We start from the raw sequence: 135,231 nt of genomic DNA on the forward strand, positions 1-135,231 counted from the left end.
CCATTCTTATCCCAACAACTTCCATATTCGGGTGGCAAACCGATAAAATATTATTGTCTTATTTCCACACACTGAATTTATTTTATAATGTTCGGTGATTCCAGCCGTACTTTCTGCATCTGAACAGTAAGATAAATCTTTGGAAGTTTAAATTTCACGTCTAGGAAGTTTGGTTACTGATCCGTACATATATATATATATATATATATATATATATATATATATATATATATATATATATATATATATATATATATATATATATATATATATATATATATATATATATATATATATATATATATATATATATATATATATTAAAATATCTGATAGGCTTTAATATTCATTTATTTGTAGAGAACGTGATATGGTGAATATGGTGAATTTTATAAATAATTTAAAAAATAATACCGGGCTTAATGTGAGCGCATTGGAATTTTTGCTGAGATGAACCAATTAAACTGCAAGAGCTGCAGCCAATAACAGCTACCGCAGATACGAAACCGACGAGAATCTCCACAGTCCCCAAAATAACAACAGTTGGGCATTGCGGCCACAGTTTCGATGGAAGCAAAGGAGGATGAGAAGTAACTTCGATGTCTTAATGAATATACCTGCGACGCCCTGTTCAAACCTGGAGCTATTGAAGAATTAAACTGGTGAGCACGTTCCAATTATTCACTTTGATTTCGCTATATAAAATTGTAAATCGCTGAAATTGATCACTAAATACGTACAGGGCATCGTTTGCTTCTATTGCCGCGGATATTGTGGGAGTCCCAGATATCCGGTTCAAGCTTTAGCTAGCAACGGTGGCTCTTCTCGGCCTTCTATTCCCTGAGTAGCTAGTACGAATAAGGGCGTCCTTGTGAAGTTTTGCTGTACCTGTTATGAACAACTAGTACATCCCATTCCCTACACTCACTTAAGAAACTTGCCTTGCTTCAGAAGTGAATCCTTTTTGTAGTACTAGTCTTCGTAACAAAAAGGGCACCATTACGAAGCATGAGATCTGATCAAATTATTCGTAGTACTACCACAGAGAACAGACGTTGAAGCTGCACTCGCCATGTTGTGATAACTTTTTACTGTTTATTTTGAATAACCTTGGAATGTCGCCGTTATCCCGTGCATAATCAGCGCGAGCGTCATCAAAAAATGCCACTGTGCGCTAGTGTCGTTATGCACGCAAGAGCATACCAGCGCCATCGTGTTGTCAAAATGAGATTGTGAGTTGCAATGTCGACGTCGATGGCGTTGAGGTTCGGTGTGTTTTTTTACACATGTTTTGCAAGAAATTTTGTTCGAGCCTCCATGTCTGTTCTCTGTGGTACTACTTGACCAACACCCCCAGCCGGGTGAGGGGTAGAGGATGACTCTCACACACACACACACACACATCAATTCTACACAAGAATAGCCGCCTCAGTAAAAATTTATTATCAATTCAGTAGAAAACCGAATTAGCCGCCAGCGAATTTGGATTTTTCTCACAATCCATACGTTAAATCTAATTTCGGAAGTGGTGAGTTGTATAGCGCATCACCAAATGAAAACAGCGCACCACTTCCGAAGTTAGGTTTAGCGTACGGATTGTGAGAAAAATCCAAGTTCACTACTCGTCCATTTCGGTTTTGTACTGAATTGATAATATATATTTTTTTGTTTATTTTCCCCAAATTTTTGTATGCGGGATCAAGTGTTCGCAAATCGACGCAACAACTTGAATTCCAAATATCCTAAAATTGTGATGGAATGTTGACATTTTTACCAGCAGAGGTCATTTAGCATATTCATTGCTTTGTGTTGTGAAAAAAAGCATTTGGTCATTTTCCACTAAAAGAATCTTTAGGAGGGTCAAAACAAACCGTCCTGCAGAATCAATACGGTAGTCAATCCGAAATATAACGCACCAAATAACGTTCATTTGTCTAGAGGATCTACACTGAAACATTATACGCTAGAACAAAGCTACTTTGGATGCGGTAAAACAGGGGGAGGGGGGTCTCCCCACCTTCCTTTATTTACAGAGTAACGGACGCTTGGTGTACCTGTTACAATATAGACAAATCTTCTTCTTCTCTTCTATATACATAAAAATGAATTTCTGTCTGTCTGAACCTTATAGACTCCGAAACTACTGAACCGATCGGCGTGAAAATTAGTATGCAGAGGTTTTTGGTGCCGGGGAAGGTTCTTAAGATGGTTTGAGACCCCTCCCTCCTTTGGAAGCGGGGTCTCCCATACAAATGAAACAGAAATTTCTGCATAACTCAAGAACTAAGCAGATAATAAATCAATTTTAAACGAAACGAAGTTCGTCGGGTCTGCTAGTTAATAATAAAAGTTTTAACTACAAATAATACATATGACGTTTTATAAGGCGCAAATTACGTAACGCGAAAAAAAACCCATGTAACAACAGGTAACGCGGGTCCAGACCCCCCCCTTAAATTACGTAACGCTCACTGATACAACCACCCCTCCCAATATTGCTCTATTGTTATAATAGAAACATCACAGAAAACGTTATTGTTGGTTTTTTTAAAATATTTTATCCTTATTTTAAGTAGGATATAATATTAATACGGAGTTTTCGAAAGGAAAGTGCTGCGTACCATCTATGGTGGGGTGCAGATGGCGGACGGTACGTGGAGGAGGCGAATGAACCACGAGTTGCATCAGCTGTTGGGAGAACCATCCATCGTTCACACCGCGAAAATCGGACGACTGCGGTGGGCCGGGCACGTAGCCAGAATGTCGGACAATAACCCGGTGAAAATGGTTCTCGACAACGATCCGACGGGTACAAGAAGGCGAGGTGCGCAGTGGGCAAGGTGGACCGATCAGGTGGAAGATGACTTGCGGACCCTTCGTAGACTGCGTAGTTTGCGACATGTAGCCATGAACCGAGCCGAATGGAGAAGACTCTCATTGTACTTCCAGTTGAAAACCGAAGTGAGCTCTCGCGACAATCGAGTTTTCTCCCGTTTCCTTTTGTCGCAACTACCACTTCGGCCTTAGTCTGAATAAATAATAATAATAATAATATTAATACAAATTATATATCCGACATCATTTTTTTTATTTAGTCTTTTTTGTTACGTAACGATTAACAAACTCCCCCTCCCCCTCAAGCGATACGTAATTTGTGCATAAAGCCTAACAAGATTCCCTATATCGGATGATATAGTTTGTACCGTTTTGGCTCAAATCCTGAATATGACTCATATTCCGAACACTGGCGTTTTATCACCCCACCCTGTAATTAAAACTTTTATCAGTTTTTCGCACTGAGAATCAAGAACACACTCGAATTCAAAATCATATGGAGAAAATAACACGAATAAAGCCAAAAACTTATGGTTATGGTCATTTGAACTTTGATTAAATTTTGCCTGTCCCGATCATTCTGTCCAACCCCTGTATACACTGGTTTCGCTGTATAAATATCGTGAATCGCCTCTGTCGCACTCGTCGCACTGCATGCGCCATATGCCAAAGGGGAGGTTTGCATGGTTTGTATCGTTTAAGTTCCTGTTGCCATGGTTACGACGAGTCTTATTTTGTTTGCCTTGCTATGGTTGCGTAGCGTTGAGCGTATCCACCTCACATGCGTTGAAGCAGTTTGGTTTAAGCGAAAGTATAGTCATTCATATTTTTGTTAATTTAAGTAGTTTGGCTTATCTATTTATATTACACGTGGGTATTAAATAATGGGTTCTACTGATGAAACCAACAAAGTGTCCACCGTTAGTAACGAATCTAAAACAGTGCGCAAAGTGAAATTCAAACTGAAAGATAGTGATAATGGGTAAGTACTTGCCGCACATAAACTGCTGCTGTTAAGATCAAATCCAATAATACTATGTATGAGACGAACTTTTCAAGATCTTCTGACATGTTGAATGCGTCATGCATCTAACTTCACCGAAATAGCAATTGGATTGATTCGGAGGATCAAAAAACATGCTTTTTGTAAGTTACTCCACATGTGAGGTAACTAGCAACATATGCACAGACTTTAAGTTGATCGCTGAAAACTTCGATTAGGGTATAATGGCCTATAGTGGACCTCTTACCAATAGTGGACCCTCCAGTCATACTTGCATAATTACAGCATAATTTCTCTATGAAATTCCATCGGGAGAACATTACATTCTAATGATTTGATTACATACATTGGAAATGATATGGAAAGTAAAAATAAATGATTTGTTTACAATTTTGTAAAAAATAAACACGACTTTTTTTTGTAGGTTCATGATTAGAGAACAAGAACATCCCGAAACGAAACATGAACATTCAACGAAGTTCGACTATAGGGAAGCTATTTCCTATTATGTACCTCCAGGGGGTCTATTATAGGGAAAATTCAATCAGATTTTGAAATGTTAATTTCAACGAATAACGTCGTGTCTTTGAGTGTTTTATGATAAATCAGAGTGTAAAATAATCGAATTTTCTTGGTGAAGTTCACCTTTCTTCACTTGTCAGCTCACTTCAGGACACATTCATAGTCGGCACTGGACTGTCAATATTCGGTTGAATATTAGTCATTGAATATTTATGCACATTCCACAAATCGATAAATTATTTGAAATCTGAACACGTTTTAAATATTAGTTAAATAATTTATCATATAGAAGCAGTGGTGAAAATCTGTGAATCTTACTCACAAAACGAGAAGTAAGCAATGCTAAATACTCGCGTGTTTTGCCTTTTTTTTGCCTACCTACTACACTCTAACTTTCACTTACTCAGAGATTGAGTAAAATTGTATTGCTATCTCTTTTTTTCTCATGGAAATTTTACTCAGTTTCCGTCAAAAGCGGGACTACTCATAGCTATGAGTTATCCTGCTTTTGGCGGAAACTGAGTAAAATTTCCGTGAGAAGAAAAGAGAGGGCAATACAATTTTACTCAGTCACTGAGTAAGTGAAAGTTAGCGTATATTCGCAGAGAAAAAAATGTTCGTGAAGCTTCGCGAGTTAATTTGCAAAAAGTCATGAAACGACCTCTGGAACATGTTTCTCACTGATGTTCGAGCAAGAACACAATTGTTTATTGTTATTGTGATTATGTCAAGTCAAATTTATCTATTGTATTCGAAGTAATTACAAATACTCGCGACCGTGATTTTTACTACCGAACAAAATACTGTCCTGCTCTGCCCGTACTCGCGAACAAAGCAAGCGCCAGAAAAATGCAGGCAGTAGGTTCGCGCGAGTGCACTATGGGGCGGCTCCATACAAGTAGGTGGCCGAAAATATTTTCGTTTTATTTCAGCCATATTTCACACTTATATCGTAGATTTTAGGAATACCCATATTCAATGTTTCAAAATTAATGACTTTTTTTCGAAAAAGTGATCGGAATCGCAGGTTTGCAGCCATAAGCAGCTGGATTTTGTTTTAATACCTTCTGGGAAAACCAAAGAAAGATGTAGGGGTAGTTGCTAAGCGAAACTTTTTTTGTATGGAACTTTTTGCATGAAACATTGTTTTTTCCTCGGGTCTTATTTGGATGTTTTACATCCTATTTTCATTTTTCCTATTTCCGTTCTTTGAAGGTCCATGAAACAAGCTTTCAAAACTTGCACTGGAACTGAGTGGGCAACCAAATAACTTTTCTCAGTGGTTAATATGATATAAAATTGCTTCCATCTTCAAAAATGTAACGTTTTTCAAAAATATGTTTCACTGGTCAAAACGCCCCAGTGTAGGCAGGACGATATGCCCTTACCAACTGGACACAAGCGCGGCGAGCTTGCAACAGTTGCTACCAAATTATATGGAAACTATTGAAATGTAATTCCAACCTGCTCAAATGGACTTATGTTGGTTTTTTAATGACAAGCACATAAGGATTTGTAACCTTTTATTATGGCAGCGGTTCTCAACGTTTTTCTTAAGAGGTACCTGTGAGATTCTGCTACCATGAGGTATCGGCCATTAAGGGAGGTCATTGAAGGAGACCGTGAAGGATGTGTCTTACCTGCTAAGCTTCCAGAATACGAATGTGCCGAATAATGGCGGCTCATGCGCTCGCGTACGTTCGCGCTTAATGTGTGTTGTCGCTGTTGCCTGTCGACACAGATATGTCGACATCAATCGTTATGCAGTACGCAGCCTAATGGTTACGCTAATGTTATACTTTATGAATGCTGTGAATACACGCTACACATCTCCCCCCTACTGGAAAAAATGACTTATAGTACACGCAATACTGCAATGCCGAGACACACTTACATGCCTAGTAAGTATCACAATTGAAGTTCAAAAGTTCGGCGTAACCATAATGACACTTCGCTAAAGTTAAAAATAAAGAGCCCACAATGAAACTATTTTGTTCAGAATAATATTCACTCACTTCGTATCAAAACTATGTAATTCATTGTTATTTTTCTTTCCGTGTTCCTAATTCAGTATGAAACAATTTCAGTTACATGTAAATATTCATACCTGTTCTATTGCACGCAGTCACAGGGGACAAAAGTTGACATTTATTCAGTGCAGTGCATTAAATATTATAAACAGATTTTTTCCTTTCAAAACTGACTAGAAGCTATCGAGAAATAACGGAAATAAGTAATACTTGGACACCGACAACAGCAAACTTTGAGTTGCTTGAAAGTATTGGGTTGTAAGTTTCATAAGTTATCTCAGCATTAAAAATATTCCCTTACTGAAAATGCTCTTTTCTCATCTAGGAAAACTATAATTGCATAATGCATAACTGGACACCAAATAATGTGGCTTCTCCCCTTCGAAAAACTTTCTTAAACAAGTGTGTGTCTCCTCATTACGAAATTTATCGAAATCATCAATGGAAGGTTCGAATGAAGCTTACGAAAATGGATCAGGAGTTATTTAAAGAGTCTCATCTGGTATCTTACCTGCAATTGGATTCTATATGCAGTTTGGGTATGTTTAATTAAATTAAAACATTAATAACGATGAACAATGTGTGTTAGTTTTTTTTATATTGGCATTGCAGTTCCTTTTATCAAAACAAAAATAGACAAAGGCTTCTGAGAATAATGAAAACTGAAATTAATTCATTGTAACGTGCTGTACATAATCTTGAAGATATGCAGGAGTTTTCCTTTCACGAATTTCACGTCTAGTTGTGACTGTAGAACTTGAGGGACGTTCATCAGAAACTGGTAGTTTATCCTTACGCCACTCAATAACCTTCCTAGTCTGCGTAACGTGTCGTTTCATCACGTGAGCACTTTCGTCGCTAAGAGTAAGACTTCCATTATTCTCTTCCATAACTGTATACTGATTTGGTAAGAAACGCGATTCGCCCTTTCCTCTCGTCTGACGTTCGACAATCACTTTATCGCCAGGTTTGACTCGGCACTGGCGAGCTCCACGTCGTTTGTCCTCCCGCTTTTTGCTAGCCAATTTTACTTCTCTGTCCCTGTCATTGAGCAGTTCTTCGTCAATAGACACTTTCTCGTACTCCAATAGCGGAAGCTTACGCTTTATCTTTCGACCACTCATGACCTCCTCTGGGGGCAGCCTCGTTACACTATGTGCTGCAGCGTTATGTGCGTGTATCGCTTCACGCAACTCCTCAACATAGTTGGTTTTATTAACAGTCGCACTTACCATAGCTTTGTTTATGACTTTCATATACCCCTCAACAAGTCCGTTTTGTTGAGGGAATAAGGGGGTCGAGAAAATCGTTGATATTCCACGCTCGGCACAGTAGTTTTTATAATCTTCCCCATTGAACGGAGGGCCGTTGTCCGTTTTAATCGATTTCGGTATGCCTTCTCGATCGAAGATGTCTTCCAGAACCTTTCGCGTATGCATGAAACCCGTTGACTTGACGGGACGAGCGATTAGGTACCTCGATCTGTAATCTACAATAACTAGTATGTAAACTCCCCCGAATTTTACGTATGGCCCATTGAAGTCCAACGCTATTGTCTCCCAAACAGCTCTAGGTGCAAAAATGCGCTGCATTGGAGTGGGCTTTTCGGGTTTACCGTTTACTGCGCAAGTTTCACAGGATTCAACCCACTGTTGTGCTTCAGCTGGCATTCCGGGCCACCAAACACGTTGTCTCAAAATGCTCTTCATTTTTGCAGCTGATGGGTGACCATGGTGAGCCAGATCCAGTGTCTTCCTTCTAAGTGCTGTCGGGATAACAACGCAACCGGTCTTCACTAAAATTTGGTCTCGAGTCGTCAAGTCAGATTCTACGAGCTGGAATTGTCTCAAGTGTAGAGGCCATTTCCCCGACTTGAGGGAGCACATTACGTTTTGTAGAATGGGATCTTCAAATGTAGCAGCTTTAATTTCTTCATCCGTCAGAAAGCCAACAGAGTTTGCTTCAAGAGATGCAATTTCCCAAGGGCTTGTATCATCATCGAAGGCGACATCATTGCCATTATAAAGGCGTGAAGGCGGATCGGCGATATTATCTGCCCCTCGAATGTACTCCACATCGTAACGATACGGACTTAATCTCAACGCCCAACCATCCGCTCGCGTTAAGGCTCTTTTTGATTCCTCTCGTGACCGGTTTAATATGAATGATACCCCCTGTGCGTCAGTCCTTAGCGTGAATTTTCGTCCTAATAGAAAATACGAAAAGTGTTCTACTGCCCAAACTGCAGCGAGAGCTTCTCGCTGGTTCTGGGCGTATCTTCTTTCCGTCGTAGTCAGTGACTTTGATGCGTAGCTGATGATTCTCGATGATCCATCTTTGTTATTTTGAACCAAAACCGCTCCCAATGCTATCGGCGAAGCATCAGTGTATAAGATTGTCCTGTCGTTTTCTGAGAAGTATCCTAAAGTGACACAATTCTGCAGAATTTTCTCTTTGATCAGTTGAAACGCTTGGCTTTGTTCATAACCCCACGTCCAAGACTTCGCAGTAGTGATGGTCCATAAGGGGCTTGTGATATCCGCGAAGTTTTTCACGTGTGCGCTTATGAAGGATGCCAGTCCAAGGAAACTACGTAACTCGGAAATAGTTGCAGGCTCTCGAAATTGGCGGATGCTTCGAATTTTCTCTTCGTCCACATGGAATCCTTCTGCATCAAGTTGATGACCCAGAAATTTGAGCTGCGTCTTGTCAAACTCGCACTTTTTGCATTCAACGTCAAATTGTTAGCTCGTAATATCTGCAAGACTTGATTAACTGTTTTGTGTAGCTCCTCAAAGTTAGATGCGAAAATAAGAATGTCGTCGATATAAACAATTATATTTTCAACATTTTCGAGAATTCGCGTCATTTCCGCTGAAAAACTTCGGGCGCACAGTTCACCCCGAACATTAGCCTGGTAAAGCGGTACATGCCACTTTCAGTAATAAAGGTTGTTAGGTCCCGAGACTCTTTGCTAAGTTCGAGGTGATAGAATGCGTTGCTCAAATCCAGTTTGGTGAAACATTTCGAGCCATGGAGTTTCACTTTCATTTCCTCCAGTAGAGGCAAGCGGAAATATTCGCGGTTGATTGCCTTATTCGGAGCCCTCATGTTAACCACTAAACGAAAATCGTCCTTTCCTTTCGCGACAGCGGACATTCCACTGATCCAGTTTGGAGCCGATGTTACTTTTTCAATTATACCACTTTTTTCCATTTCTTCTAGTCGTTGTTTCGCTGCTACTCGATAGGCGGCCGGGACGTTATAGTAGGCGTTTTTTACCGGAGGCACAGCTTTATCAACACTAAACCTAATTTTTACGCCCGGCATTTTCGGAAACTTCTCAGGCTTGGATGTTTCCACATTGTGGAGATTCAGTCCAACCTGTAATAATCCCAAATCACTTGCAGTGGATCTTCCAAGAAGCGATCTTCTTCCTTTCGGAACAACATGAAACGTCGCAACCTGGGGCCGTGATGCGCTCCCGACTACTGTGACTTTCGCTTCAAGGAGACATTCGACAACCATTGGTGATGTCGTGCCATATGCATGAAGACCTTTCGATCCGACGTTTTCGAGAACGTTTATGTTAGTGTTACCCTAGGATAGGATGTGCCAATTAGTCATTAAAAATCGTACCGATTTTCTGTCAAAATCGTACCGGTTGCTGATTGAGTGAAAATGACAATCGATTACTTCGATCGGCGGTATCACATTTTCAAAAGGGCAGCTTGTTGTTACCTTGGCCGTGTTGCTGGGTAATTAAATTGAAATTTTTGACAAAATTCAAAAGTTTGTTTTTTCATTGTTTGGGTAAAATTAATTTATGCTAGGCTGCAAATGATGTATGCATGATTTTTAAGAGCTATGCTAATTTAAAACACTCGATGAGACGCATTATTGACCAACTTTTTACCCATTCCACTGTAAAACTCTTACATCTCCATGTAAAAACTTTTTTCTGATAGTACGTAGCATCCTTTATTACGAACTATGAAAGAAAAGGACGAGAAAACATGATTTTTTACATATACTATTCGGCGGATTTTGCATAAAAAATATTCGGAAGCACTGGCCACCACCTCGTCAAAGCAATCGACTGAGGAAACAACAAGGCAGTTGCAATTCTATTGTCACATCCTATCCTAGGTGTTACCCTGTTCGAGTTGCTTCTGCAAAAGAATCCATTCCGCACCACCGATGACATTTGCATCCGCACCTGAATCAACTAGGAACTTGATAGGGGCGGATTTCCCTAACTGGCAATTCACCAATACGTCTTCCAGAGAGAGTGTGTTAACATGCTGCAATGAGGTGCATCGGGTATTACAAGAAAAAAACACCAAATTTAGAATCAAACTGTGAGATATATTTCAAGTAAAAATATTACGGTGTCATCATACCTGATTATCATGGAATGCATTCTCCTGCTTGGGGGACTCGTCATTAGCCATCTCGAGGTGTTGGACAGCTCTCTTGCGACAAACGATTGCGTAGTGTCCGAATTCGCGACAAGAATTACATTTCCTCTTTAACGCCGGACATGGATAATTGTTGTGTGGATTCTGATTGCATCTTGGGCAACGGGAACGATAGCCTCGTTTATCGTTTCACGTCGGAAACCCTGCTCGTCTACCCGTGGTTGTTTAGCGGTATATCGTCTGTCCCAAGGATAAGTTCGCCTGCGTCTCTGATTATCGTTTCGGCTTTGACCTTGACTTTGTGAGTGTGGCGTACGGCGACTAACTGTGTACACCTCCGGCGATTCTGATGCTGTTGTTTCAGCTTGGTATGCTTCATCGCGAGTTGCAGCCTGCACTACGTACTTCGTATCGTACCCGTATGTACGAGCGGCCTTCACCAGTTCTTTATTCCTAAGACCTTTTAGGAGCTGGGCGCGGACAAACCTTTCTTGATCCGTCGGGCTGTATTCACATAGGCGTACTTTACCCATCAAGCGAGCGTGAAAAGCGATGGCTGATTCAGCATTTTCCTGCTTCATGTTTGAAAACGCTTCGTGCTCGGCGGCAGAATCGGTCATAGACTGTAGATAGTTCTTGATGTTATTTACGAACGAGTGATAGCAGTTAGCATCGGTTAGACTTGGTCTTAACTTTGCTGCTCTGATAATCCCTTGCAATTCTTCGCCAACAGAAAGAAATAGGAGCTGTGACCGACGGACCGGATCGTTAGCGTTATTGAGAGTAGCGGCTATTTCGAAGTTCTCAATATAACGATTCCACGCCTCCCACATTTTGTTGGCCGCCACCCCGTTTGGGAACGGTTTGATGTTATCCCAACGTACATTCGAGGAGACTGTGTCGAGTGGATTAGTCAGAGTGACCGGGCTGCTCCAAACATGGTCGGTGTTATTCGTCGGGATCGTTGTTTGTGGTGTACTTATTGCCTTCGAGAGCTGCTCCAGCAGATTTTCCATTCTACGCAAACGGTCCTCGTTGATGTTTGCGTCTTTGTTACCAACACTGGATGCTTCTCCGCGGTATTCGGTGGATATCGAGTGGATTGTTTTACAGCTAGCCGGATTGCCGTCTGGATTCGAGTCACCAACAATGTGCTCAATCCTGTCACTTTCGTTGCTGCTTGCGTTGTCCTCTTTGCATGAGGAGTCGGAAGCGCTACTGCGTTCCGTCGAGTCTGCTTCAGGGTCATTGATAACCTCCAGATTACGATCCTCTTCATCGCTCGCGTAATCAGACACGACTGGTGCACGAACGTACTTTCCGTCACTTTCCATTTCAATAGTAGCTTTACGATCTGAAATGCACGTTCAGTTAAGAGCATATAAAGTCATGTTCAAGGCGCTTTGAACAAAAATGTCGTTTTATTTTGTCCACAAATGTTTGTTCTTGAAATGTAGCATTCAAAGGGTCCATCAAAAATATTTTTCTTCCGATTTTGATTTTTTTGTATCTATATCTAAAAATACAAGCATGAACTTATTTTCCCGATTTTCTGGGTGGTCTTTGTGGTTTTACTATGCTTTACTATTTATTCATGCAGTGGTCTCACTGTGCTAGTAAGAGGCAAATGGTAGAAATTTTAATAAAGTGTGGTGTGGTCTACAGTGTGGTCTTACTATGCCACATTGGACAGTTTTTCCTCGATAAGCGGTTTACACGTTGGTCTTACTGTGCCACTCGTGCAATATTGGTGTTTTGTTTGTACTGTGGTCTTACTATGCCACACATGAAGATATTTACACTTCCTTTATCGTAGTGGTCTTACTGTGCCACATGTTACGAATGATTATTACTTTGTTCACGTTGTGGTCTTACTGTGCCACACACTTGGCTTCTTTGAGATAGGGATTGGACTTACTATGCCGCCCTTGCTACTGTTTTTTTTACTTACTTCGTTGTATTGGTCTTACTGTGCCACTTTTAACGAATGAAATAATTTTCACACTGTGGTCTTACTGTGCCACTCATGATACAAATTTGAGTATGTAATGCATTTTTCCCACTGTAGTCCTACTGTACCCAACTGGTGATCTAAAAATAATTAATCTAGTTGAGCACTGTTGATGTTACTCAGATTTAAGACCTGTGTAACCTGAAATTGTTCGGAACTAATAGGACACTATTAGAAATACTAATGAATTTGTTTGAGTTTCACTATTCAAGAACAAAACACTGGGCTGGACCAAACTTCTAGTATTGGGCGTAAACACTGATTCATACCTCCCGTCCGGCCGATTCCTCTTTGAAATATTTAATAATGTTATGAATTTAATTTTATTTAATATTAACTAACTAATAATCGTGTAAGACTGGCAGGATCGCCAATGTGAGATTCTGCTACCATGAGGTATCGGTCATTAAGGGAGGTCATTGAAGGAGACCGTGAAGGATGTGTCTTACCTGCTAAGCTTCCAGAATACGAATGTGCCGAATAATGGCGGCTCATGCGCTCGCGTACGTTCGCGCTTAATGTGTGTTGTCGCTGTTGCCTGTCGACACAGATATGTCGACATCAGGCTACTGTCATGCTATTGTTTAGCCCATCGCCAAATCGTAGCCAGGATGTCCTGGGCACAAATTTTTTTTCATACTACTTTTCAATGATGACAGCGGTCTATGTCTATTGATGATGATGACACCGCGCTTGTCACAGGGTCGGTCGACATCAATCGTTATGCAGGACGCAGCCTAATGGTTACGCTAATGTTATACTTTATGAATGCTGTGAATACACGCTACACAGTACCCCTTCGTGTGTTTGTATTAATTGAGATACCCCCGATTTTAATAAGCGTAGTTCATAAGATTATCTTGAAAGAATGCTTTCGAACCTATTGAAAAGAGACCTTTGAGCACCTTGAAATGACGTTTCTGAACCTTTTTAAAGCAAGCTTCCAAGCTTCTTGAAAAAAGAATTCCGAGCCACTCGAAAGGAAGTTTCCGAGACCCTAGAAAAGCGGCTTCCAACTCTCTTGAAAAGGGCGCTTCCGAGTCTCCCAAAACTGGACTTCCGACCCTTTTGAAAAGAGGCTTCCGAGCCACTCGTGGGGGAAGGCTAAAAGAATTTTGAGTTTCTCGAATGCAGGTTTCAGAGCTTCTTAAAAGGGGGCTTCCAAGCCTCCTGGGTCTTTCGAGCCTCTTGAGGATTTGGGCATCTGGAAATAATGTTTCTGAGCTTTTTAAAAGTAGGCTTTTAAGCTTCTCGAAGGAAGAATTCCGAGGCCCTCAAAATGAAGTTTCCGAGCCTCTTGAAAGGGGGATTTCGAACCTAAAAAAAGGGGTTTTTCGAGCCTCTTGAAAGGTGGCTTTTATTATCATCTTAAAATGACGTTGCTGAGCCTTTTGAAAGTAGACTTCTAAGCTTCTTGAAAGAATTCCGAGCCCCTCGATAATGTACCCGAGTCACTTGAAAGTGAGCTTGCAAGCCTCTTGAAAGAGGGCTTTCGGGTCTTTTTAAAGAGGGCTTCCATCCCTCTTGATAAGAGCTTCCTATCTTTTGGAAAGGGGGCTTCCAACTCTCTTCTTTTCTCGGAAGCGAACTTCCGAGCCTCCTGAAACTGAGATTCTGACCCTTTTGAAAAGAAACTTCCGAGCCACTTGTGGGGGTTACATGGAAGAATTCCGAGCCCCTCGAAAGGAGGTTTCCGAGCCTTTTAAAGGAGGCTTTCGAGCTTCATAAAGGGGGTCTTTCGAGCCTCTTGAAATTACGTTGCTGAGCCTTCTGAAAGTAAGCTTCCAAGCTTCCCGAAGTAAGAATTTCGAGCCCACGAAAGAAACTTTCCGAGCCACTTGAAAATGGGCTTCCAACTCTCCTGAATAAAAGGGGGCATTCGACCCTTTTGAAAAGAGGGTTCCGAACCACTTGAAAGAAGAGGACTGCTTGAAAGAAGAATTCCGAACCCCTCGAAAGGTGGTTTCCAAGCCTCATAAAAGGGGATTTGAAAGTGTGGTGGCTGTGGTACACAGAAAGAAAAATCCTTTATAAAATTAAAAAAAAAACATTGGTTGCTTCGTTGGTTCTTTTTCGTAGAGAGTTGTATATGTTTAGAACAAAAGTCAGTAAACTGTTAAAAAAAAGTTTATATCTACTCGGCATCCACCTCTGAAATAAAAGTTTATGCACTTTTGAAATGGAGAGTATTTAAAACTGTCAAACCTAAAAGATCACACTGTGGAAACAATAAAGGATTCTTTTTTTATTTTACAGGAAATTTCTCACATTTTCTTCCCAAGTTTCTCCATTCCCCCTTTTTTGTTTTCCCCGCAATTAACTTTTTGAATAAAATATGTTTCTTAGGAAATATTTATTGCAGTTGTAATAAAACGTACAAATAACGGACATATGTTGTGCATAGTCATAAATGATCGAAACATAAACATTAACATCCGTCCTCTGGCTCCTTTAGGATTCAGGACACCGATTTATCTGGAACCTCATATTGCAAAATATGCAACGGTACTCAATGTTCCCGATTTTGAAGGAGCTTTGGCCGCAAGGTCCCTGCTGCGACTGCTGTTTTGAACAAGAAATTCATAACTTTAATCGCTATACAAAACCGCTGCTGAAATACAAACTTACCCCAATGACAGCCGAATGCACTCCCGGAATATTTTCTGCTTCTGGTCATTTCCCACTGCATGGAACGAAAAGAAAACTATCCCGAATCTTTCCATGGCTGATTAAAATACTTTTAAATTAAACGAAATAACAAAAGTACTATTCCAACTAATAAAAACCCAGATTAATCCACCTAGCGGTGATGGTGCCTTTCTCGTTCGTTCAAAAGGTTTGGAAAAATCTCAAATAACACCAATATGTGGATTGGTCTTATTTTTCATATTTGTTTATATGCATAAAAAAATCTAGCCAAACGCAATTTGTTGCAAACAAATCGGATGAGCATAAGAGCAAAAAATGGCATTTTATTTTGTAGTTTTAAAATTAGTATTTTCGCCATAACTTTTGACTCAATTGTACGATCCGGCCAAGTTTCTATAGGAAACAATGGGACAAGATTCTGCGTCGAATGCAATCTGTTGCGAGCGACCTGAGAAGCACACATGTTGCACATCAATCACAGTAACTTATATATGACCGGTGTGACGACGAGTGCCCCTAGGTGGGAGTGGTTGCAAAGTACCATCGGGATTGCCGTAACGCGAGGTAGCCATGTTGGACATCGAATATACTTGTATGGGTAGACGTCAAAGAGCATGATAAGGGAAATTGTTTATCGTAAACGAGTGGTTAAAGCGTGATTGGAAGTCTTTTTGAATTATAATTTCATTTGCGATCTAGACTAATAATTTGAGTTTGAACTACATCTATCTGAATATAGGTAGGATATTTCTCCGTAGTTATACATTCAACATTGAAACGTTTTCTTAAAATCTATATCTAGAATCTACTCTAAAACTAATAGTACGGATCAAAAATAACCTTGAAGGGTAAACAAAAGAAACTGAAAAATTGTAAGTAATCATATATAATCATGAATTCATTTAACAAGAAAAATATATTTCAGCTAAAGCTGTATCCACACCGGATTGCTATTGGAGTTTCAGTTAATATCCTTTAGAATTTTTCATACGAGTGTACTCCAGAGACTGCCTCTACGGGATTATTGAGCTATGGCTGAAGGCGGAGGAAATCTACAGATAAAAAGGAATTGTACCACCTGCAATCGACCGGATTCATATGATGATATGGTTGCATGTGATTCGTGTCAAAAGTGGACCCATTATTCATGCGCGAACGTTGATGCAAGTGTCACCAATCAGCAATGGCATTGTTCGACCTGTGAGCCCCTGTTGGCTCTCGAACCTGCTCAGGTGGCGTCAGTCGGGCAATCTACGTTGGCGGTTCCTGGAATGGAACATAAGAAGCCGGGCAAGTCTGCAGCAGGAAGTAAGGCGTCGAAAAAGTCCAAGAAGACGACCGGAGACAAAAGCATAACATCTAGTGCCCGCACTCGTCTTGCAAGGGAGATGAAAGTCCTTGAGGAACAAGAGCGAATTCGAGAAGCAGAGCTAGAAGCGGAGAAGGAAATGAAGGACCTACAGCTGAGGCAGGAACAGGAGCTTAAAGAGAAAGAAAGAGCATTCGAGGCTAAGAAGCTAGCAGAGGAGAAGTCGTTCTTGGAGCGTAAAATGGCTGGAGAATTGGAGTATAGGAGGCAACAAATGGTTATAAAAAGGCAATCATTGGAAGAAAAGGTGAAGTTAGTGAGGCAGATGTCACAATGTGGCAGTCGATGTTCAAGTGAGACCTCAAGTGTTCCGGATTCTAGGGAGCTTGTACAGAAGTGGCTGGATATATCAGAACAGCAGACAGAGGGCATTACCAAAGTAGCCACGTCAGCATTCACTCCAGCGGCTAATCCAGACTTTCAAGAACCACACGGAATGCCCCCATCTTGTGTTCAACAAACCATTCAAGCCCGAAATGATCCGGCGATAAAGGGTCTTTCTTTTCCAACGCAGGCAAGAACAGTCCCGGGCTTGAGACAGCAACTAGCAGGTATGAGTTTAGAAGGAAGAAAGAATAACGTACCGGAGGTGGAAACGTCAAATCATCTTCCAGATAATCGCCATGGTCGTTATAACCAGTCGCATCACTCGTATGCAGCCGGAAATGCAGAATGTTCACCGGAAAGGAGGTTCAGTGTCCACCCGCCAATCAATAGAGAAGAATATGATGAGCCAACAAATCGGCAGCTGGCAGCACGCCAAGTCATGGGTAAAGAACTGCCTTTGTTCTCTGGAAGACCAGAAGAGTGGCCACTATGGTTCAGCAACTTTAAGCGATCGACCACTACTTGCGGCTTTTCCAATGATGAAAACCTCATCCGTTTGCAGCGATGCTTAAAAGGAGAAGCACTAGAAACAGTAAGGAGTAAATTACTTTGTCCCAACAGTGTTCCTCATGTCATCAAAACTCTGGAAATGCGCTATGGTCGACCCAGTACGTTAATACGAGTGATGACAGGGCGTATTCATCAGCTTCCGTCACCCAAAACCAATGATCTGAACAGCATAATCGAGTTCGGACTGGCAGTTGATAGTCTGGTGGAGCATTTGCGAAATTCGGAACAAGTATCTCATTTGTCAAATCCAGCATTACTACATGATTTAGTTTCCAAGCTGCCTGTGGATTATCGTTTGAAGTGGGCCGCATTCAAAAGCTCGTTGCCAGAACCGAATCTTACTGCGTTTGGAAAGTTCATGTCTACTATGGTAGAACTAGCCTACGAAGTGGCGGATGATTTCCTCCCGGAAAGATTCAACAAAGTGAGGGCTAAAGATCGAGTATTTGTACAGGCACATTCCGAATCACCATCGCCTTCAAGTAGACAAACACCAGTCAACCAAGCTAGCATAGCAAGAAAAACTTGTGTGGCGTGCAACGAGGAAGGACATAGAATTGTGGATTGTTCAAAATTCAAGCAGATGGGGATTGACGAAAGGTATAAAGTAGTTCAACATAGAGGACTCTGCAGGACCTGCTTGAACCAGCATGGAAGATGGCCGTGTAAAACATGGAAGGGGTGTGACTTTAAGGACTGCCGACTTCGACATCACACACTGTTACATTCAACAAGCGGAGTATCGAATGTCGCTGTTTTTAATAATCATCTTGGTGAACAACAATTGGGTGGACCTCTCTTCAGAATCATGCCAATAACTTTGTACGCAAATGGATGCCAGGTAAACGTCTTCGCGTTTATCGACGAGGGATCGCAGCTGACATTACTAGAAGACATCGTCGCCAGACAGCTCGGAATCGATGGACCAACTGAACCCCTTAATCTACAGTGGACTGGAAACATCAAGAGGAACGAATCTAAATCTCGACGAATTACTATGGAAGTATCAGGCTCAGGATCGTCCAAAAGGTTCGAACTATCGGATGCACGAACCGTGAGTAGCCTATTGCTTTCCACACAGTCTATAAATTATGGCGACTTGGCTATGAGATACCGGTACCTGCGAGGCTTACCCCTTTATGAATATTCGAACGCATCACCAAAAATCCTCATCGGTCTTGAGAATTTGAAACTCATTGTGCATTTGAAAATTAGAGCGGGAGGAAGGAAAGATCCTATTGCAGCGAAAAGCCGACTTGGCTGGAGCATATACGGTTGCTCCCTGGTTCCGACGTCGTCAGTAATCTGTGGGTTTCATTTTGGAGGATGGACCGATCCGGATCGGGAACTCAATGAGTTGGTTCGCGATTTCTTCACCCTGGAAAACGCGGGAGTAATAAGTCCGCCACTGGTGTTGGAGTCTGAAGAAGAGAAGAGGGCAAAAATGCTTCTAGAAACAACGACGCGCAGAGTATCGTCCGGGTTCGAGACCGGCCTGCTGTGGAAGGTGGATAAAGTGAAATTTCCTGACAGCCGAGGAATGGCTACACGCAGACTTCGCGCACTCGAAAGCCGACTCATCAAAGAACCCGAGCTGTACGACAACGTCCGCCTGCAAATACAAATTTATCTGGAAAAGGGATATGTTCATGTGGCATCTAAACAGGAATTAGACATGCCGCCGGATCAAGTGTGGTATCTGCCCTTAGGTGTACACAAGAACTCGAAGAAGCCAAACAAGATTCGATTGACGTGGGATGGAAGAGCATCGGTTCAAGGCGTGTCGTTCAATTCGATGCTTTTAAAAGGCCCGGATATGCTTTCGTCTCTTCCAAGCATACTCTGCCACTTCCGTCTCTATCGCTATGCTTTAACAGCTGACATCAGGGAGATGTTTCACCGCATACATATCCGTGAAGAAGATCGCCAATTCCAGAGATTCCTATGGAGGAACCATGTCAATCAGGATCCAGAAGTGTATGTAATGAATGTGGCTACATTTGGTTCTACCAGTTCTCCTTGTTCAGCACAGTACGTGAAGAACCTAAATGCCAGTGAGTTTGCTGATACATATCCACGAGCAGTGTACGCAATCCATCATTATCACTATGTGGATGACTATTTAGATAGTTTCCGTTCACGCGAAGAGGCAATCAAGGTCGGCAAGGAAGTGCGGATGATTCAAAGAGAAGGGGGTTTCGAGCTTCGCGATTTCCGGTCAAATGACGCACTAATAGCTGCTAGCGTCGGTGCAGACTCCGAAGAGATTGACAAAAAGTTGTTGCTGGATAAATTGGCTAACATTGAGTCCGTACTTGGAATGAGGTGGATTCCCAACAGTGATTGCTTCACGTACGATCTGGCAATTCGTGGTGACCTGTTGGACATTATTAATAAGAACCATATTCCAACAAAAAGAGAAGTACTGAAAGTGATCATGAGCCTATTTGATCCTTTAGGATTGGTTGCGTTCTACTTAGTGCATGGAAAGGTTCTCATGCAAGATATTTGGACCTCTGGAGCCCATTGGGATGACAATATCAATCAACAGCTGCACGAGCGATGGATTCAGTGGACTAAAATTCTGCCTCAGCTAAGTGCAATTCGAATCCCTCGTTACTATTTTCCTAAAGCGGAATCGGAAGCATACTCTTCACTTCAAGTGCACATATTTGTTGATGCTAGCGAGTCGGCCTATTCATGTGTAGCATACTTCCGAGTTCTATCTCCGAACGGCCCACTGGTGTCATTAGTTGGGGCAAAACAAAAGTAGCACCTTTGAAAATGCTATCGATTCCACGTTTGGAGCTTCAAGCAGCAGTTTTGGGAACTCGTATGTTGAACAACGTCATCTCCATGCACGGTCTACAAGTCAGCCAACGAATTTTGTGGACAGATTCCGCTACAGTACTAGCTTGGCTTCATTCGGAACAACGGCGCTATCACCAATATGTAGGATTCCGTATTGGTGAGATTCTCTCGACAACAGAACTAGGTGAGTGGAGGTGGATTCCATCTAAGTTGAATGTGGCGGACGATGCCACCAAGTGGGGTTCTGGGCCTCAAATAGACGTAAATAGTAGGTGGTTTGTTGGGCCGAAATTTCTTTATCAATCTGAAGAAAGATGGCCACAAAAAGGTAAACTATCATTGTCAACAGAAGAAGAACTACGATCGTGTAACGTGCATCTCCCGGCTGTGTCTAAACTAGTGGATGTGTCCCGATTCAGCCGATGGGAACGACTCCTTCGAGCGATAGCATATGTACATCGTTTCACAAGTAACATTCGACGATCTCAACGAGGAGAACCATTAGAGCGAGGTCCTTTGATGCAGCAAGAATTGCAGAGCGCAGAAGGAACTTTGTGGCAACAAGCACAACGAGCATTCTACGGTGAAGAAATTCACGTTCTCCGAATAAGCAGTGGTCGGCCTGATGCTCTTCATGCCAGTATTTCTAAATCGAGTAGCATCTATAAATTGTGGCCTTTTGTTGACAATAACGGTATACTGCGGAAGCGCAGTCGACTAGCTTCGGCTCCGTGGATACCGGACGGTGTAAAATATCCTGTAATTCTTCCACGGCAACATTTGATTAGCATTCTGCTAACAGACTGGTTTCATCGAAAATTTCGCCACGCAAATCGTGAGACAATTGTGAATGAAATGAGACAACGATACGAGATTCCGAAGTTACGATCACTGATTGCAAGAGTTTTCCGAAATTGTATGAAATGTCGAGTCCTCCGAGCTGTCCCTCTTTCGCCTCCAATGAGCCCACTGCCCAAAGTAAGGTTGATGCCCTATATACGGCCATTTACTTTCGTGGGACTGGACTTTTTCGGACCATTATTGGTGAAAGTTGGTCGTAGCAATGCTAAAAGATGGGTCGCACTTTTCACCTGTTTAACTATTCGGGCCGTACACTTGGAGATAGTGCATAGCTTGACAACCGAAGCCTGCGTCATGGCAATCCGGCGCTTCGTCTCTCGGCGAGGCTCACCGTCTGAGATATATTCAGATAATGGGACAAATTTTCACGGAGCGAATAGACAGCTGCAGGAAGAAATCGAAGAGCGTAAAATCGTCTGGCGACTGTATTCACCAATTCTACTACACGTTGGATGTTCAATCCCCTGGTGCCCCACATATGGGAGGCGTGTGGAGCGCATGGTTCGCTCCGTTAAGGTTGCAGTAGGAACAATCCTGGAGACTCAACGACGACCTGATGATGAAGTGTTGGAGACAGTGATGATTGAGGCAGAAGCCATGATCAACTCCCGTCCGCTAACGTACATCCCGCTTGAGTCATCCGACCAAGAGGCTTTGACGCCAAACCACTTCCTGCTTGGAAGCTCGAATGGAGTTAAACAGCTATCGGCGGAACCAGTGGACTTTCGATCAACATTAAGGAGTGGCTGGAAACTTGCCCAACATTTGGCAGACGGTATATGGAGGCGTTGGATTAAGGAATACCTGCCGGTAATCTCTCGGCGCTCAAAATGGTTCGAGGAAGTAAGAGGCCTGGTGGAGGGCGATCTAGTGTTCGTAGTGGACGGAGCTGTAAGAAGCCAATGGGTACGAGGAAAGGTCATACGTGTTGTTTGCGGTCAAGACGGACGTGTACGCCAAGCTTGGGTGCAGACTACAAATGGAATACTTCGCCGGCCTGTCGTTAAACTAGCATTACTCGACGTCGTAGAGCAAGGTAAACCAGATCAGGAGAGTGCTTTACGGGAGGGGGAATGTGACGACGAGTGCCCCTAGGTGGGAGTGGTTGCAAAGTACCATCGGGATTGCCGTAACGCGAGGTAGCCATGTTGGACATCGAATATACTTGTATGGGTAGACGTCAAAGAGCATGATAAGGGAAATTGTTTATCGTAAACGAGTGGTTAAAGCGTGATTGGAAGTCTTTTTGAATTATAATTTCATTTGCGATCTAGACTAATAATTTGAGTTTGAACTACATCTATCTGAATATAGGTAGGATATTTCTCCGTAGTTATACATTCAACATTGAAACGTTTTCTTAAAATCTATATCTAGAATCTACTCTAAAACTAATAGTACGGATCAAAAATAACCTTGAAGGGTAAACAAAAGAAACTGAAAAATTGTAAGTAATCATATATAATCATGAATTCATTTAACAAGAAAAATATATTTCAGCTAAAGCTGTATCCACACCGGATTGCTATTGGAGTTTCAGTTAATAACCGGATTCAGTCACAATATGGTTACTGCAAACAGATTTGTTGAACTTGTGTTGCTTGGGGAATAGATGAAGTCTAAGTGCTAAAAAAGTGAGCTAGACTTTTTTGAATTTTTTTTCACAATAAATAATAATTTGACCATAACATCTAAGCCCATAGTCCGATCTGGACACTTTTCAATAAGAAAATATGAGACATTCTGCGTCGAATGCAATTTAATGCGAGCAAATCGGTTGAGGAAAGTGCCTGAAAAATGAGTGAGTTTTTTTAGCGATTTTTCCAAAAAAATAATAGGAAACAACGGGACAGGATTCCACGTCGAATGCAACTTGTTGTGAGCAAATCGATTAAGGATATGTGCCCGAAAAATGAGTGACATTTTCACGCGATTTTTTTCGTATGAATTTGTATTTTGGCCTTAACTTTCGATCCCATGGTTCGATCTGGCCAATTCCAAATAGGAAACAATGGGACAGGATTTTGCGTCGAATGCTACTTGTTGCGAGCAAATCGGTTAAGGTTAAGGGCCCGAAAAATGAGTGACATTTTTTACGCGATTTTTTCGTATGAAATTTTATTTTGGCCATAACTCTCGATCCCATAGTCCGATCTGGCCAATTCCAAATAGGAAATAATGGGGCAGGATTCTGCGTCGAATTGAACTTGTTGTGAGCAAATCGGTTGAGGATAAGGGCCCGAAAATGAGTGACATTTTTACGCGATTTTTTGTTCGAATTTGTATTTTGGCCATAACTCTCGATCCCATAGTCCGATCTGGCCAATTTCAAATAGGAAATAATGGGACAGGATTCTGCGTTGAATGCAACTTGTTGCGAGCAAATCAGTTAAGGTTAAGGGCCCGAAAAATGAGTGACATTTTTTACGCGATTTTTTCGTATGAAATTTTATTTTGGCCATAACTCTCGATCCCATAGTCCGATCTGGCCAATTCCAAATAGGAAATAATGGGACAGGATTCTGCGTCGAATTGAACTTGTTGTGAGCAAATCGATTGAGGATAAGGGCCCGAAAAATGAGTGACATTTTTTACGCGATTTTTTCGTTCGAATTTGTATTTTGGCCATAACTCTCGATCCCATAGTCCGATCTGGCCAATTTCAAATAGGAAATAATGGGACAGGATTCTGCGTTGAATGCAACTTGTTGCGAGCAAATCGGTTAAGGATAAGTGCCCGAAAAATGAGTAACATTTTTAACGCGATTTTTTCGTATGAATTTGTATTTTGGCCATAACTCTCGATCCCATAGTCCGATCTGGTCAATTCCAAATAGGAAACAATGGGACAAGATTCTGCGTCGAATGCAACTTGTTGCGTGTGAATCGATTAAGGTTAGGTGGCCGAAAATTAGGTGACATTTTTTGTGATTTTTATGAACAAAGGTATTTTGGTCATAACTTCAGATCCCATAGTCCGACCTGTCCAATTTTCAATAGGAAACAATGGGAAAGGATTTTGCGTCGAATGCAATTTGTTGAGAGCAAATCGGTTGAGAATAAGTGCCTGAAAAATGAGTGACATTTCTTACGCAATTTTTGTATGAATTTGTATTTTGGCCATAACTCTCGATCCCATAGTCCGATCTGGCCAATTTCAAATAGGAAATAATGGGACAGGATTCTGCGTCGAATGCAACTTGTTGCGAGCAAATCAGTTGAGGATAAGTGTCCGAAAATGAGTGACATTTTTTACGCGATTTTTTTGTATGAATTTGTATTTTGGCCTTAACTTTTGATCCCATAGTCCGATCTGGCCAATTTCAAATAGGAAATAATGGGACAGGATTCTGCGTCGAATGCAACTTGTTGCGAGCAAATCAGTTGAGGATAAGTGTCCGAAAATGAGTGACATTTTTTACGCGATTTTTTTGTATGAATTTGTATTTTGGCCTTAACTTTTGATCCCATAGTCCGATCTGGCCAATTTCAAATAGGAAACAATGGGACAGGATTCTGCGTCGAATGCAACTTGTTGCGAGCAAATCGGTTGAGGATAAGTGCCCGAAAAATGAGTGACATTTTTTACACGATTTTTTCGTATGATTTTGTGTTTTGGCCATAACTTTTGATCCCATAGTCCGATCTGGCCAATTTCAAATAGGAAACAATGGGACAGGATTTTGCGTCGAATGCAACTTGTTGCGAGCAAATCGGTTGAGGATAAGTGCCCGAAAAATGAGTGACATTTTTTACGCGATTTTTTCGTATGATTTTGTATTTTGGCCATAACTTTCGATCCCATTGTCCGATGTGGCCAATTCCAAATAGGAATCAATGGGGCAGGATTCTGCGTCGAATGCAACTTGTTGCGAGCAAATCGGTTGAGGATAAGTGTCCGAAAAATGAGTGACATTTTTTACGCGATTTTTTCAAATGAATTTGTATTTTGGCCATAACTCTCGATCCCATAGTGCGATCTGGCCAATTTCAAATAGGAAACAATGGGACAGGATTCTGCGTCGAATGCAACTTGTTGCGAGCAAATCGGTTGAGGATAAGTGCCCGAAAAATGAGTGACATTTTGTTGAGTAGTTTTGCATACACACACACACACACACACACACACACACACACACACACACACAGACATCACCTCGATTCGTCGAACTGAGTCGATTGGTATATAACACTATGGGTCTCCGGGCCTTCTATAAAAAGTTTGTTTTTGGAGCGATCATATAGCCTTTACCGTATACTTAGTATACGAGAAAGGCAAAACTGAGGAAATGAAAATTTTCCTTTACGTGCGGTGCGGTCACCAACATAATGTTTATATTGATTTTCATTCGTCACACTATGTAATCAAATGGGGATACAATGGTAGGTTTACATTTCATTAATGTCCAAAATTAGCATTAATGGGAAATATAAGTTTATTTTTTTAGGTTTATCATTTTTTTATACATTAAACCGAGTATTAAACTATCAGTTATCAAAATTTTAATGAATTTGTAAATCTTTAAAGAGATGCATTTAATAAGGAACGAACTATTTATTAAGAGCTGGGGTATCTGAGTTTTTCTTTTTGAGCTATCATAATTATGTTTAATCTTTAACTAATTGTACCAAAAAATGTTTGCTGTTGAATAAATATTTTGAAAGAAATTCATAAATTGATAAAATTACAAATTGCCATGAAATTTGGCCTTTTAAAATGCCAGTGTTCTTGCAAACCGACCTCTTTTCTCTGTTTGGTTCAACGGGTTTCGTTGAGTTTCTCTGAATTTGACACTTCTACAGTTATCAATCTGAAAGAAAGAACTTTTAAATTTACGGGAAAGAGACACGCAAAATAGGGTATCTGTTCCCATATTAATAACAGCCCGTATATTAATCCCAACCGTCGATAAACCAAATTAAAAATCAATTTATTTACAATTTCTCACATCGTATGTACACAATAATGGATGGAACACATTCTTGAATGCTTGGAATATTATTCAAAATTTTGTTTTTGTAATGTCTTAATTCACAATTATCAAATTATTAAAAGATAAAATTATAAGCACTTTTATTTTCATTATCCTACCTCTGAACTGATGGTTTGATGCACTGCTCGATTGCTACTAGCAGATTCATCTGTTTTCATGCCGTTGTTTTCCACTCAATTTCAAGCTAAAACAATTCTATCCCTTCAAAATTCACTTCACAACACATAAAGCAATATTTTAAAAACCAACGCGATTTCCTATAGTTTGATATAGGTTTATTCCGTACAACGTCTAAATTATCCTTGTCCGTATTCTAAACTGTTTACATGCCTTGCAGTACTCTCAAGGGTTGCCGACCTAGATTTTTTATTTCAAAGCGCTTGAATGAACTTTCACTGTGAAATTCAACTCTTATGTTTGTAAAATAAATTATATCGAAAAGATAAGTTATGACAAACATAAAATTTAACTGATAAGATGGAAAACTGCACACAAAACAGCAATTTTGTAATTATATTTCAACTCAAATACAAAACATTGTAGAATTCGGCATCACTGCAATCATATCGTTACGTATACACACAAGTAATAGTGTGCGTATTTTATGCTGGAAACAGTGTTATTGATATAGGTACAGGCATAGGATTAACTGTTTTTGAATGTTATTGAAATAGGTGCATGGCGGGGATGATGTTTTTTAGCTAAATACTTCTATAATGTGATGAAAATTTTATTCTTGAAGTTACCAAATTGTTTTCAGTTAAAAATTATATGAGCCGAGCATAATTATTCTCATGTTTCTTGATTATTGGATGAGAAATCAATGCATTTCATATGCGCATTGTCTTATTGTTATTGATATAGGAACAGATACCCTATTTTTAAATCAAACAAATAACTTTCGTTTTAGAGAAAATCGCTTTTATACTGAACAAATTGTAGCACTTTTCAATTTAAAAGTGCTTTATATTTAATAAAACTATTTTTATTCTTTGTGTGTAGGTATGATTCGATATTTTTTATTTACTGATTGCAATGAATATTATGTATACAATACAAAGTCTTGCAATAAAAATTTATACAATTATTAAAACTTTACCAGTAATTTTTATTGGAATTTTAATACGTCCGCCGTTATGCATTTTCGTCCGAGGTGCCCCCTGGGGTCAGCGAAGGTAACCCCGGGGGTACATGTACCCTAGGTTGAGAACCGCTGTATTATGGGTGTTGCAACGACCGCCGTTCTAGCAACCCGGCCAATGAAGTGCGTTACCACGAACCAATAGGTAGGCTCAGTAAGCAAACGAAACTGTCTAGATGAGCAAGGAATAGTTGTATGAGTAATGTTAATAATTCGGCATTGAGAGAACTTGTCATGACAAAGCAGATTTGCAGAAAATCACGAGATAGTTGGATTCGCGAAATAGTTTAATTTGTTATAAAACTTTAATTTGTAATATTATTACCACGTAAGTTGAGAATGCACCCTGAATTTGTAATTTACGATATGAAATGTGAACTGTTTCCATAACATAGGTACCCTTAATATTTCGGATTCACTGCAAGCAAGAACTTAGATTGTGCTCAATTCTATTTGGTATAGGTAAGAGTTCGGGTAGTGACCAACCTACAATTGAATTAAATTTGCTATAACTTTCCCCACAGACCTACAAAACCCTTGTTAAACAGTAACTAGGCAATCAGTGGATCAATTTGAAGGTGCACTAATTAAGTAAGAAGTGAGTTTAGCTGTATTCTACAAAATGCTAATAACTTGTGTTTTTTAGCTTGAAGCAAATAAAACTTGGCTATCAAGACGGTGCGGCGTGTACTTAACAACCTTCAAGTTAATTATGGCCACTGAAAGACCTAGCGGATCTTCCACAGTTCTTGAGCAGTCCGAAATCTTCGCCTGTTTTGCCTGTGATAACCCAGATTTGGAAGATGACCTGGTGGCGTGTGACAAATGCGACAAATGGTGGCATTTTACTTGTGCAGGCGTCAGTGAGTCCATCTCTAATCGAGACTGGGTGTGTCCGAGGTGCCGTCCACCATCCATCGCAGCTTCACTTAAGTCTACAACCTCAAGCCGAAAAGCAGATTTGCAGCGCAAACGCTTGGCTGAGCAACAGGAGCTTGAGCAGCGGCAGCTGGAATTGGAACTCAAACAACTTGAGCTGCATAAGAAACACTCGCAAGAAAAATTCGATTTAGAGGAATCACTTGCGGATGAAGATGATCGTAGTGTCAGAAGTCGAGTTAATGATATTGAGGCACGTGGGAAGCAAATCGAGGCATGGGTAGAAAAACAGTCTTTCACCAGACCAGCACCAGCGTTAAGGCTTACGGAGGCCAACATCGAATCAGGTGGTACATCTTCACAGCACTTGCTGGCCACCAACGTACATGTGAACGATGACAGCATGTCGTCAGCACAAAATTTGAATTTTAAATCGCTGCAAACGCAACTAGAGAAGTGCGAAAAGCAAGGGCAGCCTATGTCAACGGAACAATTGTTATCGCTGGAAGCTCAATTGCGCAAATGTCGAATGCAGATGTTACAAAAGGAAACAGTCAACGACGATCATGTCAGACTTTCTTCTCAAGCTTGCGAGGAAACGATACCGAGAGTTGTTACCATCGATCGCGAGGCTACGGAACCGCAGGAAACACGCTCACCGGAGGCAGAGAACCAGACGAGATTGCCAAGTGATATTGGTCAAAGACCTCGCCGTTCTACTGAATTTGTGCACGAAGATGCCAGCAGAGGAAGAATCCACGCTGGTCCACGAATCCGATTCGCATCAAAGCAAAATGTTGCAGCGTCACCGTTAATCGAATCAACATCAAAAGAGCAGCCGCGAGACAAATTCGCGCACTCACCTTTCCCAATACACAGTGAATGTCAACAGACAAATGGGAACTTCCACTTCGCTGCCCCGATCGCTCGGTCCAGCAGTTACCCGATTGGAACCCAATGCCGAAACACGAACTTCAACCCCGAGCCTATATTCCGTGGAAATGACGTGAGGCACTATGACAGTATCTTAAGAACACCTGCGTTCTATTCAATGAGCGGACCCCAACCCGTTAACTCGAGTACTCGAGTGGGATCGAGGAACATTGAATTCGGAGAAAACGTTCTTGGGAACCCAACGAATACAGCTCATAATTTCGATTTTCGACGGCCATCTGCGGAGCATTTGGCAGCTAGGCAAGTCATGCCTCGAGATCTACCGGACTTCTCCGGGGATGCAGAAGAGTGGCCGATCTTCTACAGCACATTTAATAACTCCACAGCGGCATGCGGATTCAACAACGTGGAAAACCTTGCACGTTTACAGCGTTGTCTGAAAGGAAACGCGCTGAGGTCAGTTCGATACTATCTGCTATCACCAGAGTCAGTTCCAAACGTAATCGAGACTCTTAGAACCCTGTATGGTCGGCCAGAGATTATCATCAACAAGTTGATCCAAAACGTACGCGATACTCCGGCGCCTAAGCCAGAAAGGTTAGATTCGTTGATCGATTTTGGGATTTCAATTAGAAACCTGACACAGCATCTCACAGCATCAGGTCACCAAGCACACCTCTCAAACCCGGCGCTGCTTCAAGAATTGGTGGAAAAGCTGCCGGTCAACGTGAAGCTACAATGGGCGCAACATTTGATGTTCCAACCTGATGCAAGTTTACGCACCTTTAGTGATTTCATGGGCACAGTTGTAGAATCGGTCAGCAAAGTCGTAGTTTATACATCTGGCCAATACGCTAGAAGCGAGAAATTTCGCAACAAAGATAGAAGCTACGTCCACACGCACTTGGAAAACAAATCAATTACAAATCCAGCGAAGGAGAAGACGGAAGACGAAAAGCCCTGTTTGTTTTGCGGAAAAGCTGGTCATCGTTTGAAGAACTGCACAAAATTTCAGCAACTCTCGATTAACGACCGTTGGAAAAACGTTCAAACACTGAAAGTTTGCCGCAGCTGTCTCAATCCTCATGGTCGCCGCACTTGTAGAGTCTCAAGCCGATGCGGAATCAATGGTTGCGAATATCGGCATCACAAGTTGCTCCATGGTAAACATGAAGTAGCGGTCAAGCCGACCGTGTCGTCAACGGAAAATCACGTGCATCACCACTGCGGACAGTCAATTCTTTTCCGAATTGTTCCCGTAACGATTTATGGAAAATCCAAGGCTATCACTGTATTTGCCTTTTTGGATGAAGGTTCTTCTTCGACATTGATCGAGCAAAGTCTGGTTAGTGAGCTGGAAGTGGAAGGACCAATCGTTCCTCTGTGCCTGAGGTGGACCGCTAACATGTCTAGAACGGAGGATGAGTCACAGCTCGTCTCACTAGAAGTATCCGAAATTGATCGGAAAAAACGGTTCCAGCTAGCGAACGTGCGTACCGTAGAGTGCCTGAATCTGCCATCCCAAACCCTGCGCTTCGCCGAATTACAAGAAAATCACCCACATCTGAAAGGCCTACCTGTTCGAAGCTACGAGGACGTCACACCGAGGCTGTTAGTCGGCTTGCGAAACCTGCAACTGGCAGTTCCACAGAAGATCAGGGAGGGAAATAGTAGTATTATAGCAGCCAAGACCCGTTTAGGATGGTGCGTTTACGGAAGCCTGGACAATCCAATTAACTTGAATGAGTACAGCTACCATGTATGCGAGTGTGAAGCTGAGGAGAAACTGGATAGCCTAATAAAGGATTACTTCGACGTCGAAGACTGCCCGATTAGTTACCAGAGTACGTTAGAGTCAAATGAAGCAGCAAGAGCAAGGCAAATAATGGAAAAAACGACGCGTCGACAAGGTAACCGCTTCGAAACAGGGTTGCTTTGGAGATCCGATTATGTTGAACTCCCTAACAGCTACCCGATGGCCCTCCGACGTTTAGAATGCCTCGAAAAGCGGATGATTCGAGATCCACTTCTCAAAGAAAATATCCACCGTCAAGTTAGAGAATACCAGGAGAAAGGATATGCCCATCTAGCGACTAAGGACGAGCTGGCGAAAGCGGATCCCAGACGGATATGGTACCTACCATTGAATGCTGTTTCCAGCCCAAAGAAACCTGGAAAGATTCGTTTGATTTGGGATGCAGCTGCAAAGGTCAATGGAGTTTGTTTGAACTCTGTCCTTCTATCTGGGCCCGACCTCCTCGTACCACTCCCTTCTGTTCTGTTCCGCTTTCGACAGTATCCGGTGGCGGTGAGCGGTGACATCAAAGATATGTTTCACCAAGCGAGAGTCATCGAACGCGACCGTCCTTCGCAAAGTTTCTTGTTCCGCGACAATCCTGAAGTTGAGCCCAGCGTATTCATGATGGACGTCCTTACCTTTGGAGCCACCAGTTCTCCATCCTCCGCACAATTTGTGAAGAACCGCAATGCGGAAGAGTTTGTCGACCGCTATCCCCGGGCGTCGGAGGCAATTCGTAAATGCCACTATGTCGACGACTACCTGGATAGTTTTGAATCAATCGACGAAGCGAAAGCCATTGCAGGAGAAGTGAGGTGGATCCATTCAAAAGGAGGGTTTGAATTGCGAAACTGGGCCTCTAACAAGCAAGACGTCCTGGCGTACCTAGGAGTTACGCCGAAGCAAGACACCAAGGATCTCTCCTTGAAAACTGATTCAGAACGCGTTCTGGGAATGCTATGGCATACGGAGAAGGATGTTCTCCAGTTTTCCATGATGTTTCGAGATGAAATCACAACGCTGATTAGCACCGGTGCAAGGCCAACGAAGCGACAAGTTCTAAAATGCATCATGAGCCTGTTCGACCCGTTGGGACTGCTAGCCGGTGTCCTCGTGCATGGGAAGATAATGATGCAGGACATCTGGCGCAGCGCGGTAAAGTGGGATGAATGCATCGACGATCAAATCTATGTTAAATGGACGAAGTGGGTCGAGTTGTTGGTGCGCGTCAATGAAGTACGAGTACCACGTTGCTACTTTGACGAAGCAAGTACAAGTCTATACGATTCTTTGGAGGCTCACATTTTCGTGGATGCAAGTGAAGCAGCGTATTCAGCATTGGTTTACTTTCGCGTGATTGGATCAGAGGGAACAGCCAAATGTTCATTGGTATCGGCAAAAACAAAGGTCGCTCCACTCAAATACGTATCGGTCCCTCGTTTGGAGTTAATGGCTGCGGTTCTAGGAACTCGACTTCTAGCGTTCGTGCGAGAAAATCACACTGTCAAAATCAACCGTTGCATCTACTGGTCAGATTCAGAGGTAACGTTGGCGTGGATTCGATCAGAGCATAGGAGATACCGACCATTTGTAGCATGCCGCGTGGGAGAAATCTTGTCTACGACCAGTGTTAGAGAATGGAGATACGTCCCAAGCAAACACAATGTTGCTGATGACGCCACAAAATGGAGTGATGGATTGTGCTGGTTCGGTGGGCCACAATTTTTGCAGAATACCGAGATTATGTGGCCTAAACAGAAGTTCATTGACGTTACGCGTGAGGAGCTTAGATCGTGCTTCGTACACCAAGATGTTGCAATTTTGTACAGGCCAATTGATTTTAAACGGTTTTCTAAATGGAGCCCCCTTTCACGAACAACTGCCTACATTGTTCGCTTCATTGCCAAATTGAGACACAAAGGAATTGCCGCAAATTTCTGTAACCCGATTTTGAAGCAAGAAGAGCTACAGGCAGCGGAAGTGCTTATTTGGAAGCAGGTTCAATTAGAGTCATACGGCGACGAAGTGGCCATTCTATCCAAGAATAAAAATTTACCGAGAAAGGAACAATTGAGACTCGAGAAGACGAGCCAACTATATAATCTAACGCCGATAATGGACGATAATGGTGTTCTAAGAGTTGATGGTCGCATTGCCGCGGCGAAAGTATGTGTGGTAGACGTCAAATTTCCCGTTATACTTCCAAGAAAGCACCACGTCACCATGTTACTTCTCGACGATTACCACCGGAGACTGTTACATGGAAACTTCGAAACGGTTGTCAATGAAGTTCGCCAACGTTTCTACATTCCTCGTCTACGCACAATAGCTCGAAACATAGCTAGCCGGTGTCATTGGTGCAAAGTGCACAAAGCTCGTCCGGCGGTTCCAATAATGGGACCCCTTCCAGCCGCCCGCCTATCCCCAGGTATCCGCCCATTCAGCTACGTCGGTATCGATTATTTTGGTCCCATCCTGGTCAAAGTAGGACGCTCAGTAGCAAAACGATGGATTTGTTTGATAACGTGCCTGACAATACGAGCAGTACACGTCGAAGTAGCGTATGATCTGTCGACAAAATCATGCATTACGTGTATCCGGCGCTTTGTTTGTCGACGAGGTGCACCAGTTGAAATATATTCCGACAACGGTCGGAATTTTGTTGGAGCAAGTCAAGTTTTGAAAGATCAAATCAAACACGTAGAACAAGAAGCAGCAATGACGTTCACAAATGCGGAGACCAAGTGGCTGTTCATACCACCTTCTGCTCCACATATGGGTGGAGCATGGGAGCGCCTTGTACGATCAGTGAAGAACGCAATGGTGAACATCCCTCAAGAAAGTAAAATGGACGATGAAGGATTGCAGACGCTGATAGTGGAAGCGGAAGCGATAGTCAATTCGCGACCGCTAACTTACTTACCATTAGATTCAGCTGAACAAGAGGCATTAACGCCAAACCACTTCATCTTCGGGAGTTCGTCTGGAATTAAACAGCCAATGATGAACATTGTAGATTCCTCGGGACCCACTCGCTCATCACTGGAACTGATCCGTTTGAAGACTGATCACTTCTGGAAACGATGGGTATTGGAGTATCTACCAACACTCACGAAGCGAGTGAAATGGCAGCACGAAACAAAAGCAGCGCAGTCCGGTGATTTGGTCATCGTGATCGACCAGAGTAGGAGGAATGGTTGGGTCCGCGGACGTATACTAGACGTAACTGAAGGTAGAGATGGTAGAGTTCGACAAGCCTTGGTGCAAACTTCAAGTGGACTGTTCAGACGGCCGATTTCGAAATTGGCGGTGCTAAACATAGTTGATCGTGAAGTGAAGGACCCCGAAGGTCCTCACAGGGAGGGGGATGTTGCAACGACCGCCGTTCTAGCAACCCGGCCAATGAAGTGCGTTACCACGAACCAATAGGTAGGCTCAGTAAGCAAACGAAACTGTCTAGATGAGCAAGGAATAGTTGTATGAGTAATGTTAATAATTCGGCATTGAGAGAACTTGTCATGACAAAGCAGATTTGCAGAAAATCACGAGATAGTTTTTTTTTTTTTTTTTTGTTTATTATAGACTCTTTAAAATTTTATTCGAGTCTGTCAAAAGTTTACAGAGTTTATTGACACTGCCTAAATTACTACGTTGTATGGCATCGATCGTTTTCGAGCGATTTCATCTTCATCAAGGTGTTTCCATCTTCTTCTTCAAGGTTTCACTTTGGGGTCAAATCGCGTCGATCAGCGATATTTCTTTAAAGAACTCCCGTACTCCCGTTTGCTTGACTGTTGTCGTCGGCTAATGCTTCCCTCATGTTTGGTTGGAGTCCGATTTTCTTTCTTGCGTCGTCGTATCCAGGGCACTGAACGATAATGTGTTTAATGGTGAGTGGGTGGTTACATTTTACGCACTTTGGTGGGTCTTCCTTTTCCAGTAAGTATGCATGTGTTAGCCGGCTGTGGCCTATTCGTAGTCTGCTGAGTATGACATCTTCTTTGCGATTTCCTGTTAGCGCCTCTTTGAATGGTTTGGTAGTGTTTTTATCTCTCTAAGTTTGTTGTGGGGTGTTGAATTCCATTCAGATTCCCATTTTTAGTCATACTATTTTTAATGATGGTTTTATTTCGCGGTGATCAACTGTTTTCCGCGTAATTGTGCTCATCTCTAGCGCACTCTTTGCTTCTTTGTCCGCTTTCTCATTTCCTGGGATGCCTATGTGACTAGGGACCCACATGAATGTTACCGATGTACCTTTCTTCCCTATGTTGGTGTACAGATGAACTATCTCGTCTTTCAAGCTGGTTCTGATTTTCTTCTTTTCTAGTGATGTGACAACACTTAAAGAGTCGGTGCAAATAATATATGCGCCTACTCTTTCCTGGTTTGAAATCCAGTTTAGGGCCTCTATTATTGCAAGGCTCTCCACACTATAAATACTGAGTAGACTATGGGTTCGCTTGCGTATGATTCCTTCGTCGGTTACTATGCTGTATCCCGTTTTAGAGTCGTTTTTTGATCCGTCCGTGTATATCAGCTTGCAGAACTTATATTTGGTGTGGATTCTTTCAGCAAACAGTTTTTAAGTTCATTTGGGTTTTCCTGTTTCTACTAGCGGACATCATTGGTTAATCTATTAGAATGTCTTCTCTTATCCATGGCGGAGTTTTGGTATATTTAGGGATTTGCTTGGTGGTAGAGGAATTCCAATATTTTCGATAATATTCTTGCTTCTTGTTCTGATATTGTTTGGCTCTGATGCTGGGCCTTGGGCCCACAATTCTCCTGAGCTGTTGTTATTCTCTTCGTCTGTTGCACTATTTGTTAAAGCCTGTTCATTGTTTGTTTGCTTTGTTGCGAAGATAGCGAGTCTTTGACTGAAGAAACTTCTAAGACTTGGTATACCCGATTCGGCTTGTAGGCTTTCTATTGGGCTGGTTTGAAAAGCTCCTGTTATTATTCGCAGTCCTTGGTTATGTATGCTCTCTAGTTGCTTCATAGCATATTCACAGGTTGAGGAGATTGGCGCGCCGTACAGCATTTTCTCTAATACAGTTGATTTTTATATTATTGATAAGGTTTGCCGGTCTCCACCCCATTGTTTGGTGGTTATGTAACGTAAAACTGTATTCTTTGCTGGCATGCTGCCTTTATTTCTTCGATGTGTATTTTGAATGTTAGGTGTTGGTCTAGTGTTACTCCAAGACATTTATGACTGAGCTTGTACGGTATTATGTCGTTGTTAATTTTAAGGTTTACGTTGGCTTGTTTTTTTATCTCGCTTTTTGAATACTACGGTTGCACATTTTCGGCTGAGATCTTGAATCCAGTGTGGGTTTCCCGAGCTTCAATTTTTTCAACGCAAGTTGCAGGTTTTTAGCTATTTTCTTCTGGTTACTGTCGCTGGAGATCAAAGCTACGTCATCTGCATAAAGTAAGACTTGGACGTTTGGTGGTAGGTCTGAGCATATGGTGTCTATAGCTATCAAGAACAGGGTTACGCTTATAACTGATCCTTGACACAAACCATTTTCCATTAGCGTGTCGCGGGAGTATGTGCCGTTTACCTTAACTTTGAAGCTCCTTTTCATCAGCATTTGTTGAAGATATTTGATGAGGTTTCCTCCTATTTTCCATTCGCTTATTCTATTCAGAACTAATCTGCGCCAGGTTGTGTCGTAGGCTTTTTTAATATCCAGAAAAACTGCTTGTGTTAGCCGCTTTTTATGCATTGCTTCTCTCACGATGTTGTCAAAATGGCCCAGATAATCGGTAGTAGATCTACCTTTCCTAAAGGCATACTGGTGTTGATTGATTAGATTTTTTCTTCTAAGATGAACATTAGCCTGTTGTTGATCATTCTTTCCATGATCTTTCCAAGGCAACTGTGTAGGTAAATGGGTCTGTCGTTTCCAGGGTTGCTTCTGTCCCCTTTCCTTTATAAATAGGTACTACGAATGATTTGGTCCAACTAACTGGATACATGGATTCATTCCACAACCAGTTGTATGTTTTCAGCAAGAGGTTCTTATATTCTACTGGCAAATGAGTGATCATGGCATAGTGTATGTTGTCTGGACCAGGAGATGACCCTTTTAATCCTTCCATTGCCTCTGCTAGTTCGTTTTTGGAGAATGGTGCGTTGTACTCTGCTGTATCCTCATTTCTTATTTCGAGAGGTGTTTGCTCGATCCTGTTCTTCAATGGTATAAAGTTTTGATTGTACTCTTTATCGCTTGATATTTTTCCAAAGTGGTCGGCTAGGCTGTTTGCTATTTCAATGTTTGTGTTCATGCGTTGGCCGTTAAAGTTGATTTCTCTGATAGCTGATGATTGGTATTTTCCCTGAATTTTCCTAAAATTGCTCCACATCTCTTTGGCCGGAGTATGAACGTTGAATTTGCTGACGAATTCTTTCCAAGAGCTAGTTTTTGCTTCTGTGATGATATATTTTCCTCTGTCATTGGCGTCTTGATATTCGTATATTAGTTGCGGGCTTGGAGGTTTGTTCTTGTTATTTTTAAGTTTACGTAGAGCTTTTCTTCTAGTTTTTACAGCTGTGGCTACTTCTTTGCTCCACCATGGCACACGTTTTCCAGAAGTTGTTGGTTTAGTTTTTGGAATTGATTGTTCTGCTGCTATTATTATTTGTTTAGTTATTTCTTCTACTTGATCGATGACATCATTTTTCGTCTCAATGTTAATGTTATTTTGGAATCTTCTATTTTCCATCTTGGAATACGATCACTTGCTGGCGATTTTGACGGTGTCGACATAATTAGTGGAATATGATCACTTCCGTGTGAATCCTCACAGACGGTAAGTTCCAGTATTCCCGCTAGTTGATTAGAGCAGAGGCAAATGTCGATGCAAGATCCGATTCCTGTGCCGCTGTTTATGTAGGTTTTCTCACCGTTGTTCAGAACCATCAGGTTCTTCTCGTTTATTATTGATTCTATTGTTGTACCTCTAGTGCTGATATTTTCCGATCCCCATAAGGGATGATGGGCATTTATGTCACCTACCAGGATGAAAGGTTCAGGAATTTGTTCTATTAAAGCCATAATATCCTCTTTTGTGATCTGTTTCCGGAGGGAGGTATACGTTTAGTAAGTTTGCGTTTAGTGGTGCTCCGATGATAACTGCAATTGCTTCTAGATCTGTATCAATATCTATGATTTGACTATCGATGTCGTTTTTACTGCGATTATTACACCGCCTGCTGCTCTTGCTCCGTTTGTTCTTGGACGATGGTATGTTGAATATCCTCTGATTTCTGATTGGTTGTCATTTTGGCACATAGTTTCTTGAAGGCAAATAGCTATTGTATTGTAAGTGCTTGCAAGGATGTTGAGGTCAGGCCTTCTTCCTCTTAAGCCTCTTACATTCCATGAAATTATATGGTGTTCACTGCTGATTGTACTTGAGTGGTCTTGTGTTGTTTGTGCTATTTTGTAATGCTTTTTGGTTTTGCTATTATTTTCTAGGATTTCATTTTCTCGTTTCCGTCATCTGAGTTATTTTCTGGGTCTGTGGAAATATATCCTACTTCTTCGGTAACTGCTTTCATTTTGTTTCCTTTTTCCTTGGAGGTGAACTTGGCTGCTTCTCTTGACTTCTTGTGTGCTTAGTTGGGTTCTTCTGTCCGCTATGGGAGGGTGCGTACAAATTTAATGTTGCTTGTAGTTTACTGTTGTCTTTTTTCAGACTTTCAAGTTCGTTCTCGGCTGCTTTTCTTCTTGTTTTCTCCTCTTTGTAGACTGATACCAGATGTTCGAATTTGTGGTTCAGTGCTTTGTATTTTTCTTCCATGGATTCCATCTTTTTCTCGTTTTCATTTGTGACTTTTTTGATTTCTTCTTTGTATTCCTTCAGCTTCACTTCGAACTGATTTTTGATGTCAGCTCTGATCTTTTCTTCAAGGGTTTTCTTTTCTTCGTTTAGTTGTTTCACTTGGTCGGCGTAAGTATTCGAGCATTGATCTTCTATCATTTTTCTGGCTTCCCAGAAAGACAAGTTTTTATCCACTTTGATTTTTATTATATCCTTTTCTCTTTTTAAGACGGGGCATCCATTAAAGAACGCTCCGTGCTCGTTTCCACAATTTATACACTTTTCTCGGTTTTCACATTCTTCATGATAGTTATTTCCACATTTCCGCACTTTTTCTCACTTGAACAGTTTCTTCCAATGTGGCCAAAGTTTAGGCACTTGAAACAACGCATCGGATGTTGGTATATAGGTCTTGTTTCTAGCACAGTGTATCCTATTTTCAATTCTTTGGGCCGTTTTTCCTTTTACCGTAAGTACGAAAACTCCCATCGGAGTTTTAACATTGTCGCGCATTTTCATCAACTGTTTGACTTCCGTAACTCTTTGGGAGGATAGGTTTTCCAGAAGCTCGTCGTCACTCACTTCCTTCAAGTCTCGGCAGACTATCACTACTTTGCTCGAATTTAAAGTTTTGTGCTCGTACACTTTGACGGTAATTTCGTCACACAATTTTTCAATTTTAGCCAGGTTTTTTGCCTGATGTTCGTTCCTCACCGTCACTAGAATTTTTCCATCCTTCGTTTTCTTTGCGCTGGTTCCGCTTCCACAGTAACTTTGGATGGTTTCTTCCACAAGTATCGGGGACACTCCGTGGAAATTTTTATCCTCTTCCATCCTTTCCATCACCATTATCATTTCTCTGGGGTTTCCCCAGAGGTTTCAGTCGGGGAAATTGATGCACTCATCCGGCAAGTTGGTGTCGCCGGTGGCGCAGGGTTTATTCAAGTTCAGAGCCCTATGTATGTTGTTTACGCTTCGGTCGACGGCACTAGTAATTGGTGATTCGACACTTTCACGGTCTCGGTCGGGGGTAATATGATACTTTCGCGATCGCGGTAGTTGGTTTAATTAATTGCCAGTAAGCGTCTATACTCGACCGGGGCAGAACTCGGACTGACGAGATAGTTGGATTCGCGAAATAGTTTAATTTGTTATAAAACTTTAATTTGTAACATTATTACCACGTAAGTTGAGAATGCATCCTGAATTTGTAATTTACGATATGAAATGTGAACTGTTTCCATAACATAGGTACCCTTAATATTTCGGATTCACTGCAAGCAAGAACTTAGATTGTGCTCAATTCTATTTGGTATAGGTAAGAGTTCGGGTAGTGACCAACCTACAATTGAATTAAATTTGCTATAACTTTCCCCACAGACCTACAAAACCCTTGTTAAACAGTAACTAGGCAATCAGTGGATCAATTTGAAGGTGCACTAATTAAGTAAGAAGTGAGTTTAGCTGTATTCTACAAAATGCTAATAACTTGTGTTTTTTAGCTTGAAGCAAATAAAACTTGGCTATCAAGACGGTGCGGCGTTAACAACAACGTTAACAATGGGATTGATAAAATACTAATGAAGGACTATGAAACGTCTTTGGTTAAGGTGGGGCTTTTGCCCAGGCACTTTTTGAAATCCATTTTTTCGTGACTTTTCAAAAAAGCTTTATTACGTGTTATCTGTAATATTTTTATATGACTACTTACTCACGGGCAATACATTTGCAACTTTCTGGACTACCAAATCATGAAGGGGAGATGCAGAACTTGATATTAGATATGGGAAGATTACGTAACGCGAAAATTGACCATTTTCAACCCTATGTCACACATTTTTGAATATGAAGCATAACCAAATATGGCATTGGTCGTCACCCTCCGGGCAACTCCCTTCAATCGTTACGTAATTTATAGACGTTCCCTATAACGCGAATTTAATATGTTGAGAATTTTCACTCCTTATAGCAGGAAGTGCAAAATTCCACTACTAGGGGGTCCACTATTAGGCATGTTACCCTATTTGAATAAAGAATTCTCAAACAATAAGTTTGTAGCTTTAACATCTTTAACAGTCATAGGTAGATAGTCAAGAACAGTTTTTGCAATTGTGGATCATAATAGGGTAACTGTCATATTTTGGACCCCTAGAGGAAGCGCTTCCCAATATATGCTTATATCTATTGAAATACAGGTTCGAAACGGGCGGAAATGAAACAATTGAAGGTCTTGTTTATTAGGGATGCTACATTCAGAGATATGCGAAAGCGGCCATCTTTAGCCAATCGAGCATTGAGAACTGTCAGAATCTGAGCCAAATGAACAGTGTTATTGTTGCGGATTGAAAGGTATTGCGATAGTAATGAAAAAGATTTTATGAAAAGTTTTGTCGAATAACCAATTTGTTTTACATTGGCAAGTTGAAGAAGTTTAGTTTATGCATGGTACTTTGTTCATTTGCACTTTTATTTTAGTGAAAATGAACTGTTGGGCGTTAGATAACGAAATCTGAAAATGCCATTATACGCAAAGTCATGTTTAGGCTTCAACATTTTACACCACGGTAAGTGCTGGCATCGTTTGTTTACGGAAGTAACAGCGTTGCTAAATCGTCTGGAAAAGTATTCGCACATCTCTTAAAAAAGGATCCCTAATGTTTATGAAATAGAAATTCGAAATGGGCTTATTGCTAAACCGGTGAAATTAGCCATTTTCTGAAATGAAAATATTCTTCGTTTTGGACAGTGCAACATATTTTGGACCCTCAAATGTATACATTTTGGACACCCCCAATTTAGTATCTGCAAAGTCGAATTTCTAATTTTATTATTATTACCAGACTAAGGCCGGAATGGCCTGTGCAATTTATAAAAGTCTTCTCCATTCAGCTCGGCCCATGGCTGCACGTCGCCAACCACACAATCTGCGGAAGGTCCGCAAATCGTCCTCCACCTGATCGATCCACCTTGCCCGCTGTGCTCCTCGCCTTCTTGTTCGCGTCGGATCGTTGTCGAGAACCTTTTTCACCGGATTACTGTCCGACGCTGGTATCGTTATCCGAGGTAACCAGTGAGCCCAAGTACACGAATTCTTCAACCACCTCGATTTCATCACCACCAATACAAACTTGTGGTGGGTGGCTTACGTTGTCCTCCATCCTCTCAAAGTTACGTGCCATAATATCAATGTCGTCGGCGAAATCAAATTACTGGACGGACTTCGTGAAAATCGTACCACTCGTGTCGATACCAGGCCTTCATATTGCCCCTTCCAAATCAATGTTAAATAGCAGACATGAAAGACCATCACCTTACCGTAACCCTCTGCGTGTTTCGAAGAGATTCGAGAATGTCCCTAAAACTAGAACTACGCACATCACCCGATCCATCGTCGCCTAGATCAACCGTATCAGTTTATTCGGAAATCCGTTTTCGTGCATTAGCTGCCATAGTTGGTCCCGATCGATTGTATCATATGCGGCTTTGAAGTCGATAAATAGATGATGTGTGGGCACGTTGTATTCGCGGCATTTCTGCAATACCTGACGTACGTACGGTAGAGCGATTACTCATAAATCCCGCCTGGTACTGCCCCACGAACTCTCTTGCAATTGGTGTTTGTCGGCGGCATACAATTTGGGAGAGTACCTTGGAGGCGGCGTTCAGCCATGTGATTGCGCGGTAGTTGCTACAATCCAGCTTATCGCCCTTTTTGTAGATGGGGCGCACGACACCTTCCATCCACTCCTGCGGCAGAACCTCATCCTCCCAAACCTTGGTAATCACCCAGTGCAGCGCTCTAGCCAATGCCTCACCATCGTGTTTAAAAAGCTCTACTGAGAGTAGCTCAACTCCAGGGGCTTTGTTGTTTTTCAGCCGGCCAATATCCTCCTGGATTTCCTGGAGATTCGGAGCCGGAAGTCGCACCGTTGTCTGCCATATCGCCATTCAGGTGCTCTTCGTAGTGCTGCCGCCACCTTTGGATCATCTCACGTTCGTTTGTTCCCGTCTATGTCCTTAAACATATCGGGCTGTGGCACGTGGCCCTTACGTGAACGGTTTAACTTCTTATAGAACTTTCGTGCGTTATTAGCGCGGTACAGTACCTCCGTCTTTTCACGGTCTCGATCTTCCTGCTGGCGCTTTTTCCTCCGAAAAAATCGAGTTTTGGCTGTTCCGCACCCGTTTGTATCGTGCCTCGTTCGCCCTCTCGCCCATGCTGCATTCTTCTCTCCAACTAACTGCTCACATTCGCCGTCATACCAATCGTTTCTCTGATCTGGGGCCACCGTGCCTAGTGCAGCGGTTGCGGTGCTTCAAATGGCGGATCGAATATCTCTCCAGCCATCTTCGAGAGATGCTGCGCCTAGCTACTCTTCCGTTGGATGTGCCACTTCTAGCTGCTACGCGTAGTCTTCGGCTAGTCGCCCAATGTTTAGCTGCGGTGGATGACTCCGACGCGTGCTGTACACCGTCGAGAGTTTTGAGCGCAGACATGCTGCAACGAGGTAGTGGTAGGATTCAATATTCGCACTGCGGTTGTGGATATTCTTGCGGGGGAAGAAAGTGCTTCGGACTACCATTCCGCGGGATGCTGCAAAGTTTATGCTACCTACCTCCCTTCCTACCTGAGCGTTCATGTCACCGATGACGATTTTGACGTCCCGCAGTGGGCATCCATCGTCCCGCAGTGGGCAGCTCGTTGGTGGTGCCACAGCTTTGGTAGAATGTAGCCGCTCGATGCCCGCTTTTCCACACTCTCTGTCTTGTCCAGCAGATTTCCTGCAGCGCTACGACGTCGAAGTTGCGGGGATGTAATTCATCGTAGATTATCCTGTCGCAGCCTGTGAAGCCTAGCGACTTGCAGTTCCATGTTCCAAGTTTCCAATCGTGATCCTTTATTTGTCGCCTAGGTCGTTGCCGATCGACGCAGCGGAGAACAACGTCGGGTATATGGGTCGAAGTCGACGGAACGATTGGTTCGACGAAGAGTGCAGACAGATTCTGGAGGAGAAGGACGCAGCGCGGGCGGTCGCGCTGCAGCAAGGTACCCGGCAGAACGTGGAACGCTATAGACGGAAGCGGAGACAGCAGACCCGCCTTTTTCAGGAGAAGAAACGCCGCCTGGAAGAAGCGGAGTGCGAGGAGATGGAACAGCTGTGCCGTTCTCAAGAAACACGCAAGTTCCAGCAGAAGCTCAACGCATCCCGCAAAGGCTTCGTGCCGCGAGCCGAAATGTGCTGGGATAAGGATGGGAGCATCTTGACGGACGAACGTGTGGTGATCGAAAGGTGAAAGCAGCACTACGAGGAACATTTGAATGGCGCTGAGAGTACAGGCAGTGAAAGTCAAGGCAGCGGAGGAGATGACTACGTCAGTTCAGCGGACGATGGAAGCCAACCAGCCCCCGACTTGAGGGAAGTTAAGGATACCATTCAACAGCTAAAGACCAATAAAGCAGCTGGTAAGGATGGTATCGGAGCTGAGCTCATCAAGATGGCCCCGGAAAAGCTGGCCACCTGCCTGCACAAACTGATAGTCAGAATCTGGGAAACCGAACAGCTACCGGAGGAGTGGAAGGAAGGGGTTAGATGCCCCATCTACAAGAAAGGCGACAAGCTGGAGTGTGAGAACTTTCGAGCGATCACCATCCTTAATGCAGCCTACAAAGTGATATCCCAGATCATCTTCTGTCGTCTGTCACCATTAGTGAATGAGTTCGTGGGAAGTTATCAAGCCGGCTTCGTTGACGGCCGCTCGACAACGGACCAGATCTTTACTGTACGGCAAATCCTCAAAAATGCCGTGAATACCATGTCCCAACGCACCATCTGTTCGTTGACTTCAAGGCGGCATACGACAGTATAGACCGCGTAGAGCTATGGAAAATTATGGACGAGAACAGCTTCCCTGGAAAGCTTACCAGACTGATCAAAGCAACGGTGGATGGTGTGCAAAACTGTGTGAAGATTTCGGGCGAACACTCCAGTTCGTTCGTATCGCGCCGGGGACTAAGACAAGGTGATGGACTTTCGTGCCTGTTGTTCAACATTGCGCTTGAAGGTGTCATGCAGAGAGCCGGGTGTAACAGCCGGGGTACGATTTTCAACAGATCCAACAGATCCAGTCAATTTATTTGTTTTGCGGATGACATGGAAAATGTCGGCCGAACATTCGCAAAGGTGGCAGAACTGTACACCCGCCTGAAACGTGAAGCAACAAAAGTTGGACTGGTGGTGAATGCGTCAAAGACAAAGTACATGCTTGTGGGCGGAACCGATCGCGACAGGGTCCGCCTCAAACGGTCTACAAACATGATTGACGACAATAAACAACACAAGCCTGGGAAGCAGTGTTACGATAGACGGGGATACCTTCGAGGTGGTCAAGGAATTCGTCTACCTCGGATCCTTGCTAACGGCTGACAACAACGTTAGTCGTGAAATACGAAGGCGCATCATCTGTGGAAGTCGGGCCTACTACGGGCTCCAGAAGAAACTGCGGTCGAAAAAGATTCGCTACCGCGCCAAATGTGTCATGTACAAGACACTAATAAGACCGGTTGTGAAACATAGACAATGAAACATGGACAATGCTCGAGGAGGACTTGCAAGCACTCGGAGTATTCGAGAGACGGGTGCTTAGGACCATCTTTGGCGGTGTGCAAGAAGACGGTGTGTGGCTGCGAAGAATGAACCATGAGCTCGCCCAGCTCTACGGCGAACCCAGTATCCAGAAGGTAGCTAAAGCCGGAAGGGTACGACATGTTGCAAGAATGCCGGACAGCAACCCTGCAAAGATGGTGTTCGCTTCCGATCCGGCAGGTACGAGACGGCGTGGAGCGCAGCGAGCGAGAAGGGCAGACCAGGTGCAGAACGACTTGGCGAGCGTGGGGCGTATCCGAGGATGGAGAGATGCGGGCTCGAACCGTGTATTGTGGCGTCAAATTGTTGATTCAGTGTTATCTGTTTAGATGTAAACTAAATAAATGAAAATGAGGTCGTTGCCGATTGTATCGAGTCGTATTATCTTCTATGTCGTTCGTAATGGTTGTTTTTAAAGGCGGCTTATTGGGCCTGCGCAAACCTCCTGTCTTGTCGGAGGGCCGTCGTGTCAGGGCTTTTTTGCGTCCCACCTAACACCAGGACGTGGGCTTGTGCGCTTTGGCGGAGCCTACTTGTGGATACATGCAGCTTTTTATAGAGGTTTAACAGGGCCCACTGTCAAACCCCACCACATTCTAGGCAGGCGCCACAACTCGCAAATGGCCTGGAGAGCCTTAGCTGATGCGTAAACCCACCCATCGCATCAAGATAATATATCCGAAGGGAGGGTAAAAAGTATGCGTTTTTGTTATTCAAACAAAAAAGGAGGTTCGTTTTTCTGATTCAAAATTAGATTCAAACACTTTACACACATGTTACAATAATAAACACATTGTATTCGATTGTTACAGAGTTTTACTTAAAATTCATCACACAGTTTCACAAAACAGACGGCTATTAAGGATTCGTTTCGTCAATGCTTGCTTCAGCCACGATAATGAGAAACTTTTTGCTGTTGACCACAGGTAGTTTAGCTTAAGAGCTGAAATATGGTACGATTATTAAAACGGATGTTTTTGTTTCAGGAGCAGCATATTCATATTCAGTTTAACTGGTTTGAAGTATTGGGTATTGGAGAACTGTATAGTTTCAGTCACAGCGATTGAGTCTATTCCTAATACGAATCAAGTGTTATTGGGGAATAAAGAAGGCCTCGTCGTTTCGATTGACACAGGTGAGTAACAAACATAGAACAAGTTTCAATTAGGGCTGATGATATGAGTTTATGGTTATTATTGTAAAACGATCCTATATATCTGCTAGGTAGGTACATTGTTACTTTCGATTACAGAAGTCGGTAAAATTTTACTAAGTTTTTGAAAATAGCTGACTAAAGTTGAAAATTGTTTGAATTAGAGTAGAGTGGGGCAAGAGTGCGCGTGGGGTAAGAGTACGTTTTCGATTTTTTGAAGTAATAAAAAAAGATAAACTAGCAGCACTGCATCAGTTTGACAGGTATTCTGGCCAACTATTATCATGTGTAATTGTAAACGATTTGAATAAACAACAAGGGAGATATGGAGTTAGATAACTTTTTGGTCATTTTGCTAAAAATAATTGGATTTCCGCAACTAGTATTTCATTACCATATATACGTTCAATCAGGTGAACATTATACCATTTCGATAACCTATTGTATAGAGTACTTTATGGTACAGAACACCAATCCGGTTGGTTTTTCAAGAAGTCAAAACCATTACTTGAATAATTTTTGGGACTGTGGGGTAAAAGTACGCAGGAACCGGTGGGGCAAGAGTACGCATATGAATTTTCAAGTTATGATGTCAAACCCGTATCTCCGGCCGAAATAAGACTTCTTCCAAAGCGTAAAGATTCACAACTAAGAAAAAAGGGACATAATTCGAAATTATCGCAAGTTTTTAGGATAAGTTGAAGTAATTCGGTGTTAGAAAGGACTTAGCGAACAAAGCACTGAAGCGAAATAATGAAATTGTATTAGGACTTGCTGTACACCTAAACATAGTACGAAAACACAACTTCATCTAAATGATAATTTCATTTAATCAAAAGGAACATTCAAAAATTACGCAACGTTTAGCTGGGAGGGGTTGTGAGATGTGTGACGATCCATATAATTTTTAGAGGATTCATACAAATAGTGTAAGATAGAGGGGGAGGGGTGATGAAATAGCCAAATTTTACGTTACATGATTGGTGGACTTTCTTTAAGGAAAATCCCTTTGTATACGCCACGCGAAACCTGATATATATATTTACCTCTGTAGTTTTTTGTATATATAAAAAAACAATGGTTTTTCGTATGAAAGTGCACATTTCTAGAATCCCCTCCCCCTTTAAGAGTTACGTAATCTTTAAACATTCCCTAATATATGCACATTAAACATCAATTAAATGTTATTAACTCTTATTTGTGTTAATATATAATTAAAGCACATGATTGGATAAATGCGTACTCTTACCCCACCCGATGCGCACTTTTACCCCACCGGTGGGGTAAGAGTGCGTTTTTCACTTGTCTTGCAGTAAGGGTTCTACTAAAACGAATCTCAATAATTTCAATATTTTTTCCACTGGGTAACATAAAGGAAGAGTATATGAATCATCGACACTGATTTGATATGCAGAAGCTTGCTTCATACGGGCCACATGATCGATTGAAAACTAAGTGCGCACTCTTGCCCCACTCTACTGTACTGTAAACTCGGTATAATTTGAAATGCTTGAGAATTGTCAAAAAGTACCGATCACATGAGTATTTATTATTATGTCTTGTTCGGTTAAATTTTTGTTTACTTTTCATTTGCTGAGTTTTTCTGTGCTAAAATATGTTTCACAATAAAAAAATATGTAAAATAGTCGTGAATTGAGCAATATTTTCATTTCTGCTAATATGGTCTTTATGTAACAAAATTCCTTCTTAGCATGTTATCTAACAATTGAATTTTAATTGGACTCTCAAAAATATTTGGAAATGAATAAAGGTTGAAGTCACCAATTATGAAAAAATGGATTTGTTGCGAGTTAGAAGTTGAAGATCAGCTCTCAACAAATTCCTTTGCTGCCAATTTTGATCTCATCCAGTGCCGTGATGGGACATTGCCGCCTCGCAGCTTCATTCAGCACTTCCACAGTTATTAACTGCGAGGTTTCTAAGCCAAGGCACCATTTTTGCATTAGTATATCATGAGGCTAACACGATGATACTTTTATGCCCAGGGAAGTCGAGACAATTTCCAATCCGTAAATTATCTAGACTGGCACCGGGAATCGAACCGAGTCACCCTCAGCATGGTCTTGCTTTGTAGCCGCGCGTTTTACCGCTAGGCGGGTAGTAATAATAACTTGTTAATACAAGAGCAATCGGGATATCGAGAAGGACATTCTTGTGAAACCGCATTGAACTTAGTGTTAGCCAAATGGAAAGAAAACATGGAGTGTAAAGATACTATCATTGCTGTACTTTTGGATCTTAAACGCAACTTTGAAACAATCTCTAGGCCCTTATTGTTGGAAACAATCAAGCGCTTTGGAATTTCGGGTTCTGCGTATGAATGGTTCAGAAGCTATTTGTCTGACAGAATCCAAAGGACTGTTTTTAATGATTGTGTTTCAAATCCCATGGAAAGTAATCTTGGTGTTCCACAGGAAAGTGTATTAGGGCCCGTTTTATTTATTATGTATATTAATGATGTGGTGGCTTCTTCAAATAATGACCACTCGCGACGACGGTTGGTTACTGAATCCCTTTATTGAATGTTTTCATTTCAAAGTTTGGTTAATTCTACAAAGTTCTCTTAAGTCTACATAACTGAATATATTGGTAGGAGGTACTTGGAGTGTTCCAAACGTTTCTTAGAATATGGGTAAAGGAGAAAGCAGAAATACTATGGCAAAATAAAGAGCGAGCGAGAGAAACTGCATCCAGGCGTACAACAAAAATGCACTTGACTACAGTGAAGTAAATTGATGCCTGCGCAAGATATATTGGTTTAGGTTCAAGCACTTTTGTGGGAACCATATGGTGTGGTGCTGAAGGAGTCGAATTACGCTAGGTGACGGCGTTCGGTGGGGGAATTATATTAGGAGTTGTTCTAGTTGCTGGGTGACGATAACATGGGTCATCGTTCTGTGTTATGCCAGAAGATGTGTAAGCAATAAATTAGTTCAAGTGGCTAGGAGGTTTGCTGAGAAATGGGAATGCTTGGGTTTTGGACTATGTGCTTGATTTGTAAAAGAAGAGTAACATCGTTGCATAATTTGTGACTTATGCAAAAGAATATACTACAATGACATGGGACGGGTCTTACGTTTTTGCAACATTAATCTTTTCGTGGATGACACAGTATCATTCATTGCAGCTAGAAATATTGATGATGTTGTTTCACCCTTGAATACAGATTTGCATTCTCTAAGTAGATGGTTGAAGTACAAACAGTTGAAGTTGAATATAAGTAAAACTAAATACATGGTAATTTCGCGAAATCGATTCATTGATAATGTTTCTGTTAGAATTGGTGATGAAACACTTGATCGCGTTCGGGAAATTAAATATCTTGGCGAGATTATTGATGATAAATTGAAATTTGATTCTCATATCAACAATGTCATATCAACAATATCCAAGAAGTATGGAATTTTATGTCGATTAAAAAACTTTTCAAAAGGACCTAAGTAACATTTTTTTCATGAATTAATTTGAATAGCGCAATCAACAGAATAACATGAAAGGTTTTGATTGCAGTACACAAATTAATTCATGAAAAAATGTTACTTAGGTCCTTTTGAAAAGTTAAGCGAGAGTTGTACAAATCAATCATCTCTCTTCACCTGGACTTTTGCGCCTCCATTTTATTTCTGGTCAATGAAACACAAATATCGAGGTTACAGCGTTTGCAAAATAAAGTTATGCGTTTGTTTTTTGGATGTAATAGATTCACTTCCTTCTTCTTTTTGTTGGACGCTTTACAATGGTTATCAGTGAAGCAAAGAATTGTTTTTTTGACTATGGGGTTCATTTTCAAAATAATAAATGGATTGCTGCCCCGATAATTGTGTAATCGAATTAAAAGAGGAAGTGACATTCATATATATAATACTAGAAACGCGGATGAAATAAGAACACCTTATTTTTTGTATGGAGCTTCACAAAATTCATTGTTTTATAAAGGAATAAACGTATTCAATTTGATGCCTATATACATCAAGCGTGCAAGGACACTATCACTGTTCAAGAGATTGTGTATTTCACACGTAAAAGCTGGTTTTTAAACAGTCATATATTTAAGTTTTTGGTAATTGTGTATCTTGACGAATTTGTGATAACGGATATCTTTTCTTGAACAATGTAAATGATTTGTTATTTCATTAGGGCGCTTATAGACTATTTTGTTCGCCTCGAAGATGATGATGATATTTCATTTACTCAATAAGAGTTGTATTTTTACATTCTTTTGTGTAGTCTACAAATGTTTGAGAATCGCGCGCGAAATACAGGTATAAATAACTTTTTACGATTTTATAATCAATACTTGAAACACTTGGAACTGTTTGAAGGATACTATGAAAAGTAGTGACCCAACTAACATTTAATGTCAATGAAAATGTTATTTCAACTCGTTTATACGGCTTCAAGCTGAACATGTGTGCTATACTTATGATCAAGAACATCTATTCAATTCCTTTACCAGCAAATCTGGCGAATCTATTCAGCTGTTTTTGACGTGCCGGCACAACTACTTTACAGCATGTTACACAATTTTTTCTCAATCTTTACTAAACTATTTAGTAATATAATTCGCTTCAATGGCGCTTATTCAGATTTGTTGAATCTGTTAAATAAGTTTTATACAGCCACTGAATTCAATTTGATTAAATATTATTTGAGAGGAGAGTAAATTTCGGAGTTTATTTAATGTTTTTTTTTGTGAGAACTCAAATATCAATTTTGTTGCTACCTAGATTCGAACTCCTGATCTCCTGATTCAATGGCCGCTGCTCTGTCATCACCGTCACTTTGACATATGTAAATAACAAAGAAAATTATGGATGTGCTTCTTCGCATACCCTATAGGTTGTTTTACTAACGCTATTTTCAGATTCATGCTGTATAAACGTTAGAAAGAGGCCTACATGCTGCCTTTAACACATAAGCTTAAAAATTATGCTATCAGCATTATGTCAACCATTATTAAAACATTTATCAGCATGTTCTGTTGGCTAACTTTTTTGCATCATCAATCGCTGAAATTGTTTTTAGGCAACATTTTTTCGATCTGTATGGATGCTACTCTGCTGCTAATCGTTTAAAAGTAGCCGTCAACAGAAATATCGCTTCTAAATGGCTAGTTTTCTTACACTAGCTGCTAGCGTTATTGACAGCGCTTTGTCAGTTGCTATAAGAGCAGGTGAAAACCTTTGTAGCTGCATTACAGAAATCAATAGCTCAAGCTCATACACAGCTCCGGCAACAAAAATCAAATGTAAACATTGCGGTTTTGACGTTCCATACTGATAAGCTATTAAAAGAAGCAGTATAAGGTTTACTTAAACGTTGTGTAATCTTCAAAGATATCAAAGTTGCCTAAAAGCTTCGTTAGTTCATTTATAGCGCCATTACGCTCTATTGTTAGTGCTATAACAACAGCGAAAACATTTTCATTGTGAATGCTACTCACCGTAATATAGGAAGTTGCTAACAAGCAACTTAATTACATACATGAGCTCTTAACCGATAAGCTTTGTTGCTAATTCAGACAGAGCTGTTTTATGACTATATGAAAGCTGCATAAACGATAAAAGATGAAATATATTCGGCACAAACTGACTAGCTGATAGATATTTGGGTAATAGTCGAGTTGAAGTTTAAGGGATTATTTGCGAAGGCTTTTCTTTTATTCAGCATTGGCTGCTTTTATCCAAACATTATACAGCCAAAGGCTAGAAGTTGAAGCTTTTAGCACCAAAATTGTTAGTTGGGGAGCTCTCAGATAGAACGCGATTTTATCGAGACTTTTGGTATCTACGACGAGGTAACACAGGTTTTGAATTTTTTCGAGTAAGGTACACTGGGGGAAGTGGAAAAAGGGGGTAAGTGTAAAAAGCGACTCGAAAAATTGGAATTGTACATACTTTACAGTTTTTACCACATCATAACATTATGCAAGAATATACTTTGATGCTCACACTAATACTATGTTGAAATTTGTATAATACATACACTAACACGGTTAACGCTTGAACTGTAATTTTAGGTTTCGCGAAAAGTTGATTTTTGCATTCATAAAATCAATTCTTATTTGCACCAATTGTTTTTGTTTTTCAAGTGAATTTATATCACAGGTGGCCATTATAAAACCATTAAACTAATCCCATTCAATTGGTAGTGGTTTGTACCAAGAAAGCAAATAATTCAAAGATTTTACACTTACCCCAGGTATCAAATACTGCGGGGGAAGTGGATATTGTTCTAATTACGCAATTTTTTTTCTTACCTCCAGGGTTTATTTCGATAGCTGTGAATCTTAATGTGTTCCTTCTTTGTTATCATTGTGATTCCAGTGGTGATTGGACTCATATAAATGAGAAAATGCCTGATTAATCCACCTATCGGTATTGATGCCTTTCACATGCTTTACATATGAAAAAAAATTATAATAAAGTTAAAAATAGCACTGATAGGTAAATATATTGAATAATTAACATTAATTTTTATTCATAACAAGTTTCGCCGTTGAATGCAATTTTGTTTGCGAACAAATTGGTTAAGGACAAGTGCTTAAGAATAGCTGATAATTTCGTACGTGCTTTTCGCATACACATACATACAAATACACACATACAGACATCATCTCAATTCGTTAAACTAAGTTGCTTAGTTTATAACCCTGTAAGTCCCATTTTTCCTTTAAAAAGTTCATCTTTGGGGTGAACATATAGACTTTACGTACACTTAGTGTTCGAGAAGGCAAAACCAGCCCTCACCTAGCTATTACGAGAATTCCTTGAGGATCTATTCCGTTAAGGTAATGAAATTATTCCACAAAAGATACTCAGAGCAATTATCGTATTGATTTTAGTTATATGTAACTACTCATCACTATTGAAGGTCAAGGTAACATGGGTTTTCCAGTTACCCCATCCCACTAGGATAAGTGGAAAAACAACTCCTAATTTTAAAATCTATTTCCATAAATTTCAAACGACCGAAATGGTACGAATTAGTGCACAGTTGGTGCAAAATTAACTGTTTTTGATAGCCCATTTTGATTGAAGGCATTTAAATCATTTAAACTGGTTTTATACTAATTCGAACATGCACTATCGATTTTTCCTTTTCCACTTCCCCCAGTATACCTTAAATTAATTGATTGGTAATAGCGAGATTAGTTTGAAAACGCGCTTCTTGACGAAACTTTTGGCAGAGAAGATAGAACCGCACAGCACGAAAGCATAATGCAGTCTGAGGTCCCGAATTCTTATTTCCTTTCTACCAGCTGCATTTTTGATATTCTTGGTTTTTGATCATGTGCCGTTCCTATTCTAACAGTGTTAAAAACTATTAAAACATACATGCTTCAGTGACGGAAAAAAATCTGCCTTTAAAATTTTCACAGTAACGCGTTATGTAGGGGAGGGAGAGGGACCAAAAATGTTGCTTTTTGTTACAAGGAAAAGGGAGGCGGTTAAACACTTAGATTTTTGCGTTACATAATTTGTGAACAGAAATATCTGATTTACCACCAAGGTGTCAAAAATCTTGGTTTGCATATGACACGGGCCTTTCCGCCAAAGGGCGGAGCCTTCGTGTCATTTGTAGTAGATTGCAAAAAAGTTTGGCTATTTTTTCCTCTTACTTGTAAAAATGAAAAATGTTCCCGAATGCTTCTAAAACTAATTTTCCCACATAAGCTAAGAGCTTTTCGTTTAAGCAGACTTGTAGCAGACATATTGTAACTATGAATGGGGTTCCAATTAATTAGTCCAGCGAAATTAAATATTTAGGACTTATGGTAAGCCTAAAGAATAAATTTTTGAATTACAAACAAATTTTTAGACCAATCATGTTGTATGCTGTGCCAATATGGACTAATTGCTGCAATACCAGAAAGAAGGCACTTCAGAGGATTCAAAATAAAATTTTGAAAATGGTTCTGAAGTTGATCACTCGTATAGTACCAATGAACTGCATAGAATTTCTAATATTGAGACACTGCAATAAACGTCCAATAAATGGCTACAGCTCATTGCAAGTACATCATACATACCGCAAAGTGTCCGGTATAAGGGCCCACTTTTATGAACAATAACAAATGCTCAAATATGGTTCGTATGAATCATAAATTATAAAATTTTGCATTGACGGTGGGCCAGTCAACATAATCCCGATAGGTAGATCTCCCCTACCTATCAAACAACGAATGAAAACCTTTAAAACTACTGTTTTAAAGTGAATTTCATGTTTGACAAAACTTATTGAGGTTGATATACGTTTTTGTATGTATCTATACTGCCCCCACGCGCATAACAGTCCCATTTTACTTTTCATCACTTTTGAGTTAACACAACGAATAGTGTTTGTTTCTAATGTACTTCCATAATTCATAATAAAAATTGTGATTCTGTGTGTCCTTGAGTGAGAAAAAATACCAAGTCATGTGCATGCAATATTAAAACTAGCCACATAACAGTCCCATTAAGAATTTATTTGACATAATAGCACAAAACTAAACAATATTCCAATCAAACTAAGTCGTTTCCCGGTAGTCTATCGAATGATGAACAACTCAGCAACATTTCCACAAAATCCGATGATGTTTCAATTTATTGGATTTTTTGAAAAATTTCATATGGAAAATGTGATTTGGAACTTCAATACCTAGCTATTATCTCAGTATGCGAAAAAAACGGCATGGGACTAAATCTAAAATTGATTTTCGATTCATTAATAGAATTGATGTCAATATTGCCAAAATTGAATACAACTGGTTCCAAGAGTGATGAATATTATTCCATTGCGTTTTTGCACAGCTTTCGAAAACTTCATATGTAAATACTCCAGGACCTAAAGCATATTCGTTTACTAGTAACTAGTTGCACACGTAAAATCTAATCTTGTAGCTAATAGAAAGATACGCAATTTCAAGGATCATAACGCATGTTTTATCGGATTCTACTAAATTTATATCCTAATGAAAGTTAGGCCAAAAAGTAACATAACTGTTTGTTCTGATAGTCCACATCGAAAAACTGCCATCAGTGTTCCATTGTGAAGCGAAGCATGAAACAACATGGCGTATGCGTTTGAATGAAACCTACGAAACGATGCTATCCTACGTCTGTGCATGCATTTCAAAAATGACTGCGAATGGCTCTCCATGTAATTGCATTTCTGTTGTTTTCATCCACAGATACTGGCATCGAACTAATGCGCTTGAAAGCTCACCATACCCGAATCGAACGGATATCCTTCCCATCCTGGTTCGCAAAACAACATCAAAAACAAGAGACACAACACCCACAAACAAATTCGCATCCAAGCCGAAAACAAGGAGCACGATGCTTAGAAAAAGCCTCCGACTCGCACGGCACCCAGGACCAACAGACGGCTAAATCGAGCAAAAACACCTTGATGCCGATGTTCCTTGTAACGGCATCCGAATGCGCCAAATTGTACGATGCGCGAAATTTCGTGGAATTGCATCAACTGAATTACGGGACGGCAGACTCAATGAAGCGGATCGAGCATCTGCAGTGGGCGCCACGTGCGGGCCTATTACTAGGTGAGAAACATGTAAATGTATCCTTAATTATCGGTGACATTCAATTTGCTTAAAGTGAATCAGAATGCTATTTCTAAATTTACTCTTGAATAACAATGGCACTTATCTCAACATAGAAGAACCAACAACAGATATGATTTGAGTTTGCGTTTATAATATGTAAATACGAACCTGTTTTTATAGTTCGTGTTTGAGTAATAAAATGGATTACTTTCCCGGATCTCAATAAAGAATTGTATAATAACCCTAATAAACCACTCAAGTGAACAGCATAATGTTTATCAGTATTACTCATGGGTCATGGTTAGTGCCATATTGAATAACTCCAGTGGAATATCTCTTACAATCCTATTTATATAATTACATGTTACTTAATTAGTCTAGTTCGAGTTACTTTACGTCGCGTACCTCCATGAAATATTTCAGGGTTCCTTATGGATTTAAAATTTTCTCTTCAGTAAAAATACTAACGGTTATGCGCGACAAGCAGCATGAAGTTGAATGACAGAAATTTGTATGACGAAAGGCATCGAGTTTTATTAGGGGGAACGACGGCTTTGACAGGTTTTGTTCTATTATTGTCAGGGTTTTTTTTATAACTGATTATGCTCAAATATGGCCTAAACATTTTGACCAAATTTCATAAAATTTGGTCGACAAAAACCCCCTGCCAATAATAGAACAAAACCTGCCAAAGCCGTCTTTTCCCCTACTATTATTATCTTTAAGGTTTTCGGCCCTCGGCCGACTCATCTCGTACATAGTCTTTTCTTAAAACAGGAACTTTTTACGAAAAAAAAAAAAAATGCTGAAAGGTTTTCGCTACTGATGGGCATAACTTTTTCAGAACGGATGAGTCATATACTGCCAATAAATTCATAACAGTCCCATTTAGATAGGAAATCAAGCAAAAATGGGACTGTTTTGAATTTATGGGCAGTATATTCCCGGCGTTTTTTTTGTTCGGGATGAACCATTGCGTCCAGTTCATTGAGCTTTTGTAGTACACCCATGTCTTTTTGCTCCATTTCTATTGAGAATTTCTATTTATTCAGATATTTCTCAAACTTAACCTTCCGGGACTCGCACCGTTGTAAAAAGTACAACACATTGAGTAAAAATGAGATAACTTTTCAGTCAGTTGACCAATTTGCACCAAACCACCATGTATTCCTCAAAAAATTAGTTCTTCATCAACTGAAAAGATAATAAAAGTGATTCGATAGAAGGCTCGGGTAAATATAGCTAAATAAAAGGCTCAGGTGCACTGGGAAAAGTGACCAGTAATGAATTATTTTTTATTTCATTAACAGTTCATCCTAACGTAACGCGATTTTTTCTATATCATTTCTGATAATAGCCTTGGAGTTAATTCGCAGTTCTCACTCACCTATGACCGCAGGTGGCCACCAGGCGGCCTTCCGGAAGACCCGGAACGTTCGTAAAAATGGTCATTTTGGAAAGTTCGTCCGAGAGCAGCGCATTTTTTTCTAAACCATTTCTGATGGGGATGTTTGAGCTAAAACACATTTCTCGCACTGCTATGACCAAGATGAATACACCACTAGGTGTTCCAATCTGCCAAATTCACGATTCAGCCATCTTGGATTTTAGTATGGGAGAGCCAGCCGGTTTGTTGTCGTTTTGCACTGAAAATGAATTTTTCACCCCCGCCTTCCTCTCTTCCACAAACTAAGCACATTGCAACACCTAGCTGTGTATTCATCTTGGCTATGACCACAGATGGCCACCAGGCGGCCTTCCGGAAAACCCGGACCGTCCGTAAAAATGGTCATTATGTGAAGTTCGTCCTATGGGGATGGGGAAGTCTGAGCTAATAAAACACATTTCTCACACAGCCATGACCGCAGGTGGCCACCAGGCGGCCTTTCGGAAAACCCGGAACATCCGTAAAATGATCATTTTGTGAAGTTTGTCCTAGAGCAGCGCAATTTTTTGTGAACCATTTCTGACGGCAATATTCGAGTTAATACATTGCTCCTACTCTGCTATGACCACAGTGGCCACCAGGCGGCTATCCGGAAAATCCGGGACATCCGTAAAAAATGGTAATTTTGTGAAGTTCGTCCTAGAGCAGCACAATTTTTCTAAACCATTTCTGACGGTGATTTTGGATGTCATTACTCTGCTATGACCGCAGGTGACCACCAGATGGCCTTCGGGATAATACGGAACGACCGTAGAAATGATGATTTTGGAAAGTTATTCCTACAGTTATGGCTTAGTTATTGGCCAACTAAGTGTATCTTCTGAACCCTGAACCCTTCTGTATATTCTGAACCCCCATCAAATTTGGAACACACATTCTTTATCTTTAATAGATGACGATAGTGTGGTTGGAGATGCTCTTTGGAAATGGGGGAGGGTGTGGGGGGAGGCGTATGGCTTAGTTATTGGTCAACTTAGTGTATCTTCTGAACCCTTCGACCGATTTCAACCAAATTTGGAACACACATTCTTTATCTTTAAGAGATGACGATAGGAGAGTTAGGGATGCTCTTTTGAAAAGGGAAGGGTGTGGGGGATGGGTATTGCTTAGTTATTGATTAACTCAGTATACCTTTTGAACCCCTTGGCCGATTTCAACCAAATTTGGAACACACAATATTTATCTTAAAGAGACGACGATAGGAGAGTTAGGGATGCTGTTTGGAAAAGGGGAGGGTGTGGTGGGAGGGATAATGCTTAGTTATTGGTCAACTCAGTGTATCTTCTGAACCCTTTGGCCGATTTCAACCAAATTTGGAACAAACATTCTTTATCTTAAAGAGACGACGATAGGAGAGTTAGGGATGCTGTTTGGAAAAGGGGGAGGATGAGGGGGAAGGGGTATAGTTTAGTTATTGGTCAACTCGGTGTATCTTCTGAACCCATTGGCCGTTTTCAACCAAATTTGAAACACACATTCTTCATATTAAGGAGACGACGATAGTGTGGTTTGGGATGCTCTTTGAAAAAGGGAGGGTATGGGGGGAGCGGTATTGTTCAGCAATCGATCAACTCAATGTAAGTCTTGAATCCAATGACCGATTTGAACCAAATTTGTATCAAATATTGTCCTAAGAAAACAATTTTAGTTGATGTGGGTAGGTCATTTTAAAAGGGGGAGGGTGTGAGAGAGGGGTATTGTTTAGTTATCGATCAATTCAGCATAACTTTTGAACCCATTTACCGATGTCCAACTTGGAACCCATATTCTCTGTTTGAGGAAGACTGGGTAGGAGTGTCATAGCTGAATGAGAGAGAGGGTATATTTATGAAACGAAAAGTTTAGTATACCATTTTACCGCAAACCAAATTTGTAGACACGTTTTCTCTACCCAAAACTATTATAGAGAGGCTGGGAAAAACTTTTTGACTGCGGGAGGTTATTGGAGTTGGGTATTGTTTAGAAAACGACTTAATTTAAAATCTCTCTTTTTTTAATTCATTCGAGGTTCTTTGACATCGTACAATGCTCCGGAAACAAATTTCCCGAATTCCTCAAAAATAGCAAATTCTCGACAATAACATTTTCCCGGTAATAACATTTACCCAAAAATAACTTCAACGAAAATGATATTTCCCAAAAATGATTCTTACCGATACACATATCCCAGAATATGACATTTCCGGAAAATGACATATCCCCGAATGAAGCAGGATATTTACATAACACTATTTGGCCTAAGGTCATTCGACATGAAGGGCATTTGGAATAATTATGAACAGCATCAGAAAAATCTTTCATAGAAAGCATGCATTTGCTGGGTATACAGCAATGATATTTGTTACCCTTCATCGGAATCATGGTTTGCCCAGTGAAATGCAATGATTAATGTGTTTTCTTCTGGATGGTGGGTGTGATTGCTTCTTTAAAAGTAGGCATTTGCCCGGAATAAGGCAATGGTGAGTGTGATCCCTTCTTTAAAAATGGGCGTTTGCCCGGAATAAAGCATCGGTGGATGTTTTTTCTTCTTTAGCAATTGACGTTAGCCCGGAATAAGGCTATTCAAACCAACGATCCCTTTTTAAAGATAAGTCAATGCTTCCAAAAGCCTTCTTTTAATCAAATGATAAAGTATCAATAAGTTAACACAATTCCTCTGTTGACCAATTGGTTTTACATTTTCTGATTGGGATAAAAAACTGAAAACCAAACTGGCAATTCCGAGCAAGGCCGGGTACATAAAGCTAGTGAGAGAATTTATCCCCTTTATTATTTTCCCGAAAAAATCACGTTGATATAATTTGAATTGGCTTCATTATAACGAATTTTATGACTGTTGTACTTTTTACAACACGCGAGTTCTCGTGTGATGAAACTTGGAGCGCGTTGCGGAAGGTTAATGTGAGGACTCTTTAGATAGAGGTACCGCTATTTATACCCTCCGAGAAATGCCTTATACCAACTCTCAAAGGCGTGCCTCTCAATCAGTTTCGGATTCAACAATAAGTGGGATAATAATGATTTTGACCGGTACTGTAGTTCAAACATATTTTTGCTTCTTATGAGTTCCGAATTAGTTTTTGTACAGAGATCTGATTTCATTGCGTTTGGCATTTCGGAATCTCACCTTTACACAGACCTCTAATCAGTCAGACATTCACCAAATTCGTATCCGCTTCTTTCATAATCAATCAGCGCTCTGAAGCTTAGAGATTCATGTCGTCGGCTTCGAAACCAGCTTAAGGTGGTTATACAACAAAGCCAGAAATCGGCCATCTTGGAAACCACGTGCTTTTCCTAGTGATTTTTCAAGAGCACGAATTGAGAGAACAACAACGCCCATGGGGATGAAACATCTGTAGATAGTTTGCTTACTCATGCTGAACAATCGACTTTAATTTCAGCATTGTACGACAATTATTACGCTAGATTTGAACTTTTGATAATAGGAGTAGAAAACCGTGTGGTGAATTTGAAATTCACCACATGGCTTAATTGTATAATCACCTTAAGATTGAGTTAGACGTTTTTTTACAATTTACTCAATTGACTCCATCCACAAGGTGCAAAAGATGGGTCATCTAAAAGCAAATTATAGTCGTTCCATACTCTTCCGACCATCATTCATACGTATTAACAAGAATAGTAAGAACTAGAGCACATTGTGGTAGATCTCACTCCGTAATGCATCACGAAAATGTATCTACCCAGCACTACAGGCTCCGTTGATGCCTGGCCAATTGTTTCACCCTCCAGTACATTCATCCCCTCGGCACGGGTCGCCTGACACCTTGGGATTCGGGATAAGGGACGTCGTATTGTCAGCTTCAGTGTTGTACCGAGCCTGGCGATATTACCGGATTTACACCGTTGCGCACTACTTATGAGTATCCATGTCCCAACGTACAGGCAGCGTTTAAGATTGGTTGTGTGTTGTGTAAAATCCGTAAAATCACATAACGGAGCTAGGTCCCTCAAAATGGAACTAAAGATCTGGAAAAAATCTGATAAAAAAACAATAACAACAAAACAACCTAAAAAGTTTATATCAACCAACAAAACTGTTCTCAGTCTATCTAAAAAAGGTTAATTTTCGGCAATTATTTTTTGTTCGGCTGTACGGTAAAAAAATACCGACGCTAATTGTAAAAATATAGTTTTATCCAGCATCCCATCAAATATGCTTTCAAGATTACCAAACACAACTGTCAACCAGCCATTTGTCGCCGTTTGCATTATTCTGTATCGCGTTATAAATTGAGATTATAAATTTTTGTTTTTTTTTCAAGTAATGTATAAGTATTTGATTTAGCATTGAATAACCTATGGGGATTGTGGAGGGGTAGGGATAAAAGAATACTAATACAAAGCTTCTGCCTGCATACATAAATTTATTTTTTTTGGCGTTTGATGTGAAACAGTCAATAATCAAATATTATTGCGTATAATACCTTTCTTTTTTTTCTTTATAATTTTTTTCTTTATAATTTCGTGTAGCCATGGACCGAGCCGAATGGAGAAGACTCTTATATACTGCACAAGCACAGGGCGCCTTTATTGTTTATATGCAAAAGTATGTTTTGCCGTAAATGTCTGTCAGTCCGTGTGTATGTGTACGTATGTGTGTGTACACACAAAAACTAAAAAAAACATTAGCCAACTTTTCATCTAGTAATCCTTGACCAATTTTCTTGCATCAAGTTGCATTCGAAAGAGGGCAATCACTATTGAATTTGTAGACAATCGGCCATTGCGTTTTAAAAGTTTTAGATCAAATGGTACATCGAACCATATAAAACCATATAAAGTTGGTGTCTTGGCTAAACGCGTGAAAAGCAGTATTACTACAGTCGGGACTCGCTGGTTGGGATCCTAATACTTGGGTCACTTTTTAGTTGGGCCTCCGCTGGTTGGGCCATGGCCCAACTAAAAAGCAACCGTACGTCAAAATTCAATGTAAACACGGAAAACGGGATTGGGCGTCACTGGACATCATTTGTGATGTTCAAGTCGAAATGTTGTACCGAAAGGCTATCATTTCACTCCGAAAACGAACTTTTTACAGAAGCTTCGGAGACCCATTGTTTTATTACTAATCGACTCAGCTCGACAAACTGAGAACATATCTGTCTGTCCGTTTGTATGTACAGGGGTTAGACAAAAAGGTTGAGATAGGTATAATTATGTCGAAACTCAAATCATCATAACTTTGCGTACAATAATCCAATTTTGATAAAATCAGGACCATCAGAACCATCAGCCTCTAGTACACTGTTCCCTTGCAAAATCTAAGATTGGTCCTTGGCTACCGGAGATGCTCCAGGTTTTCCGAAGGTATGTTCAAGATGCATTTTTTCACTGCTTGTCATTTTATGTGACGTTTACTTTTATCATGTTTTATGTATTCTCCAAAATCCAGAACTAATATGCTGACCTATGGTGGCTGTAGATCGAGAATCCATCAAAACTACGCAGAGATATGGCCATTTCCGTAAAAAACGGTTCCGGGAACATGATGAAATGATAACAGATCGGAATAATGCAAATATGGGTATCTATCTTCATGGCTTTGCGAGACGATGATTACAGAAACATTTCCAGAATGATAGTGTCCACTGCCATCCTTATAGCAGGTTCCAAGGGCCTTCCAGGAGGGGCCGGTTCTGGTACCGTCTGGAACTAAGCATATATGGGTGTCAAAATTCATGTTTTCCCAAGACGATGAATATAGGATCTTTATTAAAGATACATTATGATGACTGTAAGACTCTCTGGCCAATTTGTAACAGGTTCCGGGTGTTCTGCGAAAGTGACATTTGTTCAGGGTGTATGGCCAATCCCGTACCGATTTTACGAAAATGGCCATATCTTTGCGTATATCAAACGAATTTTTGATCTGCAGCCAGCATTGGTTAGTTTATTAGTTCTAGTTTCCAGCGAAAGTATAAAACATGATGGCAGTAAACGTCAGATAAAATGACAAGCAGAAGAAAAAATGCATTTTTAACATATCCTCGGAAAAGCCAAGGGCCAATCTGAGGTTTTACATGGGAACAGTTTACTAGAAGAGTTTCCGCGTTCGAAGGTCCCGGTTTCATCGAAATCGGATTTTTCTACGCAAAGTTATGCTGATTTGAACTTCGACAAAATTTTGCCTATCTCAACCTTTTTGTCTAATCCCTGTATGTGTGTATGTGTGTGCACAAAAGCAAAGAAAAGCATTAAACAACTTTTCATATAGTAATCTTTAACCGATTTTCTCGCAACAAGTTTTGTTCGATAGGGGACAAAGCCTTGTTGACCACTATTGAATTTCATAATGATCCGCTGCGTTTGAAAGTTTTGAAGAAAATGGTACATCGATCCATATAAGCCCCACATAAGGTTGGTGTCTTGACTAAAGGCGAGAAAGGCAGTTTATTTTTTAAATTCACCTAGTAAGAAACGTAGAGCTATTAGATAAGTAAATAATAATAAATTGATACCAGCGTGGAATCAAAATCAAATTATAGTGATCGTTTTCTAATTGGGTTTTCTTCAATTGGGGCTTTTTAAGTTGAGGGTTTGCTAATTGGAACTAAACTCAATTAAAAAGCAGCTAAATGTTGTCAAAACTGATATGTGAATATGTACATTATGTGGAAAATATTAATTTGGAAAATGTATTGGAGGTAACCACTTTCCCTTCGATGGGACTCGAACCCATGACCCTAGAGTACTCCTTTCTTCTTTCTTTAACCTTTTTTTCTTTACCCTTCTTCGTACTTCTTTCTTTGTTCTTTCTTCTTCTATCTTGCTTCTCCCACCTTACTTCAGTGTGCTCCGTTTTTTGTTCTTCCAGCTTTCTTTATCTACTTTTTCTTTCTTCTTTCTTCCTTCTTTATTCTTTCTTTATTTACTCATACAGTCATACCTCCATGAGTCGATATTGAAGGGACCATCGATTCATGGGAATATCGAGATGTGGAATAGAAAATTCTTTGAAAGCTGTTTGAAGAGACCATCACAGCGACCCAGAAAATATTTTTTACTTTGTCATAATTTGCTTCCATGAGTCGATATTGAGCCATAGAGTATCGGTTTATGGAGGTTTGACTACTCACTTCTTCCTTCTCATTTCTCACTTCCCGCTTCCTCACTTTTTACTTCTCACATCTCACTTGTCGTTTCTCTCTATACACTACTCACTTTTGGCTTCTCACTTCAAACTTTCAATTTCTTACTTCTCAATTCTCACTTCACATTTCGCACTTCTCACCTCTCACTGCTTCCTTCTGATTTCATATTTTTCATTTCCCACATGTAACTTCTCACATCATACCGTTCACATCTCACCGCTCATTTGTGAGTTCAATAATGGAATTGAGTTCTAAATTGAAGGCAATAATCAATCACTTTTAAAAACGTATTCTGTAATTCTTGTTTATTATTCACTAATTTTGGTAAAATAAATCGTTTTTTTTCATTTTAAATATTATAACTGAGATTTTTTTGGGTTGTCTTTGCCAGGTTGCGGACTGGATGGCAGGCTGTGGCTCTGGAAAACTGACTTCAAACTTGCTAAAGAGTTGAATCTGTTGAAGATGAGAACCAGCTACTTGAATAAGTTTCAAATGGAATATGTTACGGTTACCTGCGACGAGGAACAACCGCTGCTCTGCGAAGGCCAGGATGAATCCAAGCGAAAAGTTGACCGAGTAATCCAGAGCATGACCGCTGATGGACGTACCAAAGGGTTCGTGAAATCGGCTCAATTCACCCTTGGTGGAAAGTTTCTGATGCTTAATTGCATGGACCACTCCTTGATTATACTCAATTGTGATTCATGGCAGGTATGCAAAATTCTGGCACTCTCTGGTTTGTTCATTACGCATTTCGAAATAGTACACGTAGACCGGCAGCATTCATCGCGAGCTAAGGCTCAAGAGTTTCTGATGCTGGTGAAAAATGTTGAGAGTGATTTGCTGCTAATGAATTTGGAGGATGGTTCCAAAAGTTACATAGTGCACAGTCCGGAAAGCAAATGCTATAAATTCCGGCTCTCCAACAATAGCAAAATGCTGGCCAACGTGCTGAAAAGCGGTGAAATTTTGCTCCATAATTTGGAATTCCATTCGTGTGCCTTGAAAGCGAATAAATTACAACAGTCGGCGGTAGTAGTAAGCACACCGACAGGAAAAACACATCCGCGACCATCGAAAACAACTGCCAGCACTAGTATCATTGTCCAACGACAACGGCGAACGACCGGAGAACCAGCGACGAATAGTAATTTAGCTACACCCTCCAACGCATCACTGTACACGGTTGCACCAGCAGCGACGGTTGCCTCTTCCGGTTCAACTTCGACCGGACAAATAGTGTCCGTATTCCGGAAGGAGAGCAAGCTCAAAATAGAGAAGCGCTTGGAAGAAATCCATGATAAGGTGGGTGGACTAAATATGCAATCGGATTGTATTTTTAGATTTGAGTAGTCATCTGGCTAATTGCTGTATAACGTCTGAAATGCATATCATGATTTTTATTGTGACGAGACAAAGATATGCGGACGGAATGGTTCGATATTTACAAGACACATTGAATACACTATCCTTGTCTAATGCGAAGGCATCCATTAAATACACCGTGTTCAATATATTCTCACTTTTTCATCTCGTCGTAGTGGTGAAGCTTTGCAAGCGCGGCTTGTTTTAATCGAAAATAGCGTTTACATTGAAGCTTTATATTATAAAAAGAAAGTTTTACCGAATGTCGTGATTATAATCTTGAAAAAATACGGAAAGGACGATTTCGTGCTCCAAAAGGACGCAGCGCTTTCTTATACAATGAACTTGGTTCAAAGGTGGTGATTGGCCTCCCAGTTCACCAGATGTAAACTGACCATAAATTCATAACTGTCCCATGTAGATTCTCGGACTCGGTGTACATGCATTTCTCTTTTTCTGCTTCTTTTACTGGAATTATGCCATAGTGGGGATTTTAAGGACATTTATATTAAATTGAAAATCAACAATGCATGTAAGAAAATTTCTGATATTTATTAAATCGAATTCCAGTCCAACCTTTTACAGTTGTATTGTTTTATGGATCCATTACAGATATCGAAAACATTGGTGAAAAATAGACTCCTGCCTATATTGAAAGAGTTTGGCGAGTACCCTGAGAAGCATCGTTCGACTATCTGGCGTACCGTGCTCGAGTTACCGCATAATGTCAATTGCTTCAATGCACTGCTACTGCAAGGATATCACTCCTGTGTGGCAGATTACGATCGCAAATTTTCCAGTTACGACAGCCGAATGGTTCGGAACATGAAAAAAATTGTGTCTTGCTTGGCAAACTGGTCAGCGGTTTTCGCACAGTGTGATTTTGTGCCTTTTTTTGTACACCCATTTATCCGACTATATCCGAATGATTCGCTTACGTGCTTCGAGACTGTTGCCACGGTGCTTCTAAACCACTGTCAGCTGTGGTTCGAATTTGCTCCACTGGAACCGTTTAATTATTTGGGAATGATAGAGAACATTCTGTGCGAGTATGAGCCCAAGCTGATGAATTTTTATCGTACTCGCCATATATCTTCTCGAGTCTATGGTCTGACGTTGATGGAGACGGCTTTCGCGGAAAACTTCGACGCCAATCAATGGTTGCGTCTATGGGATCATATCCTATCGAACGAGCCCTACTTCATGCTGTTTTTCGTCGTTGCATACAACGCCGGGCACCGAACGACTATCATCAATTGCACGAATGAAAAGGATATTGAAGTATTTTTTCACGGACCATCGCTGATCGATATCGGCAAGCTGTTGAAAAGGACATACGATGTGGCAGAACGCTGCGCGGAAAGCATTCATCCAAAGTACTACATGAAATCGTTCGTACCACTCAACGGTATTGCTGCGAACGAGGTCAAAAGCTCTAATTTAGCGAGCCGCCATAAACCCAACCAATGTTATAAACCCAATCAGTTACGAAATCTTGATAATAAAAACCCAGTCAAGAGCACGTATAGCAAATTCAACAACTTTCCGAAACAGCTGGTTGATGTAAGAGCTGGTGAAATAAATTGCTTGAAAGCGGAACAACAGCGGTTGGAAGCGAAAATAGTGGAAATGGAAAAGCTCGAGCACATGCTGAAAGACCGAATGGTAGATAACCTGATTCAAGAGGAGCATGACAAACGGATGAAAGGTAAGAATTAATAGTAATACTTCCATACTCCTGAATTGTGGAGAACATCTTTCCCTCATTCAGTTATCATTATTCATCACTTCGTTATATCTGAACAATTGTCTTTTTGTGTCTTTTTGCTTTACTTTTCTTGTACACCAAGTGTTCGTTTTTGCCTTTCTCGTACATAAAGTCCCATAGTATAAATAGAAGGCCTCCGTAGACCTGTAGTGTTATATACCAATCGTATCAGCTTGATGAGCTGAGGTGATGTCTTCGTGTGCACGTGTATGTATCTACACAAAATAACTTTCAATCATGCAGTAGAAAGGCACCATTACCGGGTTTTCAGGTTTTTGCGGGGTACACAGTAAGTACTACATTAAGAGCCAGTTCGCGAGAAGCGCGACCCCCTCTTGTATCGATATTCTCCGATTTGGATGAAATTTTCAGGGTTTGTTCATATATGTAAGAGAAGACATTTAGCAAATTCTCAGATTTTTTCATTGAGGGGAAGTGGGGTAAAACGGCCCTTCAAAAATTATTGTTCAAAAATCGCCAAAACCAAAAAAATGCAATAACTGTGGCAATGAGTGACCGATTTTGTTTAAATTTTGCACGCTTTTTCTACTCAATTAGTTCTTTATATCAAGTGGTTAATAGGGTTATAAAGTTGTTTACTTTAGAAGAAAAATTACTTTTTCGATAAAAAATGGTCGTTTTTCCAAAGGGAATATTTTTCACCAACAGATCTAGGATAGAAAACTAAACCCGTAAGGCAATTAAGGAACTAAAGAGCTTTCATCTCATATATAATTCAGAAGCGCCAACTCAAGAATTTCTAAGAAAATCTCAATTTTCTGCAACACTGTTTATTCAAAAGAAAGTTCGCACAAATTTTGACCCTACTTAAGTTGATGTTTTCCGATCTGGGGAAAACTGTCCAAATTTGTTTTTCGAAGTTGAAATTAAAAATCAGAATTTTCCATTAGGGGAGTGTAGGGTAAATAGTCTTTTTTTATGTGAGTTCTAGCAGGAAATACATAAGTTTAAAAAAACTGTTTCTTCTTCCTTTCAATTCATCTATATTTTTCGACTCAATAGATACGTATATCCTTCGCTGATCTATATTAGATAGCAAACTATTAGCAGAACAATTTTCAACAGAAGTAAAATAGAACCAAAATAAGTGCCTTTAACATTAGCACGTCTTTCGCAAACTGAAACAAAAATGAACGGATTCGACTTGTTGATTGCTTGTTGATATTTTTTGAATCAGCTACAATGGGTACTGGTACTGATGTTGCTTTAACAGCTATGCGAAAAAAAAACAATTATTCTTAACGGCAAATGAGCAATTTCGTAGCGTTTAAACATAGCTTGTTGGTGGAGCTGCTTCTCAGATTATATTTTTCTTTTGTACCTGCTTGCATCAGATTATCATAGGCTTGTTTTTGTAGCTTGTAGCGATTGTGCGGTATCCATAACTCTCTTCCATCCTCCATCATTATCAGTTTAAACCAAATTCTGCAAGTTTATTGTCAAACCGTGTACCATTCATACATTTTGAATTACTAACCTTCAAACTGCTAGCTAATATTACAGAGATACAATCTAAACAAAATGTTTGACTGAATGGACTATACCAGTTCTTATCGGGTGTATATATTTTCAAGAGTTGGACAATTTTATCTCATAGGTAATGGAATACCCTCGATTCTATGTTTACACAACTGTGTGAAAAACACTCCAAAGTTTAACAAAGTTGCATTCATTTTGCACAATACGGGAAAAACCTTTTTTTTCTACAACGAGCTGATTTTTTACACGGAGAGCGTAACAATGTAATGTGTATACTATTGAATAGGATAGAGCACAGCTTCCCAAAGTTGGGGGGTCGCGACCCTCTTCCATAAGATTTACAAGGGGGGGGGGGTGTCGCGACCCACCACTTTGGGAAACTATGGGATAGAGTATTAATTGTCTGACGATCAGAAAACACACCCCTCATGAAAATACTTCAAATTTTAGGATATACGTTTCTACACTCATAGATAAAATATAAAAATTGTAGATCGCTTAATCAATTAATTAAAAGATTACCAAGCAAAACTGTTTTATTCTCGGCTTAATTTACACCACCTGAAAGTGCTTGACTACCTCAACAAGACTGTGTAGTTGATTGTAAAAATGATGCTTTAAATATCAGCCTTTTTCCCTTGTAATCTTTACTAACCTTTTATGAACATATTTCCAACCAACCATAAGGTGTGGTTTGCTAAGAAGTAGTTCTTGGGTAGTAACAGCTTGCAATACTTTTTGAGAAATCTATCTATTGCTTTTTTCACCGAGGAATAGACTACCGTGTTGAAGTACCAAAACAAATGTTCTCACTTACGAATGGATGGAAACTAGCTAAAGCATTTATTTTGGTGGAACAATATTTTGGAACAGGAGTTCAAGACGGCGCTAAGTTTACAATACCTCCGCCGGAATATTATAGAAATGACATGACTAGTTGACTAGTTCACGTTATTTTTTGAGATTGAGAGATTGTGAAGGATTTAATTGTTGACAGATAAAAAACCATAAAATAACTAAGCTTGGAAGAATTTCGAAGCAAACTAGCAAAATCACTAGATTAGTTGCCAGTTGGGTCGGAATAATCAAATCTAAGAAGTGTGGTTACGATTATCTTGTTTCGTAACATTATTTATATTTGGAGATCTATTTTACCCCTCTCTCCCCATCCCAATATTTTGCCAAATAGTTTCATCTACATATATGTAGATATAACCTTAAATAATCCTTGTAAGTTTCAGCCAGATGCTGAAACATCGATAAAATGGAGTTGCGATTCTCACAAACTGGCTTGCAAACAAGCATTGCAATGTGCAGAAACTCATAATTTGATTGATTGTTCTTAAGTCGGGGCACCGAAATAAGTTTCAATAAGTTTGATGTATATTCTGATTGAGCTCACATATAAAAATTTATGAATTTTTGACATTTTATTTTTACAAGGCTACTTTACCCAATTTTCCGAAATTGCTCGTTTGTCGTTAAAAATAATTGTTTTTTTTTCTCGCATAGATGTAAAAGGAATATCACTACCGGTACCCACATTAATTGTAGCTTATTCAAAACAATATCAACAAGCACGTTCACCGAATTCGTTCATTTTTGTTTCAGTTTGCGAAAGACGTGCTAATGTTAAAGGCACGTATTTTGGTTCTATTTTACTTCTGTTGAAAATTGTTCTGCAAATAGTTTGCTATCTAAAATAGATCAGCGAAGGATATATGTATATATTAAGACGAAAAATATAGATGAATTGAAAGGAAGAAGAAACAGTTTTTTTAAACTTATGTATTTTCTGCTAGAACTCACATAAAAAAATGATGTATTTTTTGACATTTATTTTTAAAGGACTATTTTACCCTACACTCCCCTAATAGAAAATTCTGATTTTTAATTTCAACTTAGACAAAAAAGTTTGGACAGTTTTCATCAGATCGGAAAACATCAACATAAGTAGGGTCGAAATTTGTGCGAACTTTCTTAAGAATAAACAGTGTTGCAGAAAATTGTGATTTTCTTAGAAATTCTTGAGTTGGCGCTACTGAATTATATATGAGATGAAAGCTCTTTAGTTCCTTAATTGCCTTACGGGTTTAGTTTTTTATCCTAGATCTGTTGGTGAAAAATATTCCCTTTGGAAAAACGACCATTTTTTATCGAAAAAGTCATTTTTCTCCTAAAGTAAACAACTTTATAACCCTATTAACCACTTGGTATAAAGAACTAATTGAGTAGAAAAAGCGTGCAAAATTTAAACAAAATCGGTCACTCATTGCCAAAGTTATTGCATTTTTTTGGTTTTGGCGATTTTTGAACAATAATTTTTGAAGGGCCGTTTTACCCCACTTCCCCTCAATGAAAAAATCTGAAAATTTGCTACATGTCTTCTCTTACATATATGAACAAACCCTGAAAATTTCATCCAAATCGGAGAACATCGTTGCAACCTCCCTTGGAAAGGGGGTCGCGCTTCTCGCGAACTGGCTCTTAAGTGTGCTAGAGATCATAGAAACACTCCAAAACCGATTGAAAGCCTGAAGGTCCCTGGTGTGTGTTTGATATTTCAATGCTTAAGATTTATCAGATGGATCTAACATGTCGGCATCATATGTGATTTTTGTGGAGTTTATTCTGTTAACAGAAAAAATGGAAAAAAATGACCATGATGCCTCACTCCAAAACCTAGCATTCGAGCTCATAAGTAATCAATGTTCCTTCCCAAACACTAGGTGGTGTCTTAAAGAAACTTGGAATAAACAGATAGAATTACGATTGCAGATGCAAAAAAAGATGTATCAAGCTCATTCTCGTTCCACAGTTATATACAATAAATAATAATAATAATATATAGGACTCGGGATACTGAGAATCAGCAAGCGACTAGACAGTGTGTGACAGTGATATAGGACTTGCCGTTAACTATATAAGCAAATATTTAAGGACAAGCATCGCAGGATCCAAAACTAAATTCACTCATGTTTTCAAGGACACTCCACTCAACACGGAGGCAGCGGACAATTTTTGTTTTTATTATTTCAGCTTCGCTGCGTCGCAGCATGTGTGGAATCGTAAAAATGACATTTGTGCGATGCTTTAATATTTAGTGGTGTTCCTTTGAAAACGCGAGTGAATTTTGTTTTGGATTCCAACATGCTTGTCCTTAATAGCTTTGAAACTATCGAAGTAGGCATGATATGCTCCACGACTGATAGTCAAAGCTAGTCAAAGTAATAATATCAAAGTAGTCGGGGTAATTGCCACATGTGGTGAACCACCAAAGGCGACAGGTTTTCCAGGAGACTCCCGCGCCTGTTTTACTCGCCAAAAGTTTTACGATACCATTCGGGGTCTTAAAACTCAATGCCGTCGTAGATAGAATTCCGAAGGGTGATATCAAGATCTGTTTGTAATAACGACATGGTGATCGGGGGATCGCTCTTTACTCATCGACCGGTTCACAAGGTCACGTGGATCTCCCGGGACGGCTTAACAGAAAATCAAATCGATCACATCTGCATCAGCCGAAAATGGAAACGGAGCCTTCTTGATGTACGGAATAAATGTAGTGCCGATATCGCGTCTGAACATCACCTCCTCATCGGCGAAATACGCCTGCGCATTGCGCGGATTCGTCGGCAGAAGGAAAGAGTTAGACGTCGATTCAACACACGCCGACTGGAAGATGCCACGGTGAAACGGTCCTTCGTTGAAGAACTGGAGACGCGTGCTACAGATATTCCGGAAGGTGGCAGCGTGGAAGACCAATGGATCGCCATCAAGAATGCCATCATCGCCACCAGCGAGAACAATCTGGGCGAACTGCGCACCCAGAGAAAACAATGGATCACCGATGAGACCTGGAGGAAGATAGAGGAGCGAAGAGAAGCCAAAGTCGTGATAGAGCGATCAAAAACCAGAGGAGCCAAAGTCTTAGCCCGTCAACGATACGCGGCTCTTGAGAAGGAAGTAAAACGCTCATGTCGACGGGACAAGCGAGCGTGGGCAAACTCTCTGGCCGACGAAGGAGAGAGAGGCGCAGCAACCGGGGACATTCGCCTCCTCTACGATATCTCACGACGCTTAAGCAGGGCGAAGATGAATGCAACGATGCCTGTGAAAGACGCGAATGATCGGTTATTGATCGACCCAACTGATCAGCTGAAACGCTGGTTCGAGCACTTCGAACAACTTTTTAAAGTGACAGCCACGCCATCAACACCTCGTCATGATCTGCCTAGGATCCGACGTATAACACGCGTCAATACCGAATCTCCATGACTGCTTAAGATTCAAACAGCCATCCAAAGCATGAAATCGAATAAAGCCCCAAGAGTCGATCGCATATCAGCCGAGATGCTCAAAGCTGACCCCATGACATCCGCTCAGCTACTGCATCGTTTATTTCGTAATATCTGGGACACCGCAACTTTCCCGGTCGACTGGATGCAATGTATCTTAGTGAAGGTTGACCTGACTGTTTGCGATAACTGACGAGGCATTATGTAGCTGTGTACCGTTCTTAAAGTTCTATGCAAAATTATCCTAGCCCGGATTCAGGAGAAGATCGATGCGACTCTCCGGCGGCAGCAGGCCGCATTCCGTGCCGGAAGATCCTGTGTGGACCATATTGTCACGCTCCGCATCATTCTGGAGCAGGTCAACGAATTCCAAGAGTCCCTTTGGTTGGTATTCATTGACTACGAAAAAGCTTTCGACCGTCTCAATCACGAAAATATGTGGGGCGCCCTGAGACGAAAAGGGGTTCCAGAGAAAATCATTGGCCTCATCGAAGCACACTACGAGGCCTTTTCGTGTAGAGTGCTGCACAATGGGGTCCTGTCCAACCCTATCCGGGTCGTAGCTGGTGTGAGGCAAGGATGTATTATATCACCGTTACTGTTCCTCGTTGTAATCTATGAGATTCTGGTAGATGCGATTGATCGTGAACCAAACCGCGGGCTATTATGGCAGCCTATAACCATGGAGCACCTAAACGACTTCGAATTGGCTGATAACGTTGCACTCCTCGCGCAACTGCGCTCTGATATGCAGAGTAAGCTCAACGACCTTCTCGAGCGTTTTTCTTCGGCAGGTTTAGTCATCAACGTCAACAAAACCAAATAGTTGGATGTAAACACGGTGACTCCTTCCAGTTTCACAGTAGCCGGGCAACCAGTGGAGAATGTTGAAAGCTTCCAATATCTTGGTAGTCAAATGGCGTCAGACGGCGGTACCAAGATCGACATAGGCGCACGGATTAAGAAAGCAAGGGCTGCCTTTGCGAGTTTAAGAAATATCTGGAAAAACAGGCAGATAAGTGAACGCTCCAAAATACACGCAGAAAAAACTTCGTTAGAACAAACATATTCCAGGTAAATCCAAACATAAATCCAGTTTGTTCTGGCATCAAACATAAATATGTTTGGATCAAACATATTGTTGCATTTGAAGCGAACGAAAACTTTTTTTTTTGATCAAATGTGCGTTTCAAGTTGTTTCAACCAGCTAAATGTTTGAAGCAAACGGGGATATTATTGTTTTGGTTCGACCACTCATAATATTTTCCCATCAATTCTATCAATTTTCATATTCTTATAGCATTTGACTACCAGAATTCACAATTCCAAACGTTCATATTTCATTTACTTAACTTTCTGTACTTTTAAGGATGTTTTTATCGTCAATTTGGAAACAAGAAAACATATGACTCCGCTCTTGCTCCTGCTCCTCTGTTGACTTCCGATCGGTTCCCCCAAACACACGCGATGCGACAGTCGCGACGTGATTCTAGCGCTTGGCGACAGCGATTCTGTTGCCGTTGGTATGGAAGCGTAAATAGAACATTGCCTGCAGCGACCCAACGATAGAATCGCGGCGACTAGTTGTCGCCGTCGCGGCGATAAAATCACTTAGATCTGGGGGAGCCTTAAAACAAACAGAGATTTAATTTGGTTTTAAAAATAAATATGTTTGATTCAAGCATATTACCATTTTGGAAATAAACATGCATATTTTTGAAGCAAATGGATGAAATTTGTATCCGTGTACGAATTTTCAACTCTAACGTGAAATCTGTGCTGTTGAAAGCGAAGCATGGTGTGTATCAGTGGAGAACACTCAACGGCTGCAGGTGTTCATTAACAGATACCTGCGGTATATAATTCGGGCCTGGTGGCCTCACAACTGGATCTCAAACAACGAGCTCCATCGTCGTTGTCATCAGAGGCCGATAGCAACGGGATCGGAAGTTGGGCTGGGTCGGCCACACTCTACGTAGGGGCGGAAACGAAATCTGTAAACAAGCATTAGACTGGAACCCAGCGGGCCATCGCAGCAGAGGCAGACCCAGAGGCTCATGGCGGCGAAGCCTCAATAAAGAAATAAAAGAAGTCGACCGAAATCTAACCTGGCAACAGGCTAAAGCGATAGCCGGGCAACGCTCAGGATGGAGATCTTTCAAGTCGGCCCTTTGCACCACCGGAGGTGTACAGGATCCATAAGTAAGTAATTCGGGGTCCCAAGCAATTGTGTAGAATTTGAACCGGATTGGTTGCTTTCTCGCTTTCCGCATCGCGTTTTAAGTTTGTATGGAAAAACGTATATTTTTGCATTTTTACTTCTATACTATACTTACTCTTACTCAAATTAAAGAGACGATACGAATGTATTTTGAAAATTTATACTTTCCAGCAAACACTGAGTGATCAACTGATTTTTTGCCGTCAAGAAAATTCCAGAAAATAACTGCAAATGAAAACTTGATGCAAGCTGCTACGCCAGACGAAGTAATAGCTGCAATGAAGGTCACTACTGACGGAATCCAAGTTTCAAAGTGCTCGCGTTTTCGGGGGCACACCACTCGATACGGAAGCAACGCACAACTGTCATTTTTGTTGATTTAGTTTTGCTGCGACGCATTGTATTTAGTAGATTGCATACTGATAGCTGTCATGTATGTTCTTTAACGTTAATACCCCAACTGCTTATGGATTACTATTTGGGATATAATAGATGGGATATAATAATAGTGAACCCAATTGGAGGTTCACGTTCCCTTGGTATTAATGCTATAACACGGGAACTTATGATACAGCTTTTTGTTCATTGATGGAACGAAGTTTATCAGTATACGTTATTCTGCTTCTTATTGGTATTACATCCCCACACTGGGGACAGAGCCGCCTCACAGCTTAGTGTTCATTAAGCACTTCCACAGTTATTAACTGCGAGGTTTCTAAGCCAAGTTACCATTTTTGCATCCGTGGCTATGAGGCCATGAGGCTAATACGATGATACTTCTATGCCCAGGCAAGTCGAGACAATTTCCAATCCGAAAATTGTCTAGACCGGCACCGGGAATCAAACCCAGCAACCCTCAGCATGGTCTTGCTTTGTAGCCGCGCGTCTTATCGCACTGCTAAGGAGGGCCCTCAGTATACGTTAGATCCAGAGTATGTACTACTAGACCTGTGCGCCGGTCATATAATCGGCGGCGGCGGCGTAGTGGTCGCTTTTGCCCCGGCGGCGGCGGCGTCACGGCGGCGCGCCGTTGGCTTTTATCGGCGGCGGCGGCGGCGTGAACCGGCGTGGATGAAAAAATCAATGGCAATAAAAATCATTTTTAATGCGGATTTTGGAATTCACGTGGTTTTCATTCACACCGTACGAATCGCCGGTATAAAAATCGACTTCAGTGGATTAAAATTGTAATATTCTATGTTTGTCGATCATCAAACAGCACATTCCATAGTAAATTACCAGCGACACTAATAAGTACCTGAAATGTTATTACTTGAAGTCAAAATGTTATTTCAATTAAAAATATTTTATTATTCTCTGATTTTGATGAATCAAAATTTAACAATTTTACAACTTTTCGTAACCCTTGAGCAGTATTAAGAACTAGACTTCGGTGTCATAAGACTAATTTGTTAATATTTGTTTCCAAAAGTTTTCCCAATTCAGGATTTTGATAAACTCCAGTCGATTTACTTCTCAATATATCTAAATTTGAGAAAAATTCTAACTACTATTCTTTGAGTTACATATACAATTGGGTAATGTTTGAGTGGCTGCATACAAATATACTATATTAACAATATGATTCACTCTCACGAAATTTTGGCGACACCACATGTGGCGCCAACTCGCGTCCGAAAGGATCGATACACACGTAAATCGAACTACCCAAAATATGACGATCGTTTTACACACACTTCAAAATGTCATCATGAAAAAAAATAGGGATGCTTGATGTTTTTTTTGCAAACTTAATCGATTATGTTTAATCGAATGCAAATGGAAAATCAAATGTTGTAGCAGAAGTGTGATAGGCATATTTTTGTGGAAATGTATAATAAATTTGATATAGCTCGTTGAACTGTATCCGGCGGGACCATGCCGGTGCACCTACTCGCTCTCTGTTTCGCACACCATGTTGCTGTTTGCTCATTTGACTGCAACACTTTTATCAAATGTACTATTGTCGCGCTAATCTTTTCCTAGAATGCTGCGGCGGTCTTACACTCGCAGGCTCGGAAGCAGGAAGCCGCAGTATTCTATTTTATCTCGAGATGCATAATATATTAACGATATGATTCACTCTCACGAAATTCTGGCGACCCCACATGTGGCGCCACGATACACAATACACGTTATAATTAAACTACCCAACATATGACGATCGTTATACACACACACTTACGGAGCCGAATTTATTGAATTCAACATTTGGCTAGCAAACATTACCGCTAGGCAATGGTTAAACTCACTGGTATTTTTAAACAGCAAGGAAGTGACCCTGATCAATTTACTTATGTTTTGTTACACTTTTTGAATTTAAATGTAAATTAACAAAATTCGTAGAGATTTATAGATTTATGATTTATAGATATATAGATGCATAAGAGTTTACAAAATGATTGTTTGAGCTCGAAAAACGATGGAATTCCGACATTTAAAACTTAAGGATTTTTGAAAACGTAACGATTTTTATCACATTTTCAAGGATGATGTGATCAAAATATTTTACCTACTTGTGAGATGAGCATTAGGATGGTTCAAAAAATTGATTTTGATCCACAGTGCTCATCTGATTCTTTACCATGTTCTGAGTTTCCCCTGAAAATTTGAACTCATTTGGATTAAAACTGATTTAGCACAAGCCGTTTCAAGTTTGCATGCAAATTAGTATGGATAAAATTATTTTTTCGTTGTACTGTTAATGAAATTTCCCCATCAAACGCAGGTTAAAAGAAAACCTACATAGCTAAAAGGAATACTCAACAGCTTTCACTCAGTGTAAACCGCATCTCAATTAATCGTTCCAATAATTCATGATTAGACAATGTTTTCACCACGTAAAACACTTTTTTGGTAGTTGATTTGCATTATAAATATACTCAATCCAGTTGAAACCCGAAATTGGGTGCTAGCGAAATTGGATTTTTCTCACGATCCGTACGTTAAACCTAACTTCGGAAGTGGTGCGCTTCGCGATATGAAAACAGCGCACCATTTCCGAAGTTAGGTTTAACGTACGGATTGTAAGAAAAATCCAACTTCGCTATCCCCCAATTCCGGTTTTCAACTGGATTGAGAATATATTAGGGAGAAATATCAATATACTCAAGGGAGATTATATATTGCTGTTACAATTATTTTAAATTGATATTTGAAAACCATCCCTAGAGCGGAATAAACTTGTAATGTTGCTTGGGATATCACCGCATGGCTAAGGAAGGCTTTTATATTACTATGGTAGATTATTGTTTAGCATGATCAATCGTTTTGAATAATTTTATGACACCAGTTAAACTTATTCATTCGCATAACAAGTTTCAATTTTGGCAGGTGTTTAGAAAGAATTGGGTATATATGAAAAAAAGATATCGAAGCAGTGCATAATCTCCATCCAAGCGTTTCTCAGCTATTTTCAGAGGATTTCATACATTTATCGAGTTTGGCTTCGTTATGCTCTTTGATGCTTGAGCTTCAATAAACAAGTTATTTAGACTATAACTTGGTAATAATCGATTCCTCCTTAATTTTTTATATGATGATTGGAAGAAAACAATCGAGGAAACTCATTTAGTAGTGACGTGGTAAATAATTGACTGTTTTACAACTAAAAGGTTCCGTTTAAAGGAGAAAAAAAGTTGTTTGGGACCCTCGGTAGATTTTTTTCAAATAGTCACGAAATGAACGCCTAAAGGGTCAATGGACACGTTGAGGTGCGTTTTGACAGTTTTCCCATGTGTTTGGCCCATAAGAGCTATATTTTCACGTAGTGAAAGTATTAGCGATGCTCATTTTTTTGTCACACACCGCGTTGAATTATCTTGATTTTATAAAATCAATGATGATTTCTTTTCAAATTAACTCGCATGCATAATCCCATTTTTGAGAATTCCCAAATTTTTATCAATTTGTGAATATGATTTGACAGAGAGAAACGTACTTTTGTGAACAAACTGCCCGATATAAGAGTCTGATATAAATACAATTCAAACATAATTACGTTTGTAGTACAATCTCTCTATATAAAAATGAGTTTGAATTTCCTTTGAGGCAATATAACTCACGAACGGGTTGACCGATTTGTACGGGTTTCTCATTAATCGATTCGTCTTGAGGACTGCTGTGTTATAAAATATCACTAAATTTGGAGGAGAAAGTTGAGAAATTGTGAAAATACAATTTTGATGCGAGTTGTAAGGAAACCCAATTCGATCGCGCTAAAAATGATCTAGAGTGCGACGCTGAATGAACTCAACAATTGACAGTAAGAATGCAAAATATAGTTGACTCTGTAAATCTCGATGTTCTATATCTCGATATCTCTCCCTATGTCGATGGTTTTCTCGGTCCCTTCAATCTACATACATTTTGGCTTTCAAAATCTCGATAACTTCCTTATCTTGAAATCTTTCTATCCCGATGTGTTGTAATCGTATTTTGTTCTGGATTCACTCTCCTTATGTCGATATGTTCAAATTTTTAGGCTACTAGACCATATTTGGACGATAACAATACAGATCAACAATAAGCAATGATATTTGTTTTGTTGTCGTTTTTCATAGCAACAAGCTGTTTTGGATCTAGTACCCATTTAAATTTTCCTTCCATTCCTCGATCTCTCCCTATCTCGATGGTCCCTTCAATATCGAGATGTGGAGAGCAACTGTAGTATAATCCCGAGCAAGGTCGGGTACGTTCAACTAGTTTTTCTTGCGAAAGTATCGAAAAATAATCTATTAAATCCCAAAAAATATCTGATATTGGATACGAAATCGAGAAAGCACAATAAAATAGGCGTAATTAAGTTTAGCCGAAATATCTCACCGTAATGCTACGTTTTGAAAGGGCAAGTGAATTGAACAGCTTAGTTTAATGCAATTTACTAGCCAAGAGTTGAACATGTTCAACTTACTGTCCGTTCAAGTGAGTTGAGCGAAGGTGTTTGGGCGCGTTTAATCCAAGCGACTTGTTCAATTCACTTTCCATGTCTAAATGTAACCAAATAATCATACCCATTATGATAAGCGTAACATAACAAAACGCAATCGGATGAGTGTCATCTTCATGGCTTTCCACTCAAGATACATATTCATTCAATCAATGGTGGGCAGCAAAAAGTTTTCAATTCATAATAAGTTGCAACGCAGGTGTTAAGTTCCAGTAGGAATTTAGGACACCGAAGAGGAAGAAGAATGATGCATTGGAATAATATCGATAATATTCAGAAAGAATTAATCAAATTTCTTGCTGAAGAAAATGATAAAAATGTTTACAGTGGAACAATCATTTTAATGTTTGCGGAACGGCTTTCACAGTTTGAACGATTGAAGCAAAGGTGTAGTTTGTCTGCTTTGCACTGCTTCATCGAAATATTTACAGTAGTGTTTGCATTTAACAAAGTCGATATTTTGCATTTAATAAAGTCGATAATCGATTTATTGAAAAATGTATGGACATCCCCACACTGTAAAATGTCATCGAACAACTGTATGACTACTCACCGGAAGATGGCAGGAGGGTTTTCCAGCACAAGCTAGAAAAAAACATGTTTAGATTCCTCTTTGCTCGCTAGATGATGTTGTTATCACCGGCAAATTGTTCGCCATTTCGTTGTATGGAAAAACTCGAAGTGAACCATATTGTTAATATAATATATTTGCTGCATATCTAGTATATTTAGAGAATTTGCAGTGCTACTTCGTTCACCTGCTGTGACCTGGATCCTGGAAGGGCATTCACGATGCAGTCCACTAATGACAACCACAATGTAAAACCGTAGAATATTCTTTCACGATTTCATTCGGAAATTTATTAAGGAATGAAATAGTTTCCGAAAGAATTCCTAAAACGATTTTCGAAGAAATTGCTGAAAAAATCTTCTTTTAAAGGAATTTTCAAAAGAACTTAGTGTAAAATACTTCTTCCGAACTTGGCCAACTTCACTATTGATCCCACGACTCACTTCCCACAAATCACACCAAGGAAATACAAAACCTTGCTTAATGTAGACTCGTTTATTCCTCATAAGGAACAAAGGTTTGGGCAAGCAGGCCTTGATTATTAAATGAATAGGTATTTTATAATTTTGCCCGGTAGCACCGACTTCAAAAATAGTTTACAAGGAGGGAATTCCCGCAGAAAAATCAGAAAGAATATTTTTGGTAAATTTCGAAAAAAAATTCTGGGGAATTCCTAGAAGAATTTCCGAATGGTTCCAAATAGCAATTTCCGAAGAAATTTCTTTGAATTAATTTCTGGAAAGATTCCCGAAAAAATGAAAAGAAATGGAGAATGTTGTGACGAAATTATTGAGGGAAATGTCCAAGAACTTCTTTCTAAAGTGACCAAAGAATTTTCAAAGGATTACCCGTAAAAATTCCCAAGGAACTTAACTTAATAATCCTCCGTATTAATTTCCGAAGAAATTCCTAAGAAAACTTTCAATGATTCCGAAGGAATCTGTAAATGAATTTCTGAAGGAATTTTTAGAGGAATTCTAAAATATTTTCCGTCGATATTTCAAAAGGAATTAGCGAAAGATTTTCGGAAAGTATATCCGAATAATTCCTAAGGAATTTTATGAAACAATTCCTAAAGCAATTTTCTAAGAAATTTTCAAAGGATTATTATTATTATCTTTAATAATGAGGTTTTCGGCCCTGGGCCGGTTCAACTCGTGATTTTCAAAGGAACTTCCTAAAGAACGAGCCTTAACGAATTTCCTAAGGTTTTCTTAAACAAAGGAATACGTGGAGGAAATTCTGACGTAATCCCTGGGGTAAATTTTAAGGAATATCCGAAAGAATTTCCGAAGAACTTTCTGGAATTCGTTTAAGGAGGAGTTTTTTTGTAACTTTTTGAGGCAATTTCCTAAGGAATTCCTGGACGAATCTTCAAAGGAATCTCTGGAGGAAATTGCGTATAAATTACTGGGAAAAATTCCAAAGGAATTCTTGAAGAAACCTAGGAACTACATCAGAAAAACCAGTAAGCATTTTTTCTGAAATTCTATTAGGATTTTCTTCGTAATTTCCTTTGAGAATTCCTTCGGAAATTCCATCATAAAATCCTTCAAATATACCTTTATCGATTCCTCTGGAAATTCCTTTGGGAATTCTTTAGAGAAGTATTTTACCGTCAAAAAATCTTTTAGAAGTTCCTTCAGGAATTATTTTCGAAAATCCATTCAGGTTCTCTTTTGGGAATCTCTTCAAAAGTTTATTTGGAAATTCCTGCACTAAGCCCAACACAAATTTCTTTAAAAACGCCTCCAAAAGTTTATTTGGGAACTCCTCCAGAATTTTATTTTTAAAATAATAAAAAAATACCGCCCAGAATTCATTCGGATTTCCCTCCAGAGACTTCTTTTAAAGATAATTCGTAAAACCTCCGAGATTTCCTTCGGATATTTCTCCAGATTTTTTTTCGGAAAATCTTACAGGAGATCTTTTGAAATTTATTGAAAATGAAGTTGTTTGCGATGTAGTTACTTATTGAAAAAAAAATCCAAGAATAAACAACAAACAAACAAAGACTTTAGGAAAGATGAAGGCATTTTCGAATTCCTGCAGGAGTTCCGGAAGAATTCCTGAAGAATGTTTTAAAGGAATTGCTGGAAGAAGTTCTGAAGAAATTCCTTATGGATATCTAGAACAACTTCCTCCAGCGATTCATGAAATAAATGCGGAAACAATTTCTAAAGGAAAAATTTCCGAAGAAATTCTCAACAAATTCCGAAGAAATTCTCAAAAGAACGAATGGAATTTTTTAAGGAATTTTCACAGGAAATGCTAAAGAAACATCCGAAGGAATTCCTCAAGGAGTCTCCGAAGGGGATTGTAGGAATTCGTAGAACAAAATCCGAAAGGATTCCGTAAGCAATTTCCGAAAGAAATTCGTATTTATATAATTTATATATATTGAATGAAAATTCTCAAGGAATTTTCGGAGAAATTTAAAAAAAAAAGTCATCTCCGAAGGAATACCCAAACAAATTTTAGGAAGAATTCCTAAAATAATCTTCTAAGGTTTTTAAAAGAAACTGTCCAGAGGGATATCTGGAGGAATTATCAAATAAATTTCTTTATTTATTTCCAAACTAATTTCTGGAGTATTTTTCGAAGAAATTCATAAATGAATGTTTTAACGATACTTCTTCGAATATTCTCAGAAGTTCCAGGAATTTCACAATAAGGCTTTTACAATACAGTATTAAATAATTTCAAGACAATAAAATTAAATTAAATTTTCGTAATGTTTGAAAATACCTGACGTTTTAACTAAATAATTTGACTAAATACTATGCAATGAGGCGACAACACCCCAGTTCTGAGCTACAATAGCTGTGAATAAGAAAATAAGAAGCGTTTTAACTGATGCTCGTAATATTTGCTCAGCAATATTTGCTTTGCTGATGCTCAGCAAGAGGTTTTGTCAGTTATATTCAGAAATTGATTTCAAAATATAAATTACTTACTCGGGAATCGGAACAAAAAAATCGGTAAAGCATTCACAGTTGGGATTTAATTATTTTGCTAAATCAGTTTGCCTTATAAGCCAACTGTCCTTATAGCACAAATCTTAAAACAAAGAAAACTGATTAAATAAGTTGGTCTAAATAAATAAAAAAAAATAATATTGTCAAAATAAATAATGTGCAACTTGACTTGAAGTTTCTTAAGTTTAATAATTTTCCTGCAACAATGCCAGATCCTTTAAGAATGGGGACGCTTTGGGCATGTATCCAGGCCCCACAACAAACCCATTTTGCGAGTAACCTACAAGTTTAGGTGCCCGACTAAATGAGGCCAAAGATCAGTTTAATAATTTATGTATTATTATACTAGATAAAGCCTCATTCAAACTCTCAAACTAATCAACCAACCTATTAATTAACCAAGACAATGTATGTCACTACACCGACTTAGAGACACCATCGTTTGAGGTAGATTTGAAATTGAGTTTTGACGAGATCCACCTTAACAACATATATGAACTTCCATAAGACTAGTTCAGTACTATTCCAATTAACTCTACCACGCTCACAGATACGTATTTCGACCTCAATTATTAGGCCGTTTTCAGTGTCTCGTGCTTGGCTTGACTCGACTTAAGTTAATTGATTTTTTTTATTGCGATCAGTCACCGGCGTGGCAAAATTATGATCGGCGGCGCGCCGACCCAAAATCGTCGGCGGCGGCGGCGCGAGTAAAACCACCGGCGGCGGCGGCGTGGCGCGGCGGCGCACAGGTCTAGATGGATTTTAAGTTGGCTGAGATAAATGCTAAGGTACGTGCTAAGGATGTTTCTTTCTCCTCAACCAAAGTTTTGTTTTTAGAAAACATCAGCGATCGGGATTACAATCGGCATACGGGAAGGATTACAGACATCAACTTACCTATAAAAAGTTCGTTAGGGAACATCCATTAATTGCGTAACGCAAAAATTGGCCATTTTCAACACCCCCCTCCCCCCTATGTCACACTTTTTGTATGAATCATTAAAATTTTTGTATGGATTGTCACACTTCGGTCAACCCCTCCTCCCCGCTCTGAGAGTTACGTAATTTGTGGATGCTCCCTTACCTTAGAACCTTTTTCATGCTAAGATATAACAAAGGCATTCAAGGAGGTTCGAAAATCTTGCTCAAAGAAACGTAATTTTTTTATGTAAGCAAGTATTATGTGAATGGGGTGCACCCGTTAGGCATAATGGACGTTATACATAAATGACCCAAAGAACAGCCCATGACATAAAGAAGGCAGAATTATGTCAAACGACCATTATGCCTAACGTACATTATCCCTAACGTCCGTAATGCGTAACGTCCATTATGCCTAACGTACTTATGCCTAACGTAGCGGACTCATGTGAATGGTCGCCAATCAACGCACAAAAAGACCACTAGAGACCCACTTTTCTCCCCTTCACTATGGTCGGTCTATGAAAATACCCTAAACAGTATTTCTCGAACTTCCGATAACATTTTAGGGTGGCACAATAAGTGGAATACGCTTTTGAAACGAAGAAGTCCTCCCTTTTTCAGGGTTCCAAAACAGTTCCAACTAGAAGAAAGAAATGTCATCTCTGATACCCTACGACCACTGCAGGCTAAGAAGACATCTAAAATAGCAGAAAAGAATGAAAAACTAGACAAACTGGCACGTTTATATATTCCAGGTGATTGGCATATTTTTTCTTTTAATATAATTAGGAAAAATAACATGTTGTTATAGAATCTGGAGGTATACATAATTATATGACCTATTCGTGCGAATGGTCCATTCGGGCGAGTGGTCTATTCGGGCGAGTGATCCATTCGGGCGTTTGGTCTTTTCGGGCGAATGGAATTCGGGCGACTGTTACATTCGGGCGAATGGAATTTGGGCGAGTGTCATTCGGGCGAATGGAATTCGGGCGAGTGTCATTCGGGCGTTTGTGATAGAATCGTCTATGTACCTGTTTGTCTTGTACCTCCAACCGGTACTTGACACTATTTCTCTACGATTTCTAAACGCTATGCTGAATGCGTATGCAGACGATGTTTCCATGTTTCTTGAACATGAACAAGCAGTAGTAAGAGTGGTCAATATCTTTAAAAACTTCGGAATCGTCCCTGTTTTTGAATATACAAAAAACTGCCATTTTGAATATACAAAAAACTGTAGCTACTGATCGGGAATGTCAAACTTACGGGAGATACGGAATGGCTTAACATTGAGAAGTAAATAAAAATCCTAGGAGTGCAGTTCGGGACAACATCAAACAAGCACAGAAAGTTAACTGGCAAGCTGTCCTAAATGGTCTACGAATCCGCTTGTGGCTGCATCATCCAAGAAAGTTAAATCTAGTTCAAAAAATAATTTTGATTAATTCTTATATCAACCCAAATGTACGGTATATGGCTTCGAACATCCCTCTTACAAGAAAATTTGCTAACAAAATTAAAGCAGAGATTTGAAGATCCATTTGGTATGTACAAAACTTACGAAGAGTAGCATTTGTAAACATAATTCTCCCGAAGTTCAGAGGTGGCCTCAATATTCACTGCCTTGAGACAAAAGCAAAATCGCTACTTTTAAATAGGTTAATAAGTCTGGTTCACCAGCTGCCCCTTTTGAATAGTTTATTACAAAATCCAAACAACCCTATTCTAGCTATGTTTAGCCACATCTCTGAACTAAAAATGAAATTGACTCAATTGCCGATTCAATTGGTATACACACAAACGTCTCAAGCGATCTATCTTCATTATCTGAGTTTGAAACCGGACCCTGCGTTTGTAGCGGCGGAGCATCGAGACTGGAGAACTATCTTCAAACATCTGCATAGCAAATCTTTGACATCTCTGCAGAAATCCAACTGGTTTGTGGTTATGCACAAAAAATAAATAAATATCATGATCTGCTGTACCAACGAGGCGTAGTAGACAATCCGTACTGTGAAACGTATCCAACAGAATTATAAACCACGATACACAAGCTGTTTCGATGTGAACGAGACTGTGACATCTGGAGGTGGCCCAGGGCCCCCACAAATCTTAAGTACCAAAACCAACCTTTTCTGTACATGTACATACAGACTGTCGGCCCCGGGCCCCCCTTGTAGTTAAATCCGGCCAAACCATACAGATAATAATCAGGGGCCTGATTTAGAAGAAGGAGTCACTATAGATTATGTACCGATTGTAGTTGACCTGCTAAACAAATTGATCTGAGTTCCGGAATGATTTTGTGAGCTAAGATTATGGTTTTGCACATATTTGAATCGTAAATCGCATGCCTATATGAATACCATGGGTTGTTTTTGATTTTGTACTGAGCCCAATTGACTAACCATCTGTTCTGAGCTCCAGATTGATTTGGAAAACATAGATAATCCGATTTGGACATATCCAAAATGTAACTACGCGCATGGCCTCTTAGGTCAATGGGGACATCATGGGTTGCTACTGGTTTTAAGCCGAGCCCAGTTGACTTCAAAGATCTATTGGTTTAAACTCCACAATGATGTGGAGAACTTCGAACATTCAATTTGGAAATAACTTATCCGCAAATCATGTGCATGGCTTCCATGGGCCTATATGGACACCATGAGTTGCTATTTATTGTGTATCGAGCCTTGGTGTCACTCCTGGGTGATTTGGGGAACTTAGATCATTCGGCTTGGACATATCTAAATCGCAAATCCTGGCCTGACTGACTTAGATATCCGGTATGGATATATCTAAACCGTTAATCATGCGCATGGCCTCTAATTCCAATTTGTCTGAACTCTAGAATGATGTAAAGAACATAGAACATACGGCTTAGACATATCGTATCATGAGCATGGCCTCTAAGGGCCTGTATGGGCAGGGCACCATGATCAGCATAAGTTACTATTTGCTTTGAATCGTGCCCAGTGGCCTTGATACTTCAATTCGTCTGAGCTCTATAATGATTTAGAGGATTTATAACATATGGTTTAGACATATCTAAACCGCTAATCATGTATATGGCCACTAAGGGTCTGTATGGACACCATGGAATGCTATTGGCTTTCTATCGAGGCCAGTTGCTTTGGTGGATCGATTCGTATGAACTCCAGAATGATTAGGAGAACTTAGAACAAACGGTTTTGACATATCTAAATCGTCACATGGCGTCTGATGGTCTGCATGGGTTGCTATTGCCTTTGTATTGAGCCTAGTTGACATAGTAGATGAATTGGTCTGAACTCCAGAATGATTTGGTGAACTTGGAACATATCCGGTTTGGACATATCTAGATCGTATATTATGCGCATGGCCTCTAAGGGCATGTATCGACACCATGGGTTGCTTTTGGTTTCGTACCAAGCGTAACTGACCTGGTAGACCAAGGCTCTGAAATACAGGATGGTTAGGAGAACCTAGAACATCCATAGAAATATTGTCTGCGTGCACTCATGATTCGTTATCTCTGAAATAGTATTGGGCACATTACTGAGAAAGTAAAAACAATACAATTGTTCATGCACGAAATTCGTGTGAAATTTTCGTCCATATAAAAGTAGCCAACTGACGATCCTTCCCCAGACGATTACATGATGTAGGTATCAACAATCTGAGGTCAGTTTGGGAGAATTATGAGCTGACGATTATTTCAGGTATATAAACATGTAAATTTGACTGAGAAATGCCTGAGATATTGCCCAGTCAGTCAAGTCAAATCCGGGTCAATGTGACCCAAATATCGTTGGTGTAAGTTTTTTTTTAACCATTTAAGAACGTCGTACAAAGTAGGTAAACGTTCAGAAATATAGTTTTCTACGAAATAGAAAAAGTCAAGAAATTTCAGATCTTATTGTTGCGTTAAAAAGTTATTACAATTTGAATGTGTGATTCGGGTCACACTGAGCCGAGCACGCTTGGAAGGTTAAACATCGCTTGCTGAGATAACGGATTTTATTTTTCTACCACCTGTATGGAAATTTGGAATTCGTTGGTTTATTACCCTTACCTCGTAATACACCTTCAACAATGGAAGAAAATAAACGACGAAATGATGGTTTCATTTTCCACTCGCGAATATCGTTAAAAATCGGCATCATGTTATTTTAGACGGGGTGTAATTGAGGCACGAAGCTAACGATGATAATTTTATTTTTGCTCGTTCCAGAGGTTGAAAGAAAATACGAGGAAGCACTGGTTGGCGAGGAGCAGCGTATAGAAATGCAACGAAAGCTGCTGTTGCTCCACAAGAAGCAACTACGAGAACGGGAAAATGAAATTTTGACAGAGTCCAGGAATTCGCTGCTCCGTCAGAGTGCCGCCGCACGAGAGTATGAACTCGAGACATTGCTGAAAACGCTGCAGCAGGAGGTAAGCTGATGTGCAGTAATGGGAGTGATAAAAAGAAGAATATTGGATAATGAGTTATTTATTAGCACATTATGCCATGCAACGGGTTACAACTCAATTACTAGATAAAGAAGACGGCAGCCCGCAGTGATAGGTAGTCACCTTTGCGTGGTGTCACATTGAGAGCTTCAGACAAACCGTTTTTTTACGAATACCTTTCCCTTACCCAACTTTGTGGTACTTAAGTGTCGGGGGAATAGAGGGGTTTATTACCTCTTTATTAGTAAGTGCTACATCAATCATTCTTTTTCACATTCTTATTATGGTGAAATATAGCGTGGACAGAGGCAGAGTTATATCCCACTTTGATTTCTAATAGTTGCCGAGATAAAATTTCCGAAAAAGATGAGTGTCTCTTGTGCTTAAACTATGAATGATAATTCTGATAATTATCATGTCTTGATATTCGACATGTTAACCAAAAACACGTACTTCCCGATATTATGTTATAAGGTTTAGGTTTCCCTTAATTCAAATTTCCATGCAAATGCACTCTTGTACATTTATTTAATTAAACGGATGTGACGGATGAATAGTTGAATTGGACGGATGTGGGTCCCCAGTAGCCTTGCGAGCAAATACGTAGGATTGCCAGTCCGCAGATGGTGAGTTTGAATCTCAGTTCGGTCTAGGATGTTTTCGGGTTGAAAACTTTCTCGACACCCCGACACTTCTCACACAAGATACATACTAGACTGGCCCAGGAAACAAAAAGTTGTCTGATTCCACGGGGCACCCCCCAGGATTGTGTTTTTGGGTGAGAAAATCAATCTCTGAAAATTTCAGCTCAATCGCTTGTTGCATAAGCTGGCGCATTTGATTTGAAGTTTGTATGGGGATTTCAGCCAAAATGTATAGGAAAATACACCTTCGTCACTCATTCGATCTGGAAATTGGTTCTGATTGCTCGATTGACCTCAGAATTGCAAAAACGGCAATTGGTATGCTACAGGACAATTTCACAGAACATTGTATGATGAATCAATGAACTTTTATATGGGTTTCGGCTGATGCGATTCGATCAAAAAACCCAAAAATACACAAATCAGCTCCTAATAATTCAGCCGAAAATTATATAAAAGTTCATTTAATCATCATGCAATGTTCTGTGAAATTGTTCTGTAGCATACCAACTGCCGTTTTTGCAATTCTGAGGTCAACCGAGCAATCAGAACCAATTTCCAGATCGAATGAGTGACGGAGGTGTATTTTCCTATACATTTTGGCTGAAATCCCCATACAAACTTCAAATCAAATGCGCCAGCTTATGCAACAAGCGATTGAGCTGAAATTTTCAGAGATTGATTTTCTCACCCTAAGACACAATTCTGGGGGGTGCCCCGTGGAATTCGACAACATTTTTTTCTCCCCATAGTAATCTGGGCCAGTCTAATACATACTCATGCAATGGCTGGCATATAAAAGCTAGTAGAATACTAAGTTGAAAAGTAGGCCAAGTTCAAGTTGGGATTTAGAGTCATGGAAGAAGAAGGATGTGATGAAGTGTGAAGTGCATAAAAAGTTTAGTCACAAGATGAATCATTGCACAAATGTACGATGCGTCTCCATATGCTGTTATGCTTCTACGCTGCTGAACATTTTTGAATATTTCCAACTACCGTTTTCCCGGGGAACACTCGTGGGGATATACAGATATCGCAATAACTTAGATTATCGTCAGTCACTAGTCAATTTGAAAGGTCGAAAACTACAAATGCCACACATGAGTATCGTGAATTCAAATTTACTGTCGACCAGCGTATCAATCGGCTATTGAATATCAGATGAGAAATTATATTTGGAAGTTTAACAGCATGCTCTGACATATTCGCATTTGATTAAAACGAAAGCTAGTCGATGACGACAGCATCGAGCCCGAAACCGGTCGACAAAAAGGTAATTTAACAAAATTCCTTTTTTCGTTTGTAAGAACCATAAGTGATATGTCCAGTCTCGCGTCGCGTTTTATGTATGAGGTATATAGATCGTTGGTTACGTTGTAGATCTGAAGCCCTCATCTTCTAGAATTTCTTGAATAACCAAGAAAATCTACCATACACATATTCTGTTCAACGTACCTCAAAGGGCACTTACCATATTCAAAACAGGCTGATAGATCGTTGGACACGCGTGTAGATCTGAAGCCCTCAACTTCTAGAGTTTCTTAGATAACCAAGAACATCTTGCATACACAAATTCTTTTCGACGTACCTCAAATGGCTTATAATATATAAAAAAGAGGCCGATTGATCGTTGGTTACGCGTGTAGATCTGAAGTATTCAACTTCTGGAATTTCTTGAATAATCAATAACATCTATCATACACAAATTCTTTTTGACGTGCACAAGGGAAACATAACATATACAAAACAAGTCTTTAATCACATTATATAAATTTAGGAAATTTTTATTTAACTCGGCATTAATTCTGAATAATTCATAACTAATTTTTAGCGCCAAAAATTAATGTTACTCACAACTTGGATAGAATCAGTAGAAATTCGGGAGTTGCGGAACCTATCCCGTGGCCATCGAATGGTCAGTTTCATCCCAACCATGAAACTATGGCGTTTTTTAGATTATTCTTGAGATTCTGAGAGGAACTGGGGTGTCAGAAGCCTGATTCGTTTTGTAGATTTGTGATTCTGAGAAGTTTGAGGTGTCGAAAGCCTTATTTGTATTGTAGTTTATGTTGGGCCTTTTTTTTAGCGAAATTCCGGGTTCCTGGAACCCGCTCCATGGTCATTGAATGGCCTGTTTTACCCTAACAAGAAACCATGGCGTTTTCTTAGTTACTTATGAGACTCTAAAAGGTTGAGGTGTTGGACAACTGATGTATGTATTCCGTGTTTCTATGTTGGCCTTTAATACCGGATATTCCGGAACCTGTTTGATGGTCATTTGTAGGCCAATTTATGTCTATTTGGCTATTGTTGTCAACCCTTAACATTGACCATTCATTACTCAACGCCTGTTATTACGTTAAAAATTTTGAAATGCGGAACATTTGCTCAAAAATGACTTACGCCACACTTCAAAACTCCCACATCTAAAAGAGGCATTTCACCCATCTACTTTCTGAAATTACTATTCCCCTTGATGACAGTTGATACCGCCTGCATTTTAGTTGAAAATTGACCGAGAACGAGCTGTTTAAAGTTGTCAAGATTCGTTCCGGCAGTTTAAGGGTTAAATTAGATTTGAAAAACAAGCAGTATCTACTACAACGGAAATTAGATCTCTACCGGAGACGAGCCAGCCTAGGAGTGAAAGTCTCCTTAATAAAGACACAAAAAAATAGATATCTACTCTGCCGGTATTTTCGGTACTGGAATTTGTCGATATTCCCGGTTTTCAAAAGATGTCCATAAACACAAAAATGCTAATTGACATAAGGGAGTTGAGATTTTCAAACATTATTTCACCTTGCTAGTGCATTGGGGTCTATTTCGACCCAAGCACACCCTAAACACCGCTGCACAGTGGTCCAGGAAGCAACCAAAGTAGTAATAGCTTTTTAAAGCCGAAAATAGTAGAGATAGGAAGAAACTTTGTTCTACAAAGTTGTTTCTAATGGTAAGGGCCTTTTTGGAGTTTTGATAAAAACTAGGGTGGACCACATCAAAAGTAAATAGAAAAAATAACTTTTTTATTTGCAAATATATAGATATACATTGTTCCGAAAAGTTGTAGCTCAGCTAGTTTCCAATCATTTTGCTAAAAAAAAGGTTTCTCTAGCTCTTAAACTGACCGAGCAATTATCCCAAGTTGACTTAGGGTGACCCTTAAAAAAACTTTTTGACCTTTTTGCTCTAACTTTTTTGTTTCAAATTTCTCTGCGATGTGGTGTTCAGACGACTTTTAGAGCTTTGCAAGGCGCACATTTTCATGTACTTAACTGTTTGATATCTTATGCGGTTCAAAAGTTATTCAGGTTTTTCATCAAGAAAAAGGTTTTTTTAATTGGCTGTAACTATGATTAGCGCAAATATTTTTTAATCTATATCCATGGCATATTTCTGCTTGGCTTAGGCTGCGTTTTCATGTATTTAAACCACGGGGGTTCTTGCGCGAAAAATGTTTAAAAATAGTTCAACACATGTATTTTTGTGCAAAATTTCACCGATATTTCTCTCATATCATGTATTTTTCTGATTTTATAACATGCTTTGTCCTATTTTTTACATAGCATAATATGTCGTGTCACAGGATCATTTTGTTCATATATTCATATTCATTTATAAAAAGAAAGTACAATAATTCAAATTAATCATACTAAAAAGTGCTCATGTAGGTATATTTTAATTATTGTTTTAGTTATATTTCAAATCGTATATCTATTTTAGTAGCTTGCGAACGCTTTCTGGATATGTTTCAATCGATTTTTTAGAAATACGCCTTGCCAACGAAATTTTGGGATCTGAGGATAACATGAGACGATTGAAAACATCCGTTAGGTTGACGATTCGATTGAATTTTCTGGCATGTCTTTCTCGGTATTTCCTAACACATTTATTGCGGGTCTCTTGTGCCTCTTCGCTACACATTCCTATTGGTAATATCATGTGTTTCACGATAGTGGCTCCGTGCACCAATATCTTGTGCATGGTTGGGGAAAGTGGGTACCATTCACACAGAGGATCGTGTAGAACCGTTCGAGAAGGTTTCTATCCAACCCTGTTATAAGTGATAAACGCTCCCAGTTTTGGAAAAACTTTCTGGCTGTATTTCCGTCGTTTGAGTTACCACCGCTAGGTCTTGGCTCGTTGATGCGTAACCCGAGCTCATCCCTAAGCTGTTTTGCGATTCCAACCTCGTGATCCTTCACCGCAGTATTTGTTTTGCTCACTCGCCATGTTGGTTTATCCAAAACAAGCCTGTTTTCAAAATTGTATGTTTGTTATATTTTCTATTTTATTAAAAAAATCATGTACCTGAATGCAACTTTCAACAAAAGTTCCATACTGCGAATGTATGCGTGAAGAGGAGACATATCGTATTTGTATTTTTCAGGATCATCTGAATCTTCCTCCATCTTACGATCGTTGGGTTTCTTACCTGATCGACAACATATATAACAAGCTTGAGAATGTGTACAGGTTACATCATTCACCACTTTCGTGTCAATCATTGAAAAATATAGTTTCGGTTCAACGGAACCGTTGGCTTCATCTAATTGACAGACTGTCGGAATGAGTTTGGCTATTTGATTTTTCATCGAATCAACCTCTTTTTTCGTAAGGTCTGCTGATTCCTTTGCGAATATTAGTTTTATTGGCCGACACAGCGATATCGACGATGGCAACGTGTTGTTCCAAATGATTTCATCCGCATCTTGTTCAGCTCCTTTGGCCAACAAACGAAGAGGGACCAATGAAAAAATAAACAAATGCGAATCACTATATTCACGGATCTCATTATCTTCTGTTAACTCCTGAAAAACTTGCTTATAACGCGAGTGATTACTACTCCCATCGCAGCCCCATTTGAAAATTAACTTCAAAGTTTGGGAAGAATGTAGCTTTTCATATTGCTCAAGTGCTATACTACTTAATAATCGGCTCGTAGTATGATCAATAAGTTCTTGAAGAGAAACTTCCGCAACAGACGATGAAATTGATATTCCTATAATATATAATGTATAAGGCACACTGGGGGAAGTGGAAAAAGGGGGTAAGTGTAAAAATCGACTAGAAAAATTGGATTTGTACATACTTTACAGTTTTTACCACATCATAACATTATGCAAGAATAAACTTTGATGCTTACACTAATATTATGTTGAAATTTGTATAATACATACAATAACACGGTTAACGCTTGAACTGTAATTTTAAGTTTCGCGAAAAGTTGATTTTTGCATTCTTAAAATCAATTCTTATTTGCACCAATTGTCTCCTTTTCCAGTGAATTTATATCATAGGTGACTCTTCTAATACAATTAAACTAATCCCATTCAATTGGTAGTGGTTTGTACCAAGAAAGCAAATAATTAAAAGATTTTACATTTACCCCAGGTATCAAACACTGCGGGGGAAGTGGATAATGTTCTAATCACGGAATTTTTTCTTCCCTCCAGGGTTTATGTCGATAGCTGTGAATCAAAATATATTTCTTCTTTGTTATCATTGTGATTCCAGTGGTAATTGGACTAATATAAATGAGAAAAAGCCTGATAAATCCACCTATCGGTATTGATGCCTTTCAAATGTTTTACATATGAAAAAAATGTATAAGAAAGTTAAAAATAGCACTGATAGGTAAATATATTCTATATTTCACATTAATTTTTATTCATAACAAGTTTCGCCGTTGAATGCATTTTTTGCCAACAAATTGGTTAAGGACAAATGCTTAAGAATAACTGATAATTTTCTACGTGCTTTGCGCACACATATACAAACACATACGCACATACAAACATCATCTCAATTCGTTAAACCAAGTTGATTAGTCTATAACCCTTTAAGTCCCAATTTTCCTTTAAAAAGTTCATCTTTGGGGCGAACATATAGATTTTACGTACACTTAGTGTTCGAAAAGGCAAACCAGCCCTCCCCTAGCTATTACGAGAATTCCTTGAGGATCTATTCCGTTAAAGTAATGAAATTATTCCAAAAAAGATACTCAGAGCAATTATTGTATTGATTTTAGTTATATGTAACTACTCATCACTAGTGAAGGTCAAGGTAACATGGATTTTCCACATACCCCATCCCACTAGGGAAAGTGGAAAAACAACTCCTAATTTTAAAATCTATTTCCATAAATTTCAAGCGACCAAAATGGTATGAGTTTCCACACAGTTGATGCAAAATTGACTGTTTTTGTTAGCCCATTTTGATTGAACGCATTTAGATCATTTAAACTGGTTTTACACTAATTCAAACATGCACTATCTATTTTTCCTTTTCCACTTCCCCCAGTGTACCTTAACTGAAATATTACAAATACAGAATATACAGAATCAAAATACCTGATGGATAGCATTTTTTTTTTAGCTTCAAGAATTTTATTGTAAGCTGGATACATATCAGCTCCATTTTGTAGGGTACTAAGCCGTATATCACTGTACTGTGCTTTTGAAAAATCATTCTTGCATATAAATGCTAGGGCCTCTTCAGGTGAATAAGATTTTATACACATATTAACATCAACTTCTGCACTATTCGAAACATCCGGATTTTTCGCAATATATTCTATCACATTCTTCGCATTCTTCATTCCTAGAAGAATTTTATTAGTATTTATTTTACTTGTCTGCTTAGTAAATATCATACCTGCCGTTTTCGCACTAGATGCAGCGGCTAATAACAATTCTTCTGCCGAGAATTTTTCACTCATCTCGCGTGATCTGTTCTGCTTCGTCCTGCAGCTGGATTCTGAGAACGGTTTTCTCGGTCGTCCTTTGGGGTTTTCCGCCTTTTCCAGAACATTAAAGAACATCTTTCGCTTCATCCAATTACCATTCGTGACTTCAAATCGAGATCGGTGTCGATTACATTTCTTCCACAGCAAACCAAATTTTGAAACAAATCTGTGTAGTTTCCGCTTCACTTCTCTCGTGTCCACTTTCATGCTACAATTTTTTTTCAAAACATATTCCAAAACTTCTTCTTTTGTACCACCCCGCATCAGAATCCGCACAAGCTCCGCAAATGTAAATTGTACTCCTGATTTTATAATAGAATTATTCAATTATTCAATACATGAACAATTTTTAAAAATGACGGAACTTACGTCGACACATTTCGAAAGATCCTTTTATATTCAGCTCTTTTTATGCTTCAAGCGAAGTACAATATTGAGTTCTTCCGATTTCAAGAAAGCGAAGGTACATGAAGAAACTACCGTAACGTCTTCCGCGCGAAAATGCGAATGCCACTATATAAATCGTTTTTCGTATTTTAAGAAAAATGTTCAAAGCCGACTGCTTCAGAGCTAGCTCCAGCGAATTTTGATCCACTTGCTAGAATTATTTGACAAGAACATATTTACATGAGCATATCTAGCTTACTTGGATTTCGAAACAAAGTCAACTGAATATATAAGAATATCATAGCACGGTGCTATGCGGAAATAAGCAGTGATACTGCTTTTCTGGAATCAAAGCCAGACATCAACCTTTTTGGATCGATTCATAATTTTCTTCATAACTTTACATAACATAACTTCATAACGCAATAGCTGATCGTAATTGAACTCAATAGTGATGTACTATGCTTTGCCTCTTGTCGAACTGTGGCCTACCTACAAAAAATTAAATCAACCGTTGAAAAGGTAAACGATGGAATGTGGGTTGAGTGAGACGTCTGTTTCTCTGTGACTTGAATATACCTTGACAGATATGTATTTCGACCTCAACAATAAGGTCGTTTTCAGTGTCTCGTACTTGACTCGAAGAAGCGTTCGCAAGCTACTAAAATAGATATATGATTTGAAATATAACTAAAACAATAATTAAAATACACATGAGCACTTTTTAGTATGATAAAATTGAATTATTGTACTTTCTTTTTATAAATGAATATGAATATATGAACAAAATGATCCTGTGACACGGCATATTATGCTATGTAAAAAATAGGTCAAAGTATGGTATAAAATCAGAAAAATACATGATATGAGAGAAATATCGGTGAAATTTTGCAAAAAGATACATGTGGTAAACTATTTTTAAACATTTTTCGCGCAAGAACCCCCGTGGTTTAAATACATGAAAACGCAGCCTAAGCCAAGCAGAAATATGCCATGAATACAGATTAAAAAAATGTTTGCGCTAATCATAGTTACAGCCATAAAAAAAAAACCTTTTTCTCGATGAAAAACCTGAATAACTTTTGAACCGCATAAGATATCAAATAGCTAAGTACATGAAAATGTGCGCCTTGCAAAGCTCTAAAAGTCGTCTGAACACCACATTGCTGAGAAATGTGAATCAAAAAAGTTTGAGCAAAAAAACTGTTTTTTTAAGGGTCACCCTAAGTCAACTTGGGATAATTGCTCTAAATCGGTCAATTTAAGAGCTAGAGAAACATTTTTCTTAGCAAAATGTTTGGAAACTAGCTGAGCTACAACTTTTCGGAACAATGTATACCTATATATTTGCAAATAAAAAGTTACATGTTCTATTTGTTTTTAATGTGGTCCACCCTAGTTTTCATCAAAACTCCAAAAACGCCCTTACCATTAGAAACAACTTCGTAGAACATAGTTTCTTCCTTTCTCTGCTACTTTCGGCTTAAAAAAGTTATTACCATTTTGTTTGCTTCCTGGACCACTATGCGCTGTAACTTTGTAACGCAACAAGATAAAAATCTGAAAAATTCTGACTTTTCCTAACATTTGGAAATTAGGATTCCCTGAGAAAATCAGCTTCCAGCGACATCTAGGAGAGGCGCCACAAAAAAGTGACACATTGTGCATTGGATTTCAAGATTTCATCTCGAGCTTGAGCTTGCTTGACTGCTCGTAGTTGCAACTCCATTATTACCAGATCAGCTGTTCTTGCACAGGGAACCAACAGATGTTTGCTTGGGACTAGCACACATCTTCAATGTACAAGTACTGGTGATCTCATTTGTTAGGTCATACTGGCGCCTGCCACGTCAGAATGCAAGTCAATGTAGGGAAGGGGGAGGAAATGATGATGCAATCACTCGCCCACTGCAAGCCGAATATACCTCTGCACTTGCCACGAGTTCATGCGGAATTTGTTGGAATTTTTGGGTTAGGTTCGAGAGGCAGAGGTCCGTCTTGGTTAACGAGCTGCCAATGTGATAGATAGGAGAAGACGATGGAATTTCTAATTTGATGTTGGAAACGAGCTCTATAGTTCATTTCCAATTCTAGCAGATTACTGTTAGAATACTCAAGTTGAAGGTATAGGAATAGTAGTGGAAACGGTATGGAAGTCCATTTCCAATTCTAGTGATTGCTAGAACATGAGATATATAGAGAAAGATACAAAGTAGGATAATGGAGCTGACCTGGGATTGAACCCAACGTCCTGCGTATGAGGCAGAAGCAGTAGCCATATGACTACCAAGCCCGCTGGATTTCAAGATTTCATCTTGATCACAAAAACTCAAATTTCAACCGATTTTCGATCTTTAGGCACGAAACGAAAGCTGTAGGTTCCAATAACAAGCCCACGGGTGATTTATCCAAATTGACCACTCTAGTCCCCGGGGAACCTGTGCTAAAGAGGTACTGTTTGAGCTTCTCAATTTGGCATCAAATTTTCGAGTTTCGTGCTATGAAACATAAAATTGCTTGCAAATATGTGCTCTAATGATCCCAACTGTATTTGCTATATTGTATATGCCATTTCTGGGAAAATTTATCCCTCGAGCGGTCATCGGAAAGCCCTCTGGAAGTTCCGGAACATCAGTAAAATGGCCAATTCCAAAAGTTCATCCTAGAGTTTCGCGATTTTTTTAAAACCATTCATTCTAGAAAATTGTGGGTGCTATCAATAGGTAAAGTCTTCTGTTACCCCCAAATATCCCAGAAACGGTCCTCCGCGATTTTTTTCGAAACCATTAATTCTGGCAAATTGTGGGTGCAATCAATAGTAAATATCTTCTGTGACCACCAAATTTTTAAAGCCTTCTGTGATCTACAAATGTCCCAAAAACGGTCCTCTGGAAGATCCGGAACACCGGTAAAAGTGGCCAATTCTAAAAGTTCATCCTAGAGCTCCGCGATTTTTTAAAACCATTCATTATGGCAAATTGTGGGTGCAATCAATAGTAAATATCTTCTGTGACCACCAAATGCCCCAGAAATGGTTCTTCGGAAGATCCGGAACATCCGTAAAATGGTCAAATCCAAAGGTTCATCCCAGAGCTTCGTATTTTTTTGTAAGCATCCATTCTGGCAAATTGTGGATGCAATCAATAATGAAAATCTTCTGTGACCTCCAAAATGCCACAAAAACGGTCCTCCAGAAGATACGGATCATCCATAAAAGTGGCCATTCCAAAAGTTCACCCCAGAGCATAGCATTTTTTTTTTCTCGTAACCATCCATTCTGGTGAATTGTGGGTGCAATCAATAGTTAAAGTTTTCTGTGGTCTACAAATGTCGAAGAAACAATCCTTCGATAGATCTGAAACATCCGTAAAAGTGGACAATTCCAAAACTTCAGCACGGTGATTTTTTTCGTAACCATTCATTCTGGAAAATTAATAGGGTAAGTTTTCTGTGACCTCCAAGTGCTTGAGAAACGGTCCGGAAGATCCAGTTCATTCGTAAAAGTGATCAATTCCAAAAGAATATCTCAGGTCATTTGTCTACAGAGGATCTATACTTAAAAATACGAAGAAAACTTCTTTAGTTCTCGCTAAAACAGGGGGTGATCAAGTCACCCCGGGGATCAAGTCTCCCCACCTTCCCCTCTTGATTTCCCAATCACTTCTCCGCTATGGATGTTTTCGAAATAAAATGTGGAGCTGTGAGATAAACTTTTGGAATTCATAATTTTAGCGGATGTCTCAAATTTCCAAGAGAACCGGAGCCATTAACAATGTTAATGTTATTGTCTAAAAAATCGAATGTGATTAACTTTTGGTAGGTCACAGAGGACTTTCACTATTTACTCCACATATAATTCACCGTTACTACGTGAATGCTAACAAAAATGCTCAGGTCTGGGATCAAATTTTAGGATCAACCTATTTTACGGATGTTTCGGGTTTCTTGAGGACCGTATTGTGATCATTTCGGGCCAAAATAGACTTTCACTATTGATTGCATTATCCATTCGATGATATAAACAGTTTCGAAATTTGCTTTGAGATGAACTTTTCAATTGGCCACTTTTACGAATGTTTCAGATTTCCCGGAAGACCGTTTGTGGTCATCTCACAAGACTGGAACAATTTATTGCGTACACAATTTGCCCGTATGGATGGTTACGAATAAAAAAGCAATGCTATGGAATGATTTTGTGGTATCGGCTGCTTTCGGGAGTATTTGCGGGTCGCAGAAGACTTGCACAATTGATTGCACAGGAAATTCAGTTATGAATGAATTGAAAAAAGCTCTGAGATGTATTTTTGAAATTGACCACTTTTACGTATAGTCCGGATCTTTCGGATGACCGCTTCGGGAGCTTTTTGGATCACTGACGACTTTCACTACTGATTGCATCCATTATTCGTCAGGATGGATGATAACGAAATAATGCGAATCTCGGGGATTACCTTTTGGAATTGATCATTTTTATGAATGTTCCAAAAAAATCGCAAAGCTCTGGGATTAACTTTTAGAATTGGCCATTTTACGGATGTTCCCGATCTTTCGGAGAACCATTTCTGGGGCATTTGGAGGTCACAGAAAACATTTACTATTGATTGTCCCTACAATTTGCCATAATTAATGGTTACGAAAAAAAATCGCCGAGCTCTGGAATTAACTTTTAGAATTGGCCGGATGTTTACGGATGTTTTGGATGTTTCGGATCTTCCGGAGGACCATTTCTGGGACATTTTGGGATCACAGAAGACTTTAACTGTTTGTTGCACCCACAATTTGCCAGAATGAATAGTTGTCAAAAAATCACGAAGCTCTGGGATGAACTTTTGGAATTGGCCATTTTACGGATGTTCCGGATCTTCTGGAGAACCATTTCTGGGGCATTTGGAGGTCACAGAAGACATTTACTATTGATGGCCCCCACAATTTGCCAGAATTAATGGTTACGAAAAAATCGCGGAGCTCTGGGATTAACTTTTAGAATTGGCCACTTTTACGGATGTTTCGGATCTTCCGGAGGACCGTTTCTGTGATATTTGGGGGTAACAGAAGACTTTACCTGTTGATTGCACCCACAATTTGCCAGAATGAATGGTTTTAAAAACATCGCGAAGTTCTAGGATGAACTTTTGGAATTGGCCATTTTACGAACGTTCCGGAGGACCATTTCTGAGACATTTGTAGGTCACAGAAGGCTTTAACTATTGATTGGACCCACAATTTGCCAGAATGAATGGTTACGAAAAAATCGCGGAGCTCTAGGATGAACTTTTAGAATTGGCCACTTTTACCGGTTTTCCGGATCCTTCGGAGGACCGTTTCTGGGATATTTGGCGGTCACAGAAGACTCTACCTATTGATAGCACCCACAATTTTCCAGAATGAATGGTTACCAAAAAATCGTGAAGCTCTAGGATGAACTTTTAGAATTGGCCAATTTTACGGATGTTCCGGATCTTCCAGAGGGCTTTCCGATGACCACTCGAGGGATAAATTTGCCCAGAAATGGCATATACAATATAGCAAATACAGTTAGAATCATCAGAGCACAAATTTGCAAGCAATTTTATGTTTCATAACACGCAACTCGAAAATTTGGTGCCAAATTGAGAAGCTCAAACAATACCTCTTTAGCACAGGTTCCCCGGGGACTAGAGTGGACAATTTGAATGAATCACCCCGTGGGCTTGTTATTGGAACCTACAGCTTTCGTTTGGTGCCTAAAGATCGAAAATCGGTTGAAATTTGAGTTTTTGTGATCGAGATGAAATCTTGTGTCCAAATGGACCCCAATGCACAATTTGTAGCTTTTTTCTAATGCATTAGGAAGGTTAAATTAAAACTGCCCTACTCATCATATATTACAAACTGACATCTAGCTTGTGAAAACAGTGCTCGGAATTTTTGTGCGAACAAATTATTATTATAAAAAATCACGATAATAAAGCAATTAAAAAAAGTTCCGGGAAAATTATACCAAGACATTTTACAACACTGGCCTATACGATACAATAAAAGTGATAGTAAAATGAATTGACCTTTCCCTAAAAAAGTATTTGTTCGCTCAATTTTCCAATTCTTCATTTTATTAATGGTCAACTTTCTCGAAGAATCTGTATTTTTTACTCATCTGTCCATTTTGAGGATTGAAAACAAAAATCAAAAGAAGATCAATCTCAATTTCTTTCTCTAATAAATGATTTTATCTGAAGAATTCATATTTTTTTCTTTCATTCTGGCCGCAAAAGGATCGGCAAAAGTCAATTGTTAACACCATTTTCTCGTTGATTTCACCCCATTTGGTTTGACTACATACAGATAGAGGTTCGCTAAACAAGTATGAACGCGCTAATTGATTCTCATTGCAGAGACAACGAGAGGAAATGGACTTCATGTTCGCCGAAGAGGACATTAAGCAGCGCGAAATGGAACTGCTTGCTAGACGGTATGACACCAACACCAAACTTACGGACGATGGATCTCTGGAGCAGCGATATCAACAGGCAATCCAACAGCTGGATCGCCAGAAGCAACGGTTGTACGAGGAAATTGAACGGGTAATATTTTCTTTCTTTCTATTTTATAGTGCTTGATTGTTACAGAGTGGGTTGAAACATTGTATGTGTGATTATGTAAAAAAATGGTTGTCATATTTGTACATAACGCTTATGATGGTGCATTACATATGGAATCAAGTGGGTTTTCAAAGATGTCTTCTTGGAAAATTTCATCTCGGAAGTTTATGAGTTTTCATGATACAAAGCAGGTGCCTGTTCAAACAATTTTCTGCATCACTCTACATATTCTGCTGTGTATAACACAAGTTCGATTCAACTCGTAAAGCGAAAAGGGATGACTCACGTTATGGCCTCTTGGGCACATGCTGGATTTTATCCGACGTTGCGTTTGAGAAGTAGCAAGCATGTCCATCTTTAGTGTAAAGCTGTAAAATAATGGCCGTGTCGCCATCAATCTTGTTCCATCCTAGGCTGATTTATTTCGGTTTCGATACAGATTTATATGGATCGTCGACAAATGGTGTCCGCTGACACGTGGGATTACAATTTGATTAGGTTGCAGGAAGTAAAGTTCAACCGAAGCCACTGGAATGGTACATTTTCATTGCCTGGAATGAAAGTGAGCCAAACACTATTGGCACGAGCGGGTGATAACGAAAATAGATGGCTTGTGTGTAGGTGTCTCACAATGCTACAAAAGTGGCTCAGCATTACGTGTCTTACGTTGTTTTAGAAATGACAAACAAAGGATGATTTGCTGATATTGATCTTACAGCCTTTTCAGACTAAAAGCTTTATCATTTGATAAAGAATTTCTTGAAGTCAAAGTCACACATCTTATTTTAATTTAATATGATATCAAGTGATTAAACTCGTAATCTAATCAGGATGTTATTTTAGAATGCGTTAGACAATGTTAAAAAAATATCTACAATCTAGCTTTATTATTCGTGAATATGAAATAAATGCTTCTTTTAACTCCTATCAAACATGAAAGGAAGAAGGAAGGAGGAATAAGGAAAAAAGAAGAGGGAAGAAGGAAGTAGGAAGAACGAAGAGTTGAGAAAGAAGAAGAAAGAGGGAAGGAGGAAAAAAATAAAGAGGAAAGAGGAAGGTAGAAAAAAAAAGAAGCAACCTACACACTTAAAATAAATCGCAGATTTCTGTGAAATTTCACCGAAATCTCAACAGCAGAACTGTTCGGTGAATAATTTGACAGATTTTCCGTGGTTTTGACAGTTGAACAAAGGAAAAACCGCCGAAAATTTTGTGAAATAATTACCGAACAAATCTGCTGTTGAGATTTCGGTGAATTGAAGCAAAATTCACCGAAATCTGTGAAATGATTTAGGTGTGTACCTACCTATATCGTACGGTCCATGTTATCCGGGGCAAAACCGAATGTAATGTCATATTTCAGGTCGCTGGAGTCAACGTCCTCTTCTAGGTGCTCTGCCAAACATCACTTTTGCTGGTCTCTCTTCCGGCATACGCTCTACATGTTCAGCCCACTTTAATCTGCCGTATTTTATTAGTCATGCATAGCACATGAGGAGATTGGACAAATCAAGCATCCGAAAGATATTCAATTTGCAAAAAAGAGAGCGCATAACTGTGTAGGGGTTATCACGCCTATCTAGAGAGTAGGAGGTTGATGGTTCGAGTCCCTCCAAGACACGTGGATTCTGTTTCGCAAATTTCATATCAATTTGTCCATTTCGAAACATGTGCTGTGCATATGCACAGCCAAGATATTTAACGAGCGGATTTTTGCCAACTCTGCAGGGCATCCCTGTCAGCACCAAGCCAGCATTTCTTCTCTCTCCAAGGCATTTCTTTTCCCACCTAAATCATTTCAATCACTTGGTGGATTTTTTCATTCAGCCGGTCACTCCCAACTTTTAGAAGCACGGTTTGAGTTCCGTCCTTCCCAGCGGCCTGAACGTTATTTTTCTCTCGAACAGTCTTTTCACTTCGTCTAGCGCTTTGGTGGCTCCACTGCTTGTCCGCCGGTTAAGTTTTTTCTCAACTGCCCTGCGTTCTTCATATCGTTCTCAATTTTGGCGTGTAGATGCTACGAGCATGCGGCTCCTGGCCTGACTTTTCTCATCTGTCGCTCTTTAGCACTCCACATCAAACCTGCCTTTCTGTTGGTTTCCTTGGGTGATATCAAGTACCTCTGTGGCTGTTGTATTGGCCGTCTCGTGGACATGTTGCCACAATGCGTTCAAATTTTCTCCAGTTGGATGCTCTTCGATTATTTTGTCGAGCATATGAACGAATGTCTCCGCATGTGCAGCCGCATGGTTCCGGTTATGCTGGAAAACTTAGAACCGGTGATGTTAGACAGCCTTGTGCGTTTAACCTCGTCTAATCCTCTCTTGTGGTATTAGCGCGACAAAGCAGCTTGCCAATCAACTGTGCAGATTACGGGCTTGATTGGTTAATAGCACGAAGGTCTACAAAAAATGTTATTACACTTCGGAAATTGAGTTATTACCATATGCAAGAAATCAATGTTTCTGCCAGCACTACTGGAAAACCTTTGATTGTCAGAAAACAAAACCCGTTTTCTTTCTTGTCTTAATTTTTACTTTGTGAAATGGTTCCGGATAACTCCTATTAACTCCAAAGCTCTTAAGATCAATAGTTTTGAAATAACACTCAGTTAAATTATTAGTCCACGTAGTTCGGCAGTGCAGAATAAACGATTTTTTGCATATGGTCGAAGCGTTTTCGTGGACGTTCCAGCTACGAACGTTCTTCAGCAAAGTTTTTCGGCATCATTTGGGTTATACTTCAACGCAATGTGCCACTTGGTTTATTATGATCAGCATCCTCTAGAATTTAAAATGCATACAAACTTCAGACACGATGCGGAAAGCGAGGAAGCAGCCATTCGGGCCCAAATTCTGCACTCAGAATGGTTTCGAAAAGCCATTGATTTGAAAAAATGACCATGACATCCCACTCGAATATATATTTTTTAATGGTTAATGCTCGGTTGGTCAAACAAATTCGTTGGAGGAATATAGTGGATGCATGACTAACCGAGGGGTGGAGTCTGTGTTAATCAAGCATGCTTGAGCGTGTCGTGTACACATTCACGGGACCACCATATCAAGTGAAGAAGAGCTGCGGTACTACCAAATAATCACGAAGAATTTGTTTTCTCTTTTTATTTAAAAAATATAAGCCATGGCATTGATTATCCCAGAGTACGAAGTACCGCCAGCGGTGGTGACAATGGGTCATCGCTCTCACCGGCAGCCTGGAGGTCGGATAGCAAAATCGTTCAAAAAGGTCTCTTATATTTTAGTCTTCTTGCCGTTAGATACATTGAATCCATTCTACAATCATTCTAAGTAGTTGAAACAGTGACCCATTGTCACCCCGACGACGGTAGTTGTTTTGTATACAATAATTACATAACTTATTTTTTTTGCTAATCACCTCTGCTGTTGCTCTTTATACATGAGTTATAGAATCTAATTTATAACATGTTTCAATTGAGATAAATGTGTATGTGTTTATACTAATTGGAAATCATTTAATGTTTTCAAATTTTAGGTTTCGTATTATGATTCTACAAGATCCCTCGCTGCCCCTTCATACATAAACAAGTATACAGACGGGACTTACAGCATTACAACGGCTGGTTTGGAAAAGGGGAAGCAAACTAAGCTTAAGGTACGTTAGAAATGTATAAAAATACATACACCTGTGTTCAGAATAATAACAGCGGATCGAGTCCGTTTTTCATACAAAATGCCCTACTTTGACAAGCTGTAACTGTGTTCCTCAACGATTGATTGAGCTGAAATGTTGGCAGTGAACTACAAATGCGCTGAAGTTTTCAAATGATTAGTATCAATCTACTCGTCAAAAAATTACACAGTAGGTCAAATTGTTCAAAATAATAGCAGTTTAGTATTCCACATCTCTTATTATTCCTATAATCTACGTAGTGTCACTTAGCACCTACATGCAAGTTTATAACATTTCAACCAATTGTTTTTCGGATATTTCCAAAACAAAAAGTGCTATTATTTCAAACAATTTGACCTAGTGTGTATTGTATTAACGAGTGCACACAAAATTAATAACTTTCTTTACGAACAACTTACAGAAGAGATCAAGGGCTTATTTGAAAGGGAATTTTCTAAGACATTCAGTGAAAGCTCTTTCATGAACGTGAACCACTTCTGTATGTAGTTATTGACCTCGTTTTGCCCCAATGTCCCACATATCACGAGTTTTCATATTTTTGATCATTTTATCTTTAAAAATTCTAAAATGATGTCACCGCGCAAAAGCCGTCACAAAGTAGATGCCTTCAGAAAAATAATAAAATCTACACTTAATTCCAATAGTTAGATTAGATGAACACAAAATTTGTAGCATTATAATGTGAAAATGCAAAGTTGCTATTAAGTAACCAGTCCCTTAACTTTCGGCAAAGGTCTATTTAATATCCCCCATCTCTATGGGATGATCGTATCCAACCCGATACATGTATAAAAACGAAGGAAGGGTGTAAGTGGAGGAAAAAGAGAGGAAAGGACATGATCGAAAAAAGGAGAGTAGCGAGGCTTGGATGGTGATGGTGATAGAAGACAGACAACGGAGCCGCGAGTATGCCGGGAATAAGTTTTTCTTGAGGCTGATAAGAACAAACCGTTAGAAGAGTCTCAGTGTCGGTCGCCAACAGGCCCCCCATTGTGCGGCAGATTACGATGTGTGTGAACTCCAGTGCATCGTGGTGAACCCATCCGAAGTGGCTCTAAAACCGCGTGTTCAACTTGGAACCAGTATGTCCGAACCACAAATCAGCGTGGAGAACTCTTAATCAGCGTCAAAAACTCAATAGTGGATGGAGAATCCTGGTCACCATCAAACCCACCACACCCACCATCTTCGCCAATAAAGTGTCAGCAGGCTATGGGACAAGAAGGCCCCGGGAGAGAGAGGAAGATAAGTCCCCTCCTTAGTAAACCGTTCTTTTCGGTCTATTTTTTTCACAGTTTGAAACTAACGTGGTTTCAAATTATTCACCATGCAGAAAGAAAAAAGAAAAATAATTTTATACAGTCTTGCAAAATCCATCTGCGTTAAAAACCGGATTTAACCCTTCATTCAGTACAGATATGTTCTGTTTTTATCAACACGGTCCGTGAGTTTCAGTTGATAAAATCGGAACAGTGACAAAATCGGAATAATTTTCTTTGACGATTTTTTAGCTAAAATTTTAGTAAAAATGATATATTGCTGGGATAATGTTAGATTTTCAGGTTCTAACATTTTTAAATGCTAAGGGGCTGTCCATAAGCCACGTGACCATGCTGATGTGATGCTTGGGTAAGTGAAAAGAGACCAAATTTATTATACACTAGTCGACCCGGCAGACGTTGTCCTGCATAGTAGGCGAAAATGCGCGTTGCGAACTGCCTATGCGGAATTCCCATACGAATCTTTGTTTCAGTATTTCACGATTTGCTCAACTTTACATATGATTTTCACATGAGGAAATATCATATAAACCCGTCGGAAACGATAACGAACATATTTGCTGAAGGTATAAAGAAAATCCATCCAGCCGTTTTCGAGTTATGCGGATACGAACACAGACCATTTCATTTTTATTATATAGAAGATAGAAAATGTATATTGATGGTCACTGGTTGAAGTTCCTGGCAAGTAAGGAGTGCATCAAGGGAACGTCCAAAAATTATGCACCGCAATAATTAACCATTTTTATTGACCCCCTTTTTGTATGAAATTTCCCAAAACTTGATATGAGTAGTCACCCTTTTAGAAACCCTCTACCTCCCACTAAAACGTGACGTAATTTATGGACGTTCCCTAAGGTAAAGTGGCATCCGTCGATAACCTAACAGCCCTCGGTATCTACCAGATCAACCTAGGCTTATGCAATGTCTTCATCATCGGCATATACCTAATCCAGTCCAATAGGCACATGCGCATCATGTAAATCCAATATTCTCGAATACGCGATGTTCTCCAAACCCAAGTTCAACCCAAAGTATCTACCGGACAACCAAGGCTTTTTGTAATGTCCTCAACATCGATATGTACCCAACCTGGTTCAATAAGCATATGCGCACCATGCAAACCCAATTTTCTTGAATTCGAGATGTTCAAGGTACTCCAAAACATTCTCGAGTTCAGCTCAAGATATCTACCAGGTTAATCAATCAAGGTGTTTGTAATGTTCTAATCTTTGGCATATACTCAATATATCCAATAGAAATAGTGTAAACCCAATTTTTTGGAATAATAGGTGTTCATGGTACTCCAAAACGTTTTCGGGTTCAGTTGTAAGTATCATGACATTTGCCATATACTCTTCGTCAGTGTGTACCAAATCCAGTTCAAAAACATAGGATCCCAATTTTCATGAATATAAGATGTCCAAGAGGTCTCCAGTAAGCCTTGCGAGCATCGGCGTAGGTTTGCCAATCCGTAGGTTTGCCAATCCGTAGGTTTACCAATATAAGTGGACTCACTCGGATACCATATCTAACATCATTCATAAGTTGGTTCATTGGATAGGCCAAAGTCGTTTTGAAAATTGATCTGAAATCCAGGACGTTTTGAAGGGATGTAATACAGACGGAATCGAGATGTGGAACAGAACTTCTTGGAAAATTATTCACAAGACTATCAGAGCTGCATTTAAATATCTACAAACATATGATGAGTCCGCAAGTTGTATTCCCGGAATTTATCAAGGATTTGTCGCAGAGTAAACTTTGGGGGGCCCTCCTTAGCCGTGCGGTAAGACGCGCGGCTACAAAGCAAGACCATGCTGAGGGTGGCTGGGTTCGATTCCCGGTGCCGGTCTAGGCAATTTTCGGATTGGAAATTGTCTCGACTTCCCTGGGCATAAAAGTACCATCGTGTTAGCCTCATGATATACGAATGCAAAAATGGTAACTTGGCTTAGAAACCTCGCAATTAATAACTGTGGAAGTGCTTAATGAACACTAAGCTGCGAGGCGGCTCTGTCCCAGTGTGGGGATGTAATGCCAATGAGAATAAGAAAAAGAAACTTTTGGTCCGCTGTTAATTTTCCTGGTATAAACATTTTAAGATGAAAAAGGGAAGACTTGCATGAAACTCTTTCAACATAGGCGGATATTTTGAATCAGTATTAAATGGTCGGATATTAGATCTGTTGGTTTGGTATGTCTGCCTAACTTGTAACCACCTGCGATTCTTTCCGTATTCCTCCATTCATGTTTCTGACTCGTTTTTGACAAAACTATTACAGAAGTAGAGAAAATGTAAAAGTAGGTACTATTAAATTGAACGTTGCTAATCAGAATTTGGTGTGCAAAAATGAAGATTTGTATAAGCTATTTTTTTATAACCTGGAAAAAATATAGTTGTGTTTACAATTGACTTGTGTAAATTAAGTTTTATGTGAATGGAAGTCATGGCATAAATATAATATTTTTTCATTTTTTTCTTTTGCAGGATTACGAAAGAAATCTCAAACATTTGGATTCTCAGTTGGAAACATTGTTTGATATTCAAGAGAAATGAATGATGCCCAATTAACTGGAGTAAGAATAAGAGTTATATCAGAAAACGTTTTAATGCTACTTTTAAGTTAATTCTAAATAAAAGTATTAGTTCCAGCCTAATATTTTTTAGGGATATAATGTACTTAGCTAGATCAATAGACAAGTTACCAACCAACCCACCACGTCACATCAAGTTGGCAACGATAAAACACCAAACATCCTACAAACACTATTTGGCCCGAATCATCAAAAAGCATCAACCCCAACAACCACGTGAGCGACCGGCAAACGCATAACAGCCTACAGCACATTTACCTTTTGACGATAAACTGCGGCATCAACAAAATAACATCCGGACAACGACGACAACAGTGATCGACCCTTGGACGAGGCTTCCGGAAAGTGTAGGTCAGCTAGTATTCAGTTACATAGAGTTAGCTCTAAGTAGAATTGAATATAATTATCATTCTTGGTTTAACAGTGATTTAGAGTAGACGTTCTTTTTAAAACTCATGTTCGAATCCCCGTGATTTAACTGGCGCAGTCGGTAGGATCCGCGTCCGAGTTCTTAGTTCGCGAGTGAGTGTGTTCGTCGAAAAGACATCTTCGAGGAATATCGAAGACTTGCAGCATCCCAGAGAAGAAAAGGCCAACGCGGATAATCATAAAGAACCAGAATCTGTCGAAGATATCGACATCCCGAGAGAGACCAGCATCGACGGATAATCGGACACGTCCTCTCTACTATCGAAGGAACATCGATAACAAACTTAGGTAAGTGAATTTTAATTTCTTAAAGATACAGAAGTGTAAGATAAAAAGTGATTCAGTGCTTAACAGTGTTAAAATGGTGCGAAAAATTGCCCGAAAAGTAATAATCGGTTTGATATGGCGAGAAATTTGCAAGACCAACAAATTGAGGAGCTGCAACGGCAACTCAAGTTAGCTCAACACGTGTCTAATCGCGACGAAGAGCTAGCGCACGTTCGAGCTCAAGCCGAACAAGCGCTCCACCAACATGCGAATGTGCCCCAGCACCAACCGTTGAAGTATGTGGGAGAACAGAGAGCATTTTAAAATCTCTCAAACCCCACAAATTATACGGGATCTTCCCTGTTTCGATGGGAACCCAGTGAAATTAAACTCATTTATCAGGGCAATCGACAACATAATGCCTTTACTAAATGAAGCGGAGGGAATGCGTGCACAATGTGGATCCAAGCGGTTCGCACAAAATTATTGGTGACGCAGACAACATACTCGAGTTGTATGGCACCAATTTAAATTGGAACGAGATGAAACAAAATCTAATTACTCATTATAGCGATCGACGAGACAAGTGTCTCTAACTCGTGATCTTTTCAAAATTTATCAAACAAACAACGTCGAAGAGTTTTACGGCAAGGTGTCCCACCATTTCATTACTGATCAATAATTTAAACATTATTGAAAATAATGCAGCAATTATTGCCTCGAAAAAGGAGTTTTATCAACAGATGGGGCTAAAAGTCTTTTGGCTGGGTTAAAAGAACCCTTAGGTCCAATAATTAGGGCACGCGGACCAGATACAATGAAGGATGCCCTTCGATTGTGTCTGGAGGAACAAAAATTATAATTATGCGAAACCAAATTTCAAGCCGTTACCACCAGTCCCAGCCAAACCAACATTTGCTCCGCCATCAAACACATACTCATTTCAACTCATCTCAAAAATTTCCACCGTCACCAGGACCACGTCACAACGACCACCTTATCCCAATAATTACATGCCTCAAAGATTTCCTCCTAGAAATGTTTTCCACCAGCGATAGCCCCAAGACCATTCCCAAAACCAATTCAAAAGGCCGTCCCGATGGATGTCACCCCTCTACTATGAGCAAACATGTCAATTACATGAATCGACCCTACCTAATTACAACCCAATTTCCCACGAAATCATTTTTCACCTCAACTAACAGATTTCATGTTGAAGAATTAAGAAACATCGAATTAGCCAACCACTACTATCCATATGAACAATATCAGTACCCAGAAGAATATTACCTGAAACAAATCCATTTTATTCTAACGATGTTAGCAACCATCTCCACAGTGATAATGAACAAGGAAACACCATTGATAACTCTGCTTGTGTAACCAATGAATCATCAGAATCCCTTACCCAATGAATCGTCAGGAAACCCCTGTTGACGACGTAAATTTCGAATAACTTCCGACTTAATAGAAGAAAATAAGGAAGCAACAACTTTCTGCCTTATATCGAACTTAAAAACAGAATTTGGTAATCTTAAACTCCTCATTGACACGAGAGCCAACAAAAATTATATTGATCCATCATTAGTAGGTACATCATGGATAAAAATGTCAAACCCATCGGTAGTAAGAGCATCAACGGACATCATAAGATGAACAAATACATAAAATTCTCTCCTTTCAAGGGAGACTTCCACTAACTTTTCACCTCCACAAATTTCACTCCTTTTTTGACGGACTTATAGGTGTGAATCTTTGGCCGATTTAAAGCTAATATTATCACCCACTCCAACAAACTACAGTTTCCAAATTGCACTATACCCTTGAAAAGAAATATCCTGATTCATACACAGTTTGCGTTAATTCCAACGAACAAATAGGTATTACATTGTCCACTGATGTTACAAACAGGATTTTTCATTGACAACGAACTACCTCTGACTGATGAGATAGTTGTACTCCCGAATTTACCACGCGAAAAATAACAAAACGACAGTGATAATAGAGAACAAAACGGAGGACATTGCCAAAATAAATCCAAACAGGCTTGTGTTTGGAGGTGAATAATTTTGATACAAAACCCATTGGGACTAAGTTAGTCAGGAAAAAGACAGAATACAGTTATCTAATCAACTACGATTAGACCATCTCAATACTGAAGAGCGTGAAAAACTTCTAAAAGATTATTCGTAATTTCGAAGATATTTTTCACAAAAGAGATAAAACTCTTACGTTCACTAATGGCATTAAACACTCTATCAAAACCAAAGATGACGTACCCATTACATTCTAAATCATACCGGTATCCTTTCTGTCACAAAGAAGAGGTACAACGGCAGATCATGAAAATGCTTGAGCAGGGTATTATCAGACATTCAAATAGTCCTTGGTCCAGCCCAGTGGGTAGTTCCAAAAGATGGATGCCTCTGGTCAAAAGAAATGGCGTTTAGTAATCGATTATCGAAAACTGAACGAAAACTGTTGAAGACAGATACCCTATTCTAATATCAACGATATATTAGATAAGCTAGGAAATGTCTCTACTTCACCACCCTCGACTTAGCCTCTGGATTCCATCAAATTGAAGTCCAAAAAGGACATTGCAAAGACAGCATTCAGTGTCGAACATGGGCATTATGAATTTTTTACGTATGCCCTTTGGTTGCGAAACGCTCCATCCACCTTTCAGAGGGTAATGGACAATATACTTAGAGAATACATTGGCAAAATATGTCTGGTTTACATGGACGACATAATTGTGTATTCTACTAGTCTCCAAGAACACTTGGAAAACTTAACAAAGATCTTCATTTGTTTGCAAAAGTATAACATGAAGATTCAATTAGATAAAAGCAATTCCTACGCAAAGAAGTCGCTTTTCTTGGACATCGTAACACCAGAGGGTGTTAAACCAAATCAAAGCAAGATTAGTGCAATCAAAACATGGCCCATACCAAGACCGATAAAGAACTTCTTGGGTTCTTAGGTATTCTAAGGTTACTACCGCAAATTTATTCAAGATTTTACTAAAATTGCAAAACCACTCACCAACTGCCTACGAAAGGTGAAAAAATTAAGCACACTGCTGAGTTTGTTAATGCATTCGAGAGATGCAAAAAACATTTTGACTAGTAGTAGTATCTTGCAATACCCAGATTTCAACAAAAATTTCATACTAACAACCGATGCTTCTAACCACGCAATTGGTGCAGTAATCTCCCAAGGTACTATTGAAATGACAAGCCAATAGCGTTCGCATCTGAACCCTAACAAAGTCAGAAGAAAACTATTCCACCATCGAAAAAGAGTTATTGGCTATTCGATGGGGATGCATGCTAGGCCATACCTTTTGGTAGAAAATTTGTGTTATACACAGACCATCAACCTTTAACGTATGGACTAAACCTCAAAACTCCAAATAGTAAACTTATCAAATGGAGACTCGAACTTGAGGAATATGATTATGCAAATTAAGTATAGACCAGGCAAACAGAATATTGTCGCAGATGGTTTATCTCGAATTCCGCATGAAGTAAACTTAAACGAAGAAGACGAGTCAGATAACGAAACCGTTCATTCAGCAGATACAGATGATAGCGAATTCGTTCCAATGACTATACGCCTCTCAATGTACATTCTAATCAAATAATACTCCGTAATAGTGACCATGATGAAAATAAGGTAGAAGAAATCTTTACACGCATTTTTAGACGAACAATTTCGAGAATCACGGTTGGCGTACATACTCTAATCAACATCTTCAAAGAATACATAGAACCCCAAACAGGTGAACTGCATTATGTGTCCAGAGTCAGTCATTCCTACCATTCAAGTCGTGTACAAAAACTATTTCAGCAGGAATAAAATTCTTAAAGTCAGGATTTCTCAAATTTTACTGGAAGACGTACAAACCTTGGAAAACAAAAACAGGTTGGTTAGAAAACTCACGAACTTTCACATAGAGGAATTTAGGAAAATTTTAAGGAACTGGCAGGAAATATTACTTTCCTAAAATGAAGCAAATATTAGAAAATTCATTTTACTTTGTGAAACGTGCAACAAAATAAATATGAGCGTAAACCATACAAGATTAAACATGAGGGAATCGCCCTTGTTCAAAAAGCACCTTTAGAAATCATTCATCTAGACATACTAATATCCCAACCAAACATGTTTCTATCAATAGTAGACAAATTCTCCAGATTTGCAGTCATATTGCCATTAGCTAGTAGGAATATCAGGACATCAGGAAAACGCTTTTAAAATATTTCAGCACCCACGGTAAGCCACAGCTAATCATCTCAGACAACGAACCAGCGATGAAATCCATTGAGGTTCAGGGACTGTTAGAAGATTTACGGATTCAAATTTATTTCACACCAGTAAATCGTAGCGAGACTAACAGTATAGTCGAAAGATTTCATAGTACTCTCGCTGAGATTTACAGGTGCATCAAGGATAAGTATAATGACTTAAGTAGCAAGAAGTTTACATGATTGCTTGCACTCTGTATAACGGAACAATCCACACGGCAACAAAATTAAAGCCCAGAGAGATTTTCTTTGGTATAAAAGATGGTGAAGAACGCCCACTTGATATGGATCAAATTTTGTAAAATAGAAACAAGATATACGATGACGTTGTCATGCAATTGGAACGAACAGAAAAAGGATCTAGATCAACACAATCAAAATAGAGAAGAGAACCTGAATTGCAGGAGAACGAGAAAGTGTTCCACAAAAGTGCAAGGAATCAAATGTAAAACCAAGAAAAAATTTGACGCAGTTCAAGTTATCCAGAATAGAAACAAAACATTCATAGATAACTCGAATCGCAAATTACATAAAAATAATTTAAAAGAATTCGTAAATAACACTATTTCTATTTTTAGGAAAACCATGCTGATCTTAACCATCATAATTCCACTGTCCATTATGAAGACCACGCAGACGCAGACTATACAAATACAGGACCCTTTCGAACAATCCAGGACTACTGACAATAACAACAGGACATTGTTTCATAACCAAAAGGACAAGACAGACTATATCATGAAATAGATCTCGACCAATACCACCAAAGTTGTTGGATAACATCGACAAAGATTATACGAGGACTCACGCATTTCGACACCTTCAAAGATTTGACTATTTTGCTATCAACAAATTTGATGACATTTTTGAGGCTCTTGAAAACTTACTGCCCCATAGGAGATTAAAAGAGGAGCATTTAACTTGTTAGGGTCAAGTATTAAATTGTTAACAGGTAACCTTGATGATAATGACCTTGTAAAATAGACCAAGAAATCCAGAATCTGAAAGTTAGTGGAAATAGTTTAATATCTCAAAACAATCTTCAGATTAGGTTAAACAGAAATTCGAGAATCAGATAAATAAAATGATAAAAACATTTAATGACCAACAAACTATTATAACCAGAGAACTTATAAATATTAAACGGGGCATCAATAATAACACAGGAATTAATCACGTATCTTTTCTCATCCAAACATTCAAAACAACTTACCAATTAGAGCAAATAGAAAAAGAGCTAGAGTCTATTTTGAAACTTCTCAATTAGCAAACCTTAACGTAATTTCTAAAAACATTTTAGGAAAATCAGAACTCAGCCTTATTAGAGAAAAACTCGAGAGTCATAACATTACCTTTCAAAGCACTGATCAAATTTATGAAATGTTAGGGATTAGCTCAGTATTTAGGAACCAAAAGTTATACTTCATAATCTTTATTCCACAGTTAGAATCTACTGTTTTCAATCGAATCCTTATGGAGCCTATACCAATCGACGGAAGAATCATCGAATTGCCCTCATCATCTGCACTCATCGGACTCAACAAGACTTTCTACTCAAATCGGAATGCCGTACTGTAGGACAAAACGCTTTATGCGATAAGGATAACTTAGCGGATGTATCTCAAGATGATTGCTTTTCCAAGATACTCAGAGGAATCCCAGGTAATTGCTCATTTACCAAACCCACCAAAACTACAAGGATCTTAAAGAAACACTGAAAACTACATTGTTGTGAAAACTCATCGTTAACCGAAATGTCAACAAATTGCAACGTTTCCAACAGAACCTTGAAGGGGCACATTTTGATATATTTCTCCAACTGCTCAGTGACCCTAAATAACTGTACATACAGCAATTCATGCAGCTATAAACCACACCAAACTATTATCCCATTGGATGGAATCAAATCGAGCAATTTACCCTCAGAGCCAGATATGACTATCAAAAAGCTACATGAGTTGCATATCCATAATCGTCAGAAACTTTCTGACTTAGAAAACAGAATATCAAATACACCTACACCAGTGTAGGCCTTTCAACTTTTAGTATCCTTTCAGTGCTCCTTGTTACCTCATACATCATTATCAGGGAGACGTTCAACAACCATTCAATAATCGTATCGGGACGATACGATCTTAAAGGGAAGCAGTTACCAACCAACCCACCACGTCACATCAAGTTGGCAACGATAAAACACCAAACATCCTACAAACACTATTTGGCCCGAATCATCAAAAGCATCAACCCCAACAACCACGTGAGCGACCGGCAAACGCATAACAGCCAGCACATTTACCTTTTGACGATAAATTGCGGCATCAACAAAATAACATCCGGACAACGACGACAACAGTGATCGACCCTTGGACAGGCTTCGGAAAGTGTAGGTCAGCTAGTATTCAGTTACATAGGTTAGCTCTAAGTAGAATTGAATATAATTATCATTCTTGGTTTAACAGTGATTTAGAGTAGACGTTCTTTTTTTAAAAACTCATGTTCGAATCCCCGTGATTTAACTGACATAATTTATCGAATAAATCCAAACGAAAATTAAACTATTCGTATGATTATAAGTAATCAAGTACCTAACTGTCCGGTTCTTCATCCCATAGCTCCGATATTCACTCTTTACAAAACATAGGAATTAAAAGCAGATTATATTGTTTCTTATTTTTGTGATTGTTTGTTTTCAGATAAATAAGATAAAACATGATTCATCAAAATGGGATATGTATCGTAATAGTCGATGCAGACTACGAACAGTATTAATTGATAATAGTTTTATGATATCAAAGATCACACTTATAGTTTTCACTGAAAATAATGTAAACGTCATTTCATATCATCAAGCTCATAGTCTAGAATTCAGTTTTAGTAATTTCTAATCTAATGAAATCGTTTTGGTGTCACATGTCTTTTACAGAGTATATAGAACTTTAAGTAAATATTGCAGTTAAAGACAATTCATCTGGGGATCAGGTTTACTGGGATTGGCAATTATTTACATATAATTCGATTGAAAGCAATCACTGTTTGCCCATTTTATTTTTGCCCAACATATCCAAACTTATCACGAATCAATTGAGATAAAACTAAATTCTGTTCAAATATGCACACAGCACCACAGTCGCAGCTACTGGGGTGCAACTATATGAAGACAAAAAAACATCGATTCCAAAGAAGCACAAGGAGAACATTTGATAATGGGCGGTTTGCTAAATTTTAATAAGGTTTTGCAATAAATTAAACTCTACCGCACACCAACCCTAACCTAACCTAACCTAACAAGCACGCGCAATTTCAGAATATGGTTGGACTATATCCAAGCAGGAACAGAAGGAATTTTCAGAATTTGCATTACAAATCTGCTAAGTTGCACCAGAGAAACATGTGTATTAGAGTGTGCCAAATCTATAGTATTATTTCCACAAGTGCAAGTGGAAATGATAAGCGACTGTTTTGTTTGTTGTTAGGAATCAATCCACTCTGCTTATTGTATTTATGTTTTTTTTCGCGCAAATTAATCAACACACAATCACATTCTAAATCCAGCTCTCATATTTGGTCTTCCATAATTTTGTCTGGAGCTCTCTTGTATTTTTATTTTTTCAGCTATCTTGTAACTTTCTTGTACCTTGTATTTTGGGCAATAGTTTTCAGCAGATTCACACTTGAACAAGTTGTCCATATAATGTTCAATTATTTGGCGCTACTGCTTTGGTTCTTCGTCTCATAGCTCCTGTGCACATTCTATTAAAAACTAAGAAATGAAGCACAAATAAGCATGTTTCTTATTTTTGAGATTGTTTTACCAGTAAGCACGCATGTTTTCTTTGTGTTTTTTTAAATTTAGTTTACTATCAGATTGAATGTACTAAATACATGTTTACAAATACCGTTTTGGAAGAAATTCAAAAATCTAATTCTAGAGGAAAATTTCAGCATTACCAACGATTCTATTGTTTAAGCTTGATAGATTACGGATGTAATTTTCAAAGTAATTTTGTATTTTTACATGTGTAGCTTTCCAGCTTACAAAAAGATCCGACGAAATTGGTGCTGTATTATTCTATTGAAATAAATGAGATGGAGAATAGAACTGTTCATTTACTCTATGTAAATTTTCATGAATGAATCTTATCAGTCTACAAAACATAATATTATATCGTACAGTGGAATGGGATGGTAGAAATTGATGCAGAAATCTTAAATCTGAATTTCAGGTTTAGTATTTATACAACTAGTTCTTAGTTTGTATCACTGAAATCGTCCATTGATCCATATGTTTTGAGAACATTTCGTTTTTTCAATCTACGTGCAAAAAAACGTGTTGCACTTTACCATGAGAAAGGCATTATAACTAGTTGAATGAATTTGTCAAGGTCGATATTTCACCTTTTATTTACACTGTGAACTTAGTTGACATTTTGGCAAAAACTAGTTTTAGGACACTCTAATTTCAAGCTGTTTGCATTGTTTGTCGGGTACATGGAAGATAGAGGCAAATGTTCCGTTGATTTTGAACACTGGCATATGTACTTCGTATGACCAGCTAACCTTGCAAGCTAACATGTTTAACATCGAAAGACATGAAGAGAAGTTCAGTAGTTGCCAATGAATTACTTATCTTTCACCATTACGTACGATTAACGGACGTATTAGAGTCGGTTGACGGAATTTATTTCTCTCAAACTCTACTGTTTTAGACACTCAATTGCACTTCTAATAATGATTCAGAAAATAAGCGGGTAAACTCAAAATCGTCCTGATCTTTTTTCTATAGGGTAATTTCGATCATTATGAAATTCAGTGGGATTGAATTTAAATCGAATGAGATTCCCTCCATTTCACGGCATATTTGGTCAAACGAGCTTCCACGACTTTTACGTAGACTTACTGAAGGCGAAAAAACCACACACACAACAAGGACACACTTAAGCTTTGCTGTTTCAGTTAAAATGTTAGCTACTTCAAGACGAGTGTTCCATGGTGCTTGACATCAAGTGGGGTTCGAACTGAACGTTGTGAACTTCTGCTGTTATTTCCTCCACACCATGGACAATAACCAAAGATAATAAACCGGCAGTATCAAGTGGGAGCATGTGCAGCATCTTGTTTTCTAATTTCGCAACCGATTGAACAAAATGGTATGAAAAATGTAGAAGTTGCACTCTACAGGATGGGGAAGTATTATTCATGTTTACTCTTTTAGCCGTAACTTTATTGATTGCATATTGAATAACAATTAAATTATGGACAATGTGAATACGTTAACACAGATTGTAATTCTTCTTCTTATATTGGCATTACATCCCCAAACTGGGAGAGCGCCGCCTCACAGCTTAGTGTTTATTAAGCACTTCCACTTTCTAAGCCAAATTACCATTTTTGCATTCGTATATCATGAGGCTAACACGATGATACCTTTATGCCCAGGGAAGTCGAGACAATTTCCATATCACGAATATTCCTTATTTGGCTATTATATACGCCTTTACTGCCGTGCCAAGCATAGTTGTCCCATGCCGTTTTTTACGATGCCATTGCCACTTTGCTGGCGGTGTCGCATTTGCTCAGACAAATAATTTTTCTATCAGACATCCTGGCTAGGCTTGCCAGCAATCCTTCCTAGCTTTTCAATCCATTGATGGACTCTTTTGTTGGCCACCAGGGCAGTAAGAAGGCCATCAACTAAAAACGACATGGGACAACTATGCTTGTGACGGCAGCTTAGTCGCTTGGGAAAATTATCCACAATGAACGCTACATAGCTCAGCATATTGCATTATTTGTTCGGCTGGTTTTTCAGTGATCCTAAGATGTTTGCGGCTAAGTACAGGCTCTTGTCCAGACTGAGTAATCCATTGGATTTAAGTTAGGAGTGTTAAAAGTCCATTTCTGTCTACCTTTGGAGGAGCTTCTTACAATGCTATAGCGTATTTTATACACTATGTAATGGTGCCCAATCTTGCTAAAACAACCATTCGTTTTAGCCTTGGATAAGTCAGTTGATTTTGGATCCTTTTCGATGAACTGAGAAAAAAACACAAATAATTTTTCCTCACCCTGCAAAATTACACTATCAATGAAACTACTGTTACCGAAACGGCAATGAGAGATTCACCGATTGCGAACACTGTTCTGCTCATGTAGGTGTATGTATACAAACATTCCAATCTCCAAACATAGATTGTGTAGGAGAGAAATTTTCTGCATCGGTCCTTTTTAAAACCTTGTCGTAATAATGCTTTATCCTAAATATGACCATGATATGGATATGATATTGTGGCGTCAGAATATTGATACTGTGGTATCTGTTCAGATGTAAGCTAAATAAATGAATGAATGTGATCAAAAAGCTTGTAATCTATCCATAGATGATTTGTAAAATAAATTAAATTGAGCTTAAACCTGATTTTATTTTTCAGTGCTACTTTTTAGTTGTTTTTTTTTTCGACGCTTATATTCCAATGCATTCCGGTTCAACCAAATTTTAATTGTTTAAAATAACTTGTATAGGGGAAATAACGGTTTCGGCAGGTTTTGTTCTATTATTGTCAGGGGGATTTCTATAACAGCCTATAACTAATTAGCATTAGCATTAGCATTTAGCAGTTCGCACAAATTCGTAGGTGGTACAAGCCAAAATTATTGTATGAGAGTAGCGTCACTTTCATCCGTTACCACAGATATTGATTTAGGACTCCCGACCAGTAGATAGTAACAGATTTATATCAGATCTTGTTATTCTGTTACAGTAGTTTTTCATAACAGCGGTTGTTATAAAACATGTACCATTAGTAGTTAAAATAACAAAAATTGTAACAAAATCTCTTCTAGTTTTAACAAAAATATTACTAAATATGTTATTTATTGAACAAAAATATAACTCGTTGTGTTACATAAAAAGTGGTGAAAATATCTTGTACTATAACAAATTATGTTCTTGAAAAGATTATGATTATACATAATGTAGGCAATTAACGTTGTCCAGCTGGCTCAACTTTGAATGTAGGCTCGAGTTATACTGTAGGTGGTACCTTCGTTTTTTTTTTCCAATTCCTATCTACCAAAAATTTAGGCAATTTTTTTTCGGTAGAAATAAACATAACAGATTATGTTATAATCATGTTATGACGATCATGAAACTTTCTTTCCTCCATCTTTGGCAGAGAATTTATAACAAAATTATTGCAAATTTTGTTATTTGTAACACATATTGATATAATTGTGATAAAATTTTGTTATGACTAACTGGTCGGGTAATCACTAACTCTTAGATGGAAGCAATGTACTCTCCAATAGTCGAGATCTGTCCTGGCCATGTCCTTGCGAATGCTGAAGAAAGGGATGGATGATTTGTTGGACACCTACTTAAGAAAGATGCAGAGAACTCTACGACCTCTCATAGGTGCCACGGGAGGTTTTGGGATTGTGTGAAAGGTTATAACAGTAGGAATCGTTTTGGTTTAACGTGAAACACAGAAAGAACTACCCAAGCAGCACAAATTGTTTCACTACTGTACATTTCACTGTGTTGCAACTATTCGGAATGGAACAATCTTTGCGTATTTGCCATCAAATATAACTCTCTTGCAATCTAAAAAGCGCAAGAGGTGGAGCCTATGGAAACATCCTTCGATTGCACTAAAATTGCAATATTGTTGCAAAACACTACAGCGGAAAAAAAATAAAATAAAAATCAGTACATTCAAAGTTAATTGCCTATATGCCGGGTATTAAGCCACCCGGAGTGGAAATTAATTACTATGTCTGAAACTTGATTATGCATATGTACAACATGTGATAGATTTAGTTCGGAAAAGGTATTGGAGGGTAACCGCCCCTTCGGTGGGGTTTGATCCCACAACTGGGGTCGTGGGATCAAACCCCACCGAAGGGGCGGTTACCCTCCAATACCTTTTCCGAACTAAATCTATCACATGTTGTACATATGCATAATCAAGTTTCAGACATAGTAAAATAAAAATATAAAACTGGATTCGATTTATGGATCTTGTGATTGATAGTCCTTCACTCTACCACAGCACCATTCAACACTTCGAAGGGACTGCATGTTGACTCACTATAAAAACCATACGATTATGAAGTTTTGTACTCGGGTTTTCTGTTACTTGATTGCACCATTACAGGAAAAAATTATAAGTTGTCAAAACGTTGAAAGATGCTAAATTAAACATGAAGACACATTCAACTTATCTGCAACTTAATTTAAATAAACAATCACATTTTGAAAGACGCATTGAAGTTACATGGTAGAAAATATGCAACTTAATGATTTCGTTTCGTGTTTGCAACATGAAGTGCAGTATTCTTTGTTTGTTTGTCTCCAAATGTCAAACACGTATTGCATTGCAATTTTAATGAAACATTGATCACAATTCGAACGTTTTTGACATCTTGATGCAACTTTTTCGTGCTTTGATGTTTTTTCCAATGCCTTTAATGAAACTGAATAGAAACAAAGTACTTTTAGGAAGATGTTGCGTGTGCTACTTGGGTAAGATAGAAATACAAAGTAGGAAAGGGTCGAGCCTGGAATTGAACCCACGACCTCCTGCTTATAAGGCAGAAGCGGTAGCCACTAGACCACCGAGCTCGTCTCTTCTATAACAGTCTATAACTAATTATGCTCAAATGTGGCCTAAACAATCTTTGCATATCAAAGAATATTGTGGCCATCTCTCTGACAATAATAACACAAAACCGAAACCGTCATTTACCCTACAGTAAATCGGAAAATGGGGCCCTCCTTAGCCGTGCGGTAAGACGCGCGGCTACAAAGCAAGACCATGCTAAGGGTGGCAGGGTTCGATTCCCGGTGCCGGTCTAGGAAATTTTCGGATTGGAAATTGTCTCGACTTCCCTGGGCATAAAAATATCATCGTGTTAGCCTCATAATATACGAATGCAAAAATGGTAACTTGGCTTAGAAACCTCGCAGTTAATAACTGTGGAAGTGCTTAATGAACACGAAGCTGCGAGGCGGCTCTGTCCCAGTGTGGGGATGTAACGCCAATAAGAAGAAGAAGAAGAAGACAACCTTGTATAGAAGAGTCACGATGGACTGCCCAGATTGGTAAGCATGTTGATTAACATGAAGAGGCATGTTTGCCAAACAGTCATCACGAATATGATGATCGATAATACGTTCTAAGCATTTCAGAAGAAATGAGGTCAGACTTATGGGTCTGTTCCAACTCCTTCTACACTGCTTCCTGAGCTTAGCCAAATCGGAATTCCACCACGGGGTTCCTCTTGAGGTTTTCACAGAACGCAAGGGGCAAGCTTCTTCAAAACCTTCCACGATATGCAACGTTGTAGTATCAACGGCATCATCCAAGTCGGTAGGATCGAGTTTCAATGGATGGTAGATATCTGTGAAATTTTGTCGAGAGCAACTCTGTATAGAGATCCCAGTTGGTTGAACGTGGATTTCTAAAACGCAAGGTCTGCAAAGAAACATGCAACTGATCAAAATAGATGTAGCGATGGTCAGATATAGATTTCTCATTTGACACATGCCAATTCGTCAACTCGTGATTGATTCTATTGGAGCAGAGAGTTATGTCTAATACTTCTGCTCTATTAGATACCATAAAGGTTGGGCGATTGCCTATGTTAAGTAAACCAAGTTCGGTACTACTTAAGTATTCCATCAAGCTGGAGCCTCTCAGATTGATATCCGAGCTACCCCAGATGATGTGATGAGCATTAGCATCACTACCGACAATTAGCGGAAGGCTTTTTGACGTGCAATGACTGACAACTTGTTCGAAAGCATCCGTAGGGGATGGTTCATCATGTGGTAAATAAACCGAACAATAGCCGTATTTCCTGACGGGGTATCCGCCAGTTGCATCAATTGTGACAGCACATATATCTATGGTTGTTAGATCAGAGATAAGTGTAGCAACGATAGCGTTGTTAACAAGTACACATGCACGTGGCATTGATCGAGAGTTTGCCATTACATTACTGAAAGCAGCAAAAACCGGGTTCACTAAGTTACCTAGGTAGAAGCTACCCTTGCGAAAATAGGGTTCCTGCACCAAAGCCACTTGGGATTTGCTATTTTACATAAGTCTACAAAGATTAATCGTTGCTGTTCTTTTGTGCTGAAGATTGATTTGAGCTATCCTAACTGTAGCCATTGTGAATTACGATAATACACTCCACAACTTCAACATTTATGTGAACATCAACGATGAAACCGAGTCGGTATCGTATCAAGAACGTCAAAGACGAAACACAGAGTACACTGTGAAAAACGCATAAAGCGAATCCATATAGGCGACAATTAAATGAAAAACTAAATAAAAACATACTCATAATCCCACCCTTATTTAACCTCAAGTTGAAATTGAATAAGAGTAGTCGATTATTGCGGAGAAGCAAAAAGTCAACTACGCCATAGCTCCGGTTAGCGCAATAAGGGCTCAATACTGTGAAGGGTGCCCTGGTGTTTCACAGGCTCCGTTAGCGGTTAGGTTCTTTTTAGAGCCCCCTAACCATTCATTCATAGGCACGGTAAGCATAAAGCCGCATCACACCAATAATTGGGGGTCTTCTGTATGATGGACTTTTACCACTGGAACAGGCAATCCGTAGCGTTATTCTTAGCCAGACAACCGGCTGCCGACACCACATGGCTATCTAGGCTGTTTGTGGAGAGAAGTTGACATAGACTCTTTTTTTTTGTTGGGATTTTAACCACTGCGACCATTACGTTGATCTATTGTGGTGTACCCCTTTTTAGTGTTGCATCTACTCAGAATAGCTAGTTACCATTTAGGGTTACCGCCATTGTCTGTCGATGCGAAGAACCCCAATCTGGTACAACCGTTTCTTTAAACTTCACTACCACATTAGGGTTTGCTGTCCAGATATCGATAGGACTTAATATGCCCTTCTCAAAGTACTTCTTTCTTCGCACGAATAGTGCTGAACAATCACACAGCAGATGTTGAGAGTTCTCAATCTCACAAGCACAGAAGCGACAGATATCAGTTTGACTTCTGTTTATCTTTTTTAAATGATATCTTGCCGGACAATGACCTGTAAGTAAACCAATAATTATTCTCAGAGAACTTTTTTCCAGGCTCAACAATTCATTCGACATTTTCTTGTTTGGAGTGATGAACTGTTTAGCCTGTCTTAAGGCTTTCGAAGCAATCCAGCTCGACTGTATAGTATTATATTCCCAGTTTTTAATCTCCATTTGTATAACACATGTAGAGACTCCGCAGAAAGGTTCGGGTCCTATGAACTGGACATTTGAACCTTGTCTTGCGAGTAAATCCGCTTTTTCATTTCCTTCGATGCCACAATGCCCCGGCACCCAGTACAGATGCACTTGGTTTGAAATAGCTAGTTGTTTCAACAATTTTATGCATTCCCAAACCAATTTAGATTGGCATTTGAATGATTTTAATGCATTTAGAGCGGCCTGGCTATCTGAAAATATACAAATCCGGGCATGTCTGTATTTTCTTTGCAAGCATACGAATGTGCATTCTAAGATTGCATATATTTCTGCAAGGAAAACAGTAGTCCACTTTCCCATTGGTATTGATAAGTTTAGTCCTGGGCTTGTGATTCCTGCTCCAGTACTGTCATTCATTTTTGATCCATCTGTGTAGAACTTAATCGATCCTGGTGGAATATTTGGTTCCCCTAATTCCCATATTTGGCGGTCTGTTTGAACTACTTTGTATGGTATATCTAGGTTCAGCCTCTTTTCCATCCAATCTTCGTTCATTACTACGATTGGATTAATAGAAAAATCTCTCAGTATACTAAGATGTCCTAAAAGATTGCCATCTAAAAACTCGTTACATCTTCGTAATCTTAGTGCACATTTTTCAGCTTCCATTCTCACGTATTGATGCAATGGTAACTTATAAAGAGCTGCTTCTAATGCTCTCGATGGTGTACTATGCATTGCACCTGTTATGGCCGTACAAGCCAAATGTTGTATTTTGTCCAATTTGAATTTACGTCAACTCTCAATGTGGCCGACCAGCCTCCTACGTTAAGAAAACGTGAGTAAATTTAGGTTTGGATTCCGTGATAGAGTTTTGATTAATTTTGAGCAACCCTAAATCATATCCGATTTAGCTCAAATTTTGCATATGAGGATATTTTTGGCTACGAAAACGTTTGCGTATTATCCAAAACTAAATTTACTCACGTTTTCAAGGAAGCGGACGCACAACTGTCGTTTTTATTATTTCAGCATTCGTGGAATAATAAAAACGACAGTTGTACGTAGCTTTCAGTTTTGGATTCCGAGAGGATTGTCTTTAAGAAAAATGTCAGAAGACAAAATATGTGAAAAGAGGAATAGGGTGGGTAGGATTATTGGTTTCCTGTGCCAAATCCCTTTTTCATGAATTTGGGAGAAAATCATTGGGAGAAAATCTGCGAATATGAATAACATGAATAACAATATGAATAATAGGAAAGAACATCAATAAAATGTAATATTAATTATAAGAGAATATAATTGGCGCATGAGAATAAATGTCAAATCTAATCAATTAACAGTTCTTTTTGATAGCAAATTATTTAAATGACGTCTCGGGAATCTTGTTCCCATGTGCTCCCAAATAAAGCGGAACTCATGCAATTCCGTCGCGAAAAGTAAAAAAATCGAGACCAATTTATAGGCTGGTTTACAGCCGCCGGATTGTATTTTAAATCGGGCCGAATTTTCCCTCGGTTTGAAAGTGCCTTAAACCCGATTTTGTTTATTTGATTTATAAATTATTTTTTTAAACCGTCTTTTTTATAGTTGATGATTTCAAAATATTCAGAATAATTCAGACAGACTTTGAAGCTTCTTAATGTTTCGAAAAGAATTAAACGATTAAAAAATATGTGGTAAAGCAAATTTGAAAAAAATGAGTTACCTACTTCGGAAGATTCAAAAAGAATAAACGAAAATGAACTTAATCTGAAAATTAGAATGTCTGTCCTTGCGTTTTATTTTATTGACATTGAGGCGTAACCTGATTTTCAGAATATACTTGCCTACCATGTTACTAATTCCATTCAATGATGAAATCGGCCAAATTTCAATGCTTCCGGAAAAATCATGGAAAAATGCAAATGCAACTTTATGAAAAAATCTCTCGGCGAAGCACCTGTTGTCATTTACTATTAAAAACCTTAAGAAAAGTCGATCAATGGAAAATGCAAAACGGCCTAGATAGCATTATTTTAAAAGCAACACTAATCACATAACATCTCACACTTTTTTATGGGTATCGTTTTTTTTGTTGAGAGATGAGCCTCTCTCTAATAAATACCCAAAAAATCACTTTCTATGTATATATTTGATTTCAAATTCTTGCCTAAAATATTGAATTTGTTTGAATAATATTTTGGAACTCTTTGGAAAAATTAAATTTGAATTTGAACAGGTAGACCAATTGATCTGTACTTCATAATAATTTGGAGAATCTAGAACATCTGCTTTTATTTGGCCTGTAGATCACTCGCCAGGGCTCTAGGGAATGTGGCGATCATTTTTGGATTGCTTTCAGTTTGGTTTCAGTAGACCTGTTGATTTGAACTTTAGAATAATTTGGAGAACCTAGAACATCTGCATTTACCTAATTTGAACTGTAAATCATACGCAAGTTATGGAGTACTGTTGAATTTGTAAATTTTGCCCACCTTGGAGTTGGAAAAATTAAATTTTGTATATTCAACACGATAGCATCCCGTCTTGATGCTCATGATGGACTCGAAAACCAAATGAAATGGAGAAGTCAACCGTGAAAGAATTGTGACAATCGTTCGGAAGACGCCTGTGAACCAGTTTTTTGGAACTTGTGGTTCTCATGATCATAGTTTTCGACATGTTAAGCGAAAACACGTAGTTTTAAACAATTACAAGTTCAAATTTCCCTTGATACAAGTTGCCTTACAAACACTACCATACTTGTACATTTGTTTAATTAACTGATGTGTTGGAATTTGCACAAGTTTAGTCACAAGGTGCACCATGCGTCTCCATATGCTCTTATGCTTGAATGATGCTGGACAGATTTTAATATCCTCACCTACGCTGCCCTCTGGGAGATCACAGGAGGTAGGTCCTTTTTTGAAAATACCTATTGGGAAATACGCATGTAAGGTTGTCGAAATAATTTAGTATTTTAACTTTTATGAACATGAAACATACAAGCGACTTCAACAAATGATAAGCTACGATCCCTCCCCCTTTTGTGGCCAAACAACCCAGGATTTTTTTCACAGGATTTCAATCACACGAGATTTACGAATACGAGAAATTTGTTTGATTATGTCTCCCAGTGTAATCAGTAGCTTTAACCGCTGTTATTTGATGGTCCACGTTTAAGAACGATTGAGATAAGCAAGAAAGGAATTCAAGATTTAATAAATTAAGGAATTAAAGAATTAAGGAATTAAAGAGTTTAGGAATCAAGGTGCTAAAGAATTAAGGAATTAAGGAATTAAGGAAACAATGAATTAGGGAATTAAGGAATTATGGAATTAAGGAATTAAGGAATTAAGGAATTACAGAATTAAGGAATGGAGGGATTAAGGAACTAAGGAATTGAGGAATTGAGGAATTGAGGAATTAAGGAATTAAGAAATTAAGGAATTAAGAAATGAAGGAATTGAGGAATTGAGGAATTAGGTAATTAAGGAATTAAGAAATTAAGGAATTAGGAAATTAAGGAATTAAAGAATTAAGGGATTAAGAGATTAAGGAATTAGGGAATTAGGGAATTAAGGAATTAAGGAATTAAGGAATTGAGGAATTGAGGAATTAAGGAATTGAGGAATTAAGGAATTGAGGAATTAAGGAATTAGGGAATTAAGAAATTAAGAAATTAACGAATTAGGAAATTATGGAATCAAGGAATTAAGGAATTAAGGAATTAAGGAATTAAGGAATTAGGGAATTAAGGAATTAAGGAATTAAGGAATTATGGAATTAAGGAATTAGGGAATTAAGGAATTAAGGAATTTAGGAATTTAGGAATAAATGAATTAGGGAATTAAGGAATTAAGGAATGAAGGAATTAAGGAATTAAGAAATTAAGTAATTAAGTAATTAAGGAATTAAGGAATTAAGGAATTAAGGAATTAAAGAATTAAGGAATTAAGGAATTATGGAATTAAGGAATTAAGGAATTAAAGAATTAAGGAATTAAGGAATTAAGGAATTAAGGAATTAAGAAATTAAGTAATTAAGTAATTAAGGAATTAAGGAATTAAGGAATTAAGGAATTAAGGAATTAAGTAATTAAGTAATTAAGTAATTAAGTAATTAAGTAATTAAGTAATTAAGTAATTAAGTAATTAAGGAATTAATGAATTAATGAATTAAGGAATTAAGGAACTAAGGAATTAAGGAACTACGAATTACGAATTGAATTAAGGAATTGAGAATTAAGGAATTAAGGAACTACGAATTAAGGAATTGAACTACGAACTACGAACCAAGGAATTAAGGAATTAAGGAATTAAGGAATTAAGGAATTACGAATTTAAGGAATTAAGGAATTGAGAATTAAGGAATTAAGGAATTACGAATTAAGGAATTACGAATTAAGGAATTAAGGAATTAAGGAATTAAGGAATTAAGGAATTAAGGAATTGAGGAATTAAGGAATTAAGGAATTAAGGAATTAAGGAATTAAGGAATTAAGGAATTAAGGATTAAAGGAATTAAGGAATTAAGGAGTTGAGGAATTTAGGAATTAACGAATTAAGGAATTAAGGAATTAAGGAATTAAGGAATTAAGGAATTAAGGAATTAAGGAATTAAGAAATTAAGGAATTAAGGAATTAAGGAATTAAGGAATTAAGGAATTAAGGAATTAAGGAATTAAGGAATTAAGGAATTAAGGAATTAAGGAATTAAGGAATTAAGGAATTAAGGAATTGAGGAATTGATGAATTAAGGAATTAAGGAATTAAGGAATTAAGGAATTAAGGAATTAAGGAATTAAGGAATTAAGGAATTAAGGAATTAAGGAATTAAGGAATTAAGGAATTAAGGAATTAAGGAATTAAGGAATTAAGGAATTAAGGAATTAAGGAATGATGATTTAAATAATTAAAAAAGTAAGGTACCGATGAATTCAGAAATTGCTGTCATGAAACGCCATCACCACAACACAGAGTAGAAGTGGCGCCACAAAAGTACTGCACTATAATTCCTGGTATTCGGATAGATTCAAATCTCACAGCCCCTACCGAGCAATAGAGGGGACGTTTGTACATAAAGTTGTGACAAAAACGTTCTATGCTAAGAAAAAATGTAAACAATAAAACGGGACTTAGTTAACTTCTTGATATAGGTGCAATATATGTAACCGAAGTGTCCTTTATTGCAATGTTCTTCCAAGTCCGCTTTTTCTTCGTATTCTTCTTTCAATTCATAACATGTATCCATATCAACAACTATCGTAAACGAAGGATTGAAGCGCAATTTGATGTTTTCACTAGTGGTGCATAATAACAATAAAAAACGGCATAGATTAAGACGTTTCGTTTCTCGTTTCTTCTGCAATTAACATTAATTTCGGAGCACGTTTTTGCCTTTCTCGTACCTTAGTTGTACCGAAAGGCTATCATTTCACTCCGAAAACGAACTTTTTATAGAAGCCTCTGAGACCCCTAGTATTATATACCAAACGACTCAGCTCGACGAGCTGAGCACATGTCTGTCTGTCCGTGTGTATGTATGTGTGTATGTGTGTGTGTATGTGTGTGCACAAAAGCTATAAAAAACATTAGACAACTTTTCGTATAGAAATCCTTAACCGATTTTCTCGCAACAAGTTTCATTCGACAGGGGACAAAGCCTTGTTGATCACTATTGAATTTTATAACGATCGGTCATTGCGTTTGAAAGTTAAAAAGAAAATGGTACATCGGACCATATAAACCCCATATAAGGTTGGTGTCTTTACTAAATGCGAGAAAGGCACCACCAACGCTAGGTGGAATAATCTGGGTTTTAATAAAGGAAAACATATCCTAGGGCTTTTGCTTTTTGGGAAGGATTCTTCTCCCAATCCCTTGCAATATCTTGGTCTTCGTATTTTACATGATTTTCCTACTTAAAGATAAAACTTTATTGAAGAGCTCATTTTTTGTAGCGTCTATACTGCCGCTAACCGCAAGTCGAGCACATCTGTATATGGAGGTCCATATATAGAAGAAGAAGAAGAAGAAGAAGCACTTTCATCAACGCTATACCCTGTTATGAGATAGTGAGTAATCAAAAACTTAAATTTCTAGAGATTGCTGGCTCAATTCCATGTTGAACCGATTTCAGTTTCCTAGGCAAATGAAGGGGCCCTTTCTTAGCCTAGCGGTAAGATCCGCGGCTACAAAGCAAGACCATGTTGAGGGTGGCTGGGTTCGATTCCCGGTGCCGGTCTAGGCAATTTTCGGATTGGAAATTGTCTCGATTTCCCTAGGCACAAAAGTATCATCGTGTTAGCCTCATGATATACGAATGCAAAAATGGTACCTTGGCTTAGAACCTCGCAGTTAATAACTGTGAAAGTGTAACTGAAAGTAATAACTGCATGTGTAAATCCAGGTTCAATATGTTATTAACTAAAAATCATTAGCAAATTCGACTGATTTGCTCAATGATATGCAACGTGCATGTCACGTAAAGTACTTTAATACAAAATAATGTCGTAGGACATCTTCACAATGATGGTACACATGAACCTCCACTCAAATCAAATGTTATTGCTGTGAAATCGTGAACAGTAAATTTATCACCACGTTTGCACTATAAATCATTGTCAGGACTGCGGGGCCTTAAAATGCAATAATTTCTGTGACAGACGAATTATCTCCGAGATGCAAATTTTACTACGTATTTGCAGGCCTGACGTAGTGGTGGGGAATGTGTAATCGTAGGGATTTTGCAGTTCGGTTGACACTAAATTACGACTTCCTCCAATATCAGCATCGGCCGAACGGACGTCAGCCCATATCCATGCGCTACTGTTTAAAATATTCATCTTGATAATATGGTTCCTCTATAAATCATTCAGCACGCCGCGCAGGACTGCAAGGTATTTCCCCCGGGAGCATGCATGGATAAATTAATTTGTATGCGAATGGGTCAATGATTTTTGTTGGATAAATTAGTGTCGGTGCTGATACGGACGATTTTAGAATCCACTCTGTGTATCATGATATCTCACAGAAATCTAACGTCAGATAAAATACATTAAGCTGTTGCCCGCTGAATAGAAATTATATTTCAAAACAAAACAGTGAGCTGGAATAAAATTCGAATTTAATTCTATTTAAAAATTATTGTTTTTCAGAACAATCTTGTTGTACACTCAGAATAAAAAATCTGTCCTTCAATAAA

At 39.1% G+C, this 135,231-nt stretch overlaps 1 protein-coding gene and 1 long non-coding RNA gene across 3 annotated transcripts; both read left to right on the forward strand.

The window, feature by feature from the left end:
* Positions 1–3,635: 3,635 nt before the first annotated feature.
* Positions 3,636–112,132, forward strand: LOC134215825 (TBC1 domain family member 31). 2 transcript variants are annotated; one of them, XM_062694935.1, is made up of 10 exons: positions 3,636–3,817; positions 46,408–46,521; positions 46,582–46,730; positions 55,945–56,316; positions 65,276–66,192; positions 66,865–67,960; positions 89,680–89,882; positions 104,051–104,239; positions 107,771–107,890; positions 111,701–112,132. In XM_062694935.1, exons 1-10 carry the CDS (start codon positions 3,720–3,722, stop codon positions 111,767–111,769), a joined length of 3,327 nt encoding a protein of 1,108 aa, XP_062550919.1. In that variant the 5' UTR covers positions 3,636–3,719; the 3' UTR covers positions 111,770–112,132. The 2 variants fall into 2 exon arrangements, with proteins under 2 accessions (XP_062550919.1, XP_062550920.1); XM_062694936.1 differs by lacking the exon at positions 107,771–107,890.
* Positions 27,776–28,126, forward strand: LOC134215887 (uncharacterized). Its single transcript, XR_009980350.1, has 3 exons — positions 27,776–27,872; positions 27,940–28,006; positions 28,069–28,126. It is a non-coding gene; the product is annotated as an uncharacterized LOC134215887 (long non-coding RNA).
* Positions 112,133–135,231: the final 23,099 nt, after the last annotated feature.

This window comes from Armigeres subalbatus, chromosome 2 (assembly GCF_024139115.2).
Source record: "Armigeres subalbatus isolate Guangzhou_Male chromosome 2, GZ_Asu_2, whole genome shotgun sequence".
In the NCBI taxonomy this organism is placed as follows: domain Eukaryota; kingdom Metazoa; phylum Arthropoda; class Insecta; order Diptera; family Culicidae; genus Armigeres; species Armigeres subalbatus.

Excerpts from the sequence above, each read along its gene's own strand:
- LOC134215825 (XM_062694935.1), top strand. The coding sequence starts at position 3,720 with ATGGGTTCTACTGATGAAACCAACAAAGTGTCCACCGTTAGTAACGAA. Across the intron at positions 46,731-55,944 it reads CGTCGTTTCGATTGACACAG|ATACTGGCATCGAACTAATG; the intron begins GTGAGTAACAAA and ends TTTCATCCACAG. Across the intron at positions 104,240-107,770 it reads TGTACGAGGAAATTGAACGG|GTTTCGTATTATGATTCTAC; the intron begins GTAATATTTTCT and ends TTCAAATTTTAG.